General features: G+C 45.4%; 15 protein-coding genes across 20 annotated transcripts; 6 read left to right on the top strand and 9 right to left on the bottom strand.

Annotated features, from left to right (window-relative positions):
• Positions 1-6,374: 6,374 nt before the first annotated feature.
• On the bottom strand, positions 6,375-24,530 carry hectd2 (HECT domain containing 2). The gene is made up of 21 exons (XM_067244499.1): positions 24,013-24,530; positions 23,128-23,254; positions 21,727-21,865; positions 21,537-21,639; positions 20,686-20,775; positions 20,480-20,544; positions 20,336-20,381; positions 18,439-18,548; positions 18,207-18,355; positions 17,989-18,112; positions 17,632-17,728; positions 17,438-17,545; positions 16,824-16,956; positions 16,186-16,274; positions 14,400-14,558; positions 12,280-12,354; positions 12,083-12,170; positions 11,800-11,906; positions 7,976-8,091; positions 7,699-7,842; positions 6,375-7,586 (listed from the first exon to the last, which is right to left on the bottom strand). Exons 1-21 carry the CDS (start codon positions 24,103-24,105, stop codon positions 7,466-7,468), a joined length of 2,283 nt encoding a protein of 760 aa, XP_067100600.1. The 5' UTR covers positions 24,106-24,530; the 3' UTR covers positions 6,375-7,465.
• A 6,663-nt stretch (positions 24,531-31,193) lies between these two features.
• Positions 31,194-38,700, bottom strand: pcgf5b (polycomb group ring finger 5b). Of its 2 annotated transcripts, XM_067245481.1 has the most exons (9): positions 38,585-38,700; positions 37,219-37,530; positions 36,323-36,419; positions 36,118-36,173; positions 35,861-35,920; positions 35,141-35,295; positions 34,632-34,730; positions 34,349-34,438; positions 31,194-33,615 (listed from the first exon to the last, which is right to left on the bottom strand). In XM_067245481.1, exons 2-9 carry the CDS (start codon positions 37,331-37,333, stop codon positions 33,568-33,570), a joined length of 720 nt encoding a protein of 239 aa, XP_067101582.1. In that variant the 5' UTR covers positions 37,334-37,530; positions 38,585-38,700; the 3' UTR covers positions 31,194-33,567. The 2 variants fall into 2 exon arrangements, with proteins under 2 accessions (XP_067101582.1, XP_067101583.1); XM_067245482.1 differs by lacking the exon at positions 31,194-33,615 and having other exon boundaries at positions 34,349-34,464.
• Positions 38,701-43,070: 4,370 nt separating this feature from the next.
• On the top strand, positions 43,071-48,316 carry ankrd1b (ankyrin repeat domain 1b (cardiac muscle)). 2 transcript variants are annotated; one of them, XM_067244781.1, is made up of 9 exons: positions 43,071-43,117; positions 45,422-45,568; positions 45,931-46,056; positions 46,227-46,334; positions 46,542-46,640; positions 46,807-46,905; positions 47,049-47,147; positions 47,312-47,410; positions 47,781-48,316. In XM_067244781.1, the coding sequence occupies exons 1-9, from the start codon at positions 43,094-43,096 to the stop codon at positions 47,904-47,906; spliced, it is 927 nt and encodes a 308-aa protein (XP_067100882.1). In that variant the 5' UTR covers positions 43,071-43,093; the 3' UTR covers positions 47,907-48,316. The 2 variants fall into 2 exon arrangements, with proteins under 2 accessions (XP_067100882.1, XP_067100881.1); XM_067244780.1 differs by lacking the exon at positions 43,071-43,117 and adding an exon at positions 45,228-45,281.
• Positions 48,317-48,387: 71 nt separating this feature from the next.
• On the bottom strand, positions 48,388-50,790 carry rpp30 (ribonuclease P/MRP 30 subunit). The gene is made up of 11 exons (XM_067244784.1): positions 50,661-50,790; positions 50,441-50,499; positions 50,294-50,350; positions 50,125-50,190; positions 49,960-50,028; positions 49,662-49,751; positions 49,421-49,537; positions 49,286-49,315; positions 49,164-49,201; positions 48,930-49,009; positions 48,388-48,768 (listed from the first exon to the last, which is right to left on the bottom strand). The coding sequence occupies exons 1-11, from the start codon at positions 50,788-50,790 to the stop codon at positions 48,629-48,631; spliced, it is 876 nt and encodes a 291-aa protein (XP_067100885.1). The 3' UTR covers positions 48,388-48,628.
• Positions 50,791-51,361: 571 nt separating this feature from the next.
• Positions 51,362-61,343, top strand: kif20bb (kinesin family member 20Bb). Its single transcript, XM_067244905.1, has 27 exons — positions 51,362-51,475; positions 51,626-51,715; positions 51,844-51,963; positions 52,145-52,283; positions 52,767-52,951; positions 53,173-53,215; positions 53,353-53,559; positions 53,695-53,806; positions 54,009-54,080; positions 54,159-54,305; positions 54,563-54,725; positions 54,852-55,115; positions 55,219-55,346; positions 55,482-55,611; positions 55,803-56,013; positions 56,149-56,210; positions 56,441-56,560; positions 56,646-56,832; positions 56,970-58,115; positions 58,253-58,381; positions 58,497-58,552; positions 58,969-59,187; positions 59,302-59,466; positions 59,595-59,660; positions 59,803-59,938; positions 60,160-60,299; positions 60,443-61,343. Exons 1-27 carry the CDS (start codon positions 51,362-51,364, stop codon positions 60,524-60,526), a joined length of 4,635 nt encoding a protein of 1,544 aa, XP_067101006.1. The 3' UTR covers positions 60,527-61,343.
• A 10,562-nt stretch (positions 61,344-71,905) lies between these two features.
• Positions 71,906-73,560, bottom strand: LOC136950692 (5-hydroxytryptamine receptor 7-like). The gene is made up of 4 exons (XM_067245134.1): positions 73,522-73,560; positions 73,258-73,381; positions 72,927-73,092; positions 71,906-72,710 (listed from the first exon to the last, which is right to left on the bottom strand). The coding sequence occupies exons 1-4, from the start codon at positions 73,558-73,560 to the stop codon at positions 71,906-71,908; spliced, it is 1,134 nt and encodes a 377-aa protein (XP_067101235.1).
• Positions 73,561-74,500: 940 nt separating this feature from the next.
• pank1b (pantothenate kinase 1b) lies at positions 74,501-83,686 on the top strand. The gene is made up of 7 exons (XM_067245450.1): positions 74,501-75,008; positions 77,603-77,955; positions 78,658-78,911; positions 79,339-79,515; positions 79,679-79,802; positions 80,936-81,061; positions 81,153-83,686. The coding sequence occupies exons 1-7, from the start codon at positions 74,726-74,728 to the stop codon at positions 81,210-81,212; spliced, it is 1,377 nt and encodes a 458-aa protein (XP_067101551.1). The 5' UTR covers positions 74,501-74,725; the 3' UTR covers positions 81,213-83,686.
• Positions 83,687-85,081: 1,395 nt separating this feature from the next.
• On the top strand, positions 85,082-93,295 carry slc16a12b (solute carrier family 16 member 12b). Its single transcript, XM_067244743.1, has 7 exons — positions 85,082-85,181; positions 87,033-87,445; positions 90,022-90,125; positions 90,622-90,765; positions 91,201-91,801; positions 92,028-92,287; positions 92,581-93,295. Exons 2-7 carry the CDS (start codon positions 87,318-87,320, stop codon positions 92,856-92,858), a joined length of 1,515 nt encoding a protein of 504 aa, XP_067100844.1. The 5' UTR covers positions 85,082-85,181; positions 87,033-87,317; the 3' UTR covers positions 92,859-93,295.
• Positions 93,296-94,048: 753 nt separating this feature from the next.
• LOC136950412 (interferon-induced protein with tetratricopeptide repeats 5-like) lies at positions 94,049-97,479 on the bottom strand. The gene is made up of 3 exons (XM_067244742.1): positions 97,449-97,479; positions 96,382-97,167; positions 94,049-95,862 (listed from the first exon to the last, which is right to left on the bottom strand). Exons 2-3 carry the CDS (start codon positions 97,146-97,148, stop codon positions 94,422-94,424), a joined length of 2,208 nt encoding a protein of 735 aa, XP_067100843.1. The 5' UTR covers positions 97,149-97,167; positions 97,449-97,479; the 3' UTR covers positions 94,049-94,421.
• An 855-nt stretch (positions 97,480-98,334) lies between these two features.
• On the bottom strand, positions 98,335-100,590 carry ifit9 (interferon-induced protein with tetratricopeptide repeats 9). The gene is made up of 2 exons (XM_067244667.1): positions 100,499-100,590; positions 98,335-100,227 (listed from the first exon to the last, which is right to left on the bottom strand). The coding sequence occupies exon 2, from the start codon at positions 100,204-100,206 to the stop codon at positions 98,728-98,730; it is 1,479 nt and encodes a 492-aa protein (XP_067100768.1). The 5' UTR covers positions 100,207-100,227; positions 100,499-100,590; the 3' UTR covers positions 98,335-98,727.
• A 1,130-nt stretch (positions 100,591-101,720) lies between these two features.
• On the bottom strand, positions 101,721-103,174 carry LOC136950586 (cholesterol 25-hydroxylase-like protein). Its single transcript, XM_067245015.1, has one exon. The coding sequence runs from the start codon at positions 103,120-103,122 to the stop codon at positions 102,370-102,372; it is 753 nt and encodes a 250-aa protein (XP_067101116.1). The 5' UTR covers positions 103,123-103,174; the 3' UTR covers positions 101,721-102,369.
• A 7,204-nt stretch (positions 103,175-110,378) lies between these two features.
• Positions 110,379-111,972, top strand: LOC136950905 (tumor necrosis factor receptor superfamily member 13B). The gene is made up of 4 exons (XM_067245421.1): positions 110,379-110,540; positions 110,700-110,816; positions 110,912-111,211; positions 111,299-111,972. Exons 1-4 carry the CDS (start codon positions 110,426-110,428, stop codon positions 111,583-111,585), a joined length of 819 nt encoding a protein of 272 aa, XP_067101522.1. The 5' UTR covers positions 110,379-110,425; the 3' UTR covers positions 111,586-111,972.
• Positions 111,973-112,209: 237 nt separating this feature from the next.
• Positions 112,210-124,417, bottom strand: usp22 (ubiquitin specific peptidase 22). Of its 2 annotated transcripts, none has more exons than XM_067244342.1 (13): positions 123,966-124,417; positions 120,397-120,529; positions 118,241-118,354; positions 117,952-118,101; positions 116,876-117,042; positions 116,241-116,388; positions 116,000-116,102; positions 115,382-115,540; positions 114,770-114,896; positions 114,512-114,603; positions 114,306-114,368; positions 114,029-114,178; positions 112,210-113,850 (listed from the first exon to the last, which is right to left on the bottom strand). In XM_067244342.1, the coding sequence occupies exons 1-13, from the start codon at positions 124,083-124,085 to the stop codon at positions 113,808-113,810; spliced, it is 1,569 nt and encodes a 522-aa protein (XP_067100443.1). In that variant the 5' UTR covers positions 124,086-124,417; the 3' UTR covers positions 112,210-113,807. The 2 variants fall into 2 exon arrangements, with proteins under 2 accessions (XP_067100443.1, XP_067100444.1); XM_067244343.1 differs by having other exon boundaries at positions 117,952-118,053.
• A 697-nt stretch (positions 124,418-125,114) lies between these two features.
• cops3 (COP9 signalosome subunit 3) lies at positions 125,115-129,537 on the bottom strand. Its single transcript, XM_067244344.1, has 12 exons — positions 129,379-129,537; positions 128,525-128,654; positions 128,212-128,324; positions 127,972-128,021; positions 127,583-127,675; positions 127,254-127,433; positions 126,839-126,979; positions 126,491-126,664; positions 126,179-126,265; positions 125,847-125,960; positions 125,629-125,709; positions 125,115-125,446 (listed from the first exon to the last, which is right to left on the bottom strand). Exons 1-12 carry the CDS (start codon positions 129,431-129,433, stop codon positions 125,393-125,395), a joined length of 1,272 nt encoding a protein of 423 aa, XP_067100445.1. The 5' UTR covers positions 129,434-129,537; the 3' UTR covers positions 125,115-125,392.
• A 467-nt stretch (positions 129,538-130,004) lies between these two features.
• LOC136950498 (5'(3')-deoxyribonucleotidase, mitochondrial-like) lies at positions 130,005-134,170 on the top strand. Of its 3 annotated transcripts, none has more exons than XM_067244873.1 (6): positions 130,005-130,147; positions 130,707-130,875; positions 131,406-131,506; positions 132,431-132,491; positions 132,650-132,764; positions 132,872-134,170. In XM_067244873.1, the coding sequence occupies exons 2-6, from the start codon at positions 130,732-130,734 to the stop codon at positions 133,009-133,011; spliced, it is 561 nt and encodes a 186-aa protein (XP_067100974.1). In that variant the 5' UTR covers positions 130,005-130,147; positions 130,707-130,731; the 3' UTR covers positions 133,012-134,170. The 3 variants fall into 3 exon arrangements, with proteins under 3 accessions (XP_067100974.1, XP_067100973.1, XP_067100972.1); XM_067244872.1 differs by having other exon boundaries at positions 130,626-130,875; XM_067244871.1 differs by lacking the exon at positions 130,005-130,147 and having other exon boundaries at positions 130,165-130,875.
• Positions 134,171-138,560: the final 4,390 nt, after the last annotated feature.

The raw sequence follows: 138,560 nt of genomic DNA, 5'->3' as shown, positions 1-138,560 counted from the left end.
AAGCAAGTATAACAAAATGTGTTTTTCCTAAACACTCTGGCCATCTTTTGATACAGGTGTGGTTGGTAGGAAAGTCAAACACAATGGAACGCTGATTAATGATCTCAGCGTCATAGTGTTGGGTGAGTGAAGGTCAGAGGAACAATGGACTGTTGATTGTTCTGGCAGCCTACCAGAACCACTGACCTGCCACAGCTGAGCAGCCCAGAGAGACAGACACAGAGACACTTTCATGTACTGCACTTCCATTGGCTCTCTCGCTGCCTCTCGGCTGGCCTTTTATTGGCTGACAAAGCTGGGTTCCTCAGCATTCCATCCATGTCTCTGAGTACTGGTCCAAATCCAAATTAGGTCAAGAACCAGGGGCTGGTTGCATAAGAGAATGTTCAAATGTTTGAGTTCAATGTTCGTCAGTGCCTTGCTTTAGGATTTAGGATTGTTTTGTTGGTTTTATCTATTATGCATACTATACGCAAGTCTGCAGGTCTAACAAGATATTTACTGTATATTCTTATCTGCTTCCTATTGAGCTTTATTAAAACAGGAAGAGGAATGTAAGATTAGACAGAAACACAGCCTCAAGTTCAGAAGGAAAGAAAGACAGAAAGAGACACAGAGAGACACAAAGAGACACAGAGAGACACAAAGAGACACAGAGAGAGACCGAGAGAGACACAGAGAGCGACAGACACAGAGACAGAGATAACTCTTACCTAATCTCACTTTAGATGTTCTGGCCTGTCTAGTCAGTTCCCTTCTACCCAGATCAGTGTGTGTGTGTGTGTGTGTGTGTGTGTGTATTCATGATATGTATAGAACAGCATACAGGCATGAGCCAGCATAGTCTATCTATACACCCCCGCTGGTGATGAGCTGTCGCTTAGACTGGATGTTGGTTAGAGTGGTTTGTGAACGTGCTCACTGCTTCGTACAGAAGCAGAGAGAGAGAGAGACAGGTCTGCTGCTCTGCATGGCCTGCTGCTGCACTGTTGGGAGGAGGGGAAGAGAGAGAGAGGAAGAGAGAGACACGAGAGAGAGAGAGAGAGACACAGGAGAGAGAGAGAGAGACGGGAGAGAGAGAGAGACGGGGGGGAGAGAGAGAGAGACGAGAGAGAGAGAGAGAGAGAGAGAGAGAGAGAGAGAGAGAGAGAGAGAGAGAGAGAGACAGGAGAGCAAGAGAGAGACCCGGGGGAGAGAGAGCCTGTGATGACTTTTCAAAACTGAATCTGAGAGCCCTTTCTGTCTGCCCCTCAGGTCTGCCTGTGTGTCTGTCCTCGTGTCTGCACATGCTTTTGTGTTGTTGTGTGTGCCTACCTGCATCCATGTGCATGCATGTGCACATTCCTGTGCATGCATATGTGCATGCATATGCATGAGATTGTATGTGTGTGTGTGTGTGACGGTTCAGCAGGGACAGAAGCTGGGGCGTGTGTGTGTGTGTGACGGTTCAGCAGGGACAGAAGCTGGGGCGTGTGTGTGTGTGATGGTGCAGCAGGGACAGAAGCTGGGGCGTGTGTGTGTGTGACGTTGCAGCAGGGGCAGAAGCTGGGGCGTGTGTTTGTGTGACGTTGCAGCAGGGGCAGAAGCTGGGGCGTGTGTTTGTGTGACGTTGCAGCAGGGGCAGAAGCTGGAGCGTGTGTGTGTGTGTGACGGTGCAGCAGGGGCAGAAGCTGGGGCGTGTGTGTGTGTGTGACGGTGCAGCAGGGGCAGAAGCTGGAGCGTGTGTGTGTGTGTGACGGTGCAGCAGGGGCAGAAGCTGGGGCGTGTGTGTGTGTGTGTGTGACGGTGCAGCAGGGGCAGAAGCTGGGGCGTGTGTGTGTGTGTGTGTGACGTTGCAGCAGGGGCAGAAGCTGGGGCGTGTGTGTGTGACGTTGCAGCAGGGGCAGACGCTGGGGCGTGTGTGTGTGTGTGACGTTGCAGCAGGGGCAGAAGCTGGGGCGTGTGTGTGTGTGTGACGTTGCAGCAGGGACAGAAGCTGGGGCAGGCGAGGACTCAGACAGACTGATGGATGAAAGCTGACAGCTTTGCCTCCCCACCTCATCCCTGTGAAAGACATGCCCCAGATGCAGTCAGAGAAGGTCCTCTGTGTTCCATAAACACACACACAAAGACACACCCACACAAAGACACACACACAGGCACACATGCCATTCTCTCTTGTCATTGAATCATCCTGTTTGGGCATGCTGAAGGGAGGCTCTCTTTATTAGCTGTTTAGTTTCAGTAGGATTCACATGATGTGGTTCGTCTGCCTGTGTAGGCAGTGTGGCATATATTTGAAGTGAGTTGTTGGCAGCATGACATTTCATAGGTGTCTCATGCAACATCCTGACACCCTGGTCACATGACTTGTGTCTAGTGTAACAGTGGAAATGCCAGGGGCAGGCAGGCTCCAAGCCACGGATGAAGCTTGCTCAAAATGGGTGTAGCTTACTGTATGCAATCTACCTTGCAAGTGAAGGGTCAGCTGGATTGTGCAATACTGTCAACTTATCTGTGAGCCAAGTAGTTGCTAAACAGGCAAAAATCAGGAGACAGGAGCTGAGAGGGAGCATAACCAATCCATCTATCCTCTCTACGCTTCTCCCTTCTCTGTTCCTCGCCTCCCCCTTTCCTCTCCTCCCCCTTTCCTCCTCTAGTTTCACACAGGACCGATTCCTCTCCCACCAAATGTGGCTTATATAAACAAGATATATTAATCTCTCTCTCTCTCTCTCTCTCTCTCTCTCTCTCTCTCTCTCTCTCTCTCTCTCTCTCTCTCTCTCTCTCTCTCTCTCTCTCTCTCTCTGTCTGTCTGTCTGTCTGTCTCTCTCTCTCTCTCTCTCTTTCTCTCTCTCTCTCGTCTGACTCTCCCCCTCCCTGTCTGTTGTGTTCCACTCTCCAGTTATCATGGATTATGCTGTTATGGTCATCGTTTCAGGGAATCCTCCCTGTGACAGATGTGTGTGTGACATGGCATGACTCAGAGCTTTTCACGTTGACACGGTTCACAGCATAACATGTCTGGAACACTGGCCACCAGCCTCACTGTCCCTCAGCAAATCACTAGGAACTGTGTAACAGAGACCTAGAGATGAAGACAGAGTGAGGCAGGAAGCAGGAAGCAGCCATTTACACACAGATGTATAGAATATTGTAAATACCGTAGTCTTGTTTGAGTTGTTTTTGACTGCGTATGTACGATGACCATTCCTACTTGTCAGGGATCAAATCGTCTCTAAGACCAAACTCCATCATTAGACCAAGAGGAGGCTTGACGGTGGTATTTGATTTAGCCATGCTAGCTTGTCATGATAGCATGGTTCCACATATAGTACTTCACATCGCTCCCCTGCGTTTCTAAAGGGAGGTTGAAGGACCCGTGTGCCTCGATTGTCAGCTTCAGACTAAGAATGTTGTCAGTACACGTACAGCCAGGTCACCTTATATAAGAATACTGAGAGACAATGGAGTGGAGCGTGAGGTGGCTATGGTCAATTCCCATTCTCCACCTGTAACTGGGGTCTAAGACGGCATGTGGGTTGTAAGCTGTAACTTGTAACAACAAAGTAAGTGGTAGACTGTTCACTTCAAACTGTTCCAACCCCTCTCATTCTCTCCTGCACCTCTCTATGCCTCTCTCTTTCTTCCTCTTTCACTGTCTCTTTTCCTTTCACTCGCTCTCTCTCTCTCTCTCTCTCTCTCTCTCTCTCTCTCTCTCTCTCTCTCTCTCTCTCTCTCTCTCGTCTCACCCCTCTGTCACTTTAAAATAGATCCCATCAAAGAACATGTTGTCTCAAACCAAGGTTCCACAATTGATTTACTGGATCTCTTCACTGTTATGTAAAGCATGGGAAGATGACTGTCCCTGAGTAACAACAGTGACTGTTTAAGGGTGAACTCTGAGACTCCTATATATTTGTAGCATTTGACATTGTTGTATTCTGTTTGTGCAGACTGATGGGAATCTTGTTCCTGATGCCGCAGTGCAAATACTCACATGTGCATGGGTTAATTACCCAGGTCAACAAGAATGTCCTGTTGGCCTGATGTTGGATGTTTGGGTTGATATGCAGGAGACCATGGTTTGATATCCGGTCAGTCAGATCAGCATGGCCATGCTTCCTGACCCCACTCGTATCCGCAGGATATAGATATGCACAGGGCTATGTACATCTGAGAGTTTAATTTCCCTTCTCCTCCCTCCAGTGTCCCTCTCCTCTCCCTCCCACTCTCTCTCTCTCTCTCTCTCTCTCTCTCTCTCTCCTGATATCCTCCACTCTTCTCGACCCTCTCGCCCCGCTCACCCCTCTGTCCCGCTCACCCCCTCTGGTCCCGCTCACCCTCTCCCCTCGCCCCGCTCCCCCCTCCCCGTCCAGCATGTGGACAGCACAGAGCAGAGGACGGCAGGTTTGGAGACGGGGGAGGTGTTGTATTCTTGGAGAGGATGGAATTTAGAGTGAGAGAGTCAAAAGAGAGAAGATGTGGGACTGGTGGAGGTAGAGGAGAGGGAACGAGAGACAGGAGGTTAGACTGGATTAGGACAAAAAGCATGGAGAGGGGGAGATAAGAAGGAGAGGGAGAGAGGGTTGCGTTCCAACAGACAGATTCAGGCCAGGCTGCGACGCGTTCTTTGTCGCCAGACAAAGACAAACAGCCAGACTGCATAGTAGCTGTGGAAACCAACTGTCGATCTAGAAAAAAGTATTTGAGAAAGGGCAAATAAACTGCAGACGAAGAAAAGTGTAGATGAAGCCCACAAACTGTTTTATGGTCGTAGTGTTGGCTAATGAGGAACAGGTCAGGAACCAAACTGCTCAAATGTATCAGCAACTTTGTTGTCCATGAGGGGTGATTGTGAGGGGTGATTATTAGTGCAGAAGGAACAGCATTCTTCTTGCACAGAAAACTGAGTGCCATCAATCAGGTGATTCCAGCTGCTCTGTAATAGGTTGGTCTCTGCTACCATGGGAAATGCAGTTTCTGTCTGATTCACTGAGAGAGAATGCATGAATCAGCAAATTTTTGTCGCAGATCCTTTTTTAAATAGAAACGGATATTTACTTTAAAAGACATTAACTATAATACATTGTGTATAAGGTATACACAGTATATTTATATACGGTACTCAGTAAGTATGTGCTTTACTTCATCTTTGATGACAACATATGCACTGCACAGCTAACCAATCATGCCATTTCCTGGTTCTTTATGCAATGTTTAGTCATGACATGTCCCTCAGCACACTCTGGGCCGGTCCTGGCTGTGTTCTGGAACACTGTGTACCCAGAAGCATACGGAACATATAGAGTTCATATGAAGCTGCCTGTTTGGCAGGGCGGGGGAGCTCTGCAGCAGTGGAGGAAGGAGAGCTTGGAACAGTTCTTGTTCCTCTGTACAAACACACTTTAGACCTGGTGCTGTTTGCAGGACATGTACTGGGAAGCATTGCGTGGACACGCTCCTCTTGAGACGGTTATAGACCATGAGAGAGAAAATGGGGTAAACCTGAACAGAACGTTTAAGGACTTATACTTAATAGTAATTTGTGAAAAATGTATGTTCAGCCCCCAAAAATTGCCTTTAAAGAAGTGCATGATCAGAAGACAGTAAACAGCATTGTGTAGATAGGTTTAGTCAACAAAGTGGGCTCTTTATGTCGGTATCAGGATTCTATTTCTGTAAGTCTGTTGTATCTGGCAGCCCTACCCTGCTATAGACCTGCTGTGTTCTACGTGTCTCTCTTCTCTTAGGTGTGCTGGGGCCAGATCATGGACAGCATACAAGCACCAGTGTTGAGTCAATATGTGGGCCCTTGCCCCACAACCAGCCTCAACCACAAGCACTGGTCCCTTCCTCATCGTCTAGTCTCAGCCCCAGCCTTCACCCCCAGTCCCCAGGGCAGCCAGCTGCCCACTACCCCAGCCCCAGCTTCAGCTTGTGGCAGTGGCCTCAGCCCTCCCTCCATCCCAGGTAACTTCATTGGGACATATCTTTCTGTCCTCCAGTGACCTTTATATGGGAAGGGCAGCATCTTGTCACCATACATACCTGCCAATCCAGCATGTGATGAACGACAGCAGTATTTCAGAGCGTTCTAAACTTGCCTCTGGAAGAATGTGGTGTCACAGACATGGTCAGTCACCAAAGATAAGAGAGTCTGGGTGGGTGTCCAGTTTTTCCACTCTCACACTGGCCAGAAATAACCTTAGATAAGGAATAACTGCATTGTATGTACCAGTGGTTGGCTTCTTAAATCTTCTTTCCCTTGCAACAGCACATTATTTTACACTTCTTAGACCGACTACTAAATGTTACTAAATGCAAATCACAACTAGCATGGGGGGAAAAAAAACTTTACTTAAAACACACAAAAGATTCTTACACAAGAAAAGTAAACAAAGAAGCTTTTATTAGCTTGGAAACTCTTTCACATGACCATACAGTACAGGACGTGAATAACCTGAGAGTGGACGCTGCAATCACACTAAGATATTACATATAGAACACCAAGATGCTACATAATAACATGTCTAATAGCAACATGACTGACAACTACTCTCACGTTCCCATACAGAATTACACATTTGGTGCACAGTGACTATCAACAACAAATGTTACATGTACATTTCTATGGCACAACCTTCAGTAACATTTCATATCATCCTACATAGCATGACAAACTACTGAACAACTTGGGAGATTAATTTCCCTCTCTGGTCCCAACATTTAAAAGCCAGAAAGGATCGTCAGATCATAATACTCTGGCACACAAACTGCCTCTTCCAATATGGTCCCAACATTTCTGAGGCCAAGCAAAATATATATTAGTTTAAATATGTTAAGGTTTATTCTTTATAATTTACCAACGTCAGAGCGTGACTGAGTCTATTCTTCCAGGCATGCAGGCCTTGGTCAGGGAGAGGCGTAGCTCTGGTTGGTTAGCTAAGGGTTCTCTGTCTCTTTAAGAAAGTCACACCACCCTCTTGCAGAACGTTCTTCAAACTACTTTAACACACACAGTTATTCCTACACACACTCACACACCCTCCTACCGGCACACCCAATTACAGTACACACACACACACACACATTCCTATCATATCCCACATTGAGGTCATGTCTTTAAAAAGCCACACGGCAGTTCTGTTACAACGCGCACCCCCTTTCCCTGTGTCCAGTCTGGTATCAATAAGCCAGAGCTTAGTGGAACACTAGCTAACTACCTGGCAGGGCTGCCAGTCTCTGGAAAGTGTGACCTTGATATGCCTTCAGGGTCTTACAGTAACAGGTGACTTGTTGAGCAATATCTCTGAGTAGTGGGTAACAGGCAGACATGTCCAGACATGCCATGGGTCACCTGCATGTAGACATATCTCATGACCGCAATCCCTGGCAGTCTCTCAAGGTGTGGAAATGTCTGTGTGCACTGGTGCACCTGTGTGATTGTGTGTCGAAGAGTGTGTGTGTGCCCGCGCATGGGAGGTTACTCCAGGCCGAAGCCCTCTGAGTTGGACATGGCGATGGTTATTTTCTGCTTGAGCTCCTTCTTGGTCTTGTACGGAGGCAGGCAGATCTGGTTGAAACAGGTGTGAGAGACCGGCAACCTGGGGATGACAGAGGGATGATGAACATAAACAGACTGACAGGCAGGTGGACAGACTAACGGTCAGACAGACGGACAGACCGACCGACCGACAGAGAGGTCTCCTTCCTCACCAGTCCGTGGAGACGTCCATCCGGGAGATCTTAAAGTTGAGGTCGGCCACACCCCCTACTGGCACACGGTCACTTCCTGTGGAGAAGTGCAGCAGCTTCTTCTGCATCTCGGGAGGAAACGCCAGCACCACCTCCCAGAAGGCCCTGCAGTGTGTGTGTGGGGGGGGCAGGTGTTACAGAGGCCTTTATTGTCTTGATATCCAATGTATCATTAGTCATTTCTATTCCTGTCTTGGGCATCAGTAATGCAAGGAGAGTATAGACGATGGTATGATACCTGACAGTGGGATCAGTCTTGCTGTAGCCCTCATACTGGGCCAGTCTCTGCAGGGTGCTCATGTCCAGGTTAGGACTGCCACACACCAGCACCTCCACCTCCTCTGGACGCAACAGCTGGTAGGACCACAAACACAATCTCTGTTACAATCTTGACCACTCCCCAACCACTATACAACCACCACTGTTAAAGTCATACAGGTTTAGGTTGGTTTAGGTGCAGTTCTACTGACGTGTGTGAAGCCCCCTGTGACCATTTGTGTAAAAAAGGCGATGCAAATAACATTTGATTTGATACTCAGACCTCGTGCATACAGCAGAATGGAATTCAAGATCAACTTCCTGTTCAGTTTTAGACCCCATTATACCTTAGTCATGCGTCCTCCTCAGTAGAGACTCTCTCTATGTAACCTTCACTCTACAAAATGTATATATCTTGGCATCAGTTCACTTCGCTAAAGTGGTTCAAAATGGGAGTTTATTTACATTTACTGCAATGTATAATGCATCAGATCAGATGAATGCATGGATATGATACGTGCTAAGCTTCATGTTCCAGGTCTGATCTGATTGAGTTTGTCCTGTGATGGGCCACAACGTCCTTGACCAGGTTCGACCCAGCTGGGCCGGTCCCAACCTGTTATCACCTCCCAGCCCACAGCCTTATCACTGCTCGGAGCAAGGCTCTGATGGCTCCCAACACAGACACGCCCTCTGTCTCTCACCCTGTCTCTCTCTCTCTCATTGTCACCGTCTCACTCTCTCTCTCTCTCTCTCTCTCTCTCTCTCTCTCTCTCTCTCTCTCTCTCTCTCTCACTGTCACCGTCTATCACTCTCTCTCTCAGCCTGACTCTCACTCTCCCCCTGTTTCAGCCTTTCAAATAACTCTATCCCTCTCTCTCCCACACACTTACACAATCTCTCACACTTTCACCATATATGTCACCCTCCCTCCGCTTACCTTTCCTATCCCTATTCCTGTGCCTCGTACCCTACCCCCTCTATCTACCATCCACTTCCCTATTCCTCCATTCCCCTGCCTCGTGCCTTCCCCCCTCCACCTTTGCTCCACTTTCCAATTAAACCATTCTCCTCCTTCAACCCCCACCCCAGTTCCCGGGCCTTTAACTTATACAACAAGGCTTGTTCAGGCCCTAGGATTACCCATGGCAACATCCCCCCAGTAGAAGGTCAGGGCAGGCTAGGGTTACCAAAGCACCCTCCAACACACCTCCACCTCTCCCTGACACACCCTTCCCCCAACCCCTGCCAATTCCCCTCCCCCACCCCTCCCCCAAAACCTCTTTTGCAGCTGACAGTCGGGTAGATTGTGGTCGCTTACGTAAACACAGAGAGTTTAGACAACTGTTGCATGAGAGGAGGAGGAGGAGGGGGGCTAATTGCTTTCCCTAGTGCTAAAATATGTTCAGCCCTCTATGTCTTGTAACTGACCAACTTAGGTGCTGGTGCATGCCACATGCATATACACATATACATGCACCTCCATTCACATATACATACACAAACAAGCATAATGCACACTCACACAAACACACACACACGTCTGAGAATCAAGGGTATAAAGATAAAGATCCTTTGGTGTGGTTAAACTGATGACATTACAGGCTACCTAATACCAGCAGAGCTACAGGATCTTCTGTCAGGGCATATAGGTGGCCCTGGGGCTAGTAGCCATAACAACAACCCCACAGACGAGCTCCCCCACCCCCTCATGTCATCTGGTAACAGTGAGGGGGATTAGGTTCTCATTAACCCTCCAAGAGAAACCCTTTTAAACCCTCCTGAAACTCCTTAAGGCTGCAGCACTGGAAACGCTGACTGCTGTCCGTCCAGTTTAGCTGAGCTACTGTGGCACACTACCAAGTGTTTCAGTAGCAGACCCAACAGTGGGAGGGGAGGAATGCTGCATCACTGGACACTGTGCACACACACACACCAAGTTAGGATTCGGTATTTCTGGATTCGGTACTTCTGTACATGCTGGTTTGCTGAAAACCACTGAGACATGAACTGAAACACACACACATACAAACAATCAGTTTGGAATCGGGCTTGTAAACAGAAGGTTGCCGGTTCAATTCCCCGTCAATGCCCCCCAAAAAATGACGTTGTGTCCTTGGGCAAGTCACTTCACCCTACTTGCCTCGGGGGAATGTCCCTGTACTTACTGTAAGTCGCTCTGGATAAGAGCGTCTGCTAAAATGACTAAATGTAAATGTAAACAAACTATGGAACGTTCTCTGATGGATGAATACAGCGAACGGCTATAATTAATGTTTAACAGTGCAGGTTTGAGGTTGAGATGGCTGTGGCGCAACAGAAAGGCACTTCATGGCCTCAGTCACGTACACACACGCTGAGGGATGATCCAACTACCTAATATTGATCTCGAAGGTGTTGCTTTGAAGCAAAAACCGACAGGAGACTTCCATCAGTCTGACTGCTGTCATACCTGAGTTAGGTTTATAGAGCATCAAACTGCTGGACCACAGTGAACTGGAGGGTTTGTGTAGAGGGAGAACGCCTGCAACACTCATTTCCAACCACACGTTGTGGCAGCTCACTTCTCTACGTAGCTACTTTACACTCACACAAAGCATTATTATACAAGCGGTACAACAACACCAGCCTACAGTGTGTCTCGTGTACAAACACGTAGGAGTCTCTGCTCCAACAGGCAGTCTAGCTGCAGTTCATTAAACAGTGGTCTGACCCAGACAAACCATATAGACAGATCATAGACAGGGCCCGGGTGTAAAACTCTGCAGGGTTTTGTGAGTCTTGAGACTGTGGCTCTGTGGAGCCCCTGATTGATATGCATGGCTGGGAGTCCTGCCTCTGTACAGTGGGGCAGGGAGCGCAGGGGGTTTCTATAGGGCTCCAACTCTCTCATTGCTCAGGCCTGCCTCTCTGTTTGCTGCAGCAGCCTGGATACTGACTGGAGACAGGGACACACACACGCACATGCAGGCAGACGCACACACACTCACAGTTTGCCCACATGATCACAGTGGGTGAACAGGCACACAAACACACAAGCACATACTTGCACACAACTTCACACAACGCGCATGCACACACACGCACGTGGGGGTAATGGAGAAAACAACCAATAAAGACCCAAGCACGTACGCACCGATGCACATAGACAAGAATGCACACACACAACAGATACACGCACCCAATTACGCACACAACTTCAACCATTAGAAAACGGTGCCAAGAGAGGGGGGCGGGGTACCCCTGTGAACACATTTAGCAAGCCCAGAGAAACAGTAGGCTCTCTCACACACGTGCATGTGCGCACGCACACACAGACAAACACACACTGAGTTTCCACTGAAACTAACATGCACGAGTGGTTAAAAACACTCAACATACCCACAAATCCACCGAAATGCACGCACACACTCACACACAGGCACACACACACACTCACACACGCACGCACACATCCCCCAGCTCTTTCGCTTCTTTCCGCTCGGCCTACCCAGGCCTCCCTGCTGCTTGGTCTGGAAGTTTCGAAGAGCTCTGAGCAGCTAGAGACATGACACCACCTGGCCTCTGTCCTGGGAACCTCCCCCACTCACTGAGAGAGGGAAGGATATCCACAGGAACTCCTATCCTCCTCACATTTCCCGAGCAGCTCGACCCTCAGTAACACACAAACTATCTTTGTTGTGTTTTTTGTCTGTTGGATTATATAGGATGCTATATTGTATTATATTATATATAATGAATCTATAATGAATTCATCCAGTATGCAAGAACTCAAATGTTTCCCAGAGTCATCCAAGCCCTCACCATGAGTGCGTCTGAGGAGCAGACACTGTGGAAGCCGTGGTAGAAAGCAGCAAACTGGCGGAAGATGGACTTGTTCAACAGGAAGTCTATGTACAGCTGGACAAACTCTGCAGGGATGGAAGACACATCACCACATCATCATCATGAGGAGGTATATCAGTCCCACTGTATGTCATGAGCAGTGATCTGAATGAAATGGTTAAGGGATGAGAAATCGCCTTGCATGCAACTGGTTGAGGAGGTGCTTTAGCTCATGGTGAAGCCACCAGTATGGTTCATTTACCTTTCCTGTTCTGGTTGGTGACTGGGATCTTGTCTCCTCCAGACTTCAGGTTGTAGGACTTGACAATTCCCAGTTCCTCATGGCAGACCTGTCACATTATCGTCATCATCACCATCTTCATCGTCACCATTGTTATCATCGTCATCATCAACTTTAACTCTATCACACTAGATACAAAGCTGTGTGTGTGCTCCTACCTGGAAGCTCATACAGAAGTCCTCCTCTATGTTGCCTTCATAGTTGAGGAGCTCAGCCAGACCTCGAGCTAGGTCCTGAAACCCATCACCACTGTGTTACTGACATACTGCACCTTTAACCACATCTATGTCCTTGAGCACGTCACCACTGTGTTATCGACATACTGCACCTTTAACCACATCTATGTCCTTGAGCACATCACCACTGTGTTACTGACATACTGCACCTTTAACCACACCTATGTCCTTGAGCACATCACCACTGTGTTACTTACATACTGCACCTTTAACCACATCTATGTCCTTGAGCACATCAACACTGTGTTATCGGCATACTGCACCTTTAACCACATCTATGTACTTGAGCACATCACCAATGTGTTATCAACATACTGCACCTTTAACCACATCTATGTCCTTGAGCACATCACCACTGTATTACTGACATACTGCACCTTTAACTAGATGCCTGCATCTCTAGTTTGCTATTCAAACACTTGCTTTTTATCTTTCTATAAGAACTGTAACAGCACCAGAGTTATAAAGCATGAGCTGACTTCACAAATCAAAGGAGTTTTAAACACACTATGCTAATGTTGCCAGTGGAAACCCCAGCCTGTGCAACGTCACCTTTACAGTTTTAACGAAGGGAAAATGTGACTAGCAGATTACTTCACTTCTTTCTCTATTCATTGATTCCCTTTTTCATCCCCTGTTCCTTGTTTCTTTGCTGGATCCTACAACAAAATGTTCCTGGCAGTACAGTGGAAACAGCACAACTAGAAGGATAGTTAGTTCTCCCTCATACAGAAGCCATGCACAGGTATGTGGGATGGACTGGATCTTGTGAGTCATTACAGTGACTTGGCTTTTCAGAGAGAGGTGGAGAAGGTTAGCCCTTCTCATCTGAGTCAAATCCAGTCCAACAGTTGGTTCACAAAGTCCAAAGTCAAACTGACAATGCACTATTTAGAACATAGTTACATAAGTGTTTCTTCCTAATAAGGAATTTCCAGTGGCAGCTTTATTGTATTAAATAGTAAGTGCAAATATACATGTTCTGCTATTTTTCCATGTGATATAAGCTTCTTAAATGACTCAAACTGGAAACCATACAACATGATCTATTTGGATCACTGGACAGACGTTAGAAATAGTTTTAACAAAATCATTTGTTTTGGGAATTGTGTTCCAATTCTAGTGGAGAGAGTGTATGCCCAAAAGAGAGATAAACACATGTAGAGGCTGTTATATAAGCCTGGAGGCCCATGGCCAGCTGCCCAGCTACACACACAAACACACACACCAACATCTGGCCTCAGCAAGACTGACTTGACAAATCCCACAATTTGGAGACAGTCATACTTTTGTATCATACACAATGAATATCTGACACTACTCAAATATCAAAATGAATAATTAGTATTAGTATCTGGCTTGATTTCGATAACATAATAGAATCCGGGAAAGCATGACACAACAAATTGTTGCGTGTTCTTCGTTTGTCAAGCTCAGTGTGCGGTTTAAAAGTGAAGCATCAGAGCCCTCTGCTGGTAAGTAAAAGGAACATACACTATTTATTTAACTCCTCATTTATTCAAAGTGATATAATATTACGTTTTTATGCTGACTCAGCAGTGAGAGCTGTGAATCTGACACCTCAGCCTCAGTGTGTGAGTGTGTTTATGAGTGTAACTGTGTGTGTGTTTGAGCATGTGTGTACGCCAGCAGATTGCTCCTATCCCACTCCTGTGCCACGCTCACACTTCAGCACCTCCTCATGAGTCATCTGCCCGTGCCACAGTCCTATTACCAGCATCACACTCTGCTGTGGCCAGGTACTAATCACACTGCCAGTGCAGAACTCCTCCCAGCACCCCCCCTCTTGACACCCAGTGGATAATTGTTAACAAAGTATGGAGAACTTGACCAACTGTTCTAGCTTGGGTCAAAAGCGGGTTCACCCTCTTCCCTTCATTATATTAAGACCAATGATATCATCTCAAAATGACACTGCAACTCTGACCAGTCAATGCACCAACCCAGATATATCAAGTATACTTTAAAGACAGTATGTTACTCAGAAGTACAATTTGACCTGGGGGGGCAAAGCTACATACCGGCATGACCTGCTGCAGGTCGTCCAGGGAAAGTGTTGCCATGCCGACAGGAGCGTCTGGATTGCAGGGTGGAACCGGTGGGGTTAGAAGCTTCTTGTAGACACAGGGCGGAAAGCGGATGTCCAAAGTGATGCTGTTGTACACAGCTAGGCCCATAAGCTGTTATACAACCAGTTAAGGTTAAACAACAGTGGCAATGCAACATGCCCACACATACACACAGGAAATAGGGAGGCCCACGGGCAGTGAGGTGGGACTGGGGAAGGAAGTTAGGCCTGGGGAAGGAGGTGGGGAGGAAGTCGGGACTGAGAAAGGTGGGGAGAAGGAAAGAGGTAGGGAAGGGGAGAAAGAGACAGGGAAGGAGGGGAGACTGAGGGAAGGAGTTTGGGACTGGCAAACGTGGGGGTGGGGAAGGAGGTGGAAAAGGAGAGACGGTAGAAAAAGGAGAGAAGGTGGGAGTGGGGAGGGCCTCTGGCAGCTGCTACTGGCTGCTGTCTACATGTGGAGACCAGATGGAACTACAGACTAGAGGAAGGGGGAGGAGCTAGTGCTATATACATAGCAGTACATTCAGGGAGAGAGAAAACAGATAGATGGAAAACAAAAGAGAGAGAGATAAAGGCAGTAAGAAGAGAGAGACCCAGATTGGAAAGAGAGAGAGGAACAATGGGGGAGAGAAAAACGAGAAATAGAGAGAGGGAAAGAGAGAAAGAAAGAGAGAAAGAATATAGGGAGACTCATATGGGAATGAGAAAGAGAGAAATTAAGGCTCTCCCTTGATTTCTTAACGTCTGTCCCCTTAAAGCCCGGGGCAGTATGCTAGCTAGGTAGACAGCAGTTTAGAAACAGTCTGAGGGTTCCTGGCATGGCCATCAGGAACATTCCACAGGAACTGAAGATGAGACTGAGCTGCGGCAGACCTAGGACACCGCACAACTATACGTAACTCTCCTTCATCTCTCCATCACACACCACAAGCCCCATCAAGCCCGTCCAGAAAGAGAGCACAAACACACACAAATGCACTATGACATCACAAGCTGTGTGTTTCTGTCTATCCTCCTTATCCTCTCTTTCTTTTCTTTGCTCCCCTCTCTCTCTCTCTCTCTCTCTCTCTCTCCTTCTGTCTGGCACCCCTCCTTTGACTCTTTTATTCTGATCTCCCTAAAGTGACATGGCACTTTTCTATTTCTTCACATCAATGTGTCCCAGACTGCGTGTTATGTACAGACATAGACTGACAGGCAGACACACACACACACACACACACATTCACACACACATACACAAAGAGACAAATTCAGAAACCAGAGACGGACGGACAGAGCCACCTCTGTGAGAGGTGAGGTTGAAGGGAAGTGGGCAGGACAACGTGTCCGAGGAGAGGAGACAGTGAGCAGGGTGATGGCAGGACAGGAGCCCTGCTGGCAGGCTGGTTCCCTCCCTGCCCCTCATCTCTTCTGTTGTGATTGTGCAGCGAAGCAAGGCTGGTCAGCCGCAGAGAGAAACACTGCCACGTGAACACTACTCCACAGATGACAGGCTACCGCATAAGACCAGATATACACACACACACACACTACCACAGCTAAGATGAGCTACTGTAATGTTAACATAGTGCCTTTCATCACAACATTTCTCTGTTTACAGTTAAATTGAGTAGGCCCATAGACTTGGCAGCATTTAATCTAGAGACACAGGAACTGGATCTAGACATTGATAGGCTGTTAACACTTCCTCCCTCACTGATAGGTTGTAAACATCCCACTATAGAATCAAAGGATACAGCACCAACCAATCGGAACTCAGAGTTGTTGTCACACTTCCAGCTGCTGAACCAGTGACAGTGGGAGTCCTTCTGGAATGTAAACATGCCTGGAGAGAAGGACACACAAAAAAAACACATAAAGCTGTAAAACATATGTCCAGATATGACACAGAACACACACAGTCATACACAATCTCTCTCTCTCTCTCTCTCTCTCTCTCTCTCTCTCTCTCTCTCTCTCTCTCTCTCTCTCTCTCTCACTCTCACTCTCTCTCTCTCTCTCTCTCTCACACACACACAAACACAATCTCTGACCTGGGAGGGAAGACTAACACTGTCAGAGAGCATGAGTTTCTTTTTCCAGAATCTAAGAGTCCCTGAGAGAATGAGTGTGTCTATTAATAAAGTAGTCAGCAGCGGCTGGTTTTCTCTATCATGGGAACCTTCAACAGGCATGAGAACTAAGTCTAGTGTGTGTGTGTGTGTGTGTGTGTGTGTGTGTGTGTGTGTGTGTGTGTGTGTGTGTGTGTGTGTGTGACTGTTCAGTGAACAATGTGTGGGTGTGAGAAAGTAAGAGCAAATGGAGAGCTTGATAAATAATCGCTATTTGTATTCTTATAGAGGAAAAAGAGCAAACATTTTCTCGTCTGTCGTACCATAGTCCATGTGAAAAATCTGACGAATCAGGAGAAGGAACCACTCCTTGGTGAGTCCGCCCATGTCTAGCCCCGCCTCTCCGACAAAGGTCACTCTTAGCTTCTTCTTCAGGTCTGCACGGTTTCTGGTCAACTGATAAATAACAAAGCAAGATGGTGGTCAGATGACACATTGAACTCGAACATGAAAACCAACAGTGGCTATTGTTGAGCCAATCACTGTGACAAAACTTGGTAAGGTGGCCAAGATCATTTAAGGTTTTGGTACATCCAAGATGTGGTTTCTCTGGGAGAATCTACATTTCCTCTTTGGTTCCAGCCTTCAGAAGACTGAGAGAACTGAAGACATGATCTCAGGACAGTGGAATCCTCCATGATTCACAATCTGTGTTAGCATCACTGCTCAGCCCAGCTACAGTTATCATGACATCATAGTTAGCTCCAGACTTCAGCTCATCCACAGTGCTAACATTACATCATTGTTAGCTCCAGACCTCAGCCCCTGCTACAGGTCTAATGCTCTGGCAGACAGGACCATGAGTGTGCTGCTGTTACCTAATGTGGGTTTATGTGTGCGGTGGGGGTTGCACGTGTGTGTGTGTGTGTCTGATTACCTCATCAAGTGAGTCTGCTACCAGCTGCAGCCGCCTGACCCTGATGTTGAGGAAGAGAAGGCTCATGTCCACTCTCTGTCTACGACTCACCTTGTCCACAAGACTTTGCTGAAACACACAGCAGATACACTGCTTTTAGCCAGGTGGAACCACAGTGCATACTCGGTGTACAGTTGTGTGTGTCTTTGACTTACCCTGGCAGTGCTGATCATTTGTTGTTCTGAGTCTCTCTGGATGATGGCTTTCTTCACCCCAGCAGACAGGATGAAGGGGAATTGACAGAAGGTGAACCTTGGGGACAGATCATGAACACATTGAGACTCAAGACCCTATTTCGCAGGTGAAGAGCAATGAGAAACCTGTAGTACATAGAATAGTAGAGAATGTCTGAAACAATAGGAGAGGCCTTCAATAGGAGAGGCCTTCAATAGGAGAGGCCTTCGATAGGAGAGGCCTTCGATAGGAGAGGCCTTCAATAGGAGAGGCCTTCCTCGTATAGCTAGCAAGAGGATGCCTCCTAGCTCCTGGTGGAGCTAGCAGGAGAGTCTGACCTGGTGGAGGGGCCCTGGGCCTGCCAGGAGCGGTAGTCCTCCATGTAGTCGGTCAGCTCCAGACTGGGGTTGTAGAAGTCTGCGTAGGGCAGCAGAGGACGACTGGACAGGCTGTTGGCTGCATCTGCAGAGGCAAGGAACCACGGGGCCAGAGGTCAGCGGTCAGAGTTAGAATCAATGAGCTTGGGAAAGAGGTGGAGGTGGTTCTAGGGACTCACTAAGCAGAGAGAGGACTTTGGTGGCGGAGGGGATCCACCAGGAGCACTTGGCCAGGGGCGGAAGCTCCTCCGGCTTGGAGGGGAACAGGCGAGTGGAGATGAAGAGATGCACACGCTCCACAAGGTGCTTCAAGCGCTTAGAAGACAGTCTGGAGCAAAGCACAGCTTGATCAACACTCCTCATCAGCAGCAGAAACATATTACGGACAGGCGGACGGACGGACGGACTCACTTCTTCAGCCAGTGCATTAAGACATGCAGATCTGCCTCGGCCAGCGCTGCCACTTGTCTCAGTAGATGAGCATAGATGACATAGGTGGCTGGACTGGTACACTGGGGGTTCTGGAAACAAGGGAGGAGGGGGTGACAGACAGTAACAGAGAGAGGCAGAGTGAGAGAGCAAGAGAGAGCGAGAGGGAGACATTGACAAAGGGTGATAAAGCGACAGAGAGGGCAAGAGAGTGGGAGTAAAAGAAAGAGAGGGTTGTTTAAATAGAGCTCCGTCAGAAAGGAAATATGTGTTTTTCATTGCGACGGGGCAGCGAGACGTCTGGTTTGTAATAAAGAGGCTGAGACAGATTGGCATGACCGAGCAAACCAGACTGCTCTGCTCCAACATGACCTCATCTGCTACTGCAGGGGATGGGGAGAAAGGGAGAGAGAAAGAGGGGGATCATGAAGAAAGGACAGAAAGTAGCTGGAGAGGGGGAAGAGAGTGGGAACAGAGAGAGGGGACAGAGAACAGGAGAGGGGGAGGTAGAGGGGGAGATTTGACATGGAGATGAGGGAGAGAGGAGTGTAGAAAGCGGGTAGCGGGGGATAGAGGTACTGGGGTAAAACGAGAAGCTAAAGAGAGAGAACAGGAGGGGAGAGAGAGAGAGACAGAAACAGAGAATAGAGGGGAGAGTCACACAGGCACATACATCCAGATGGAGGGGGGAAGGAGGGCGCAAGCTTGAGAAAAAAGGTCAGTTTTAATAGGAAAAGCAGGTTTCAGGGTGACATCACCACCACACACTTCCACCCAGCCACTGCCCTCTGCCTTTTAACATCACACAGAATCGGCTGCTATGTGGGTCAGGCAGACCATCAAGGGCCCACACATCAATGCAGCAGACCACCATAATCACCGTCAGACTACATCTAAACCAGAGAGAGAGAGAGACAGAGAGAGAGAGAGACACAGAGAGAGAGAGAGAGAGAGAGAGAGAGAGAGAGAGAGAGAGAGAGAGAGAGAGAGAGAGACAGACAGAGAGACAGAGAGACAGAGAGACAGAGAGAGAGAGAGAGAGAGAGAGAGAGAGAGAGAGAGAGAGAGAGAGAGAGAGAGAGAGAGAGAGAGAGAGAGAGAGAGAGAGAGAGAGAGAGAGAGAGAGAGAGAGAGAGAGAGAGAGAGAGAGAGAGAGAGAGAAAGAGAGAGAGCTTGGAGAGCTCAGTTAGAATCACAGTAAAACTGTTTTTACTATTTAACTCACTGCCCTGTTGAATTAAAGGAAACCATGTCTTTTAAGAAACAGAGAAAAGTAGTTTCCATCCTGTCTCCCAGACTCTGAGGCTGACGTTTATGTCCATATTTGGATGTTGCCGAGCCTGCCTTTCTAGCTCATGTGTGAAGTAAACACTTAGCTATCATTATGGAGAGGGTGGTGTGTCTGTGTGTGTGTCTGTGTATGTGTGCGTGTGTGTGTGTCTGTCTGTCTGTGTGTATGTATGTGTGTGTGTGTTTGAGTGTGTGTGTGTGTGCGCACGCCTGAATTATGACTGGAGCAAATGGTCCATGTGGTGAGAGAGGAGATCAAGAGTTTTCTCGAGTTTCTGACTGCCTTGCCAGTGACTCTGAGACTGCTATACTCAACACTGAATTTCTAAAATGACAGGGCTTAACTGTACAGCACAAAGAGTATGTGTTTAAGTCTGTGTGTGTGCATGTGTGTGTTTCATGAAAAAAAACGATGTAACTTCTCTAATGAGGAAATTGCAGCTGTTTAAGGAAAGTACTCCATGTTCTACAGTCATAATGGCCTATTTATAGTCTGGCATGTGCTATCAGACATCAATTTGTCTGTGAGTGTGTGTGTGGTGTGTGTGTGTGCGTGTGTGCGAATGTACATGCGAGAGAGAGCGGTTACCTGAACAAGGATGAAATAGGCCCTGAGATCATCTTTCGTCCGACGCCTGAAACAAAGGCCAGATATTTAAAGACGCCGTGTTTGCTACTGTAAGTACCAAGACGAGTGTATACACAAGTGTGTAACGATGCTCGACGCCCTCACCCCTTCCATTCTCTCAGCAGACAGTTGATGATGCCCTTGAGCACAGCCTTCTGGGTGTCAGGAGGCTGGAGAAGCAGCAAGAAATGTTCTCCGTTATTTAGACCCAGAGTGTGCTTTGCATTGGACATCAAATGCATCGACGATGACAGAATTCGTACTTTCCCTAGCATACGTCGTAAAACAAACGGTTATGTTAGTCAACGTACTGTGAGAGGTAGTGCATCGTAGACAGCATTGACAAACTTGGTGTTGATTCCTGAGTCCTCCGTCGTGTTGAAAGGAGCATTTGCTTCTTTCTGAAAGGGAACATAAACACATGTTTAGGCAGACACGTGACACAGCCATTTTCTTTACCAGGCTGACTTCTTTACATAGTCCACACCACAGTTCCCCATTCACCAAGTCCAAGTCTCTACCATTAGACGAATGGGGCATTCTGGGTTTACAGACAGATAAGTCAGCCTCATGGTATAGCTCCAAACCTCTCAGTGTAAATGTCAAATTCACTTCCTGTATGTAAGACTCTGAGGGCTGTTAATGATGTTTTGACATCTCGACTCTCATGACCTCCATCAACTAACAACTACCGCCTGTCACCATAACAAGACATTTTACTAGCTATTACCTGCCCAACCCCCCACCCTTCATGACCATCCACTCCCTCTATACCTCTGTGCTCACAAGGAATGATCACCATGGAAACCAGGCACAGGTGCTGTTTTTTTAACAGCCTCCTGAATGACTTCATTCATTCATCTGCAGACTGAATAACAACTCGCTAAATGCCCCTTTTCCTGTGCCTCAGAAAGAGCCCATTCACACACTTAGCTCCAACCGAAACAATGACCACCTTCTGTTCCACCTATCAGCAGCAGATCACATTTAAAGAAATAATACTGAATTGTGCTATTTCAATTGTATATTAGGTCGTATTAAGGTAGGATAAAGTCAGAATAAAGCATGGATTAAAGCACACATGATAACTGTCCACTATTAGACAATCATGACACGCAGCCAGGATGGACCAGTTCACAGCCAGCCAATGGTGTCATCCCACCTTGAAGGCAGCGTTGAGTTCCAGGAAGGAGCCAAACGTGGTCCAGTAGAACTCATGGACCATCCTCCAGTCTCCTGAGACAGTGGCCCTGTCCATGTCCTCCCTGGACCAACACAACAGAAACACACACACTGTAGGACTGGATAGATCTGTTGTGATGATGATGATGATGATGTGTGTGTGTGCTCACAGGAACTCTTTGGTGGTCTTGGTTCGTAAAGGGATGACAGGTTCGGAGGAGAGGCGTGCCTTAACGTCTGGGGGCAGGATGTCGATGGTGATGCGGTGTTTCTGTTTGACCTCAGGGCACAGGGGGGGCAGCTCTCTACCTGCAATATAACCTATTTAACATCAGTCATGTACTAAAGACTACAGCTACATCATACAAACTGTGCTTTACTTTGTATAAACCTCTCCTGTACGGTTCTACACAATGCTGTATCACAAGCTAATACATTAAATCACAACATAAAAACAGGCCGTGACACTGAAAGGCAATGGGTCCAAGTATAAGTCTCCATATCTCCACTCACCCCTGCATCGTCAACTAACAACTTTGAACGTCACATCTAAACATAGAGTTGGTCCATAAACTAGCCATATATGTGACTGGTCTGCAGAACGCGGGTTATTATCCAGAATAGCACATGTAGAGCTATGGTGGATTTAGACTGTGGTTATGGAGACCGTTTATGGATGTCGTGACTCAGATTCAGAGACAGTCCAGAACAAATGTGCTAGTCTGAGTAACAACCTTCAACAGCTTGTGTTGTGAAAACACTTCAGTCTGACTCAGCAGCTACACAAGACACAACTACAGATGCAAACACACATTCTGTGCGTGCACACACACACACACACTCTCTCACTCTGTTCATTCAGCTGCCACTATGCACAACAACAGACTTCTGCCTATTGCATCCAGAGCCACTTCCCCTCTGCAAAGAAAGGCCTGCCATGATAGTTGTCCTTAATCCTCTAGTCTCCTTCAGCATCTTTCATCTGAGAGGAGAGGAGCAGCTACCACACATCTGCCTCCCAGTTCTTGGCAGTTCATTCAAACCAGACGTCCGTCGTTCACTTTGAAATTCAAACAGACTCTTTTGTGAAACACAGTGAAAGAGATTCATCTTGAAAGCTCCTCACTGATGTTTCTAAATGTCAAAGTGCTCCTCTGTCTAGCACATCATTGTTGTCATTGAGTGGAGCCCAGACAGTTGATAAAAAACAGAACATCTGAATATGAATAAGAGGTGAGTGAACCAGCAGACAACACCTGGGAGGTTCATTAGCTTTAGAAGGAATTAGCTTTACATTATAAAGCACCATTCGTAACTAAGGCTGTTACAAGCAAACAAGCTGCACAGAGACTGCACTTCTTACATCTAATTCCCACAATATAGTGGTGGTTTACTAAAGAGTTTGAAATCCAATAAAGATATTACCGCCAGTGTATACAAAACCAAGACACATAGAAGAACTGACATGCCATATCTTGGGTTGTATAAGGGTTTCAAAGTACCTTACTGTGTCGGCCATTATGAATGTGTTGTAAACATGTTAACCTGTAGCTACAACAGATGGGACATACCATGTTTGATGCTGGGCAGGATAAAGGGGGAAGAAAGACAGCGACCAGCAGCATCTCTCTTCTGATTGGCTGTAGACATGAGACTGCTGATGGAGGGGTATGGAAGCTTTGGCCCTCGCTCTAAAACCTGTCACAAAACACATCAGTAATATCTGATCATTTATCAATTATAAATCAAGATTCTTCTTCTTTATTATACCCTCACACATTATAATATGTTTTGCACTCTCTAAAATGAAAACCCGCCATGGCTTTTCCACCATTGGCATGGATAGGTGATTTATAACAGTGATAGGTTACCTCCTGTGAACCCCTTGGATTTACTCATTTGTTATGTACTATTATAACTGCCTTCAAAACTAATCACCATACGCTAAATTAGGCTACTCAATTAGAAACCACATTAAAAACCACTGAAACCACAGCTATTTAGAGACTATTGGGCCCCTTTTATAGACAGCAGTGATAATGTTACTTCATCTGGTAGAAATGATGACTCACACAGTTCCAACAGTATATAGTTAGAGAACACAGAAAGAAGAGTTGGCCAAAACGTCCCACCCTAAAGTTTCAACACTGACACATTCTCCATAAGGCAAGCTCGGATATAATAAGGGGACATTTTACACAGGGTTAGGAATGTCTAGCTCATCTTTGAACATTTCCAAGAGGCAGCAAATTGAAAGTGAATGCATTTCCATACATCCCGCACTTAAGACGATAACGTTAATTGGCCAACAATATTGCTGCCAATTACACAAATTAGTTAGAAACAATATTTTATTGTGAAGCGGATGTCATATAATGTATTTAAATAGTTTGTGGTCTTACAAGTGGCTGCAACGCATCATATATCTATAGTCTTGGTAGGTATGCTATACTTACGGATGTGGAGTGATTGAAGATCGGGGGAAGTCTGTCTCTCTCCTTCTCCCTCTGACACAACGGCGTGTTATTCTCCCTCATATTCAACAGCATTTCTTTTGCTTGTCTCGTTTAAGTTGCAGTCACAGACATTTACGCTAAAGCATATGACCTAACAAAAAAGATACATAATACCCGCATACTCGTTAACAAAACATTCAGGAATCGGTATCTGTTATAAAGTAACATTTATGGACCGAAAAGGCTCCAAGTCTTCATGGCAAGCAGGTGAGTACTGTAGGCTCGCTCAAAAGTTGTCGAAGGCGCGCGGGCGGTCTGATGCTGCGAACTAGTATTAAACTCCGACGAGTCTGCGTCCAAATTATATTATCACTATTCTAACGAATTCTCTATACATACATCATTTCCAACGAAAGGAGTCTTATCGTCTAAGTCTGTAGCGCAGCTGTACACATGCGCCATATTGTTTGAAAAGTTCATAGTTACAAGCTTGGATACCAGAGTTGTCCTTACGTAAGCGCCCGACCCTCTCCGCGCCTGTGAAGTTGCCGTGTATGTACTGAACTTGAGTGAGAACTCAGCCCCTCCTCAGTCCCTCCACCCTGTTCTAGTGAGACTACGACGAAAATACTAAGAGGTCGGACGTGTTAATCTGTGGGACGTTTGGCGGCTGCTAGAGATCACAGGTCAAAGGCAATCATATAATATATGAAATATTATTTCTCCCCTACTTTAGACTATGTAGTGGAAATGTTGTATTCTGCAAAAAATTCTAAGAAATTTAAAGCAATTCAACCACTGGGCAAGCAGGATGTCTGCTCTTTCAAACATATTTTAAACCAGGTTCCAAACGTTAAGCACTGGTGCTGTGTGACAGTGAGATAATTCTGTCTACATTGCATTTTGCTGATTTAAGTTAATAAGAACTCCTGTCTTGTCTTAACTTGCTCTACTCTAGTCTGTTGGACTGTCTGATACAGGTGCCAGCATTCATTATTTTTCATTTAGAATCACTGTCTACCTTGGTTCTAGACAGATGAGAAAGTATAAATACAGCCGTGGAACAGTCAAACTGGACTTCCCAGGTCCGTAAGGATCCTAGGTCTGTTAGGGTCTGACTCCAGCAGGGGGCAGAAGAGGCCTGTTTAGAGACAGCCTTCCACCGGTCCTATCAGCGCTGCCCCACAGTGCAGTTTTGTAATGTTCCAAATGGGGCTGGTAGTGTACCTTGAGTCAATAATTATGGACATTATTGATGCGTACCATCATCTGAAAAAGAAACAGAAGGTCAAATCAAATAGGACATTGAATTACATTTCCAGAGCACAACACACATGCTGTGCATAGTTCAATATGGTCCCCTATGGTGAATCAAAACACCAAGGGACATACGAACCCTAAGCAGTCAAATGAATATACAGTATCTCCTGGCCTAAGTCCTGTCAATCACTGCAGTCAGTTTTTGTCAGTGCAACCTCCAATCTTCCATGTTGAAAGAGGAAACCGGGCTTCTTGAATAGGGAGGTGATGTCAGAATGGCAACATGTTCCTCATGAATGTGGAGCACCTGATGGCTACCATGCTGGGTTGTCAAACATATCAACATGGTGTTGATGTTATTGTCGACTCCTCTGGACGTATGGCACCCTGGGCACCTTTCCTCTCTCACACACACATACAAGCGGGTTTTCAGGCATATGTGTATAAGTGTGTTTGTATATCTGTCTACATTTGTGCATTGACATTTCTATGTGTGTGTGTGTGTGTGTGTGTGTGTGTGTTTACTAGTCCTCAACAGTGGTTATAAAGTGGCAGCAAGTCTCTGTGGGCTGTCTGCAGTCCCTTTAACCGTAGGTCTATTTTTCATGTTGCCACCATGTCGCTAAGCCTAACGCCTAAGGTACCACCATGTCCCTAACCCTAACACTCAGGTTAACACCATGTCCCTAATTCCAACTGTTACACCATAGACCATGTCCATATCGTCAGCCTATCTGACAGCGTCCAACACGTTTTTACGGTTAGAAATGTTTATGGATTCAGATTACCGGGGTTTATTAACTCTGCTCTCAACGGCAACCAGACCCTGAAACCGGATCATTATGTTTTAATTAACAAGACCAGCGTTATGGGTTTTTCCATGAAGACACCTGAGAGGCGAAGGGTGTGCTGTTCCATGTTTAGGATCCTCGTTTTTGTTTGGAGCCTGTTTTTTAATGAGGCTAGATTCTGGAGGGTCTCCGCCAGCATGTCTCACACGTTTACTTGCCAGGGAGAGAGAGAGAGAAAGAGAGAGAGGAAGAGGGAGAAGGAGAGACCGGACTGAAATCCACATTGGGGCAATGGAATGTGCCATCACTGCACAAAAGTCAAAACAAGATTCGAGGACAAAGAGAGCAAGAGCGGCTTTCCTTCACCCAGAGAGAGTAGAGGACAGGAGGCTCACACACCCCACACACACCAACACCTCACACTCACCAGCACCTCACACACACCAGCACCCCACACACACCAGCACCTCACACATACCAGCACCTCACACACACCAGCACCTCACACACACCAACACACACCAGCACCTCACACACACCAGCACCTCACACACACCAACACACACCAGCACCTCACACACACCAACACCTCACACACACCAGCACCCCACACACACCAGCACCTCACACACACCAGCACCTCACACACACCAGCACCTCACACACACCAACACCTCACACACACCAGCACCCCACACACACCAGCACCTCACACACACCAGCACCTCACACACACCAGCACCTTACACACACCAGCACCTCACACACACCAGCACCTCACACACACCAACACCTCACACACACCAGCACCCCACACACACCAACACCTCACACACACCAACACACACCAGCACCTCACACAGACACCAGCACCTCACACCCCAGAACACACACTAGTCCACAGCCTATCTGCACTTCATATTTCATATAAGCACACCCCACACTCATCCAACAACCACAAAGAATATTTCCTATTCTAAAATATACAGCTGTTTTTTTTATTAATTACCACTATCAGTGCAACAGGGATTACACATGTGGACATCCTACACAGCTAATTGTTACAGTAACTAACTAAATCCTATATTATTTTACAGCATGAATTGTACACAGTTTACCCACATGCTCTGCATGATGTACACCTGGGAATAATAATCACCTCTGGCTCATTTATGATTTATTGTTAATTATGATCATCCCCTGTATGGCTTATTTGTGTGTATTGCTGGTTCTGTTGCCTCGTGTCCTGTCCTCATACTCTTGATGCTTAGCAACCGTGGAATATTACATGACAGATGAATCATGCTCATCACCCCTGAGAGGAGAGGTATGCGTGTGTCTCTGTGTGTGTGTGTGTGTGTGTGTGTGTGTGTGTGTTTGTGTGCGCCTGTGTGTGTGTGATAATCTCCACCTATACTTGGCACAGCCATGCCTCAATAGAATAGGCTGTTTTTGGAGCTCTAGGTTGACTAACTGTTTTAAGGCTGGGTTTGCCACTGTTTTTTAAATGTTAGGTTTACCAGTTTACGACCTTGAACTGCCTCTGATGCATTTAACAGAATAAGATGATACTGTAGCTCTGTTGCGAACATGTGGTTTAACAGGTTAACAGGAACACAATTCACAGTCTGGTCCCTGTAACACGTAAATGCATGGCATGCAGAAATCATACCATCACATGTAAGACATGGTAAGACATGAACAGAAGTATTTCCTGTGAAAAAAGTAAAAGCACATTTAAAAAAGTAAAATCTACAGGTTTCAGTTCAGCAAAGAATCTGTTGTCTACTCCAAGGAGAATATTCAGGTATGAGCTCCACCCTGCTTAGTAACTCTTCCCTAACCAGGTGTAATGTCGAAACTGAGTGAGAACAGCGAAAGGGGCGACAGAGAGGAGGGGAGAAGTAAGATTGAGAAAAAGAAAGGCGGGAGAGAAAGACAGAAAAGGGGTAAATGAAGAAAATAGAGTAAAGGGAGCAGAGAGAGGAGAGTGCGGGGAAAGAGAGAAATCCAGAAGTGACGTTCTGCTACAGAGCGATGCTGGTGTCTGGGAGTCCACTTGAGCTTGGTAATGAGCTCTATCAGTCAGAATCCATCCAGCAGGAACTGACTGATTTACAGTTGACTGAGTCAAACAACCCCGCTGCGACATGCATCAGCACCAGATTCCATAGCTAATGATAATGTTTTCAGAGACCAGACCTTCCCAATGCCAGGAACCTGATCCATAAGGCTATCAGATGATAAGCTACCGTGAACATTCTTTATGATCGATGGTTGCTACCTATAGAAGTCTGAACTTCCTGATTTAATCCATAGAAATGTAGCCTCTGCGTTTTCACTTCTGACAGACGGCTTGTTTATCTTTGTTGCTACATAAAGAGCTCTTTGAAGCACTTCCCCTGCCAGCCCTGGCATATAAGAGAGAGAGAGAGTGTGTGTGTGTGTGTGTGTGCGTGTGCCTGTGCCAAATGTACAAAGCTTTTCTTTTCCTTGGCTGGCAACCTCATTGCAGAGAGAGAGAAAGAGAGATCCCTCTCTTTTTTGCTATCTCTCTTTCCCTCTCTCTTTCTTTATGAGGCCTAACTTCATTTTATATGACTTGCATTGTACCTACATGAATAAGATATATGTTATGTGAAGGTCATGTGATGACTTAGTTTGAAAAGTGAACCTATTTTCTGAACTAGCCTACTGCAGTAAAAGAAAAAAAATCCCCCTTTCTCTCTGTGTCTACCTCTCTCTCTCACGCCAGCGTGATAAGCTACATCAAATACTCCTCACTTCTCCCTCTGTATCACTATGACTGGACCTGCCATGATATATTCAGCCTGTAGGAATGAGAATACCTCTTTCAGCGAGACTTAAATCTGTCCGGGGGCAGCGAGTGATTGATCTAAGCAGTCAGCTCACTCCCTATCCCAGCCGGATCTTAGAACTGGCTCACTTCATTCGATCTATTGTTCACACTGTGATCTATAGGCCTACGATCTGTCTGTGAGCTGTAGCGCGTCGCGTTCTCAAGTTCACTCTGCCTCTACTGTTGCCGCTGGAACGCGCCGTCGCTATAAATCGTCGGTCTAGAGTGAAGGGTCCTGAACTCTTAACAGGCTACTGTGCCTCTGAGGCGGGACAGAACGATATGTCCTGCCAAGCTGTCATTAATCAGTCAGTTAAGGAGTGTGATGCTCGGAGAACACAGCCCCTGTCGGTATGATGACACCAGGGTGGCATTTTTGACATTTGACTGACTGCTGATACCGAAACTAGAACCTGATTTTAGGCTGACTTCACTACCGACTCAGTTTTCCCGCTCCCACACATTCACTCTCATACACTCTCCTACACACTGGCATACCCTCACATTCTCTCTCTCTCTCTCTCTCTCTCTCTCTCTCTCTCTCTCTCTCTCTCTCTCTCTCTCTGTCTCTGTCTCTCTCTCTCTCTGTCTGTCTCTCGCTCTCTCTCTCTCTTTCTCTCTCTCTCTCTCTCTTTCTCTCTCACACACACACACAGACTCACAAACTGCCACAGACATTCACACATCAAACAGTATGTTAGGTCCCTGGTGGTCAATTACAGACAGATGCCTTTGTGTAGGGTCCTTGGGGTGATACCATCAAGCAGATCCATAAGGTCATCTAATGACCCGTTTTGGAACTGCATTACTACAGTTTTTCTGTAAGGCTAAGATGCTTTCAATGAAACTGGGATACCTAAACTAGGGTACCTAAACCTAAGCACAACAGTAAATAATTTCCCCATTGCTTTCACATACACTGCATTTTGTTTAAAACATTTCTCAAATGCAAATCACTCCAATAACTGGAAACCTCTTCTGACTGTATTTCAATCAGAAATCAGTCCTGATTCATGCAAGTACACGTTACTCACTGCATTGCAAGGGAAAAATAAAAACTAAAATACAATGAAAAACTGTCATCATTTAAGTCTGTATACCAGTTTCCTGTTCAGAACTAAGGGAACTGGAACTCCTCAGTAGAAATAGAAAAAATGGTAATGGAGAAATACAGGGAGAAAGATAGAAAGAGAGCTGTTGGAAACTGTGACGGTTGATCTGCAGAGCTGAGTGGAAAGGCAGAGCCAGAGTGGGTGAAGGAAAGTGACTGATTGTTAAAGAGATCAGAAGTCAGAAAGCCTCACCCACCACAGCAACACAGCAGGCATTCCAGGAAGAACGATAAGAAACTCCACCTAAAGGTTAGTGTGGTTCTGACACCACAAAGCATGTGTGTGGGAGTGTGTGTGTATACTGTGCGTGTGTACATTCGACAGCTGTGATTATGGAGACTTTCATAGTCCTTTAAAAAACGGATCCCTGGCACCTCCTCCCCAGAACATTCCAGCTGCCGTGTGTCCAGCCAGAAGAGGCCCAGGAGGTCCAAGAGGCCCAGGGCCCAGGAGGCCCGGGAGGTCCAAGAGGTCCAGGGCCCAGTAGGTCCAGGAGGCCCAGGGTCCAGGAGGTTCAGGGTCCAGGAGGCCCAGGAGGCCCAGGGTCCAGGAGGTCCAGGAGGCCCAAGGTCCAGGAGGCCTTGGAGGTTCAGGAGGCCCAGGAAGCCTTGGAGGTCCAGGAGGCCCAGGAGGTCCAGGGCAGAGCACCACATAATGCAGATGGTTTGAACAGAGCAGGATGAGAGCGGACCTACCTCCCAGGCGGCTTTGTAGCTTCTGAGATCATGGTGGAACTATGAGCTCCTGTCTTAGGGCCTCCTGATACAGAATATCATTCAAACATGCGGAAAGCTTTATTGTCCACAGGGGAAAGGTAATTGTCTCAAAGAAGGAGGTGTGTGTTTGTTTAAGACGGATCAAAGACATGCAGATGGCTTGAGCCTTGCGGATTCCTGTATTATAAACAATTCGTTATTTAGGCCAAGTTCCTTCAAGGAATCTATCAAAAAGGTAGAGTAAATAAATACAGTTATATTTCTGTACAATTGCAGACTTCCTTTCTCCTTCCTCTGGAGAAACAACAGATCTTCAACTGCAAGATTGGCAACAAGAGAAGCACGTTTTAACCTATCTCATTATGCTACATCAAAACCCGGAGGGAAGGGAAATAGTCATGTACATTTGAACTAAAAGGAACAATCAATCCAAAGACTCAGATTAACTCAACAACATCTGTATTAATATTGTATCATGTATCACATTTAGAACAGCTCTTGCTTACACACTTCTACTGTGTCTAGGTAGGTGATCAGGCACGTTGACATTGAAAAATAGAATAGATCATTGTAAGCAGCATTAGTTAAATATACACCATACAATTTCATTTTTAAAGATAAAATATCTACAAGGGATTATTTTCATTACAAAAATACATATATAGTCCACTGCAACACATGAACATACATGGAACTATCCAGTCTAAAATGATCAAGTGACATTATTTTACATTCCTACAGAATAGTCTTTATAGAGCAAAGTTCCTTTTCGCATACTGTTTATGACCCCTGGACATTTGGACTAATCAGAAAAGTTGTGGAAATATTTGTAGAAGGACAACATTACCTACACTGTCATGTTATTACTGTAGTTGCATGACAGTGTTTTTGTGTTGCATTATGGTTATAACATCAATACAATGTTACCTACAATGTTACAGCATGACTGTAACATCACAACGTTACTTACTACAAAACATTTCATAAAATGACCAAGGAGTACAGACAGCAGAAAGCGTTTACATAAAAAGTGTTAGCACAGTACGATGCTTTAGTTAGACTGGAGGTATGAGGACCTACACTCCAATTAAAAGACTTGTGTCTTCATTGGGTGTACAGAATAGAATGCAAAGAACATTTCTGTCAATTAATTTCCACATTTGTTACATGTTCAGAACATCTTCTAAATGTTTGTACATGTTATACATGCTGAGTCGGAATTATTCTACAGCACACCGTTTTGCTTGATTCTACATCAGTTTCAGTAATAGTGCAGGGGTGTTCAAACACAGGGACTGCAAAGGAAATACAAACCAGAATTTTAGAGATGATCTAATCTTGTTATGATCCCATTTCTGTCACGCATGTCTATCTGTCTCTGTTCAGATTTTTTGGTGTTGTTTGGAGAGTGAGAAGACAGAGTCAAGGCGTGGCTAGACTTCCATGTCAAACATGTAATTTCCTGCCTATATGACCAGGCCTTCACATACAAGGAGGTATGGAGCAGGTAAAGCGTTTGAACCCTAATTGGCAAGCGGATAAGCAGGACCCAGTGAAGCACAGACAAAATCAAAGGGCAAAGGCAATAAATAAAATCAATTCTTAAAAGGATGCTGGAGTTTGAAACCAGTCTTTACACATCTCTTTACAATGTACAAGTCTAAAATAATGCCCGTAACGTTTCAACAGTGCACAAACCAACAGCTAGGCCAGTCAGACTGTAGGCAGAAGTCTGGTTTCTCCAGTAACCCTTGTCTCATAGGCTACTCATATTGCATTATACAGTCTATATGAGGACAACATCCATACGGTATGAAAAAGGGGGTAAATATAACTCCATAACAACCCATAGATATGCATTATACATGGTTTAGCATGGCTGACACTGACCTCTGAGACCTGGAATTGGCAAAAGGTGAAAAGCAGTCCTTGGTGACACGTATCTACTTTTTGTAAATGGACTTCTTACTGTTTTCCATAGTATTTGACATGTAAAAGAGCATACCCAGCCTGGTCATGGCGAAGCTACAACCAATGAGGCCGACAGTAGAACCAAGGAACATTTAAAAGAAAGAAGTGTCCGATAAATCGCCCATGTGGCTCATGACATTCACAGAGACTCACTGAACTTGATCAATTATCTGACACTTCTTTATATGTTCCCTGTGTAAAACCAATGACAGGTATGACTGATATGAACCCCTTATGCCTTCCAGGCTTTCTATAGGATGAGATTCGACTCACAAACCATGAGGGAAAGGCACTACAAGTTGAGGATGACAAACCAGAGGTGGGGCAAGGGATGAGAGGAATAAGACACTCAATCCAGCATATAGAGGGGTCTAATATACAAGAGTTCTATCTGCCAGTGTATCTCTGTCCTTACACCTCTGTTCTTTTGCATAACTGGCCTACAAGACTTACTGCAAACTACATTTTCCATACTGCATGTTGCTTAGAGTCACTGCACTGTTGGCTTCAGTCAATTATTCAGTATGTCTGATACAACGGCATTGTACTGATACATGGTAAAATCATGTATCAAGCAGGTAGGTTGGCAGGTCCTTATGGTCCTCACAGACGATCATAGAAAAGTAATACGAATACTAATGCCACCAAATAAGAGCTGAATCAGAGGTATAGCCGTAGTACTGCATGCAGATGAGAGGAGATGGCATCCATGTTTAAGAAACTCAGTACATCCATTCACTAGTCAATCAGTCAATCAATCAGACAGGTCTGTCTCAGATTTGAAGATCTGTATGTGTATCAAAGGGCTGTGAGTAAGTGCAGGCTTCTCTCCCCTCCCCTCCTCGTCAGCCAAAGTCTATCCGTGGACGATACTCCAACACCATGGGGTAGGCCTGAAACACAGGGAACACAGCTGTCACCACGTCTGCTCATCAGCCCCTCTGAGCTCCAGGCAACATAAAGGGGCCTGTCTGGAGAGCCTGCTGGGGCGGCTGCTCGGGGCTTCGCTGCATGTCCTCGTCCATCCTGTCCTTGCACCGCCACAGCATCACATGCCGTGTCTCCTCAGCCTCCACTGTCACACTAACCCAGTCCAAGCTCACTTGGACACATATAGACACACATACTATAGAGGAAGGTGAACGTGGGCGTCTGGCCCAGGGGACAGAACACTAGTTCAGAAGGGAGTGTGTTCGCGATGGTAGCCCCCTGTTGACAGGTCATACGGGTGAAGGCAGGAAGAGGGGGGGTGTGTCAGGGGGTTCGTCTCCAGATATAGCCAATATAACACAGGCCTATTTTTGGGTTGGAATAGAAGAGAGGAAAGTGGGGATATTTTAAACTAGTTTCTGAGATCAATGTCTAACTGGTTCTAGCCCTGGCCAAGTCATTAATAAAAGTCTCTACAACTAAACCTAAATTCAGGTACTGCATTCAGAAAGCTTAGCCTGATCTAGGATCTGGTCCTTATACACAAAAATGATCATATTCAATGTGGGGCAATTGACCCATCAGCACTCTGAGATGGCTGGTGAAGATGAGTTGAGATGCAGTTGTTTTGAAAATCCTGTTAATGGTGATGTTTTTACAGATGTCTGATTGGACAACAGGAGCAGGCATACGTACATTTTCTCCACGGAGTCTCCAGCGGGTCATGTAGATGAACTCCATGGTGTGGTCCTTCCCCATGATCTCCCCATTGCATAGGACATCTAGCTGCAGGGCAGAGACATAGAGACAGGCTGGGACATAGGACAGAGAGAGAGACAGGTATGGACACAGGATATCAAGCTGTAAGACAGAGAGAGACAGGCTGTCAGGCTCTCTGTGTCCTACAGCTAGATAACTCATGGACATGAGATATCTAGCTGTAGGACATACAGAGAGAGACAGGCTTACAGTGCCATACCTCATAAGAACTTGGAAGCTTTAACTTGAGGCTGAGGAACTTCTTGATGGTTCCCACGGTAACTCTTGACGAACAGCGTATGAATCTCTTCATCAAGCCCTGCAAGTTCACAAAAACCTGTTACAAAACAATCACATTCCCTTGTAACCCTGATTAAGACCTTGGCTGTTGTATTGAACTCATAGCTTAACATAACCTCAAAGTCTAACCAAGATGTTTACAACAAAGCACAGTCAGTCTGAATTGGATTCAACTACGGTTTACTTATTCATTTCATTATAAACTAACCCGTTTCAGAGTTGAGGCTCAAGGCTACCATAAAGCGAACTGAGTTTCTATCTAAGTTTCAAAAATTGATGAACATGTACAGATGTACAAAGTACAGGTTCAAAATGAATCATTGCTTTTTGAATCGATGCAGGAAGGGAGAGGTCCAAGCTGAAAGAAGCAAAGGCAACCAATGAGGGAGAAAATAAATGAAGTGTGGAAGCAGATGTATAGAGCCTGACCTTGACGATGCTCTCGCCCACCATTGCGTTGTTCCGGAGACAGTCCAGACAGATAGCTATCTGAGGGTCGCTCCGGTGGTAGTCCCCATCTCCACCACCATCATCATCCTCATCTTCATCACCCAGCCTGGCCCGCTTCGACCTAGGGCCATTGTCTAGAGGAGTAAGCAGGATGTGACATCACACTCTGCACCGTAATACGTAACCACCTCCTAGTCCTGGGCCTAGTCCCAAATATGAGTCCCGTAGTCTCGACTCCTTGACCTTTCTCCCTCTTCTCAATCTTTCTCTCCTCCTCTGTCCCTGCCTCCACCCTCTGCCTATTTTCCCTGCCTTTCTCTGCCTCTGCACCATCCTTCCCTCAATCAGACCACTTTCTACTAATTTCTCTCCACCGCCTCTCTCCCTTGTCCCCTCCTGTCCCAGCATCTCCATATTCTTGCTTTATCTCCCACCATCTATTTTTCTCACTCATTTCTCTCTCTCTACGTCTCATTTCTTTCTCTTTCCCAGCAGGCCATGACTCACCTCCACCTACAGTTCTGGGCAGCAACAATGGGACCAGAGTCACACACAGCTTCATTTAGTCACACACACACACGCACAGATTTCTTCCCCTCTCAACACACAAATACACTTTTTGTCCTGTGCAGCCTTTTATCTTGCTTCCCCTCCAACGTTACTCTAATCCCTTCAGCACAGCACAGAAACGTTTCCTACCTTCTCCATTCTCTTTCGACTTGTTCAGCCTCCAGAAGTCTATTTCCTGTTGTTCCTCCCCTAGTCAGAAAAATATAAATGTATGCAAACACACACACACAGTATGAATCCACAAGGGTACTATTATATTCCTGTAACTGTACATGGGGGTGTCATGTTCTCTACTCATTTAGCATGAGCGGGAACAGTTTGCTTGGCCGTTAGGCAAAACTTCAAAGTAATGTGCAATTGGAGGATACTATGATGACATCACTCACTTTCTCTGAGGCCAGGCACCAGTTTAAATATGATCTCCTCTAAAGTGTTGTCCAACCTGAGGATAAAACATGCTACTGAGTTAAGCATTCCTCTCCCCCTTCTTTCTCTCTCTCTAAAAAGCATTATTTCTGTCAATGACACTCTCTCGCACACACGTCGTTCTCTACGACTCTGCCATCTCTCACCTAGGAAGGAGGATCTTACCTCAACATCTCCAGAGGATTTGTCTCGTGGACCTGGATGCCACACTTGGGGCAGTCATTGCTGTCTTCAAAGTGCTGGACGATGCAGCTCTTACAGACTGGAGGAAGAGGAAGAGGAGTTCAGGATGGTCAGGTTACCATTTTCTCCAGTGAGGAGGGCGTTTTTGTAAAATAGGCAATTGATGCTCTTGGCAAGCTAGAAAATGGTCAAACTAAACCATACAGAAGTTCCTACCTGCCTGCTAGCCTGTTTTCCCTCCTCTTGCTCTCTACCCTCCCCCTGCCTGTGTTCCCTCCCCCTATCTGTCTGCCACTCTATCCACCCCCTGCCTGTCTGCCTGGCCTCCCCCTTGCCTGTCTGGCCTCAGTCTCCGTCTACTAAGCTGAGCTTCATCACTATGAGGGATCACTTCCCCACCCACATCCTATAGCGTGACGTCATGAAGCAGTCACAAACAATCAGGTCAACATTATCAGTTGAGATCAGCCACAGAAGCAGAGATAATAGGACATGCTCTGCCCTCTGGCCAAATACACACAAACGCACCAGGGAAGACTATATGCTACACATACTCTACACTTGCATGCGCAAACAAACCCACACACTGAGCCACAAGCACACACATGCATACATAAACACACAGTGGAGAGCTGCCGCCAGACTGAATCAGCCATGGATGCCATACTACATAATGTAAGTCATCGGAACGACCGACATAACAGCTTCTTAGAGACCTACTGCTGATCACAAGCTACTCACGGGCCACTAATGCTTCAATACATCTTTATATTGCACCCCCCCCCCCCCTTAAAGCTGGTACATAATAAAGAGAGGAGATGGCGCAACAGAGAGAAAATGGAGAGAAAGAGAGATCAAGAGAAGAAGAAGAAGCTCACAGGTGTGCAGACACTCGGTGACAGTCGTGGGTTTGATCAGATAGCCTTTACACACGTAGCAGGTGATGAAGTGGTTAAAGTCCTTCACCAGGTGTTTCCTGGGTGAGGTGGTCATGGTGGGCACAGTCTGACAAGGGGCGAGGGGTGTTGTGGGTAAGGTGGATGTGTGCAGTAAGTCAGAGGTGAGAGTTCAGGGGCGGTCGTGCGATGCTCCACGCAGCAGGAGGGAGCTCCTAGGTCGCCTCATCTCACCCCTGGGTTGACCTCCAACCCCTGGTCAGGTGAACTGCATTGTGGGGCATGTGTCTGGAGCTGTAGGAGGAGAAAGGTGTAAGTATGCTGAGACAGGGGGACTATTGCACTCTGTATAACAAAACAAAGTGACATTTATTTACTCTTCCCTTGAGTGGTCATAACATTATACAGTACAGAATGAAACAGAAATGTTATTGAAAGTACACAAGTAAACCTTTACACGACTTAACAATAATATGACAAAATATTGATGATCATTCGGTCTTCCAAGATGTATCCTGGTCAATGGAAGATCATATCTTTAAATCAACTCTTAGGAAGTGACATGCAGGCTGGAAGACAGGTGCATGTCGCGATTTACCTTTATGCCCCGCCCCCTCTCTGTCAGGAACGAGGAACTTTAGTCCCTATAGCAGACTGTTGTGACACGGTGGACATTTTATTATTTTCCCAACATACCCGAGGCTAAGGAGACGACGTTTCGCCAATCGCAATTGAATGAATTTGCTACGAAATACGATAGCCAAATTATTTCGGCAATATTTTGTTCAGATTGTTGGTTGTTCAATGCTTTCGTACAGTCCAGTCCGTGTTGGTAACATAGTAGATATGATCAAACTGTCACATGATTAGATCCGCAATGTATGTGTGTACAAATCTTCAGTAGGTTACGCAGTAGAGAAGTAAGTCGTGCTATCGGTGACATAACCGTGGCTTATGCCCATCACCATCACCAGGAAATCAAGAGCGTCATACTATGCGTCACTCTCGGTATGATCCATTACGCAAATAACATTATAGATGTTGCGTTACAACATGTACACAGTCCCTGATATAAAAGAGCGACTTTAAAATCAAGTTGCTGCCCTGGAAGTCATGTGGGTAGCGGCGGGTACTGTACCCCACATACCATCACCACTAGTTACTGAGAAATATATCAGACTAGCGCCACAACACACTTGACTATCACTAAAACGCACATGTCCAGAACTTGATCGCCGAAACGACACATGATCGCATTCCCAACCCACCCCAAACTTTACTATCACTGACCCTATGTGAAAAACGACACACAGCCGCATCGTTAGGTTATGAATAGTATACACCTTACCATTCAGCTACGAGTCCATCGCCGGGCCGGTGTTAGCAAATGCAGTTCTAGGATCCAGCGGTAAGCTATAACGCGAGCGGACGTTACTGTAAAGTAGCGCCGAAGACGGAACTGGCTAGAACTGAGATGAACGGGGAGAGGGGCGGAGGAGGATCCCAGGCAACGCTTGTTTACGCATTGCTGCTATTCACTCCACTGTAGATAGGCTCTGATTGGACACAAACTAGGGCGCAGCCTACAGTTACCAACTACCATAGTATACATCCAGCCATAAACATCTCTAGGCCCAGCACTCTGACAATATTTTATAATATCCACGGTAGCCTAGTTCTCTAATTGTAGTGATGCATCTCTTGCCTAAGGTACTGTATGAGGTCCAGTTCTCAGTGTTTTTGTTTAGTCATAAGTGTATGCTGACTGGAGGTTATGCTGAATCCTATGAGTAGGATAGCAACAATAATATATCACAAAGTCAGCTACATATTTTAACAGGTCAATCAGCCACCAGAGTCAACCTGTTGTCCATTCTATCCTGGGGCGTGTCACATATGAGAAAATCATACTCCCCTTAAACTATGTTGTAAAGCAGCTGAATCACAGATATGACTACCCTCAAACAGCTGAGTTGGAGGGATGGACATCCTAGTGCGTCCATCTGTCTGTTTGGTGACTGTCTGGAGCTCCACAGTTGGCCCCCCTACCTCCTGGCTGCAGGGTTGCCATGTCTTACCGCATACGATACCCTGACGTGACAAAAAAGGAGAATTCCTTTTTAGAACATACAAATGGGGAATGAAACAAGGACAGTTTCCACCTATGCAGAGGAACTTTATGGTGCTTTTATGAGGTGTAATAGGCCACTTTCACAGATAGTATTGATGACCAGATAGAGACAAAGCAGCAACCAGAATCTCCCTTTCTCATTGTCTGTCAGCCTGCTTATCAGTCAGTCAGTCAGTTAGCCAGTCAGACATGGTTGACAGGCAAGTAATTAAGAACACATTATTATTCAATGGCAGCCTGGTAAGTGGCCAAAGTCACTTGAGATTAAAGGGGAAAATGGCTGCAAGATAAAACAAATAAAAAACAAGGATTCTAAGAGGGATACCATTAGCTGTGATTTGTTACATTAGGTAGTCAAATCAGTTAGCCAGTCAGCTAGCCGGCCACTCAGTCAGCCAGGCTGTCATTTACAGGCCTGTGGACTGACACTGTGGGAAGCATGAAGTACAAGTGTCATGCTTGAAGTTTATGTCAATGGTGGTGGTGGTGAGGTGGGGGTTCACAGGGTTAAATCCCACAGAATGAGTGGGTGGGAGTCTTCTATATAAACCTCTAACTTCTACATGGAAAGCTAGACACTGTCCACAGAGCTGTCCAGTCTGCCTGACCACTACTTAAGCAAATCTTCAGAGCCCAGACACAGACTCCAGCCACTTCACTCCACACAGTTCCACACAGACCTGAGACAAGTCACATCATGACAGAGACGTTTCCCACCATGGAGAGGCAGAGGTGAGATGATTACTGTAGTGAACAATCAATACCAATATTCAACATTTTAATTTGAGCTAGATTGTTGATGCCTATGGATTAGAAGGGTTCAACTGCTTTTGCATGGAAACATGGTTTCATCTGGTCTTGGTGACAGTCAGTAGCTGAAGGAGGCATTGCTGTACCTCAGGGTCAGTTCTATTTACATGGCTCATTCTGTTGGAGAGGAGGTGATCCTGAACTCACTGGTACAGTGTTCACCAGGACACATACCATACATTCCTGCTGTCTCTTTCTCTGTGTCTGGACCCCTCCCGGCTCCAACACATGCAGCACCTCTGACCTGTCCAGGGAGCCAGAGTAGTTCAGGGGCATACCACACACACACACATCTCTATCTCTATGACACACAGGTATATTCATACATATGCATTAACACACAAAGTCTCTGTTTAAACACTGAAAAATATCTAAAAACGTGTAATTTTGTTCATTACCACATGCATGCACATACTCACACAAGCAGCTATCTTGGCCATGCCTTTGTGCTGATGTGACTTTCTATCTCTGCAGGTCAGACTTGGCTTTCACACACCTGCCCACTCCCTGGAACGTGCCATGTGACAATGAGGATGAGGAGATGAGGATCTTTATGGTACGACTTTTATCATATCATTAATATAACCTGCTATGTGTGTATGTGTGTGTGCATGCGTCCATATCTGAGTGTATGAGCGTATTTTAATGATGTCAGGTCTCATGTGACTTCAGCCTTCTCTCTTCGGTTTACTGTCCCCACTTACCCTTTCACCCTTCCCCATGTGATGTGAGAGAATGTGACATTATGACTGACAGCTACCCACTAGTTGCTGTCATGCCTTTTTCCGCACCACACTCTCTTTACCCAATACATTTGTCTCTCTCCCTCTTTCAAAGTTATTGATTAAATCTAAATCAGTAGATCAGACACAGCTGTGTTGGGGTACTCTAATGGCCGTGCCCAATAATTCTTCTCAGGTGACCCAATAGCATAGGCAGAAATCCCGGGGGGCCACGACCCCCTCCATCCTGGGAAAAATATGATTTGTCCCCCCAATAAATCACTGTAAACATAAGGAAATTTAAATAATATTAATAATATACATTTAACATATTACAATGTAGGTAGTAATTACTGCTGTTTTACAGCAGTAATTTTGGTGTCCCCCTCAGGAATTTCTCTTGAGAAAATGTCATATAATTGTCCCCCCAAATATTGATAGCAGATTTTCGCCACTGCCCAATAGGCTCCATCAGTGTAGGAGGATTAAGGTGCACAATATAAGTGCAGAGAAAAAATTTAGATGAAAAGAATACCTGCACACTGTAATAATTGTTATAAGCTTTTTGTCCTGCATGTTTGCAGTGAAAGAGGTGTTAGTCTGCCTTGTACTGCTCTGACATCCACTGAGCTGAGGGTGTATGTGTGTGTGTTTGTAGGGAGGGAGGGTGGGTGGGTGGTTGCAGAGACCAGGAGAGAGGGAAATGTGTGGTGGAGACTGATATCTACATACAGATCCCTCAACATCTGAGTTACAGATTTAGTTTTACAAGATGAGGTCCACGAGGACCAGAACAGGAACAGGGTGGTAAGAGAGACAGGGGGGTGGGAGGGAGGGGCAGAGGGAGGCAGAGGTGAGGGACAGGGTAAAAAGGGATAGGACATGGGGTAGGTGAGCTGTAGAACCTGATCCCACACCCCACCAGGCTATCAACCAGTAGTGCTTAACCCTGATCCCGGAGCTGAGACCTTTTTACTTACCAACTTACTGATATTGTCTTTCTACCTCTCCTTCCCTCCCCTTCACCCAGATAGGTGAAGTGTTCTGTTTCTCTCTGATTACTGGATTTTCCACAAATGCCCTGGCTCGTGGCTAGCTGCATTTTTATTAATTTATCATTTTCCAAAGCTTCTAATGAGAACATTTCTGAGGAGTCGTTCATGAAATTGTATAATTGTCTCAAAGATAAGAACTCTCGTCTGATCCTGATGTTGTCACAGGTTGAATCTATGAATTGTTCCATTAGAGATCTGAATGTAGTCCCTAATAGTGAGGTTAAACAATCAGTATTGAGCTACGGCAGCTGCATTCAGATTCCTATGAGAGGGAATGAACAACAGTGTATGTATTCCTTGGTAAGTAAATATCAGCTTGCTCTTGTGGCACTGTAACACCATAGTTACTCCCTATTGTGTTAGTGAATACACTGTGTTATAGTGATAGCCTAGCAATTACCTGGTTAGGGATGTGATTGGGCTTTTTAACATGGAGGAATGCAACTCCTGTATGCTCCTTTGTGTAATTAGGGTGTTACATCATAGCTTAACATGAAGTGCTTCCTAGCCCATCTCATTTCCTCCTGCTCCTGCTCTTCCTCCTCCATCTCCTCATATGACTGCGAGTTATTCCGCCAATGCCCTGACACATGACTTACAGGATTTTACAACTTGACAACATGAAAATATGTTGTCCTCTTACAAGTTGTCCTGAAACTGTATCCCAGTCTTTATGCTTTAATGTTGATAGCTCATTCCCCCCCCTCACCTCACGTATATGGCATCTTGTGGTGGTGGTGGTGTGTGTGTGTGGGGGGGGGGGGGGGTGTTATTGCATGGCCTTTAGTCCACTCTATGTTCTGCTTTAGACATGGGACAATTTAACACTAAATTATCAAACAAGTGAAGGACATATAAAAACTGATATTTGGTGTCACCAGGTTTTTTCTTGAGTGTTACAGAGAGAGAGAAGCTTGGGGGGGGCTGATATTTACCCACCCATCGTTAGAACACCTAGGTAAACTGTGAGAGTGTTGTGATTGGTGGAGAGGAGGAGACAGGTTGTGAGCTTTGTTGTGAAGAGGATAAGAGACCAACCTGACAGCCTGCAGTTCACATCAAACTCTATCTCCTGTATACTACCTCACCTTTGGGTTGAACTGAGCTACTGAAGCAGAGACCAACAAATTAGAGGCTCCATGGATCCTGTGCCCACGGAACAAGTAAATATACTAGTCACCAGTGACTATATAGTACAATAATGCTGGCTATAGTGAGTGTGTGTGTGCATGTAAAATGATAATAGTTTCATGGCATTATGGGTTATAGTTGTGCTGATTCCGAATTTGAAAGAAAGTGAAACAGTTTCACCTTTTGCAAATGTAGTGACTTTATGTGCCTCTCTTGTGAACATATGAAGCATACTTGTACTTACAGTGATAAAAGGTGTGGAGTGTTTTGGGATGAGCTTTTCAAATGGTAGTTGTCAGCTGTGTTGCAGATGCAAAATGCCACATTAATAATTCACGAATGAAGTATGAAGACATATTACTTGCTCTGGTGGTGGTGATGAGTGAACTGTGTATCTCAAATGTATGCTGTATACCAAATGAACCAGAATGCCTACAGTTTATCTGTGATGTCCTTGTACAGTACACTGCAGGCTTTCTGCTGGATTATCTAGCTCTTCTATGAGAGCAAAAGATAGCAAGAGAGAAAGAGATAGATGACAATGTGTGTGTGTGTGTGTGTGTGTGTGTTTGTGTGTGTGTAAAAAGGTTGGAGAGAACGAGGGAGAAAGATGTGGCTTTCCAGACATAGTCTTGGTGCTAGTGAAGTCTCTTATTGAGGGAATTGTTGCTCTTGTTGGTTAGTTGTAACTGATTTAAATTGTTGTACTCGCTGTGAAATATTTTACTGTTGCTTGCTTTTCTACAGGTACACTCTTGCACTTTTTGAGGTTCATGTTGTTTAATTGTAATTTGTTTAACTACATGCTCTTATAGTTCTTCCCTTTGGCACTTATTTGTTTTTTTACAGTGTATGCTTCATGTTTTGGCGACCTGCAATGTTTGGGGCTATCTCGTTGTTATAATCAGTGACCTATGCACTTTTGTAAAGCTCTCTCTTGGAAGTCGCTTTGGATAAAAGCGTCTCCTAAATGAATGGAATGTAAATGTAAATGTAAAAGTCATGTCAGTTATAGGAAATCAGATAACCATGTCCAGATAACGGTTACGTCTTAATGTGACTCATCATAAAGACGTTTCCCATGAAATATGGCTCCCTGTGGACACATGTGGCACAGCTAAAGATACATTCTGTAGCCTTTACGAGCTGTCACTTTTCCAGAAGACCATTCTAATGGTCTTCTGGAGGATTTCACCGGGATGACTTCTGTACGGACAGGGATAGACTCTGAAGTCTTACCAGATCAAACTCAATATATATGTGTGTGTGTGTGTGTGTGTGTGTGTTTGTGTGTGTGTGTATTTGTTAAACCTGGACAGCAGTGAAGTATGCATGTCTCCAGGCCTGTGGGCCATTAGAGAAGATGATTTATTACAGTTCCTTTCTAATATAAGCTCAGGTAGTAATATCTTTATTAGCTCATACAAGTCATTGTGACTAGAAACTCTAGAAGAAGAAAACAGGCCAGTAAAGGCAACCATGCGGTTAGCTAACAATCTGGCCAACCAGCCAGATAGCCAGACAGCCCATGAACCCCTGCAGTGGTCAAAACCAACCAGCTTTTCACCTCAGTGTACCTCATAGTTAATCATCTGAGACAGGCAGGACAGACAGTTAGCTGTTATAAATAAGTGTTATGATGTTGTCAGCCTCTCATGTCTTCCTGTCCACAGGGTGCTGCTACAGGAATGGTTAAGGGTTGGGTTTCTTACCTTGGGCCAACTGCTATTGGGAAGCATGATGATGGTGGTGTGTGTGTGTGTGTGTGTGTGTGTGTGTGTGTGTGTGTGTGTGTGTGTGTGTGTGTGTGTGTGTGTGTGTGTGGAGGGACGGGGGGTAGCTGAGTGTGTGTCAGTGACGTTCTCAAGTTTCACCTCCAGTCTGGGCCACTGAAAGGTAATGGCAGTAGCCACAGGCATTTCACTTCCAGCACAAAATATTCTTTAACTGACACACACACACACACATTGCTGTACCCTGTCCCAAACTTCAGGATGACAGGAAAGCATACTCTGTCTCAGCAGGGTCAGAGGGCAGCAGTTACCCTGTTAGAACATGAGCTCAGCCTTGTCGAGCTCCACACATATATAAGAGGCACGACAGGGACATGACATCACTTAAACTGTAAGCTTCGGTAAGCTGCAACTCCCAGGCCTGACCATGATGAGAATGAGATTCCAGAGTGTGGAGGAGCTGGTATGTTTACTACTTCATCACTGGATGAGACCCTGATTGTGGTTATGATAGAGGGATATGGATGAAGAAAGACAGATAAGAGTCTATTCCCTCTATCTTCACACTTCCTCACCCTTTCTCTCTCCCCCTTCTCTGTCCAGGTGACAGACAAGAGAGGTGAGGGGAAGAATCCTGGAGAGGAAGGTTTCTCAGAGGGCCAGTATGAGACCTCCATCAACCAAAAGCAGGACAACCGCAGGTCTCACAAAGATCGCCTGACCGACACGGAGGTCCCCCTCACACTGAATGTAAGTCCACTCCAGAGGAAGGTGTGTGAGTCCTACCCTTCATTTTAGTTTATGGCATTAATAACCTTGTTTAGAATGCTACTGATATATGGGATCCTTGTTAAAACCTTTTATCTGTTATGTGCTCAGTTGCTAGAGAGAGATACGAATAGCCCATGGCTTGGGCCGCATGTCAATGTACTATTCAATAAAGTCAAATCAATGAGTGTGAAGTGCTGTTTCTTGATGATCAGCCCTTTTTACTGGAAAACTAGATTCTGGCTGCTCACACCCGCTACATGCTACTACTCTATGGGTGTGTGTGTATGTGTGTGTCAGCCAGTCAACCTCTACTTCCCTTCCTGCCGTACTATGGTTCACAGGTGGACAAAGCTGGACACCTGACACTGGAGAACCCAGACAACCTCCAGAACATTCTCCAGCTGAGGAAGAATAACAAGGCGAGGAAAGCTCCAGTCCGCAAGACTCCTCCCCCTCCAGAGGCTGTGGTGAGATACTCTATGAGAAGACGGTTTAATCTCGAATTAGACAAACCTGGTAAAATAACAATAGGTCTGATTGGTTGTATAAGCTCCTCATGGCTGTCATTGTGAAGGCGGCAGCTTAGAGGAGAAGGTGACGTAGCCCAGCTGTTAAGCTGTCTGTCTGCCCCGTTCAGCCTTACTATGTGGACGAGGAAGACTTCATGAAGGCCTGTGAGGAGAACAAAATGCCTCTGATCGAGAGATACCTCACTAGAGGAGGGGACCCCAACGCCTGCGACAATGTGAGTGTGTGTGTTAATAAGAAAGAAAGCACGAGAAAAAAGTGACATGAGTGAAAGTGATACAGTGAGTGAAAGAGGGAAAAAATGAGATGGATAAAGTGATAGATGGATGATGGATGGAGAGAGTAAGTGAAAGAGTCATACGCAGGAAGACAAAAAAAGATTGACCAATGGATGTGTTGTGTCTTCCCTCCCCTGGTGTCTCAGTTTGGACGCTCTGCACTGCACAAAGCCAGCTCCCACGGTCATGTGGAGGTGGTGAGCAGACTGCTGGAGGCAGGGGTTGACATCGAGAACAAGGACAAGGTAGTCAAGAACCCCATACTGCACACACCTACAATGAGGGGGGGGGGGGATTAAGAAGCGATTAAAGAGCTACCTTAAGCTGGGATGATTGAACTGTATGTGTCGACCTCTGTGAGCAAAATGTCTATTTATTCACTGTCAAACGTACCCCCTCCTCCATTTCCAGCTGCAGGCCACAGCAGTCCACTGTGCCTGTCGGGGGGGCAGTCAGCCTGTGTTGGAACTGCTGCTCAACCAGAATGCCAGCTTCTCTACCAGAGACAAGGTGAGTAGCTGTAGGACATCGCAATGGATTTTGTTTAGGTAGTGTTGGCTAGGCCTAGGCTGATTTAACTACAGCTGAACCAGCTCTAACAAGACTTTAATACAGTATTATGTCGTTGAGAATGTTGTGTTTTGTCCTCTCAGCTGCTGAGCACCCCTCTTCACGTTGCCGTGAGAACAGGTCACTACGAGTGTGCAGAGCACCTCATCCACTGTGGAGCTGAGGTCAACGCCAAAGATCGAGTGAGGACTCACACACACACTTTCACAATAACAAACTACAGACTACCAGTAGGACTGACTAAAGTCAGCCTACTCTACTACACCACAGGACAGTAGTGTCTTAACCTTCCACAGTATCCTCAGACCCACGTGTCAGCTTAGTGTTTTTGTGTGGTCCTGTGCAGGATGGGGACACACCCATGCATGATGCCGTCAGGCTGAACAGGTTCAAGATCCTCCAGCTCCTGCTGCTACATGGAGCCAACCTCAAACTGAAGAACTCTGTACGTCCCCCTGCTCACACATGCTACTCCAGCTCAGCCACAAACCTCCAACTTGTCTTGACTGTTTATTAACATAGATATTATACTATTAAGGGACTGTTGGAAACCTAATTGATCAACTTGTATCATTAGAATTTGGAATTTATAGCACAGATAAATACTTTTTGTAGTATAAAGCATTCCAGACAAAATACAAATTTCCTGGGCTGAAGTTTGGATCCATCATGCACACTACGCCCTCTTGTGGTGATTTGATGGCTTAAAAGAATGAACAAAATGACAAACGTGACATCGGTCCATTTTCCCCAAGTTAGGATTTGATGTGTTTGGTAGTGAGGAGATTCATGGAGTATTGTTTTCCTCTTGGCAGGAGGGCAAGTCCCCAATGGACTGTGTCTTGGAGTGGCAGAATGGTGCCAAGAACATCCTGAGCAAAGTCAAATTGAACCTGCATGATGCGCAGTCTAAGGACCAGGAGATACATGGAGATAGATGAGGACTTCAGGGTTTGAGGAATGCTAGGTGCCATTCGACTGATATTGACGCTTCTGGACTTACTGATATGCTACTCTGATCACCTCAAGAGAACTAAACCAGCTAACTTGAAACTGATGACGGAGATCCTATGACGCCCATCTTAATGGAACTTGCATCTCACAGTAGATATGGTTTACTGTGTGCCTATGAACCTGACATTGTAAAATATGGTTTCAATACTAAGAATGACAATCAGAATGTTTGATCACAGAGGGGGAGGACAGAAAAGGATGATCGTAAGGAACGCTAACTCAGGAATGTGTTTGTATGATTATACATTACTAAAACTAGCTTTGTTGAAGAATAACTGAATTTTGATTGCTTTCTGTTGTAAAAAGTTACAACATATTCAGTAAATCCCAGCAGCTTGCTTTGTTTGACAATGTACTAAGTAAAAAAACAAATATATATATATATAAAAATAAACGAATTGCATACACTTGTGGATTTAAACTGTACATATTCTACTATATATTCATCTGTACATTTGCATGGTTTTTACATGATCATAAAATAAACAGCAATGTTATAACTTTCTGTGTTTGTTAAATGATTAAAAAAAAAAAAAATTCTTATTGTCAGTTACAACCATACAGATAACACTAAGTTGAATACCCATCAAAAAAGAACACATAAAAGGGTCTGGGAGAAAATCATATGAGAATCTGAGTCTATATTTGACTAGACAGTGTCCGTCTTGGCTCTCTTGGGGGGAGGAGCTTCCCCATCTGGCGCTTCCTCTGGTCTCTTTTGGTCTGGTATCTCTGTCTGCTCATCTTTCTTCATAGTGTGGATGATTCCCATAGCAGTCTTCCTGGTCTCTGCAATGAAAAAGATATGATGACCTGCCCTTATGTCCAACCATGTATAACTAGTATACTATATTCATGTTAAACTCAGGGTAACTCTATACTGCCTATTTGTTGTTGGTACAGTGAGTCGGCTCCCCATTCTAGAGTGTTTAAGGTGATGCCTTGCCTACCTCCATGCAGATACACGGAGCGGCAGTTGGTGGAGACAGCAGATTTGGCATCTCCCTCAGAAAGCCCAAACAGCAGGCCTCTGGATCACACTCAGGACAATAGCCTCACCACAGACGTGTGTACACATATATATACACACACACACACACACAAATGGTATAAACAGCTGTTACAATAAACAAGTTAAAAGGCCCGAGGGAACGACATACAGATATTGGAATCCTAAAGGATACAGGTTAGCGATGTCATATGGTCCTCTCAGATCCAGGATCTAAACAAGAAAGGAACATTTTAATTCAAAAACTAAAAACGTGTTTTGGTAGCCAAGTTTAACGTGGTCTACTTTCACACTCACATTTTCTGCTCCACTAGATACAATGACATTCTGGAGAGAGAAAAAAAGAGATAAACATATATAAATTAATAAACCGAGTAAAAGTGGGTTAGTAATGCATCGTTTTGGTATAGTCAGTCATTGTAATCAGATTACCTTTCCCTTGCAGGTCTCTATGAGGCTGAGGGAGTTAGAGATGGTGTACCTCCTCATGGTGGAGTCTCTGATCGCTGGCGTGTAGCTGATCTCAAAGAACACACCCCTCTCTATGGCCTGACACACAGAGAAACACACACAAAGGGTTAGAGAAACACACACATAGGTTACAACGTCTGCCCATAAACAACCAGAGTTACAATCAAGAAATCTTGGAGGGAAGTCAGATGACCTATCCTACCCCATTAACTGGAGATCTCTTGAAGAAGAAGGGCTGTCTTTCTGTCACCTCCACACAGATGATGTCAACATCGTATGTCATGCAGGCTGCCTGTCAAAACAGACAAGTCAGCATCCTGTATAACTTACACCCGAGGTTGGGGAGTAACTACAGTGAATCGCACTCAGCAAAAACAATTCCCTCTTATCCACCTCCATCTGTGTTGATGGCAGCTAAACTGATGGAGCCAGTGTGGAACAGGGCAGGGAGGAAGAGAAGGTTCCTCAGGACATTGAGATGCAGTCAAGGAAGGACTTACATGAAACAGCTTTTCGGATTTGGGGAGGACAGCTATGATGTCGTAGAATTTGTATTCCCCCGTAGGCCTCTGATGTAACAGAACAGACAAAGATCAAAAGGTTTGTCTGTTTTACTATCAATACTATACCACAAACACCAACAGATCTACTGTGCCAAGACTTACAAAGTGACTAGCCTCTGTAGCCACAATCGTCAATCGGTTCAGCACTTTGATAGGCCTGGATTTACCCTAGAGGAAAAATAATGAGGGGTGGGAGGCAGGTGAGGTGAATATCAGCCCAATATGGAGATAAGGTAACCTGCTCAAGTATATCAAGTAAATGTATGCTTACCTGTATTATGGGCATCTTGTCGAACAGCTCAGAGATACATGATGGTTTAGCAATTTTCTGAAACCAAACAGAAATCTTTGCTAGACAGGGTGAAGGAACATCCTTGCAACAAATGTAACTTATAGGGACTTCTTTTCAGTTACCTACCTCTTTTTTGTTTTGCTGCTGATCATAAACATAGTTGATGGCAACTGTGGAGTATCCAACTAAAAATATGGAAACATTTGTATTCGATTGTTGGCTTTCTTGCTACATGTTTCAAAATATGACAGGTTTATTGATATGACATATTTAAGTCTAGATACAAATCTATATCATGTAAATCTGACAGTGTGTGATACTGATAGGAATGAAAAATGGATCTTACGATGAGCTGCTTTTTCAATCACACTCTGTAGTTTCTTTTTGTCTGTAGTGGAGCTAATGTTTAAGTCCATGAACACAGACATGTTTGCAGATGCATGTACTGAGCTAGCTAAAAAAGTGTCTCTTCCCATGCGGTTTGAAGATGGCGGATGTAGCCGTTTGCCATGTATTGTGGGACGTGTAGTTATTTTTGACGGAAGGGTGAGACATCCGCTTCTGGTAGTTGTGTGCTATGGGCTACCTGATTGGTCAAATTTGAAAAACCAGAAGGGTAATGCGCCAATAAACTGGAATCCAACTTCCGTAAAACAACGAGAAGAAGAAGCCAACTAGAGTCCAAAGAAGAAAAACCAGAGGGCGGTATTTTTAAATGTGTGTTGACAACGGGATCAATGTTGAACAACGCTCGATATAAACATTTATAAAGTGAGTGCTCGTCCATTAATATTGTTTTAGTCAAGTGTTTGTATATACTCCTGATTTAATGAACGCTACATTGCGGGCTTCTACTCACGTGTATGGAAAGACAAGAAGAAAACATGCTAGCTAGCGACCAGCGGACTGACGACGTTAATTGTCTACTGTAGCTATATGTATAGCGAAACACATACCAGTTAGCTAGCTATATATCAGTTAGCCTAGTGAACTAAATGACATGCATTTCGTTCGTCATATATTGAAAAGTTGCCTCGTACTTTCAGAATGATGGATTCGTGCTTCAACAACCAAAAACCGGGGAGAGTCGGACCGGTGGTTGTTGATGATTTAAAGAGGGATCTGTTCGCGGATTTCTCTGCCATCCCCTCCCTGCCCAAGGTCGGATTATTATTGTTCATTTCTCTCTATTTTCAAAGCATAGCTCATCTTATGTCAGGCTTGTGTTCTCATATCCAGTGTTCCGGTCAGACAAAAACAAAGCTCGGTAAAGTATGTTTAGTTATGTGTTGTGGTCTATGCTTCCTCCAGAACTCAGTGCTGTTAGAAAAGGAGCATTTACAGGTCTACCTCCGCATACGTCCTTTCACCTCTGCTGAGAATGAGAGCGGAGAAGCTCAGGTGACTAACCAGGACCCGTACTGCAAATTACTTAACATTTATTGAGGATCACAGTAGTTGCCTTCTTTGTACTGTCAGCCTTAACCAATATGTCCTGTATATGTACACACATTATGGTCTGTCTCCAGGATTGTGTCACCATGGAGCCACCCGACAAGGTGGTTCTGAAGGCTCCTAGCTGCTCCCTGTCATCCAGGCTCAGTGAGAGACCTGTCTCACAGACTGCCCAAAAGTTCCAGTTCTCACATGTAAGACACACATGTTAAACAGAGCTACAGCTATCGCACACAAACGTACCCTGAGTAGAAGGTGAATGGTCCAGTCGTTGTGTTGCCTACCCTGTACGACTGTTGTTAACAGCATTATTGTATTTCCAGGTAAACGTCCCTGACTGATCTTGACATGCTGTTATCGCTGTTGTCTCTCCAGGTGTATGGTCCAGAGACCACCCAAAGAGAGATGTTTGACGGGACAGTGAAGAGTCTGGTCAAAGATGTGCTTGAGGGAGGGAACTCTCTGGTCTTCACCTACGGAGTCACCAACGCTGGCAAGACCTTCACCTTCCTGGGTAAGGATTCTTCTGTCCTCCTCTCCATCTGTCTCTCTTTGTCTTTCTACGTTTCTGAAACGGCTTCAGCACGTGTCATGTGACGTGTCATATAAGTGTGAAAGCCTTGTAAGGCTGGGCACAATTGGTTTTGCGCATCTCTGACTGGAAGACAGTTTGCTATGAAGGCAGGGGATCAACTCGTTACACGTGACATTAAAAGATGTTCAGAACAACAGGAACACAGCTTTTAATTATAATTTCTGATTCTTCCTCATTTCACCCTCCAATGTTATGTGGCAGTTCTTTAAAAAAAATATTGTATTTTTTTGCTTCCACCCGGGAAGAGGGAATTCTCCCTTTTTATCATTTAGTCATAAAGGTGTAAATGATCGAATGTCTTGAGTGTCCAGTGAGAAAGGGATTTGATTATTCAGATCTCTAACAATACAGCCATACAACCTTATTATAACGTTGTTGTTCCTCCCACTCTGCTCTCTCCAGGCCCAGAGAGTGACGGAGGCCTGTTGCCCAGGTCTTTGAACGTGATCTTTGGCAGCATTGAGGGCCATGTGTTCACCCAGAACCACATCAAGCCTCACCGCTGCCGAGACTTCACCCGCCTCACCAAGGACCAGCAAGAAGAGGAGGTTACCAGCAAGCGGAACTTATTCAGGCTTCTAAAGGAGGTGAGGCTGGGATTGAGCTCCCAAGTGCTTCTTTCCTCGATAATGAACCAAATTGCATTTCCCACAGTCCCCGCAATGCAATGTATTCCCACAATACAACAAGAAAGAAAAGTGAACTGTCATGTAAATGGGTGTAGCGATTTATTTCTCTTTTTCACTGCACACGTCACATGACTTGTTTCTTGTATAATAAAAAAAACTCCTGTTCTCTCTCCCACCAGAGTGACAGCCAGAGGAGCACATCAAGTCTGAGCAGTTCCAACTGTAAGTCGACCTTACTTGAAGGTCAGACAGATTCTCCTCAAAATTCTCAGACACTGCTTAACAACAATATGGATGGTTGGTTGATGGTGACCAGCCTGTTCCTGAGGCCTCTAACCTGCTGTGGTCTCCATGTCCAGGTTCTTCTCTGAACATGAGTGACAGTCTGGGTGAGGACAGTTTCTGTCTGGCCATGGACACACACACCAAGTTCTCCGTCTGGGTGTCGTTTTGCGAGATCTACAACGAGAACATCCACGACCTTCTGGAGCCCCTCCCCAACGGAGCCCAGCGCAGACCCGTGCTGAGACTCTCTCAGGACATCAAGGGAAACTCCTTCATCAAAGGTGCCCCTTCAATACACACTAGGAAGGAAATGTCTTCATTCAGGGACACTGTCATGACAAAGCCTGGGTCATGTCCTAGCTGTCTGTGTGGAATGTTGAACTAGTCTGATGAGAGTTCTTCTGTTTGGGTTGTAGATCTGAAGTGGGTGCAGGTCAACAGCTCAGAGGAGGCCTACAGAATCATGAAGATCGGCAAGAAGAACCAGAGCTTCTCCAGCACCAAGCTCAACCACGTCTCCAGCAGGAGGTCACTAGTAAAGCCATCCTTCACACCACAGTTGTAGAATTCAAAGACGGGATCGAGCACAGTTTTATCGTGTTGGCAATTTCTAGAACAATCTACAGCTACACCAGCCTTATACAGCAGGCCTGTTGAACTTTATCCAGAACCATCCATCATCCCTGTACCTGGCGGTTGGCAGCTTACTCTAACTGTGTGTTATTTGCAGCCACAGCATTTTCTCCATCCGCATCCTGAGGATAGAAGATGTGGGAGTACCCAGAGTTCACACCATCAGCGAGTGAGTTGTGTGTTTGTGTCTGTTCATGTGTTGTGTTTAAGGTGGATCTGGGGTGCCGTAACTGTGTTGTATTTTCAGGTTGTCCCTGTGTGATCTGGCTGGCTCAGAGAGGTGTGCCAAGACTCAGAACAGAGGAGACCGCCTTAAGGAGGCGGGGAACATCAACACCTCTTTGCTGATCCTGGGGAAATGCATCACTGCTTTAAGACTCAACCAGCAGGCCAAGTAAGTGGAGCCTCACCTCTTCTGGATGGACTCACACACACACACACAAACATACCCAGACTCACACACCTGGATGCATGCTGTGCACACACATGAACACACACAGAACCAGAACGTTAACACAAACGCATATCCAACTTCAAAAAGGTTACTTCTAAAAATATAATACTTCTGGTACTAATTTCACATTAAACTGAAGATAAAACTCTATCTCGTCAACAGTCGATTTTAGAGCGAACTATCCCTTTAACCTCCAGGTTCCAGCAACATGTGCCCTTCAGGGAGAGCAAGCTCACCCACTACCTGCAGGGCTTCTTCTGTGGCCGGGGCAAGGCCTGCATGATCGTCAACATCAACCAGTGTGCCTCTATGTATGATGAGACACTCGGAGTGCTCAAGTTCTCCGCTGTTGCTCAGAAGGTAAGGAGATTGACTGTGGTATTTTCCCTTTTCCCTCTTCCTTTCTTTTGTCTCTCTCTCTCTCTCACCCCCACCACCCTTCTCTCTCTGACACGTGTCACACTATGTACTCTTTCCATCTCTCAGGTGGTGGTTGTCAACCCTAGGCCATTACCCATTGTTGCCCCCAAGAGGTCAGCGAGGGAAGTGTCTCTGATCATAAACAATGCCGACCGTTCCTGGGGTCGCAGGAAGAGCTCGCTGGTTGCCTGGGAAACCACACTGGAGGATGTCCAGGAGGATGATGATGATGAAGAGGAGGAGGGGAGCTGTGAAGAGAGCTTGGCAGAGGAGACTATTCTAGAGGCTGGAGAAGGGGAACATACAGCCATGGAGGAGGACTTGGACCAGGTGTGTGTGTGAGAGAGAGAGTGTGTTACGTGATTTGGAAGCAGCTGTCCCTATTGGCTGGTGTGGCGTGTGTGTGACAGGTGTGTATGTGTTTCTGTGCCAGCAGTGTGAGGTGGCAGAGTTGAGGCTTCAGAAGGAGGAGGAGGACAAGCTGGCTCTGGAGTCCCGTATCAGAGAGGAGGTCACCAACGAGTTCATGGAGCTCTTTTCCAAAATAGAAGAAGATTACAAGTAAGTGGCATGCCTAGACAGTCTGAGTGGGTGTGGGAGAACGTCTGCGTTTTAGGCTCTGTATTTGTGGGCAAGCCATATAAAAAGGTCTCTTTTCCCTCCATTCCCCTCCTCTCTCTCTCTCGCTGTCACCAGTGAGCGCCTGCTGAAGGAGCGTGAGATCATGGAGGAGCGTTCGGACAAGCGTCTGGAAATCCTGAGGAGCCTGGTCAGCAAGAGTGTCAGCGAATGTTCTAGCGTCACCTCCGACCTCGACACCACCAAGGTGACCCTCCCCCATCCCAAATCCCAGTCGCACCATCGCCCCCTACAGCCTTGCCTGCCATTTGGAGCAGGACTAATACTCTATCCTCTACTACACCACATCCATACATGCTGCATGTTATCATGTAGGCTTCCAGCCGTCTGTTCACCAGTGGGGCTCATACATCTCCATGTGTTGACTCTGTGTTCCAGGAGGATAAGGTGTCTCTGTTGGAGGGCATCATGGAGACCATGAGGCTGGACCTGGGCCGGATCAGACGGGAAGCGGAGGCGGCCCACACCTGTCTGGCGGAGGCGGAGCCAGCTGCGTCTCCAGGCGTCCCGTCCCGCCTCCAGGCCCAGGTGGAGCAGCTGTCCGCCGAGCTGCTGCACACACAGCAGCAGCTGCACCTGCAGACCAACGGTAGCGCACACACACACATCTGAAGACGCGTTCGCTGGCCTACCTCGTCAGAACAGCTGTTTTAACGGCGTCCGAGGCACGCGCACCGCTATCCAGAGCCAACTGGCACTCAGTTGCTGTCTCTGTTCCTTCCAGAGGTGGAGCAGATGGCTGTGGAGAAACAGACGATTCAAGAGCAGTTCCAAGAGACCAAGCAGGTACTGTAACTGAGCCTCCCGTTGGAAGTTGTCATTTCTGTATGGTTCAGCTGCTGTGTGGCACAGACAGTAAAATTGTTGGTGGGCTTTTTATCGACAAGTGACATCTAATAGCAATGGGGTTAGTGAAAACATCTAATATCAATGGAGTATTGCTCCAAACCATGGTGTCCACATGCAGTGTATATTGGGTAGACACAGTAATACAATGATTTAGCCTGATGTTGCAGAGTGTGGAGAGACAGATGGGGAAGGTGCAGGAGCTGATGGAGATCTGTCTGCAGAAGGATGAGATGATCTCAAAGTTGCAGACAGCCATGGGCCTCACTGTGGAAGAGGCCACCAGAGACGTAAGGACTGGACTTGCATGTATGACTGTCCTTGTGGATCCTGTGCATGGCCTTCCATTCATTAACTGTGTGTGTGTGTCCTCAGAGGGAACTGGTGGAGTCCATCAGACTGGAGATCCTGGAGCTCAGAAAGACCTGCAATTGTGTCAGAAGAGACCACGATGGAGTGATGCGGAGGAGGATTGAAGATGGAGAGATGAGGAAGAGTGAGAGCAGGAAGCGCAGTGCAGACCCTCTGGAGGAGCCCCTCCACCTGCCGGCCTCGAAGAGAGGTAGGTGGGGTGCTTAGGCCATTTGATAAATGGTTGGAGTGACTGATGTGTTTTTAGTCTCGGGACACCAGATGTTGACCTTCCTGTACATGTTCTTTCTCCCCTATCCTTATGTTCCCCTCTCTTCCATCTTCCAGGTGTGGTGATGGAGGAGTGTGTGTCTTCAGGCCCGGAGGAGCTGAGGAGACTGCAGGAGGAGTGTGGTCATAAGGACCAGGTCATCTCCCAGCTCCAAGCTCAGCAGCAGGCCCTACAGGAGAGGCTGGAGAGGATGGAGGCAGAGGCTGGGAGGACCAGTGAGGATCAGAAGGAAAAGGGGGAATTGAACATGAGGATGAGCGCAGAGGCCAAGCAAGCACGTGTGGCACTTCAGCAGACCGTGGACAAGTTGACCTCTGACCTGGAAGTTCAAACGGAGGAATGGGAGGTGCTGGTGACCTCCCTGGAGAAGGAGAGGAGGGACACAGCCCGTCTGACTAAGGAGAACAAGGCACTGGTCAACGGAATCTTCCAGCTGCAGGTTACCTCTGAGAAGGCGGGGTCGGAGGTCACTGAACTGCAGGCTAAACTCCGCCTCCAGTCCCAGACAACAAATCAGCTCTCAGAAGAGTTGGCCAACGCCAAAACACTCCAGAAGGAGCTGGAGGACCAAGTCGAGGATAAGACCAAGACTGTGGAGGCTCTGACACAGGAAGTGGACCGGCTGAAACAGGAAGGAGAGAAGCTGAGCAAGGAAGTAGTCCGAGTTGGACAGGAAGCCGAAAACAAAGTCGAAAGGGTGTCATCAGAGCAGAAGAGCGCCACCTCTGGTTTCCACGCCACCATGGATGCTCTGAGAAAGGAGTGCGAGTTCGCTGTTGAAAGGTCGGCCCAGAGGGGTCGGCAGGTGGCCGACCTGCAGCTGGAGGTCACGGAGATTAAAGGTCATCTGTGTGAGAGGGAGGAGGAGTGCAGTCAGCTGAGACTGGAGCTGGAGACCCAGCAGGCCCTGGCCCAGACCCAGACCCAACTCAACCAGGCTGAGACAAAGACCACAGCCAGGGCTCTGCAGAACTCCACCGCCCTGCAGGCAGAGGTGGGTCTCCTGACGGAGCAGCTGAGGGCGTCTGAAGCGAGCTGCACCAGAGGCACTGAGCTGCAGAGGCAGCTGGCTGAAAGAGAGGCTGAATGCACAGCTCTGCAGGAGAGACTAGATGAGGCCAAGAGAGAGCTGGCTGATGCCAGTGAGGAGAGGAAGAGAGAGATGGACAGACAAGCAGAGGAGAAAAACCAACAGAGTCATCGTAAGTGAGAGAGAAAATAGAAAATGTATTCATTTTCATTTATTCAAATTTGTGCTCGACATACAATTTGAGTTTGGTTCATTTTTACATGTTGTTGAAATGTTGCGGTTTTAAGTGCTTGTGTGGGTCCCGACCAGCAGGCACCCAGGCTAACGAGCGTCTGATAGCAGGCATGCGAGAGGCTCTCTCAGAGCAGGAGAGGACCCAGAAGGAGCAGGAGGATGCTCTGGAGGACCGGGTCAGGGAGATTGAGACGCTGACCCAAGGTGAGGCGCTGACCCAAGGTCTTCCAGTGTCCCTTCTGTAACTAACCCGTTAGTTGACCGTACGGGAGGGATCCAGTGTATGTGTGTGCTGATGTTCTTTCTGGGGGGTTTTTAGAGCTGACCAGCCTGAAGGATGGCTGCCTCCGGAAGACCTCTGCCGCAGCTAATGAGGTGAGATTCTGGGGGATAGAGAAGAGGTTGGAGGGAAGGGTTGAAAGAGGGCGGGGAGGATAAGACAGCTGGCAAGAAGAGATGGAGGGATGGAGAAGAGAGAAAGGGGGAGTTTAGAGGAAGGTCGTTAGTGATCTTTGCCCTTCTTTGATCAGCCAGCACTCTGATCCTCACCTCCGAGCATCTCTCTGTAGCCCAGCCCTGTCGCCCGGGCCCCCTTGGTAACTAGGAACACGGGTGTGTGTTCCCAGGTTGTGCATGTACAGTGCAGAGTGGCACGCTTGTGAATGTGGTGTGTGTGTGTGTGCGTGCGTGCCTATTGGGTATACTTTGGCAGCAACCAGGGAGAGTTGGCAGGCAGCAGAAACTCTCCTTCTGTGCAGTCATCTCCAGTTACAAGGTGTTTCTCCTCACAGCTCCCTGGTGGAGAGGAGCCTCTGAACAGAAGAGAGGAGGAGGAGAGGGCTCGTAGGGCGGAGGCCCTGAGAGAAGAGGATGGGGCGAGGGCGGAGGAGCGGTGGAGAGGAGAGGTGGAGGCCCTCGGCGAGGAGGTGAGGAGCCTCCAGCAGAGCGGTGCTGAGAAGGAGCGCAGGCTGCTGGAGCTGCAGGAGCAACTCCGCCTCCAGACACCAGAGGTCAGCGGAGAGCACACACTACATGCTTGATTGTGTGTGTTTTATGTGTTTGCACTTGTGTGATATCGATGGGGTTTTGTCTTCCTCTATTTCTCTCTGTCTGTGATTGTCTAGGTGTTGGAGATGAGTACAGAGGGAGGCCGAGCGTCTCGGTTCCCCAGACCGGAGGTAGAGATCCAGTTCTCTACCCTGCAGCCCAACACCTTTAACCTGCGTCGTCAGGGAGACGCACACTCCACCACCGTCAAGGTCACACACAAGAGGAAGAGTGTTGAGATGGTAAGTGTACTGTGTTTGTGTGTGGGACTTCAAATATACTACAGCCAACGACACGCACTCATACTGAAGCACTGTGCGTGCTTGTGCCAGTCTGTCAACCCCTAACCTGATTGGACTCTGTGTTTCAGGTCTCTGTAGGGAGTGAGAACAGGAAGAACAAGCGTCTGAGAGGAACCCCCAAGGTTAACCTGCAGGTCAGGAGAGCGAGCTAGCAGAGAGTGCTACCCTTGGACCCTACCATCTCCGCCCCTGGCTAGACCCTGTTCCCTCATTGGTCTATTAAAGAGTTGAGAAGAAAGAACTGACCTGGATTGTGTTTGTGGTTCCTGTTCCCAGTCTCCTACAGTGCTGCGAGTGAAGTCCGAGCAGAGGAACCAGCAGTCTCCTGCCAGCCTAAAGGCCAAAAAGGACAAGACTCTCCAGAAGATCGGAGACTTCCTACAGAGTTCACCTACTCTGCTGGGGAGCAAAGGTCAGCAAGTCCTCTGTTCCCTTCAAAACACCTCCCACTCAACCTACACTGTATGTCATTCGTTTGTAGCACAGAAACACACTTTGTTTCTGTATGTGGATGAATTCCAACCTTCAGTTCAATTATATATGTCCACATACATCTTGACTGTCTGCTTCTTTCTCACTGCCTGTCTACCTTTTCTCTGGTCCTGTCTGTCTGCTTATACCTTTTTCCCTCAGCCAAGACCATCATGGGCATAGTGAACGGCAGGTCTGTGGATCAGGAGAAGGCCTCAGCCCCCAACACCAAACCCAAGAGGACCAGGAGGAAGCTGTACAAGACTGACATCTCATCTCCTCTGGACATCCTCTCCCACCCGGTCAGAACACTATCTCATGTCACCAACCTTAGGGGTCAGCTGTTAAATAGATTAAACTGGCCCATACACCAGGATTATTCCAATGGTTCAATATTCCATGGTTTTGATCCAGCTTATCTGATTTTATTATTGTCTGATTCCAGATCATCGGACTAGATCAGGAAGAGAAGGAGAGCGATCACCTGATTATCAAGAGACAGCTAAGGTCCAGGACTATCAAGAAATGACCTCAACAGCAAGTGATGGCACATCACAAGCAAGAAATGTTTAAAACAAAGTCTTTAAGTCTTTAACATAGTCAAGTGGAGTTCTTGCTCCACTTTGGCTCAAAGTGCAGCTGTAATGTCTCGTCACCTTCATACACTTGACCACAACCAAGATATGACCAAGCAATCACCAGGACATGGCAAGACTGAAATTCTGAGTTTTTAAACTGAGAGGTCTGTGATATAAACTGACTCCTCATCAATACTGGCAGGGAATGGATATGCATACTTGCAGTTTGAACATTAGAATATTTTTTTCTGTGTGTACTATTTTTATATATTGCACTTTTTCACATCACAAGTTTGCTTCATCGGAATCAAATGTGGGATCAAAATGAGTGTCAGCTGCATGTATTTATCTTTTAGGGGAAATCTGTCTTTGTAAAACAATACATGCTGGGTTTGTCAGACCATGGGACTGTCGGAGAGGACTGGTGTTTGTAGTTTATACAGTTTTTTTATTGTGCTGTGTATAGTTTTTTGTGTATGTCAAAGGCCAAGTGTAGAATGTCACTGTCATCTATCTTTTGTTGTCAGTAGTCAGACGGGGGGGCGAGATGCACTCATTTGTCAAACACAAGTGTGTTCTGTCTACACTCTCCCCATCTCTCTTTCTCCCTCAGAAAAGCTTGTGTCCTGGACAGGTCACTGGTCTAGCCAATCAGAGATAGTCTCAGGTGGCCTATTAGCGTGCCATTGGCCAGTGTTTGTCTTTGTCATTGCAACTGTCTTTGTCTTTGAATGTGTCAGTGATGATTAAATACTTTGATCTCCTGCAGAGATTGGCTCGCTGTCTGAATGCCCTCTGACAAATCGTTCTATCTTTAAATAGATATTTTATTGTCTTTTAGTATGTCTGAAGTTTGCTGTGAACAGCTAGTTTGCTGATTAAGCACAAATGGGTTTAAGGTGTAAGAGAGCTAATATTCTCTGTTGCCTCCTTGGTGCCATTAGCTGCAGTGGGCCTCATTATGTCCTCATTTAACAAGGACCAAGAGTTCTCAAGAGAAGATGACCATCTGTTCAATAAACATGGGATAGAAAAGATCTGTATCCAAAGTCAGAACTCTGACAAGATATTATTTTGGGTCGCACAAGAAGCTTGTTAAGACAACATTGGGGGACAACATCCAGTTGAACCAATATTGAGCCTCTTGTATTTGGACACAAGCGTGAAACAGGAAGTGTATGTGTGGGGTGAGATTTGTTTACTTCTGAAAGATGAAACAAGTGACTTTCTTTCCCAGAGGAGCATCTATCAGCATGCATTATGGGCTATAGCCCAGTGTACATGTGTGTGCACGTGTGCATGACAACACACTCAGTCCTACCACTGAAAACAATTCAAGGAAATTGTTTGGTCAGCGTTGGTGTGTATAGCCACGTGGGTGGGTGTCATCTCGTAATTAATCAAGGTCATATACTGCAAAACAAGAAGACAAACTGGCTTATATTTACTACCTCACCCTTTCCTTCCAATTACCTGGAGAAAGTAATGGATTCATAGTGTACTCTAGTTGGGCTCAGAGAGTGTGAAATACCTGAGGCAAAGATAGATGAATGTTTCATGCTGCCTCAGCAGAGGGGATAGGAATGGAATATAGGCCATGATTTGTGTGTCCCCTGGTGCATCCCTAGTGTGTGTATGAAGATGGAGATGCAAACCAGTAGCTCTAAGATGCTGGTTCTCTCTGATGTACTCTAAATATTCTTAATTTACAACATATTCAGTTCAGTTTGACAAAATAACATTACACCAGGTGAACAAACTTAGCGTCCATCTACAATCTAGCTGCATATTGATGCAGTAAAGCATGTGTGGTCAGTGATTGATACTCCCCCGTGACTTGACCGATCCAACACCACTGTGTCAACCAGCCAATCAGAAAGAAACATGGCTCATGCTGCGGTGGTTATTGATTTGGTCAGTAAGGGCTTTCAGTGCAAGGTATCGACGTGGTTGGCTAATGCTGATCTAGCTTTGATTTACTATTAAAGTCACAGTCATTAACAGACAAAAAGAATTCATCAATATGTGATGCTAAGGTGTTTCATCAGCCGTAAACCGGATTTGGGATACACAAGCTGGACACATTGTTTGGATACGTGACGTAGTGGTTATCGATGTGGTCGTTAAGGCCGATCAACCGCAAGTCAGCATGTGGTCAGATTTGCTTACTTAGTTGAAATTAACCTCATTTACTCAAATGGCGCAGAGCGGTCGACTTAATTGTTATTGATAGCTGTGTGTTTCATTAGCCATGAACTAGTGTTTTCCATGTATTAGATGTTCCCATTTAAAGCAGTGCTTAAACTTGAAAGGAGTTTGTTAGCCTATGGTTCGTGTAGGTATTTGACTAGAGAGGAATTTCAGTTCAACTCACGAGAGCAGTAATTTCCTTTTATTTATCTTTCTGACTTTGGACATAAATCCAATGTGTATATTGGATTGAGAAACAGTATAGGCTAGCTGTTAAAATTGTCTTGCCCCAGTCTGTAATCCCTGAAATGGATTCGGGTAGAAGGTACGTTTTAAAAATTGGCCTTCCAGGTTCCAGCCTTGGTGAGACAGACAGATCCGTTAGAGAGTCATGTCCTCTCACGGAGCTCCGTGTACCCTAGTCTGATTGTCGACATGAAATGGCTGCTCGTCTAATTCACCGAGTCATTCAGTTTTATAATTGAAAATATGTCACCGGCGAGCAGCGTCCCGGTTTCTACAGCTTAGCTCATCTAAAAAAACTCACGGATAAACCCGATGTAACTGGGGGAGGCATATTTGAAATATATTCTTCACATGTCTGAGGACAAGGCTTGTGTAGTGTTTCTAAATCGCTACGCAGAAACATTGAGGTATTTGATGACTTCCTTCCGATAGGCTAAAATGGAATGTTGCTTGATCAGAAGGTTATAGCCTAAGTCTGTTAAAATCTCCCCAAGAAAACAGAATGACCTATCCGAGAAGCTGTTTCTTGTCATCAGTGCCTCACTTGCCACTCAAGCATACAAAATTTAATTTCTGTCAGCTTTCTTTCCTATTCCAAATCAACTGCACGTGGAAGAAATGCTAAGTGAGAGATATGAGATACAGTTTTACTTTGTAGATGTTTACCCCAAGATCACACTCTTTGAGTCAGACAAACTCAGAATGTACAGCTTAGGATTTCCTCATGGCTTTGCTGTATTCCCCTGGCTGCGAGAGTCGGGTTCAGGTTCATGTTTCGGATCTGAACAGTGTTTGTTGATCTGGATTCGACTGCACTTATCAACCTTTGCAGACCTTCCCTGACTTCCAGGTCACATATCAGGGGCCTGTCCACATGTTTGGCAGGAGGGCTTGGCCATGTAGACAGCCCACCAGCATGGGTCACTGCTGGAACCTCCGTAAATCTCTCCCTGCGTTTTGAAACCAGTCTGCCAGAGGACAAAATCACGACAGTGAACGACACAGCTGTACTGTAGATGGTATACCATAGCTGCTCCTTTACAACTAGCACCAGCACACCAAAAGGATGTCCATCTGGTCTGAGGATAACACACACTGACCTTGTTACAAGACCTCACCACAAATACAGAGCCTAACAGCTGCAACGTGTTTGTCCTGCTGAAGAAAAGCTTTGGGTCTGTAGAATGGATGTGAGTAGAATAATATGACCCCCTGCTTCTCACCACTGCATGAAAGAGAAAGAAAGCGGAGTACTGTTTTAAATTAGGGCCTCGTGCTATAAACCTGGTAATAGTAATCCAGGGTATAAACCCTTCCACCCTCCTTTAGGAGTCCTTGAGGAGCCCAATGCAGGTAACAAGTGCACCTCACCTCAAACAGCCACAGTTACTGCAAATCTACTAATGTTCCTAGCCACAGATGGGGCCTAACCAACCTTGGATTGAGCATGGTATCCAGGAGGGACTATAATGATCTGTAGCAAGTGATTTAGTTAATTACTCATCTGTTAGCGACTGTAGACATGTCTCTGAGGAGGCGTTGCAACCTTAATGAGGTCACTGGATATATTCAGACAACATTCCTACTAAGTCACACAGACCCAGGGACACAGAGAAAGATGTAAGTTGCATTAGAAAGGGCCAGTCTTAGTACACCAGTCACTGATGGTGGGTTGGGGCTCAATCTAACCTGAGTGAAGGTGGAATTAGACCCAATGGGGTCGTTATGATATCAGGTCAAAAGCTTTTCCTGGTCTGTCTAAGTAGGATTTCAGACCTTTCTTTTCCTCGCTTCTCCTCTCCTGCCGTGTCCTCTCCCGTCTCCTCATCATTCTTTCCTTACGACCTCATTTGAACCACAGGCTGATGGGAGAGAACATGTCATCCTACTTTACAGTCTACACACATTCATTGTTCAGAATGTATCTGCATGTCGTGCAGAGCTAACTTGTAAACTCACAAATTAATTGCATTTATAATTGGGAGGTCAATTTCATTATTGAGATTGTGTGAAATGTGTCTGTTCCCTCTAGCCCCTGGACAGACTGTGATTGGGTAGGATTAGATAAGTACCTTCTCCTGACACAGTGCAGATTCACAAGGCCTTGTTTGAGTACTCAGGATGTCTCCTTCCTTCCTGCCACTTCTTATCCCTGCTGGTCATTGTACATGGTGGTTGAAGGAAGCAGCATAATTATGAGATTATTACAACTGAACATCTCTAGAACCTTTCTAAAGCTACAGTAAATGGCGTTCAAAAGCTGTTTTACAGATTGATCAGGTGTGTTTGGCAGCTAATCTCATGTTCTCTCAGGATTTTTCTCTCATGTTCTTTCCGGAAATGGGGATCCTCTCTGTGAAACATTAAAAGAGAGAATGTTTGTGTGAGTAATAACACTGTCTCTGACAGTGGCGTTCATTACATGTCATCATCTTTCAGCTCAAAGGCTGTCTGTGTGTCAGGCCAGTCCAACACTTGGTCACCAGTACCCTGTGCTTTAGAGGGAGAGAGGAGGGGAGAGGAGCAGACGGCTGTACTTGTCTTTTGACTTGAAGTTATGCAAATCCAGTAGTTTAAATTCAATGTCATCTCAAACTGAGTATGATAAATCACAGCCTATTGACTGTGTTATTATCTTCAGCAGATGCAGTGTGAGCGAGAGAATGAGAGTAAATCACAAAGGACACCAATCCTTTTTCTTTCTAAATTGCTGTCATCTCTTTATCCCTGACTTATGTCCAGAGGCATTCATTACAAACTCTTCTCCCCAGTCTCACAGGTGCCCTTCCAGGTGCCCCTGGTCCAGACAGAGAGTGCAGGGCAGGGACATGCCATGGGTCCTCACAGCAAGTCAGGGGCCCAGGGTCAGCAGACCAGTGTCCGCCCTGCTGTGTCACCCAGTGGGGACCCAGGAAGGTCAGACCAGGTGCATGTCTTTGTGGAAGTATCGGAGGATTATACTGCACTCACAATAGCTGTGCTGTGTTTTCCTGTACAATACTGTGCTCCATGCATCGTAAATCATAATAATAATAATTTATTTAATTTATAACGCACTCTACATTCTGAATATCAGAGTGCCACAGTACATAGTAAAACATAGTTAAAAACAAACTATAATAAAATAGATTTAAAAAGTAAGAAACGCCTTTCTGAATAAAAAGGTTTTTAGGCCAGTCTTAAAAGAGTCCAGTGTCTGTGTTGCCCGTACTGTATTGTGTTTTGCTGTACACTAGTACAGCATGTCTACACTGTGGCACCAGACAGAGCACTCTGCACAATAGCAAGGAAACGATATATAAGGATGAGTAGCAGCTGAATAAAGAACCATTGACATTCCCACACTGCATGTACATAAATCCGCTTACAGAAGGCCAATTTGATGTGGGCTATCAGGTCACTCACCCCCTACAGTGATTGTATGCACAGAGGACGTTGCATGGCAGAATCCCTCCCACTCCTCTGTAATGATGACCATGATGGATTCATTTTCAGTCTCCTCCTGACGCTCACAATGCCCAGTGTCACCTTTTTCGTTTCTACGAGAATTGTCCGGCGGGCTTGGGTGCCCAATTTGTGTCAAAACTCCTCTGCTGGCGGTGGGTCTATTAATATGGAGGCTTCTTAGTCTGGTAGCACCAGGGAATATTCTGCTGGACGGAGTGATTTATGCGTGCAGAGACTTTCGTGTCTCTGAGCTGAGCTGGTTCGCCCAGGTTTAGATCACTCAAGATGAGGCCAAGCTAAGACCTGTGGTCCTTGCCGCCAGCAGTCCAGCTTATCCAAACATTCTTCAAACGACTCTGTGCCATATAATCAAAGTCTGACTCTTCTTACTAACTCTAATTAAGTCTGGTTGTATTGCAGATTGCTTTGGAATGATAATCAGAGCAGAAAGAGTTCCAATCTTGCACATTCAAGGGACAATTTCTACCCAATCAAGGTTTGTAGTTTTCACCTCAACTAACAATATTCTTCATTCCACAGAATAATGCATAATAGGCTAATATAGAAGGTGCAGGGGAAGTCTTTCCAGTGATGAATAGGCAATGAACCAATTGTCTCCTTATTCTTCCATGCAAAGGCAGAGACTAATGACATGCCATTCCAAGCTATACCGTCCACCTGTTCCTAGTTATACCTGACACACACACACACATACAAACACCATATGTGAATGCCATATGTGAATGCTCTTTAGGATATGTTTAGCTCTTTAGGATTAGACTTTAAAAAAAATATGTTTATTGTATGCACCTTCCTGCCACAGTACATGCTGTGTTTGTGTTAACCTACATGGCAATAAAAACCTGTTCTGATTCTGATCAATTAGACTGGATACGAAAAGTGGCACCTGAACGGTCCACATTAATGTTCAAACAACTTACCACTGAATACATAGATGTCATTTGTCACTTGTGTAACTACATTATTACACTTATGTGAGACAAAGAGCATGTGTATGTGCATGCATACATTTGCACTTGAGTGTGTATAGCAATGTCTGTATACCAGACATCCCCCTGTCCTTTAACATCTCAGGGGACCCCTTTGGTCTAGTGTAGTGGTGTGTGTGTGTGGGGGGGGGGGGTGCTCTATGGTAGAAGAGTTATAAGGCGAATAATTGAGAGGAAAAGCTGTGTGTTTGATCCTAGGCTATTTTGGTTGTGAATATGACCCTTATGCACTTAAATGTTATGATTCCAGATAGCTCTGTTGGAATGTGCAATACACCATTGTATCTATTGGATGTCTCAAAATTAAAATCAAGTTGAGTGTCTTTTAGGAAGAGTATAATGATAGCTATGTCCCTTTTTGTTAGATAACCTTGCTTTGTTAATTTGTGTGTGCGTGCTCACGTGCTGCCTTGCGATGGTTGAAAGGAATTTACTTTTTTATTATTATACGTCAGCAAAACACCACCCTTACCTACAGGACACTCAAGGTGATGTCTAAGCCCAGGAGAATAGGAACTTGCTAACACTTCCTATTCTAAAGTAGTGGCAAATTTGAAAACAAAGCACACACAAGCCCACACCCACAATGCATCTCTGTCTATCTTTCTCTCTTGTTCAATACACACACACACAACCAAGTGCACGCTGACAGATGTGGACCACCCAGGCTGAAAAGTTGTAAAAGTGTCCATGGTGATTGGGATAATTATTTGCAGGAAAACGTTCAGACCCACCAGGTAGAACAATTACCCTGCAGGATCACCACTTTACCCTAGCTTCCTGAAACCTTCCTCAGAGCAGCCGAGGAATGTGAGAAGAGGAGAGCAGAGGAGAGAAGAGGGGGAATAAAAGAGATGAATAGAAGAATGGAAGGGAGGAGGGACCATCTCTTCCCCTCCTTCCCTCAAACCTACCCCCTTACTCCCTCTCGTACTGATCAATCTGGATGGAGTTGAGCTGTTTTATAGGGACAACTGTATTGGTTTGGGAAGGTGCCCCACATGTCTGATTTATGTGTTTTACAAGGACAAATGTGAAGGTTGTAGTTAATACTTACTGCCTCTATGACACAGTCTGCCCCTGCTCCAGTGATGCCACAGGGTGTCTGGCTGCCTTCCTATTCACCTATCTGCTTGCCTGTCCATCGCTTTGTCTGCTTGTGCCCCTGCCTGCCTGTCTGTCTATGTGTCTGTCCTCCAACCCACCAGTCTACTTGTCTGTTTTGTGTAGAATCTCCCAAATAGATGGGCACATTCTACACGAGCCTGGCACCCAGTGGACAGGAGATCCGTTTCCTGTCTTTCATTTCCTTCTCTAAATCCCAAATCACAGGCAATGATATCTGTTCAATAAGCGTAGTCTAGACACTTCAGGGGTGAACTACAGGATTAGAAAAAACACTGTGGATCTGCGGAGCGTCAATCCTGTCATCACCTACTGGTTCTCAGTCTCTGAAATATTCCCTTCCGTCCTGCCCTGATTGGATACATCACATCTGACTTAAGTTGATTGGTAACAGCTGTGTGGGGAAGAAATTCTTTTTCAGCCATTCAGAGTAGTTAAATCAGTGATTACCTTCAGTAGGGAAGGAAAGTTGTATTTTCAGAGAACTCAAGGGGCTAGTTCAGACTGGTATCCTTCACAATACATTGACACTAAAGCACAACTTGTACTCTCCTCCCTATAGAGGGATGACTGCCAATACCCTATCATGACATATGGGCAGAGAGAGGTAAACAGCAGAGATGCATCCAAGAATATTTAATGTATTTATTCAGAGTCAGTGCCTGCGCTGTTTCAGTCACACAGTGTTTACCCATATGTTGCACAATGAAGGTGGTCGTATTTCTTGTAGGGTGTCCGTTATGTGTCATGTCTGAACAGGTCACAGATAAGTAGCTGGTTTGTATGCCACAGACTGGCATGCCAGACAGAATACCTGCTGCCAGACAGAATTCCTGATGCCAGAGAGAGAGCCCACTCCTCACTGGTACGAGACAGCAGGACTCGGTCATGTTGATCTATGGTTTGCCATCTGTTAGCCGCCGAGCCCCACACCTAGGCAGGGGGGTGCAGTGGGGTGTGAGCTTGCTTAGCCCCCCACCCCCATCCCTGCCACTGTCTCCGTCAGCCCACATGCAACTCATCATGTTTCACCCTGTATACGTATTCCACTTCCATCTGATCCCCTGCTTCCCCATTTCTCCTCTAACTGATTCACCTCCCTACCTCCCCCTATTCCTCCTCTATCTGATTCCCCTCCCTGACTTCTCCTCCCTGCCTCTCCGTATTCCACTTCCATCTGATCCCCTGCTTCCCCATTTCTCCTCTAACTGATTCACCTCCCTACCTCCCCCTATTCCTCCTCTATCTGATTCCCCTCCCTGACTTCTCCTCCCTGCCTCTCCGTATTCCACTTCCATCTGATCCCCCGCCTCCCCATTTCTCCTCTAACTGATTCACCTCCCTACCTCCCCCTATTCCTCATCTATCTGATTCCCCTCCCTGACTTCTCCTCCCTGCCTCTGTTCTTCCAGCACAGCCACCCTGTCCCCTGTCGTTTTTCGACTACCATTTCTTTCTGACCTCTCTTCCCACTGCCTCCCTACCCCCTCCCCCTCTTCTCGGCCTTCCTCTCCACAAGACAATTACTGGCCTGATTCTAATAATAATACTGCTCTCCTCAGGTGCAAGGCAGCCTGTGTGTTTCTCCACATTATCTGCTAATCACCACAGCTACCACAGGGTTGTCTGAAGGAGACCCAAACAGAGGACCGCACACCTGTGGAGGAAGCTCTGTCATCCACTAGTCTGGTTTATTCAGTGAAACACCTCCCCATGGCCCTTCAATAGGGATATGTGTCATGTGATATGTACTGTACACACAATAAAGGCAAAATAAACCAAAATATTGCAAAAACATTTTACACTTTTACTTTAAATAATACAAGAAGACATGTTCTCTTGCACAAAAATTTCTGACTTTTCCTTCAGTTTTCCATCTTTACATTTAGTATCCTCCTCCTTTAGTATCCTTTACATACAAAAACATCTACACATGACCAGCCACCTTGACAACATCAGTTACCTACATTACTCTCCACAAGACCCTCGAAAAAAGATATTTTAATGACATAATGTTCTACATTAAGCTACAGTATCTCTTCAAATCATGTGAATTCACATCACTCAAATTATGCTGTACAGTCCTGTACAGGATAAATGACTTTATCAGATCTTATCACAAATAATCAACATTTCACTTCTACTTGTTTACGCTTAGAGCAGGGGAACATTGAATTTGACCAAATATGTCAGTGTGGCCAGCTGGAAAGAATATTCACAGGATAAATATAGATGACTGACATAGTGCTGCTTCTGACCTACAGATTTCTGTCAGAACGCCATTACTCACACATGAATAATCCATTCACATGCTGTAGGACAGGTTAGAGTGGACTGTTTACAAACCTTTAAAGGAAAGAACGTCCGCTAATTCTTAATATGCTGTATTGTTATTTGATATTTATTATTCAGATCTAGAATATGACTTATGACCCAAAGTGGCAAGTGGTTGCATGATATTACTGTCATAAATTGTTTTTCCCCCAAAACAGCCAGTACCCATTAACAAAGTGTGAGTGTGGATGATGATGTAAAGGGTGACAGTGTCCTCATTAATTGTTCGTGGAGTGAGTCATACTTCACATGCGTGTGCAGTGTAATTTTGCATGCATGTCGGTGTCATCTCAATGATATCTTAATGTCATTGAAAAAATGATTAGAGGTGACCTGTTAACCTTGCTTGGTACAGAACAAATTCGGGGGATGGGTCCTCCAAAATTATGAGGGAGGGGGCACTTTTTAAATCTGTCGGAATGATTGTTAGGTCTGTCTTCCTAGCTGTTTCCCCTGTGTCTGTCTAGTCATCGACATGTCTGTTTGTCTTTCTGCCTGTTTATCTCTCTTGCTGTCTGTGTCTTTGTTCATCCAAGTGTATCAAATATTGTTTGTGGATATCCTGGTGAGATCTTTCCAGTCATACCTTCTATTAATAGCTTGGGTTATCTGGTCATGCTAACATGATGAGTAATCCTGCCTGAAGTCAGGAAGGGTTCCAGACTTGTGAATAAACTCAAGATTTTGGCTCTGCACATGGATACTGGCATGCAGATGACCTGTACACAAACCCCAACTGGTTCCCATAATTGTCTCATAAATAGTTATTTTAGTATCAACCACTAAGACCTCTCGCTCTCTCTCTCTCTCTCCAGTTCATGCAAAAACAAATTAGAATCTCTCCAGGTTTCTCTCTTGTTAGGAGAGAAACCAGTGTCTTCACCAAGTGTTGGTCTCACTTTGACCTTTATGACCAATATCTGTATCTCTTTCTCTTTAGGCCTAAAAGGACCGTACTAACCCTCCCCTCTCTCTCTCCTACATAACCTTAATGACCAGGTCATGTCTCTCTGTCAGTTTGAGGGCCTCCTGCATGCTGGCTGCAGAGAGTTTACGGTTGATGTTGCGGTAGCGGCAGAGGAGGATGTTGCGGTAGGTGGTTCTCAGGTCGCGGTTGAAGAAAGCGTAGATGAAGGGGTTGATAAGGGAGTTGGCGTATCCCAGCCACAGCAGGATCCTCTCCACCCACAGGGGCACACAGCTGCACTCCACCCCGCAGATGAAGGGCCGGGCTGTGGAGAGGAGGAAGAAAGGCAGCCAGCAGACACCGAAGCACCCCACCACGATCCCCAGCGTGGCCGCTGCCTTCTGCTCCCGCTTGAAGATGGAGATGTTGTTCTTCCTGTCATTTCTGACGAGACGCGAGAAGCGGGCGCACTCCTCCACCTCCCGCTGGAGCTTCAGGGCCGCCGCCACGCAGTCCACTCCCTCCCCCGTCTCCCGCACGCCCTCTCCCCCACCCCTGTCTCCTTCCCCCGGCTCCCGGGGAAAGCCAGCGATGGTGTGTTTGGCCGCGCTGACCTTGGCGGCTCGGTAGATCCGATAGTACATGATGAGCATGACAGACATGGGGATGTAGAACGCCACAGCGGTGGAGTACACGGTGTAGCCAAAGTCTTGGCTGATCAGACACACGCGGTCGTCATTGACGTTCTGGGCCCAGCCAAAGAGAGGGGGTAGTGTGATGGAGGCAGAGAGGAGCCACACCGACAGGACAATCTTGGCCATGCAGCGGCCACTCTGGCGGACAGGATAGGTGAGTGGCTTGGTTATACCCAGGTACCTGGGAGGACAAGGAGCACAAGCGAAGAGACAGTCAGATGTAAATGAGATCACACAACATTTTCCTCCTGTATTCATCAAAAGGCTTCATCACAGGCTAGGTGTGTTTTGGTAGCCTGTACTTCTCTGGTCTGAAAGGGAATTTTACTTTAAAATAAGGAGACATTTGGCAGGAAAAGGAACTGGCCTGATAAGTAGCAGGTGCATGTTGTCTCACCTGTCTATGCTGATGACACACAGTGTCATGATGGACGCAGTGCAGCACATAACGTCCATGGCGATGAAGACGTTACAGAACACCTGTCCGAAAATCCACCTGCCACCGATCAGGTCCGTGATGCTGACAAAAGGCATTACGGCCACCGCCACCGACAGGTCCGCCACTGCCAGAGACACGATCAGATAGTTGGAGGGCTGCTTAAGTTTCTTCACAAAGCACACAGATATAACCACCAGTAAGTTTCCGCAGATGGTGAGTAAAGTGAGCATGGTGAGGACTGCTCCGATGAGGACCTTTTCCATGCTCCCGTGGCTAAGAATCTGCTCACCGCAACTTGTGTCGTTTTCGGCAGGGTACAAAGTTGGTGAAGTTGCGGCGGTTGAAACTGGAGACCTGAATAAGCGCACGTCCATCATCTCCGTAGTCATGCTGTTCCTTACGAGGTCCTTCATCTGTCCAACAATAATTTTTGATGATCAGTTAATTGTATTTGTATCCACTGAAGTCAAAATCTCTTTCATTAGCAATTCTTATTGTAATCGGCTTTCCAACTTTATTTTAATCAACTATATTTTCAATGTAATTAGCCTACCTGTACACCGTTATCCGTGCCACAGCTCCACCAACGCATAATAAGGTTAATAAGGATGGGAGGGCGGATTAAAGAGATAACACGACTCCGGTTAACAAGCTTGAAGAGTGATACATAGCAATGCGTGAGGCGATTCAGTGATAGTTGGTGGCAGTCACTCACTGTGGAAATCTGTGGTTTGGTTAGAGAGAAATACACCGGGATGACGTCAGAGAACGAGGATTCGATTTTGGCAATTGCTGTACTTTAGCTTAAAAGAAAAGTAGGCTGCACACATTATTTTATATTTGCTGCCTGCAGTTGTCTTAATTCAATATTTTGTGGAAATGAATGGAGATAAATCAGAGAGAAAAAATTGGCAACTGTAAAAGATGATATCCCTCCCTTTCTCTAACCCACTTCCCCCCCTCCCCCCTCCGTCTCTCTCTCTCTCTCTCTCTCTCTCTCTCTCTCTCTCTCTCTCTGTCGGAATGGTAATGTCTTTGAATCCAGGGTATTTAACTTTTAGGGCAACTACTATGTGGCGCCATCATGTGGTATCATAGGCTATAGCACATAGCGAGATAGGAACAGCCTTACACTTATGATCACAACATACGAAAACAGTCGCAATAAAAAGTATTGTTTACCCTGCTATTTATGCAGATAGACCTGCTTTTACAGTGTTTTGATCATTCAAGAGAGCATGCTGCACGTTTGTTTGTTTGTTTGTTTCAATTCCAAATAGTTTGTAAGGTTACTATAAAATGCTTAGTTGGTCATTGTCGTTTGATCTAGGCAACAAAGGAGAGCAACATCCTTACACGAATAAAGGCTAAAGGCTGTAAAGAACAATGCTTTAGGAAATTACTGAAAGATGGAGACATTATTAGGCCACTAGTCTAAGTGATGTTCCATTCGAAACCTGAGCTGTAGATACAATGACGTAGGCTGCCGGCTGTTAAACTCTCGGAAGCTGCCGCCAGGGGAGAATGAAGAAGCAAGATGACCGACAGTGACCTCAGTTGAACGGTTAGCAGTTGTTATCAAATTGTATCACCTCACACGTGCCGTTCATTTTCTCAAAAAGGCAGTTAGATTCCTTTCGAGAGGTATTAGAGATTGATAGGCTACGTTTCAAACCATTTTGAAACGTTCTAAACGCGGACTAATTTCCCCTTTCCAAGGCTGCCTGCTGCGCTGCCGCTCTCCTTCCTCATTGAACATGGATCATAGCAACACATCGGACTTGACAAGGAAGGGTGCCTGCCACGGGAACGGTCTAACAAACGGATTTCATTCTACGTCAACCAGCAACGGGAGTTTAAATGCTTTAAGTTTAAACGGAACGAGTTGCAGCGGTAGTGGGGGCGGTAGCAGTAGCAGTGGAAGCCATAATGGAATTGAAAATTTTCGCCATCTTCAGGAGGATGTTCAGAATAATGGGTCGCCAGCCAAACGATGCAGACTTCGGAGAAGAATGGATTCGGGTAGAAAGAACAGACCACGTAAGTATAGTTGTTGCTGTTGGAACTGCTGTCAACCTCGCAGTTCTCAATTTGACAGCTGTCAAAGAGCAGTCGGTTTCAGTGGAAGCCATGGTCATTGTACTGATTATGTAAATTAGGAGACGCTTTCTGAAACCTAAATTGGCCCCAGTTAATGATCTCTCTTAGATCAATGACTTCTCAGGAAATAAAGCATTGCTTGCACATCGCGATCCAAGCATGACTCTAAAAACAAGTTCAACTGGCCGGCTGCAGGGGAGAATAAAGCTTTGTACGAGAGCCTTGGCAGAGAATGTCAGTAAACCCACTTTCTCCTGTTGTTCAGTTGTCTCGGCACAATACCTAAGCTGTAGGCCTAATACTAATGCTTCAGGAATTTAGATTCCTACGAGTCTTATCGACTTTAAGATGCTGTCAGCAATATTTCCAGCACATTTCCAATCGTTACTCTTAAAAGATAAACCGTTTGCGATTTGCCTTGCATTGTGAATAATAATTTGCATTGTGTCTATATAGACACGGTGGTTAGTATGTGTTATAATGTCCCACCATGATGGCATCATGATGCCATCACCATTTTACATTATATGTTAAACGTTATCCCCGGTCAAAGAGTTTGAGGAATAACTCTCCTCCCTCACTAGTGTTTTTGTGAGGTCTTTGACATGCTCTGGTATTTCATTGGCTTATGCAGAGTCAGGCGGTGTGCAGAGGGCACTGCTGTTATGATGGACAACTGTTCATAGCCAATCACAAGTCAGTACTTCCCAGGAGGGCGGTCTGAAGGAGATGCAAGAGCCAACCCCTAGGTAGCAAAGGGGTCTCCCAGCCTCCTCCTTTACTCCCCCAGGCCACTAGACACATGCGACAATGTCTGAGGGGTAGGATAGTTTACTGCCCTGACACCCTCACACCAAAAGATCATAAGCTCTGTATTTGACTGCTTATGTCTCGGATGGTGGCGTAGACTGTCCAAGCATCTGAGACTGAGTGTCAGGATGAAGCTCATAGTCAAAAAACCAGGTAAGACAGCACTGTCTTTCATTGGTATGTTCCCACAGATGCGAAATGCAGATAAGGTTTAGTTTTGTGTATTTTTTTTGACCGCGTGTGCGTGAGAGAGAGAGAGACACACACACACACACACATTCTGTCAGTGTGTATGAATGTGTACATATTTGAGATAGATAGGTTGTGCTCATTCTTAAAAAGCAGCCTTGTGTCCAAGAGGTTGCCACAACAACTCTAGGCTGTCTGTCTGCATTCCTCTGGCGACTGAGCAAATAAGACTGGAACGCAAACAACTCACTGCTATTATGGTCTGGAATTGGAGAATATTGGGAATCAACGGATGTCTGTAGGTTGCTAAGAAGCTGTTATCAAGATGATATCATGACATTCATTTGTTTTTGATCCATTAGATAAATAAAAAATATTTTGTTGTTGTTGTTTTTGTTTGCTATCCTTTTTATTTAATGTTGTCTGAAATTATTCTTAGTATTAGTTTGTGTGTCTGAGTGAAAGAGTGTGACTACACAGCAAATTGAACACTGGGAGTGTTTGTGTGAGAGTGGCCCTAGGCTATATAAACTCAACACTGGTCACTCCTGGGGAGTGAGCATGAGAAGTGAGTTTGAGAGAATGAATGTGAATGAGTGAGAGGGAAAAAATGTGTGTGTGTGAGAGAGAAAGAGTGGACCAGTTTAAGCAGGGCTGTGGCAGAGTAGCACTTTGCCTCTGGCCTAACCTGGCTCTACTGGAGCAGGTAAACAGGACTACACGGACCTTTAACCCACATGCGGCTTTCCAGTCAATTGACTAGTCAATGAAGTAGCCATTTAATCAGCCAGTAAACCAACATGACAAACAGTGAATCAGCCAGCCATTGAACCAACCAGATCTGAACAATCATATAGCCAGTCAATGATTTATTTAGCCAACCTCATACAAAAGTTGCACCCTGACCTGACCTGCCCTGCCAGGCCATAACCTCTGACCTCTGTTGACCCTAACCTCAACCCCTTGTGTGTGTGTACATGTCTTTCAAATATGAAAACTAATATTTTTTATCGGCTCATATTGAACAGACTGTACAGAATGTGTATCTTTGATACTGTAGGCACAGAACATTTCAGTCTGCTGGACAAGAGGGGGTTAACAACGGGTTGGTTGGGATCTCCAGGCAATCTTCTCTCCATTGCCGTGTTTCCATGGCAACAAAGCCCTTCGCTTTTGTTGCTGAACTTGGCTGCTCAGTGTGTGAGAGCCCTGCCCTGCCCTCCCCCCCCTTTCCCTCTCATTCTTGTCCCCCACGCTCTCTCATCCCCTCCTCCCTCTCTTCGTTCTCCTTATCCCTTTTTTACTTCCTCATAAAATAACCTAGAAGCATTTCATTAGAATGATTTGTGCATCGTGTCACAAGTCCCTTGCTCATCTATCCTGTGAAAGACTGGTTTGGATGCATTATACAAGGAAATGCCATTGTCATCCCACACACCTTACAGGTGTTCTGGAACACTGTAGATACCAGTGGGCCTTTTCCTAGTGTCTCACCCAGTACCTATTATGACCGGTGTCCATCTGTCCCTCCCCAGCCTTCCCCTGGTTTGGCATGGACATCGGGGGCACCCTGGTGAAGCTGGTCTACTTCGAGCCCAAGGACATCACGGCAGAGGAGGAGCAGGAGGAGGTGGAGAACCTGAAGAGCATCCGCCGCTACCTCACGTCCAACGTGGCCTACGGCAACACGGGCATCCGTGACGTGCACCTGGAGCTCCGCAACCTGACCATGTGCGGCCGCACGGGGAACCTGCACTTCATCCGCTTCCCCACGCACGACATGCTGGGCTTCATCCAGATGGGCCGCGACAAGAACTTCTCCAGCCTGCACACCACGCTCTGCGCCACCGGGGGAGGGGCCTACAAGTTCGAGGAGGACTTCAGGACGGTGAGAGAATGGAGAGGGAGAGGTAGAGGTTAGGGATCCCTTACAGAAAGAATAAAAGACCGACAGAAAGAGAAAAATAACAAAAGAAAGAAAGCGAGAGAGGACAAAAGAAAGAAAGAAAACAGCGAAGGGTAATTACTGGGTAGGACTCAGGCCCGGAGTGGCCATCGGGGATAATAGGGAGAATTCCCGGTGGGCCGCTCTGCCCACTCATAAATTGGGCCAGCAGATGCAAAATAGTTTTTGAGCTTTATGTAATATAAATGGGGTTTATGTAATATAAATGGGTGGGTCAAATATGTATTCTCAAAAGCCCCGAATCTTTCAGGTAAAAATTTGGGTTGTAATTTCCGGAAGATATAACAACATGAGTCCAACGTAATGTTTATATTACATAAAGCTCAAAAAACTATTTTGCACTGAAATGAATGCCAAAAATCTTGCTCGCGCGCTATGCGCCCTCGCATTCCTGCGAAGTTCCGATTTCCGCGTACATCAAAACCTTAACTAGGTCCTAGGTTCGGGCTAAGCCCCGAACGTTTACAACGTATGGCTCGGCTGAAAAAGGTTCCGACTCCGGCCCTGGTAGGACTGTGTCATATTCTGCCACCCAGTCTGACTAGGCTTGAATAAATAGGTGATCTGAAATAAAGGCTATTTGAGTGAATTGAAAGTCCCGTCCTGGTTCTCTGTATCACTCAGATAGCCGACCTGGAGCTCCAGAAGCTGGACGAGCTGGACTGTCTGATCCACGGCCTGCTGTACGTGGACTCAGTGGGCTTCAACGGTCACCCCGAGGGCTACTTCTTCCAGAACCCGTCTGATCCAGAGCACTGTGTCAAACAACCTTGTTGCCTTGACAACCCCTTCCCCATGCTCCTAGTCAACATTGGCTCAGGAGTCAGCATCCTGGCTGTCTACTCCAAGGACAACTACAAACGGGTCACAGGCACCAGGTACACACACACACACACACACACACACCCTGTACTTCACTATTGCTGGATCAGTGTACTGTGGGTAAACAGAGATTGCACTGTTGTCAAGTAGACCATAATATGTGTGTTTGTTTTGATATGGTGTTGATACCAATCCAGTTTGAATACCAAGCTCCCTAAGGCCTGGGTAGGTTGTGCATGTTCATATTATGGAGTCAACAAAATGCAGTACAGAAGATCTTGATGTTAGGCTTTTATCCTATACCTTTTAAACACCCCCTCTTGTTAAGTCACACTTACACGTGGCACACAAGGATGCTTTTTTCTACATAAAAGTGATCAAGTCTGACTGGTTCAATTTAAGTGACACCATACCCTGTACACCCTGGGTATAATGTAGAGGACTTACAGAAGATGGTTTCTTCTCTCTCAACCCCTCTCTTAGCCTGGGAGGTGGTACGTTCCTGGGGCTGTGCTGCCTGCTGACTGGCTGTGAGACGTTTGAGGAGGCGATGGAGATGGCTGCCAAGGGGGACTCCACCAACGTGGACAAGCTGGTGAAGGACATCTACGGAGGGGACTACGACCGCTTCAGCCTGCAGGGCTCCGCTGTGGCCTCCAGGTAAGAAGCAGGGGCACACTGACATGAACCACTGACGCGGCGAGGGCCGTTTTTCCTGAGGGCTCTTTGTGATGTCCTTGATGGATGGATGAGTGGATGGATGAGTGGGCGGATGGATGGATGGATTGATGTATTGATGTATTGATGGGTTGATTGATTGCAGCTTTGGTCACATGATGAGTAAGGAGAAGAGGGACAGCATCAGTAAGGAGGACCTGGCCAGAGCCACGCTGGTCACCATCACCAACAACATCGGCTCCATCGCACGCATGTGTGCTGTGAATGAGGTACTGTCACGTGTTCATTTATAGGATTTGTTTGTAACTGGTCTTTTACCAGTTGCATCCTGACGTGTGTTGTGTAGTCATGAGCTCGTCTGGTAGATTGAAGCCAATGGGCTTGTTCCAAAATCCCCATCCACTCACCTGACGGTCACACAGACTCAAGTACATGCTCTGTTTTTGAAATGATTTGAAAAACAATTGGACCTAAGCTCTAGTTGTAGAGAACTCATGTGTCCTGATATCCCTGGTTAATCTCAAACATGAAAGAGGAGGAGATACGTTGATTATAATAATTTAGAATGATCCATTTTCGGCTGGTTAAGCTGCAAGGTTAGTTTGAGGGATGCTCTACGCTGCTGGTCAGTCCACTTCCTGAACCCTGAGTTTTACCCCCACCCCTATCAGACACAATTACAAGACAATGCTTAACAATCATGTCTAGTCTCACAGCTTGTTTTTTCTGAGGTAAGTTTTCCACAACAAGACTTGACTTCCTTGTGGAGGTGTTAACAGCAGAGGAGGTGTGTGTGCCTGTGGAGGACTGGGAGAGAAGAGCACTCTGTGTGCTTTCAGCTTCTTTACAGTGTTGCCTTGTGGACTGGAGATCAAGCAGCATTGTACAGGGCTATCAAAGCACACAGTACCACAACATTGACAGCATGAACACACACAAACACACATACATAGACATGTTGAAATATTTCACGACCTGTACGTGCCCGGTCCATATTGCATGTGTGCTCTTTTTAGCACTGTGTCCACAGGCCTGCCTGACAACCACACCACTCAGTTTGTTGTTGTTTATTTAGTTTTTTATTAGAATGACAGATGCAGTGATGCCATTGGCAGGAGCGTAACTTCCATTGACTTGCGCTGACATGGGCTTTTGACTGTTGCTTAACCCTAGTTCTCCTCTGCTGAGTCACCATGGTCAGCTAGGATTCAGTTTGGATTCTCATACTGCAGTGACATGTTCTCTCCACCAGGTGGCAGTCTAATCTCACTGCACATAGTCATAAACTTCTGGCTTTTGTAAATTCCTTTCGTATTATCTTGCTTTTGAAAGGTCGACCTCTTATCAGTTTTTTTGTGCAACAGACATCATGGTGAACTTTCCATCTGCTGTTATGTTTCAGAAAATTGAGAGGGTGGTGTTTGTGGGGAACTTTCTGAGGATCAATACTGTGTCCACCAAGCTGCTCGCATATGCCATGGACTTCTGGTCGAAAGGCCAGCTCAAAGCCCTCTTCCTGGAGCACGAGGTCAGTCACACACTTAAATAACGCACGTACACCAAATACACATTCACCTTTTACTGATGTGATGGTATCTGATGTTGCTCTCTGTCCACAGGGTTACTTTGGAGCTGTGGGTGCCTTTCTGGAGCTACTCAGGTTATCAGATGACCTCTGAGGGCACCTTGGAGAAGACCTATGAGGAAACCACAGAATGAAACCTGAATCCCTCTTAAACCTGAGATGCTGCTGAAGTACTGTTCCACTACAGCACCTGACCTAGCCTGGGTCTAGCCTGGGACTGACCTGGTGATGGGGCCATGGGGCAATTATGTACATAATTTAAAACGGAACTTTTAAAAGGTTACTAATTATTCTAATCAACACCCCGTCATCGTCATCCTTTTCCCACAGAGATTTCCAAATGTTATTTCAACACGATGCAGGTCGGTGGGGAGTTGTGTGGGCAGGGGTTGTGGGTGAGTAGGTAGGTGTTGTGGGGTTATATCAACCGCTGAGAATCATCAGCTTCCTCCTGGTACTGTTTCTATATCCCTACCTGTACATAGACTCAAGCCAAACACTACTGATCCTCTCATAAGTGTGTGTGTGTGTATATATTTAAATATTTTTGTTTGAGAATTAATCCAAAAAATCACTTTTAATGACGTCTGTATGCTTTTTCCCCCCAGTCATTTAAAAAATGATTAACCTACAGTATATGCTGTAAGGGGCAATTCGCTTTAAAATGTTGCTGCATTAACTTTCCCACTCAGCCTTTGCACTTTCTACCAACCAGTCAACATGACCATCAGCATTCTCCCATGTGACTACCAGATATGGTAGACATGGTACCAAGCATGGTTTAGAAGCCTTTGTCCCATACAAACACCCTAGAATAATGGATGGTTGTATTATGCCAGTTTACAAAACAAAGAACATGATGCAGTATGTTAAATATGACTGGAAATAATGTATAGTGTACCTCCTAATATATGAGTGGAGAGCTCTGGAACCTGCTAGATCTGTATGACCAGGGATCTAGCCTCCTGTGTTGGCTGTCCCCCACTCTCCTGTCCTTCCTCATCTGTCCTTCTGCCTTATACATGGCCTTGTTTATGTGTGTGTGTGTGTGTCACTGAAAGCATTAAGCAGGGACCAAGTCTTGATGAGTTAGTAATGACCCTGTCAGCCCACTGTAACTAGTCCACGCTATCCTAGTTCTGGACGGAGGAGAGACTTGACCACTCAGACATCTTGGCCTGGTCCAAAACAAAGCCCTGATCTGGTGCTGAAGCAGATCTCACAGGAAATGGTAGGCTTCATCAAGATGGCTGTGTCGCTCAGTCTGACAAACTGTTAAGCGTAAACCTACTCAATAACCTATTACATCTTCTCAGATCTACATGTCAGAGGTTGTTTTTGGACGACCAGTATTGCAATCTTAAGTTTTTAGATTATAGACTAGTTTCTATGTGGCACTACCCACTAGTATTGAGTTATATTTGTATGACTGCTTTCTTCTTTCCTTACTTCCTGTCTTCCTTATTTCCTTACTTCCTGTCCTCCTTATTTCCTTACTTCCTGTCTTCCTTCCTTCCTGTAAACTGTGTCTTATGATTATGATTTGGGGTTCTACTGTGACTTTGTTGAAAATCCTGTTTTGTGATTCTATTTGATTGTAACCATGTAGATATGGCATGGTGTTGTTTTGGTTTGTGTTCTGTGTTGGAGCAGCATCTGTGGCCTGTGTGTTCTGTGTTTGTTGTCACATTCCTGACTGACTCAGACACTCTTCTTCTCTATCTCCATCAGCCATCCTATCGTCCCATCTCAGAAGACTCTGCTCTTCTTGAATTCAATATGAATGGTTCAAATGATTCAAAATGCTGTTTAGTATCAGCCAAGTACATTTTCCTGCACTATGGGGTTTTCCTGATGCGATGACGTTCGTAAAAAGTGTGGCCTTTTATTATGTCAGTTGGACCATTCTCCACTTATGTGCAAGTGATCACATCTGTTCTGCAGGAGCCCTAAGGCATGACTGGAAGGGTGTCAGTGGTTCATCTTGTTTGCTTGCAATCTGACCGATCAAGCTGAGACCTGAAAATATTCCAGTGAGCTTGACTGAGCCACAGGCTATTACCACACCCTTCTAAATCAACACAGTCACCTGCCTTAAACTCTAGCATTATATGTTATGTAGGCAAATTCCTCATCTTCAACTTGTTTTTGGACTGCCTAGTTAACTCAATTGGGTTTTTAAAGTTCAGTCAAATATCATTCAGCGTAGCTTTCAGAGACAAGCTACACAGGAAACTATGGCATTCCAGCACTACAGTACCACCCTATAACGACACACTGAAACTCCCAGACAGAATGGGCTGACAAATGATAGACACCAGGCCTAACTTCTGTGTGTGTGCATGTGTGCAGACAGGCATGCATGTGTGTGCATGGGTATGGATGTATTCTGCTGTTTTTAATTTAGAGCTAAGTATGGCATGCAGCCACTGAATCCCCTTGTCCCAGTGTCTACTCTGCTCTGAAGTAACTCTACACTTGTGGAGTTGGCCAGGGTAGGTGTCTGTTAAATTCACTGGAAATGTTCAGCATTCACAACCCTGTGTAATAAAGTATTGAAACTGAGAATGTGTCCTGCTCTGTCTGTCAGCATCAGTCAAACCAAAATGTTGGTCATTTTCAATTTTCGCCTCTGGTCATTAACGTATGACGTCATCTGAAATCACTGCCTTTCGAATTCATTTACATTTATTCATTTAGCAGATGCTTTTATCCAAAGCGACTTACACGAAAGAGCTTTACAAAAACTGCATTGGTCAATGATCATAAACAACAATCCCCAAAAACATTGTGCGTAACCAAAAACATGAAGCACACATTGTGAAAAGCAAATAAGTGCCAATGGGTAGAACCAGAAGAGCATGTATTTAAACAAATTACAATTAAACAACATGATCCTCGAAAGTGCTAGTGTACCTGGAGGAAAGCAAGCAACAATAATATAATTCACAGCGAGTATATGTAGTTAAATCAGTTACAACTAACCAACAAGTGCAACAAGTCCCTCAATAAGTGTCATTGTTTTCCTATAGGAAAAACTAACATCTGATCCAACAAATCTTTCTTAAGTACCGTTGTACTCCCAGAACAAGTGTGTCTTTAGCCTTTTCAGTCAGTATTTCTGATGGAGGTGGGGAGATGATTCCACCATTGGGGGGCCAGACAGGAGAAGATCTTGGGTTGGGAGTGGGCGCTCTTGAGAGGTGGGACCAATAGAATTCACCTACAATATACAAGTGTATTATTTTCTAGAATTGTTCCCATGTTATATAATTATGTGCTACTGATTTGTTTTTGTCCATTCCCAAGTGTATAATATTTGGGTAATGTACAGTGTGAGAAACATGGCAAACATTAAAAGGTTACTGAATCTCTTTTGCACGTTTAAACAGATGTTGAAACAATACCAGACTGTGTCCATGTGTGTAGAAGTGACTGTGCAAAGACTAGAACTGACCTTCTGTTGTTGGGTAGAGTATATTCTATTGTCTTGGTGTCCCTTCCCTTAGACCATTATCTCCATCCTTCCCTTCACCCATCCAGGTCTTTCAGGTCAGATTCAGGACCGATATTGGGCCTAACCTGAGCAACTGTTCTGTAACCACAGAGAATGGTTTACGCCGATACATAAAACTTGTTGGAAACGTTAAATAAGGTAGTAAATGACCACCAGCCAACAATCTCTAGTTCACTGACGCACAGTAGCCAATTCCGAGGCGTCCCAGTCTCCCATTCGCTGTCAGTTAAGAACTGTACATTTGGGTACATTTGCTCACGATGTTAAGACGTGTATAATTGCATAATTTATTTTCACGTGTTGGGAGGAGTGTGTTAGAAAGAGTGGGGGTTGGCGAGTTTCTGCCCGGCCACCTTCGTATGCTAACTTCAGCCATCCTTATAGCGCTATGAAGTTCAAAGACAGGATCAAAGGTTTGGCAAAGGGGAATCGAGGTTCATCCTAAATGCTACCGAGAACGGGCTGGTATTTGGAATTGATGAGGCTGCTGAGAAGAGGCTTAACAAGTGACGAAAAGCTGTGTAGGCTGAGAGTGACCAAGAAAAGGTAATCACGGATATAATCCAGACACAAATCAAAACGACTATAGCCCTACAAATTTCTCTGAAGTCATGCAAACTTTTCAGTTGGTTTTATGCTGCATTCCTTTTCACACATTTATGTTTAAAATGTTTTTTTTCCCTTATTTTTGCAGCCGTCTTTTTCAGGTGTTGATGAATGTTGTGTTCCTAATAAATGGTGTCCCAGTGTAAAGTTTTAAAACTATCGAACAAAGGTTCACTTATTTCAAGTACATTATTTATAATATAAAAAAGTCGAAAAATATTACTACTAACATTATATCTTTCCCACATGTTTCACGTCTGCACGTTGTACTTCATTGGCAATTGAACGTGTTCCACTTACAGTAGCCCGATAGGAAAATATGTAGACTATGACTTGACTCGATTAAACAACGATTAGGCTACCGAATGTTGCATACAAAAGTGAGTCTTTCACAAGCCTAAAATAACGCAAAGAAAAATGTCAGTTTGACATATTTTTGCAATGTTCAGACCCAAGCAAGTGGTTAAGCTGCAGCCGCGTGACCAGTCCAGTAGGCTACAGTATGTTGGGGTCTATCAACGGACGCAGAACAATGTATTCTTATCATGTTATTACTAGCCTACTTTTTTTTAACAGAATCTTGTGGATTGTTGATCATACAACTTCAGAGACATATTACAGCAACTGCACTATTCTGAAATCATAGTCAAACGCGCCCACAAAATACACAGTCTGCCGTTTTGACACCCTGGTAATGTCAATTATCCATCAGAAAGTATATGTTAAAATAAGATATTAAACTAAAAATAACGTTTCGTATAAACCGATTTAGTTAGTCAGATTGGACCCCACTGCAATTGGATTGTTTTCTAGATAATGGTTGGCTACCATATCAAATATAATTTCTGTAATAAAGCTCCAGGTGTATGGCTATATAAACTAGATATCTATACCCTCAAAGTTGTGCTGGACTCTTTGAACCCAGACTGTGCAGGCCCCCTGCAGTGCAGCAGTGTAACTGCACCCTGGGAGACTGCCTGGGGTTGCCAGGGGCTGGCCAGCTGGGGCCATGCAGATATGCAGTCCAATCATTCACACTCTCCAACTGCCTGCAAACCAGCCTTTAGGATAGCTTGATTAGAGAACTTAAAGTAAAGGAATGTTCTAAAACTGTATGCTAATTTTATGCATATGTGCTGAGGGGAATGTGTTTTTGAAACAGACAAAAGTCAGAAAGGGGAGTAGTGTGAGTGCCTTTTCCTGAGTTAACATGTATTTAATGATAACCAATGCAAGACTATTATTGGAATGCTTTATATCACAATTGATTGGTTGTTCTTTAGCAAATGGGGAATCCTGTTTGTAAGTCATGCTTCCTTGGGGTCAAGGAGGCTGTTGTTCTAATGTGTTAGAGCCAGGCACATGGAACATGTACTCAAAAGGGTCTCATAGAATGACAAGGTCAGAAAGTAATACTGGATCTCTGGAGTTACCACACACACAGGTCATAAACACCATATTAGGACTGTCTCTTCTTAAGGGGGTGGGTGTGTATGTTTGTGAGTGTGTCTGAGGACATGTCAGCATACACCTACATTCATTAGCAGACTTAAATTGTTAGTGGTGGTGTCACTTGAAGAATCAGACTAGACCAGACCAGAAGAGACCTTTCAGTCACTGCCAGCACACTTAGTAACAGATCACATTTACTGGCCAACGTTGGGATCTGTTCAAACTTCAATTTTCCCGCAGACGTTCTAAAAGATCTTGGTGGTGTTGGTTAATGCATCATCATCATCTTTCCAAAGGTCAGTTAATGATTGCTGTCCACTTTGTGATTTATTAATGGAGGTCCAGCCACGGTTCAGAGTGGGTATATCCTGTGCCTATCAGCAGCTGTGGTAACTAAAGGCTGAAGGACCATTCCTGGGAGCTCTGGGTCTGCCTACCTACTGCCTCCACTCTGGAACTCACTCTCCAAGCTGCCTGAGCTGAGAGCTAGCCTGCCTTGGGACACCTGCCCTTGGGAATTGGCGGACAAAAGAAGAGAAGATAAAGAAAAAGGAGGCTGAGACCAACAAGAGATACAGTAAAGACAGAAGAAAAGAGAGAGACGGAGAGCGAGGGGTCCTAAACATGGTGCACGCTGCTGCAATGGCTCATGGGAGGAAGCGGGGCCCAGTGACTCCTCCTGATGGGGGCTGGGGCTGGGTGATCGTGATGGGCTGCTTCATGGTCACCATATGCACGCGGGCCGTCACCAGGTAAGCAACATCCTCCAACATACACACACACACATCATCCAGGCCACGCTATGCCTGAGCAGGTTCTGGGTCCAACCCACCCCAGGGTCTGAACAGTATAACTGGGTCTAATGTAGGGGACCACTGACCCTTAAGCTGACAATGCTATTAAGACTACTGGTTGCATCATAATGGCAAAATTACCAGCAATGTCATATAAAATAAATGCCCTGTAGTATGTGAGACAAATTCAGTTTTATTTTTGTGACAAGTGCAGCACAGCAACATGTAACATAATATCATCTCAGAAAAGAGATAGCTTTCTCCCTCAGATGAGATAGCTTTGCCAGGTCTATATTATGGAAGATCATCTTGGCTTGAGTAACACACTGGTATTCAAAACAAGAGGAAACACATCGTCAATATACATCATAGCCAAGTCTATGTTTAGCTTACCTTGGAGCAAGTGTCACTTTCAACCAGACAGGGTTACCAGACTGACAAGCAGACTGGGTTTACGATGCTAGGGGGACACAAGGAGAAAGAGTAACCCACCGTGCTCAGGTTACAGAGTAGTGTGTAAACAACATGCAGAGCTACTCTAGCAGAGGGAACAGCTACAGGACAACATGCTAAAGTGACCCGAAACCTCGGTAAACACAATATAGAAATATCACTGCTGGAACTCTAACCCCGGTCTCATACCTAGTCTTTCAGTGATTGCCAAAAGGAGAACTTTCATGTGGACTCATTATGAGTATGCTGGCCCAAATTACCTCTGCTACACCCTGATTTTAACATATACTAGTTAGACAACTGTAACACAGCAGTCTGAGTCTTTGACTAGTCTGATGTTTGACTAAAACAAACACACACAGACACACACACACACCCAGGGTGGTTTGGTATGACAACACCATCTGGTCCCTCTTGGCCCTTTAGATCTCTGTTTGGTTAAAGAGTTCTATTAACCGAGGTGACAGTTAATGTGGACAATTGTGTAATTGGTTGTACGAAGCTGGTGAAGAGCCTGGTGTGTGTGTTTGTGAGCGTACGCATGTATATGTGTGCATATGTAACTATAGTAGGTGCGTGCTCTCATGCATAGAGGCTAGAGAATAGGTTTAGACAGTAGAGTAGAAGTGTGTGTGTGTCTCTTTCAAGTCTCATATTTCAGGCGGTTAGTCCTGTTTCAGGGACTGATCTTGACAAACTTGTATCACCACAAACCTGCCCGGATCTCTTTCAGATCAGAAACAACATCTCGCCAGTACACAGCGTTCAGGTGTCCTGCACATTTATTTTACCCTAAGTGACGAACAGTTTATCGCTTGCTCATCCCCCCCCCCCCACACACACACACACACACGCACACACACTTATCGCATGTCTGGTGCTGTTTGTTCAGGTGTGAACTTTTGGGGAGGCGGGAGGAAAGGGAGGTTTAACAAATTGCTAGATAGACCCCCCCCCCCTCCCACCACTTCTCTCTCCTACATCTTTCCACTCTTGCTCTCTCACTCCGTCCCCTACTCTCTCTGAAAAGTTCACTGGTGCTGGCAAGTTTGAACCCCCAAGCACGACAAAGAAACAAACTAAGTTGCAAGGAAAATTCAGTTTACTAGTCAATCAGGCAAGGTCAAAACCAGGATATCCTTCAAAGAGGCAAACACATACTGACAAGGGGCAGCCAGGGGATCCCAGGTCCAGAAAGCAGGCAAACAGGGTCAAGAAAAGGGAGCTCTGGAAAAAACAGGACTGAAGAAAGCTGGAAAACTTGATGAGAAACACAAGACAATCTATCAGAGAACTAAGGAAAGCTAAGTTTATTCAAGCTTGGGGACTAATGAGGGATGGGGAAGACCAAACAAGGTGAATGCAGGGCAACAGGGAGTGGCGGGATCTGATATGACAGGGGAGTTTTAGTGACGTGGCATGAGAATAACCTGAGGTGAACCAGATGAAAGTAAAGAAGAGTTAGTGGGGTCATGACACTCTCCCCCTTCTCTCCGACTGGCCTCTTCTTCCCTTTCACTTTCACTCTCCTCTCACTCCCGTAGCTTCTGCTGTCAACTTTTCTCTCTTCAACAACTGACCAGTCTAGAAGGGTATCTACTGTGTGTGGATCAGCTCAGTATGTAGGGTATTTGTGGAGGCATACAGAGTATAACCACAAGAACATACAGCATGTCCCCCTCTTAAACAGCACAGGCAACCAAGCCTAGTCTTACACAAGGCCAGCCTATTGCATCACGACCCCCAGCCTCCCAATCTCTCTGTGCGACCTGCTAATTACATAATCCTGGAGAAAGCTCAAACAAGATCCTGAGAAAGCCTATCTGCATGCTAGCTGTGTGTGTGTGCGTGTGTGTCAGAGATTTGTTATCAACGTCAAATACTCTAAGCAAAAAGATAGGGAAAAAGACAAGTCATAGAAGTAGATATTTTACCTCAAGTCACGTTATATGTTGTATCAGCATGTGTAAACACATATAACATATTATATAAACATATATATAATCTGAACAAAACGTACACAATGAACTGTATAGTTTATTTCCCTCCTCTGTGCTCTCCATCTCCTGGTGTTATTCCAGATGCATCTCCATCTTCTTTGTGGAGTTCCAGATCCACTTCGGGAAAGACTACTCTGGTACCGCCTGGATCCACTCGCTGGTGGACTGTACCACCATGCTTTGTGGTAAGATTGGAAGCACACACTCACACACCTCCACACACGCACCCCAGAGGTTTTGCCCATAAACCATTGGGCCTTTCAAACGGTAATGGTGCTTCACAAGTTATGTGTGACTGCCTCTGTCCATATGACTAGAACAGTTAACAACTTGGTGTGATGTTCTGTTGTGTGATGTCTCCGATAGCTCCTCACACTGGCCTGTAATGTAATTGCAATGTTGAGGTGATGAATAGGTACTGTAGGCTGCAGCATGGTTCTTGGCTGACATTAGAGCCATTAGACTAGCACTAGGGGATCAGGGATCACTGATGTGTACTTGCTGCCTAACATGTCACGATAATAGAAGTAGAACAGAAGATAAATCATAGGCTTTTTACAACAGTGTTTTTAAACAACTGTTCATCAACCACGAACGTCATATTTATTATTTATTACTGTTCAGGAATTTACATTGAAGTTAAACGTTGATGGATATGTTTGTTTGCGTTTATATCTACAGCCCCGATGGGCAGCTTCATAGGGAACCGTCTGTCCTGCAGAGTGGCTGTGATCATGGGAGGCTTCCTCTCCTCCACTGGCCTCATTCTCAGTTCCTTTGCCTCCAGCCTGGAAAACCTCTACCTCACCCTGGGGGTCCTCACAGGTAAGGACATTAGAACAGGCATCACACAGGCCACATAACCTCTACCTCACCCTGGGGGTCCTCACAGGTAAGGACATTAGAACAGGCATCACACAGGCCACATAACCTCTACCTCACCCTGGGGGTCCTCACAGGTAAGGACATTAGAACAGGCATCACACAGGCCACATAACCTCTACCTCACCCTGGGGGTCCTCACAGGTAAGGACATTAGAACAGGCATCACACAGGCCACATAACCTCTACCTCACCCTGGGGGTCCTCACATTTAGGCGCTTTGAAACAGACACCTTAGACGCCACATATTAGTAAGTTGAAAAAACACTGGCACATAACAAGACACCTATCAAAAGGGTCTTTAACCTAAGAAGGCACTTCATTCGATCCTTAACCAACTGGTGTCTTCATTTCTAAAAGTCATATTTGTGGTTGCAGGTGTAGGCTTTGCCCTGTGTTACACCCCGGCCATTGCCATGGTGGGTTCCTACTTCTGCGAGCGGAAGGCCCTGGCGTATGGCATCGCCATGTCTGGCAGTGGTATTGGTACTTTTGTCCTGGCGCCTGTGGTCCAGCTCCTGATCGAACACTACTCCTGGAGAGGAGCGCTGCTCATCCTCGGAGGCTTTGTCTCCAACCTCTGCGTCTGTGGTGCCTTGCTCCGTCCAATCACACTGCGGGAGGAGGAGGAGCCCCTCCCAGTGGACCCTGAACGCGGGTCATACTCCGTGAAGGTGGCCACAGTGACAGAGAAGGACAACAATGGCGTCCTTGTTAGTCCCGCCCTGCAGCACCGACCCTCCAACTGGCCCTGTTTCCTGTCCAGCAGGGATTACCGCTTCCTGCTGCTGCCTGACTTCCTGGGTCTGGCTGGGTCCTTCCTGTTCCTGGCCAGTGGCTGTAGCCTTCCGTTTGTATACCTGGTGCCGTATGCACTGGATGCCGGTGTCAGCCATCACCAGGCTGCTTTCCTGATGTCCATACTTGGGGTCATCGGCATCGTAGGAAACATCACGTTTGGCTGGCTCACTGACATGAGGTAGAAGGAACACAGTCTCCTGTGTTGTTGTTTTGTATAGAGATGTGTACACAAATAATATTTATATAAAATATTATTTTAGTATCACAGTCAAAACTACTCATCCTCCCTCCCTGTGTTGTTGTTGATGTTTTTTAGGATAGAAATTTATAAAATTGTATGCCAATATTGTCAAGACACGATTTGCTAATTGACAGGAAGTGACAAGATTGTCTTGTTCCCTCAGGTGCCTGAAGCCGTATCGTGCCGTGTGCTACATGGTGGCTGTGGGCATGGAGGGCCTCTGCTGCCTCTTCATCCCTCTCCTGAGATCCTTTGCCCTCCTGGTTCCCTTTTCTGTCCTGTACGGGTACTTTGATGGTGCCTACGTGGCCCTCATCCCCGTGGTTACCTCAGACGTGGTGGGAACACCTTACCTTTCCTCTGCGCTGGGGATTGTCTACTTCCTACATGCCATCCCTTACCTGATCAGCCCACCAATAGGAGGTAAGCTTTCCAGTCCTGGTCCTTTGCATCACCAGAGATGTAATTAAAGGAGATAGTATATTCAAAAGTAATGTCATTGAGTTCACCGTGTGGACCTCACAGTTAAACGAATGACAGATGAGAACATTTTACTTTGACTTTACTAGTTGTACATTAGACCTGTAGTCCTGAATCTCATCAATATATAACTTTATCACTTAAACACAATTTATTCAGTAATCTAATTTCTGCCCTCCACATGTAAGAATGATTTATGCTTTGAATGTGGCTTAACTATAATGTAACCTCCCCAGGCTGGCTGGTGGACACCACAGGCACCTACACAGCCACCTTCTTCCTAAGTGGTTTTGCCCTCATCTCTAGCTCGCTGGTCCTAGCCACCGTCACAGGAATACGCCACTGCAGAAAATCCATGGCTTCACGCACCGTCCCCACAGAAACCAAACAGGAGGTCCAATCCCCTGTCCAGGAAGACCTTAGTAAACCCCGCCCAGACAGCACTGCGGCAGACTGCTACATAGCCTTCAACACGGAGGCCAAACTCTTAGACAACAATACAGCTGATTCTTAGTGTTTTCCCAGAGGTGTTTTTCTCTGCCGTTTTCATGTGTCATGCCAAGTGTATTGGCGGAGGTGACAAAAGGGTATTTTTTGGAGTGTTGTATCAGCTGACGTTTTGTGAAGATTTGTTGACAAGCCTTCATAGACAGCGCCATTCAAACTGACCAAAACTCCTGTCTTTAAAGCAGCATTTGCAACCAAATATACAGACCATCCCTCTTCAACCAATCTGTCAGCGTGCCATCATTAATGTGCCTCTCTTGCAGGGATGCCATTGGCTGATAGAGATCGTTGTTGTTGTCTTGTTTTTTTTTTACAAAAATGCACATGTGCTGGACTCTATGTAATTTTTATGAAGCTGGCTGATGCTCCTAATTCAGTCATGAAATGACAGATCCCATGTTGATGTTACAAAAGACTGTTACTACACTGAACATTATAAACAACTACATTGAGAAAGAAATCATTTCCACTATCACCCTAACCCAGAACTTCTGTTCTACATTAGAACAACTCTGACCTGGGTCCAATACTTACATCAAGTACTCAGTGTTTGAGACGTGATTTTTTTCCGTACCTTTGACTGTTCCACTGGGTTCATGGTAATGTTTTACAGAGTAAAACCGCTTCAGGTTCTTGATGTAACCTCTTAATAGCAGGTGAATCAGCATAACCAGTCACTATACATTTAACCAGATCTGGTGGGAATTTTTATGACGAGTAAAGTTATATGAGGTGTAAGGTGCTCCTGGAAAAGTCATGTGTACACTGGTATGGCTGTTTGACACAAGTCTATGATTAATTAGCTGACACTCACCAAATCTGTTAGTGCTACATATGCAGCTCCTCTTGAAGCTATCTATGCTGAGATACTAAGTTTAATGTGTCCAAACAAGACAATGTGTCAAAGGACCATACTTGTTTTGATAGAACAAGATAAAACAGCTGGACTGGTCTCCAGGTGATTTTATTGATGATCAGGAAACATGCTGAGGACATTTGTGAGGTTGCAGTTGTAGGACTGACAAGCATATGGTGGTAAGTTGATTACAAGGTTCTGATACCCTCTGTATAACTGCATTGACAGGTAGACTACACACACACATACACTGATTGTTCGAGTTAACTCAAAACAGCACAAAGAAAAGTAAACTGTCATGTTCGTTTCTAATTTTACGTTTCATTCAATATAAATATTAAATGTTATGAAAAATATTAAAGATTTTTTGTTGTCTTTAAAGGATGAAAATGCATTATAGGTAAGGGTAGCCTTAAAGCAGCACAACATACCAGGACGGTGCGAATATTACAGATAGATCATATACAATCACAGTGTTACAGATTTAAGATGATTACATGTTTGAATTAATGCATTATATATGAACAGGCTAAACATGAACTTTTTTACATGATCATCTGGCTTTAATGAGTCATATTGGGTCAAATAGAAACCACATTATAGTGTCTGTAAATAGCTGAGGTGTACTGATGTTTTGAACTTGGCCAATGGGTTACATAAACAAAATCTTTGTTGGCAAAGAGGTTTTTGAACAATGTCTGGATAGCATGGTATTCAGACAGTTTGTTCCTGTAAGTTAATATGTAGCTCAAAGAGAACAGAGAGGTAGTCTTCATTCTCCATGTCAAGCTCCAGGGCCTTCTTGTACCACTCCACGGCCTGGCTGTTCTCCTCCTGTATCTTGTATACCAGCCCCAACAGCCCACACGCTTCTCCATCACAAGGGTCCCTGGCCACCCTCGCCTCTGCAATCTTCCTCAGCCTAGCCGCACATACCTTCCCCTCCCTGGAGTCCTTGTCCAACTGTAGGCCCATGGTGTAGTGCTCGATGGCTCGCGGCTCACACTTGGCCTGGTACTGCAGGAACTGAGCGTAGAAGGTGTGGACAATCTGGGCAGGCTCCTGCTTCTCAATGCTTGTTTCCAGGGTGGTCTTGAACAAATCCTCTGCCCTGGTATGTTGACCATCCTCCCCGTAGTGCAGAGCCAGTTCAGCCATAGCACAGATGAAGAAAGATTTCAGAGAAGTGGCCTTCCTAAGGTGTTCAATGACCAGACACCTCAGCCGTTTGACCTCACCCTTTTTTGCACGATAACTTCCTTGTTGTGTTAGCATCTTAATCTTCTTGCTCTTGTAGCAGAGAGCCATCTGATGGTGGATGAAAGCAGATTGGCCTGTTTGATCAAGGGCTCGTTTTAACAGGTCAATCGACTGGTCGACATCACCGCGCTGCCTGAGATACTTACTCACGTAGCGCATTACATTTGGGTCGTCAGGTGACATGTCTAGGGCTTTTTCCACCAGCTCATCTGCCTCTTTAAACTCCCTGTAGAGGGACAGTTGTATGGCCAGCAGGGCCAGCAGCTCCCCATTTTCTGGTCTGGTCTCTAAAGCTCGTCTCAGCTGTTTGATAGCCAGGGAGTCGTGGGGACTGGATCGCTTCTCCTCTGTACGATTCAGGGCAATAGCATAGCCTATGTTCCATTCACTTTCCTCTGGCTGTAGTTCCAAGGCCCTCTGGAAGTACTCGAGGGCCTGGTGGTAGTTCTTCCGTGAGAACTTGAGGAAAGTCCAGCCTTTCTCCCCATACACCTCAGAGTGAAAGCATCCCGATCTCACAGGGAACTTCTCCTTGATCTGCTCCAGTTTCTCCAGGTATCCCTGGCTCTTTGTGTAATCTCCATTGTGGTAGTGAAGCCAGGCCAGGTCACCATAGGCAACAATAAGCTGCTTCTCACAGTCTCTGTGTTTCTTTCTGGTCAGGTTCTCAGCCTCACGCATGTGCTCCATGGCCTCCTCAGGGTAACCCTGGAGATACTTCACATACGCCAGAAAGATGTAGGAGCGAGAAACACCTGCATCTCTGCCCAGATCTTGTTTAATGTTGTTCTGTAGTCTGATCTGGAGGTTTCTAATATCAATGTGATCTTTCTTCAGGTCCCAGGTGAAGTGACATTCCAGCTGGCGTAGTTTAGTTTTAAGATCATTGTCTTTACTGGAATTGGAAACATGAAAAAAGGCTTTTGATTGACCAACGGCAAATCACATTGACAATCTAAGTATTCTTAGACTTTGTAGCTAAACAAATACACAAAGATGTAAACGTACCACATTTCTAACTTTTTAATCCACTGTTTACAGTGCAGGTCACAGAGTAAAGAAAAGTTTTATTTTCAATATTCAACATGCATTCATTTGCTGCCTTCGCAAAACACAGCTGATTTTTTCCAAATGAGACTACTTGCGTTTCTGAATTAACTACTATCCTACCCTTCATTTTGACCCTATAAATCAAGAAATTAACAAAACGTGTTTTGTTACTTTTTAACTCTTCATTGGTACACACTAATCTAAAATCATTTATCATCTGGACTTCCCCCCCCCCCCTTTCTCCACCCATACGATCAAAATGAATAGTTGTAAAATGTAGGTTTTGTGTCATGTATTTTCATGTCCCTCCTTATATATAGAATGGTTATTAGACAGAGAAAAATAACCCCTGCAATATTTCTACCTGAGACCCTTGGCCACGTAGCGGGTGACCTGGGGCACGTCTGGAGCCAGACGAAGGGCCTGCTTCACCAGCCTGGTGGCCTCCTGTCTGCCTGTGCTTTGGTTCTGCAGCTTCAGAGCCAAGAGGGCCATCACCTCCGCATTGTCAGGATCCCGGTCTAGGGCCTTCCTCAGCTGTTTGATCGCATCCCCAGCCTCCTCTCCTCCCCCTGCTCCTCTCTGCCTCCCCAAGCCCTCCAACCGGCACAGCACGAAAGCATAGCCGACATTGAAGGATACGTTATCTGGCATCCCCTCTACGGCTTTCTGGAAGCTGTCCCTGGCCCTCTGGTAGAAGGTGACCCCTAGCCTCAAGAAGCTCCAGCCCTTCTCTCCATGGATGATGGGAAGATCACAGGGATTCATAGAGACCTTGGGATGGGCCTTGTAAATCTCTTGAAGCTTCTCAAGATAGACCGTCACCTCATCCTTGTTCCCAGCGTGGTAGTGAACCCAGGCATAGTTACCATAGGTTACCAGCAGCTCAGTATCATCCTTCCTCTCTCTCAGCACCTTCTCTGCCTTTTTAAGAAACCCTAGTGCAACACCACTGTCTCCCTCTAGGTGGCTCACAAATGCTAAGATGTTGAAACATATGGGGTGGTAGCGGGCATGGCATGATTTTTTAAAGTTTAAGAGTTCTCTGAAGAGACTTTTCAGGTCTGCAATGTCAGCCTTGTCAATGCCCCATGTAAAATGACACTGGAGAGCTTTCAGTTTAGCTTCCATATTGGATTAGAGAGATGCTCTGGAAAACAGGTGATGGTTGTTTAGATTAAATGTATGAAGTATGACTATTGTAATGTTGCAAAACAGTTATTAAAGTTCTGTTATATGGTTGCATTTATCTTTATCTTAATTAATGTCAAACATTTGCAAGGCCATCGTAAATAAAAAGTATTTTAGTTTTGCCAAATAGTATTGCATACATCAATTCAATTAGTTTTTGTATTATTAGTATTATTAGATTATTTGAATTTACAGAAAGCCATTATATTTTAAAGCACTTTTACTAAAGAACATCCTTACCTTTAGAAGTTGTGTATTGAGTCGATCTGTAATGATAAGGCAACAGGATGTTAATTTATGTTTTCATCGAAAACGAAACTTGAACTCATTAATTTATGTTTTCATCGAAACGAAACTTGAACTCATGTTCATGTGACGTAGCGTCACATGAACATGAGTTCAAGTTTCGTGTGACGTAGCGTGGACGTAGCGTGGACCAAAGACAATAGGTGCATTAGACTTCATGCAGCGCCGGTGTCGCCTGCAGCCGCCTGCAGCCCGGCTGACTTGAAGCAGCCAATGGCATTCTCAACTTCAAGGCAGCCGGCTGCAGCCGGCTGTCGGCGCCGCCGGTGCTGCATGAAGTCGAACATACCTAATGGCTGCCTGTGACAATAGGTGCGTTCGCAGCTATTCATTTTAGTAGGCGTGTGTAAATAGCACGATTCAATATCAGGTTTGTGGGTTCTGGTAAAGACAGTGTCACACGACATGGTAGTATTGATTGTTTTTACCTTGTGATTTAATTGCTTTTTCCAAATGTACTTGTAATATAACCCTCACTCCATTTGCAAATATATTGCAAACTACGTTAAAAACAAAATTTCTCAGAACTCCCATCTGGAATTACAGATTAGGTATTTTTGGAAACAGCCGTTTTGAGGTGGGAAATCGTTAGTCGTTTGCGCAATCCCAGGTTTATCATAGCTATAATGAGGTGTCTTGATGGACGAGTAATTAAACAATGGTTCCTTTAGTTTCGTTTCCTGTTAAGTTTCGTTTGCAGCAAACATCTTAAAACGCTGTAGTGTACATCGCCATCAAAGCAATATAGAGAACTTCAAAGAAGTCCACAGAACAGCTCACCAACCTAAACCCTCAAGGAAGACAGGCAAACCCATGTCATTTGAGACTGTTTTATTACATGTATTTTCATTAAAGAGTAGAACACACTGCATTCTAAGCTACTATTAATTCATTGTAAAAGTACATGTAATTGAGAATGATATATTAATCCATACACCCAAAAAAGTATTCAGTACCCTTGCAAGAGACAGAGTACGATATGTAACAGAAGACTTAAGGAAGCTACAATGTTGATGTCAATCAGCTAAGGCCACAATAAGAAAGTAGATTACAATTTTAAGTGATAAAATATAATTATGTTGCTAATTAAAGGATCTTCAACAAATAACTGCCTGCACAAACTGAATGACCAGATGTGTAATAGGACAGCCTATAAAAAATAGAACAATTATACATTAAATGTTTTTATGGGAAAACATACATTATGACATTATCATTCAAATTTCAGGCCTGTATCACAGGCACTAGCCAGGTCATCAATGTTTTCAGCCATTTCTCTCTTCTTCCTCTCCTTCTCCTGCTTCCCCCTCTCCTTCCTTTCTGCTTGCATTCTCTCCAAATTCCTTTTGTCTTGGTTAGTGAGGAAGGCCTGTATCTCCTGGGCCTCTCGTGGTTTCTGCTTGGTCCACCTTTCTGCTATCATCCTCAGCTTGTTCCCTGCTCGCTCACGGTCAGCGCTTTTGGCTGGTATCTGATACGCTGCTTTCAGCTGAGTGACGGCTGCTCCCTCAGTCTTCCTCTTGTAGAGCAGGTAGAGGCCGTAGCAACAGAGGACGTGTTGACGGTCGGACTCCAGCAAGCTCTTGTCCTTCTCCAGGGACATGAAGATTTTGGTGGCTTCCTCCATTTGTCCGTGGTCTGCGTAGGCCTCAGCCAGACTCACCCGGGCGTGGTTGTTGGAGGGCTTTAGCTCCACGGCTCTGGAGAAGTGACGGATGCACTCAGCTGCCATAGCCTTCAGCTTGGCCACAGGGACCCCCCCTCCCACAGGCCTTCTCCCTGGCGCCCCCCTCCCTTCCTCCTGCATCTTGATCATCTGCTTCTTGTGGCAGAGGCCTACCTGGTGGTGCAGGAAGGATGAGTTGGGGCTGAGCTCCAAGGCTTTCCCCAGCAACTCCAGGGACTCTTTGATGGAGCCCTCCAACCTGAGAAACTTGGCCACGTAGCGGGTGACCTGGGGCACGTCTGGAGCCAGACGAAGGGCCTGCTTCACCAGCCTGGTGGCCTCCTGTCTGCCTGTGCTTTGGTTCTGCAGCTTCAGAGCCAAGAGGACCATCACCTCCGCATTGTCAGGATCCAGGACTAGGGCCTTCCTCAGCTGTTGGATCGCACCCCCAGCCTCCTCTCCTCCCCCTGCTCCTGTCTGCCTCACCATGCCCTCCAACCGGTACAGCACAACAGCATAGCCCATATTGAAGGATACACTATCTGGAATCCCCTCTACAGCTTTCTGGAAGCTGTCCCTGGCCCTCTGGTAGAAGGTGAACCCTAGCCTCAAGAAGCTCCAGCCCTTCTCTCCGTGGATGATGGGAAGATCACAGGGGTTCATAGAGACCTTGGGATGGGCCTTGTAAATCTCTTCCAGCTTCTCAAGATAGACCTTCACCTCATCCTTGTTCCCAGCGTGGTAGTGAACCCAGGCATAGTTACCATAGGTTACCAGCAGCTCAGTATCATCCTTCCTCTCTCTCAGCACCTTCTCTGCCTTTTTAAGAAACCCTAGTGCAACACCACTTTCTCCCTCTAGGTGGTTCACAAATGCTAAGATGTTGAAATAAATGGGGTGGTAGCGGGCATGGCATGACTTAATGCGATCTAGGAGTTTTTCCGAAAGACCTTTCAGGTCTTCAATGTCAGCCTTATCTATGCCCCAGGTGAAATGACACTGGAGAGTTTTCAGCTTTGCTTCCATACTGGATTATACAGAGACGATCTGGAAAACAGATGAGAGTTGTTGTGATTATTATGCATATTATGTATAAAGAATGACAATAGTAATGTTGCAATGTCAAAGTTGTGTTATAAGTCTGCAATTGTATTTATTTTAATGTGTGTAAACCATCTACTTGGATATAGTAAATAAAAGTACCAAATGGTTTTGCATACACACGCATACATCAAATCAATGCGTTTTTGTATTATTAGTATTATATTATTGTTTATAAAATTATAGTTCAGAGCAGTTTTACCAACGGCATTCTTACCTTAGCGACTCCAGTGTCAAATGCGAAGATTCGATCTGTAATGCTACTGTAATAAGAAAGAGAAAAGCTCACTTTTCAACCTACGTCACTGATGTTTGAATCGAAAACGAAACTTATGATAAACATCTGACGTATCATGGGCCCTTGGCAATGGTCCTAAAGGATTGTTGTCAGTAGGTGTGAGCCACTAGGTGGCGGAATGCACTGACAAAAAGCAAGCAGACGGGCTTTTCCTGTATATGAAATAACAGCACCACGAGCGACATGACATGCATAAATCAAAGTAGCTGCATTAGATTTTTTCTTTTGCAATATTAATAGCCTAACAATCGTAATGTGAGAGTGGAAAGAGAAGAAGAAAACTGGGCAGGTAGGGTAGGCCGGGCACAGTTGCATACCACATGATATAACACAGGTGCATACCACATGATATAACACAGGTGTATACCACATGATATAACACTGGTGTATACCACATGATATAACACAGGTGTATACCACATGATATAACAAAGGTGTATACCACATGATATAACACAGGTGTATACCACATGATATAACACAGGTGTATACCACATGATATAACACTGGTGTATACCACATGATATAACACAGGTGTATACCACATGATATAACACTGGTGTATACCACATGATATAACACAGGTGTATACCACATGATATAACACAGGTGTATACCACATGATATAACACAGGTGTATACCACATGATATAACACAGGTGCATACCACATGATATAACACAGGTGTATACCACATGATATAACACTGGTGTATACCACATGATATAACACAGGTGTATACCACATGATATAACACTGGTGTATACCACATGATATAACACTATAGACGGATCCAATCATTTCTGTTGATGTAACCATTGTGTCCAGATTAAGTGGTTGAACCACTAATGTGGTATGAAATTGTGAAATCATTCCTTTCACTTCTTCAGGACAGGTTCTTTTATCTCATATCCTCAGAGGAAAGCACCTGAAGTGGGACTTTCCATTTTACATTCATGGACAATGAGAAAGTATGTGTCTCTATGGAGGCTAAGTGTCCAGTTAAACGCATTGAATTATTGCGTTCGTAAAAAGAATATTGCTTCTGGACAATAACAGGTTGTTCTTCATTAAGAAGTCTCGGATGGATTCTCAATTTGAGAGATAAACAATGTCAAAATAAAATGTGACAAAATTGAAATATGTTGAATACATCAAATTTTATTTATTCACATAACCAATTGTTCATCAGCTTACGTTCCCTTTTCTCATGTGTTTTTTCACAAACATTGATAAGCCACAGGACATTCAAAGTATTCACCAGACACTGTTTGAATCCAGCACCCCTCAAACTGCTTTACACTTCCACAACAGTGTCAGAAATAAAATACTGAAAGACATTCTGGAACAATCAACTACATCGAGAATATCCAAATCAACAAAAACAACAAATGACTGAACAGCACAGTAAATCCTGATGATACTTAAAAATAGATAAATAAATATAGTGATGTGATAGCTGTTTTAAATAGAATGCATACAGAATTCATGCAATATATTACAGATTGCTCTGCCCATGTCTTTTAATGTAAAAGATACTCATCATTGTCATACTCATAATTGAGTACTGCTACATCAGTGTGTCTCAACAGACCTCAGTACTTCATCCTTGTGGTCATATTTTGTGCTCTGGCATCATGTCAGAAGAGCTGGCTTCAGTGCATAAGAATTCCAAACAGCCCGTCTCTGTGAACAGAGACGGCATACAGGAAGCTGTATAGTCCTCTCCTCCGTTTACCAGTTCATCCAACTTGTTCTTTAGTGCTTAGTTCCATCTCTCTCCTTTTCTGTTAGTGTTCATGCAGGGTCCCAAACAGACGATCCCAGTGTGTGAAGTACGGTGCAAAGTTGGACCTGAACTTGAGGTGGTGTAGGTCGTGATGCGGAGCTCCGCCATAGAATCCAAAGGGCACCAGCCTGTGAGTGGCCCAGGGTAGGTCGTAGCCGCAGTGGTCCTCCACAGACAGCCAGATGTTGAGCACATAAAACAGCATCTCTGTCAGTGGGTGGCAGCCCAACAGGTAGGGGTTGATGGATGCGAAGAACCCCAGAGAGAGAGTCTCCCAGACCCCAGAGTACTGGGTGGTGAGGACCGAGGTGGAGGTGTGTGTGTGGTGCACCTTGTGAAAGGTACGGTAGAGCCAGGGCACTCTGTGGTGCAGCAGGTGCCAGAAGAAGTACTGGAAGTCGAAGAGCAGCAGGCAGGCTAGGACATCCCAGACCAAGCGAAGGCTCTGTGGGGCCTGGGTAGGCAGACTGATGGGCCGCAAGTACCAGTGAACCAAAATAATAGGAAAGAGGTAGACCAGGTAGTTGTAGAAGAACAGACCCAGGCATTGGCCCATGGTAGTCCAAGAGATTTGGCTCTCGCCCTGGATCTTGTAGCTCCGGACCCAGGCCAGGTGAGGAGAGAGTAGGTCCAGTAGGATGAAGGGCAGGCTGAAGGAGATGTAGACACAGGGGGTGAAAAGGACTGGGAAAAAGGGCGAGCTAAGCAGAGCCGAGTGCCCCAAGATATAGTCCCATAAGCTCTGTAGAAGCATGGTGTCCAGTCTTGTGTTAGTGAACACGTGTGAGAACGTTTAGAAGAACACCTCTATCTGAGCAATGCCATGTGTGTTACAGTACAGTTGTATTTATTGCCTCTCAAATGGGCATTTTCTTCAGCCAAAGGTTCAACCCCCATATGCCCTTATAAAGACAGCTTCCTGTAATGTTAGGATAATGTTACACTTGCTCGTTACCTCCCCGTGCAGGCATTTCGTCTCACTTCATTCAGAATCTCAACACACTTAATGTGTCATTCTTATTGTGCTGCAAACATGCTGCAATGTGGGGAAAAAAGTTTAATCACTAATGTTTGTCATTTGTGACACCCCGGATAGAGTAATGTGTCATAGAGAACCTTTCCACTGTACACAGCTTACTTTCCCAAATCCTTTCTTAGGGATGTGTTTCTTGTTTTGAAAAAGGATTGACCCCAAACATTTAAACGTTGTCTATAAAGTTATCTAAACATCCTGGTCAACAACTCGGCAAATAATAAACAGGTCAATAACAGTATCACAACAGAGTAATCCTAATAACATTTGCACATTGCTTTCCGTTCCATGACATTGATTCTCCCTTGCCCGATAAAAGAGACAGTGGGCTACTTTCTGTTCCAGTTCTATGAGTTTCATATCCAGAATTTTTAGAAGCAGCATAGATGTAGACAAGTCATGTAGGGAAATAAGACATCAGGGAAAGTATGTTTTCAAACTTGACATTGGCTTAAATTTCCCCATGTCACTTTCGTTTATCTTAGGTTTTCCTTACATTCTCCAAAATGCATTAAATAATGACCTCTAAATATATTACTTTCATTTGTATTAATTTGTGAGTATAGTTTGGTGTCTTGATTAAGCATTTGGAATGACTTGTAGCTGTTTAGTGAAAATAATAAAAAATAATAACAATCTAAGGGATGCAGGGAAAAGAAGACTGCTGTAAAGACAGGTGGGAGAGGGAGGGAGGTGGGCTTGGATACAGGTGGGAGAGGGAGGGAGGTGGGCTTGGATACAGGTGAGAGGGGGAGGGAGGTGGGCTTGGATACAGGTGAGAGAGGGAAAGAGGTGGACTTGGATACCGGTGAGAGAGGGAAGGAGACAGAAGGCTTATCGTTGATCAATCAGAGGAAGTGATGTGAGAAAGAATGTGAATATACTCACATTTGCTTTGAGTAGCAGTATGTCTCAAGAGGGAAAGTCCATGATTAGTGACTCACCATGACTAGAGAGGCCAAACAACAAGCTCCATAGAGAGACAGGGAATTCAACTTGAAGCACAAATAGAGTAGCGAATTGTTGGCCAGCTAAAAATGAATGCTTTAATTCATTTTGCATTGTATATCTGATTTGAGATGAGCTGTTTAGCTAAGTTCGTTTGACAATGGTGAAAGTTCCAGATGCCCTTTTAAAGGCATCTTCCTGTTTGTGTTTCCTGGAACTGCCAGACTCGCTTCCAAGAGCACAATGGGGGACAGAGTAATACAGCTATTGATGAAGTGAACTTGGTAGTCTCAAATGGAAAGTAATGTGTCAGGACGTGTAGGCTAGCTTAACTGAGCTGAACTAGCTCCGCTCATATGTTGATTAAAAAACTGACAAAATATTCTGGGTGTGGCAAAAAGTCCCTAAGGCCACGGCTGAGCAGAAGCACAAGCAGATCCTTCCCCTGAGTGCCTGGGTAGGATAGAGCTGGAGAGCAGGGCAATAAAGAAAGAAAGGGCTGTGCAAAAACATGAGGGAACGAAGATATATGAATCTGAGAAGAATGTACAGGGGAAACATTCTTTAAAAGGGGAGGAGTTGAGGTGAGATCTTCTCCCCCCAAACCTAATTTCTATCTAACACCATATGTGTGCTCACCTCATGCCTCAGGTCCAAGGTACAAGCCCCTATGCCGAGAGATTGAATGCTGTTTGACTGTGAGGCTATTCCAGCGTGACATCACCAGGGTTTACACAGTCTTTACTAGGCACACAGTCAATAAAGTCATTTTCTGAAGGGGACGAGAGAATCTGAGAATTTCCCATCGATCAAAACACACAAGGATGCACATGCACACACACATGCACACACACGTGCACACACAGTCTTTGTTAGTGTTTCCAGTAAAGTTAAGTCAAAGGGTTTCTGGTAAAGAGATCAAACCCCACAGTGTGTTTATAGTCTGCTCATGGCCAAATCCCCAATTTCTCCCAACAAAAAGAACAAGGAGCAATAAGCCGCCCATTGGTGTAAGTGAACCTCATTTGCACTGACTGGTTTCTAAACATTGGAATATTTTGAACGCGTAGAGTTTCGAGTCTGGTCAATATCTGCATTATCAACTGAGTTTAGCTTTTAGACTATCTAACATCTTATGAGAGGGAGATGGAGTCTAATTCTACTGTCTTCAACAGAACCTGACCTTTGCTCTGGATAAGAGCGTCTGCTAAATGACTAAATGTAGAACTGGCTACTGATGAAAGCAATCATTTCTCAGATTCAAGTTAAGTCGGGGGATCAGTGAGATTCACCACCTCCCTTTTAGTCTTTTGGAAAGATTAACCGCAGATACGCATCTGTGATCAAATGTACAAAGGTTTGTGTGCATCACATGGCATCCGAAACATACATAAAACAGTCAGACAAATAGATGCTGTAGATTATCTGAGCATCACTCATGAGGCCGCAGACAAGCCACAACCTGTTCACAAGGTTGTGGCTTCCAGACTAAAGAATAGCAGGAATGACTAGAAGTGAAAATCTGTGCATTAAGATATTTTACACTTACTGTAAATTTCCATAGATCATTAAAAGTAATTCACAAATTTCCTGTCCGGAACGTTTTACAAAGCTAGAGATGATGTTCTGAGAAACAAAAAATATTTTCCCAGCACCCATCAAACCCACAGACTCAAGCAGAAAACAACACACAGATGTGATGAGAAACAGATGCTGGAGGTTCACAGTTCGTCCTAATCTGACAGGACATCTTTAACTGAAGTTAGATAAGAATATAAGAATGTTTGTGTAATTTTACTACCATGTTTGTGTAACAAATTACAGTTTCTCATTATGCAGTCACCATGTAAAAGTCTCCCAAATCCATCTGTAACAGATATGTACAGTCAGGCATGTACAGGGGAGGGAATAAGACATGCAGCTTGGGAAAATCCAGCTGCAGCCATTGTTTAGACTGGAAAGCAGGAGATCAAGACAGGAGTTACGCAACCGGGGCCTGAAGTGCAAGAACACGGTGTCATGAATAAAGATGACTGATTCAGCTCATGTCCCAATAATGCAAGTGCTCACACAGTCAGTGTGTTAATTACTAAGATTAACATACATGTTTCAGCCTGCAAAGCCTCTTTCAGACTTTATACATTTAGCATTGGATTAATCAATTAATAGATTCAATAAATGATTAGTTACATAAAGATAATGCTTAGATTACTTAATTTCATGTGATCAGTTTGCACAAAAGTGAGGAGCATATATAACATATTCTTCTTGGAAGTTTTTCTTCTAAGACATGTTGCAATCGATTTGTTTTCTCTCGCTCTCTTTCTCCGTCTCCTCGCGTTCATCCCCATGAAGAAATCCCCTGCAAAAACTTGCCAAAACTTCTCGACCTGCATTCTCAGAGCCTACATATTTAACTGTTTATCTCCTGTCTCTGGCCTCTCTCTCTCCTCACATTCTTTCGCTTTTCTTTACAGATCAATGAAACCAGTTCTAGAAACAGAGAGGACAGTAGACAGGTTGGCATACAACACTGAGAGGTGTGTGGGGGTGAAGGCCTTGAATACATTCATTATCATTGGCATCATTGGACTATGCAGGTTAGGTCTGCTAAATGACTAAATGTTGGTATTCTGTGAGTTTCTGCCATTCATGTTTTGTGTGTGTGTGTGGGAGTGTCATTTATTTGACTTCATGTGGAGTGAGATAACGTGGTCATGTTTAGCTGAGCTTTGATCCAAGGTGTGTTTATATCTATGACACATACACACACAGCTTCCAGTATCTGACGCTTGTAGTTTCATGGGCAGGCTGATTTGGGTTCAGAATCGTAGCAGTATTGCACAAGTTAGGACCATGCAGGATGTATTAGTTATATGAATCCCTACTGGTCGTGACAAGACTCCTTTCTTCTCTATTAAGCAGTCATGACTCACGTCACACTTGACTGCATGTGTGAAAGTGTTTGGCGCCTGACGCACAGACATGATATCAACACCTACACTTCCATTGAAATACCCTTAAGTCTACACTATTGTCCTGCAGGTATTAGAGAGAATCAACTGACATGATTCATGAGGAACTAAGAACTTGTGTCAGGCTTGTGGAATCTTTTCTTAAAAGATTCCAGGGGATTTGGTGAAGTGGTTTGAAGAAATTGAACAGAATCAAACACAGGGAATTTCCATGGGTTGGGTAATCATCATATTATACATATCCAATCACGCAACATTTCATAGGCCGGTCTTAAAAAGACCACATGCTGACTGCTGAGTAAGTGTGTTACTGTGCATGGGAAGGTTCTGTTGCTGCCTCCACCACCGTAGCTCTTTCTGTCCGGAGGAATGATGGATATTGCAGTATGTAGCTCTCTGTCACTGATGGTGTTGTCTCAGAAATGTAGTCTCAAGTTGGGTTTCTAAGGGGTTTCGTTGTGAAGCAGAACCACACATCTTTATAGAGATCTTGAGTTCATGACAAAATATAGATAGTTGTGATGGTTGGATTTATCATATAAATACTATATGCTCAAAAATGAATGACCCAAAAAACATTAGCATTGACAGCAAAGCAGAACTCTTATCATATCATGAACAGCAGCAGAGAAAAACTGAAGTAAAATCATCAACAGCGGATTGGAAGCAGGCACAGGCCTGTTTCAACAGCGCCATCTGCTGTTTGGCTGCAGTCATGCAGGAGTCAGACAGGACAGTTCTAGCTGGTTAGTGTACTGACATGTGACCTCTATGGGTAGGCCAACCAAGCAGACTAGAGAGAAGCATGTTTTGAGCCACTTCAGATATTGTGAGAGAGTGTGCATTTGTAAGTGTATATGTGTGTGTATATGTGTGTGCATGTGTGTATGTGAGAGAGAGGTATGGGTTTTATTGATGTAATCATTAATGTCATCAATCCACGTCTACCTCATATGAGACAAAATTATATTTTGTCTGTGTCAAACCTCTAATGTTGCTTCATAATTTTTGTTTGCTGCCAAGCAACCATCCCATAAGCAAGTGAAAACCTATTTAGAGATGACTGTGAAATGATCGTAAAGCCTGTTGTAGACCATCCCCTGCGGATGTGGGGAGTCAGTATTTGATAGTGATCAAAAATGTTCTACAACCCCCAAAAAGGTTTTGAAAATGTGAGTTGATATCATCATCACATTTTAAAGTTGATCACACAAACATTTATATTGTTTAAAACTATTTAGATTTTATTCTAAAATCTTTACATCATACAGATGGAAACACAAAAATGGCTGTTCAACAGGTTGACAGGCAGTCAAGGTTTGAGGGACTACACAACTTCCTCCTCTTTAGATTTGACTAGACATCTGTGTTTCTATAGGTCCTATTCTGGGTCTTAGTAGGTTTCTGTAGGTGTCGCAACTACTAGAAATATCAGAGCTGGTCCAGGTGCAGAGAAAGCAGATGGTTTTAGTCAGTAGACCAAGTCAGTAGTTCTTCAAGTACTGGGACCCCCCCCCCCCCCTCTCCACCAAGCCCACCACCCTGGGTGTGTTCCTGACTATGACAGAAGGGGGAAGTCCCAAACAAGTTGAGATGTGGTTGTACCCAAATCATCCCCCATCTGACATAAAGCCCAGACTCACCATGTGGCCCAGCCTTCAGTCTGAGGACCTGCCACACACCTGGAAGATGTCCACCCCTTCCACTTAGGTAACTGACCGTCTTGCTGTATTCTCTGCTGTATGAATTAGAATTGTTTGATGGCTGATATCCAAATTTAGGTGGAATACCTGAGCTATCGACAAAGTATTGTCTTGGTAAGAGTCCATGAATACAATTATGCTGGAAGAATAGAGATAAAAGTCCCAACAAGTGAAACACAGATGTAAAGAGTTCTGAATTAGCAGAGTATCTGCAGTGCTCTGCAGTGATGTTTGTCAGTTTGGGGAGTGGTCAGTTTGGGGAGTGGTCAGTTTGGGGAGTGGTCAGTTTGGGGAGTGGTCAGTTTGGGGAGTGGTCAGTTTGGGGAGTGGTCAGTTTGGGGAGTGGTCAGTTTGGGGAGTGGTCAGCTTCAAGGATGGGAAGTACAGGATCAGCATAACACCACAGGATGGTCAGGCAGGAACCATGAGCTCTGTGTGCGCCATCAGAGAGCATTAGAGACCTTATTGTCGTCCAGTTTCAAGACGGTGTAGGAGGTCTAGGACCACAAGTTGATCAGGATGGGAACGGAGCTCTATCTTATGAAGCCAACTGAATATCTGTAGCATTGTATATCTGTAAATCTGTTACACTGCATATCTGTAGCATTTTATATCTGTAAATCTGTTACACTGCTTATCTGTAGCATTGTATATCTGTAAATCTGTTATACTGCATATCTGTAGCACTGTCTATCTGTAAATCTGTTACACTGCATATCTGTAGCATTGTCTATCTGTAAATCTGTTACACTGCATATCTGTAGCACAGTATATCTGCATGTCTGTAGCATTGTATATATGTAAATCTGTTACACTGCATATCTGTAGCATTATATATCTGCATGTCTATAGCATTGTATATCTGTAAATCTGTTACACTGCATATCTGTAACATTGTATATCTGCATATCTGTAGCATTGTATATCTGTGTATCTGTAGCACTGTGTATCTGTATATCTTTAGCACTGTACATTGGTCTCAGTTGAGCATGTGTACATTTCACAGCTCACTGGGTTTGAACCCAGCAGAGCAGAGCACAGTAGGGCCTCTGTCATGAAACTGCACGCATGATCTCACTCCACTAAAGTCATGTCTTTAGGTTGGGTCACTAAGATGATAACTGAAAGTATTGGAGAAGAATGGGTCAGTCTTCTGGTCTTTGAGTATAAACTGAGTTCTTGCAACTGTCTGAGAACTACAATATAACCTAATAATAGGTCCATAGATACATTGATATAGAGTTGAATGAACTCTACAGAAGTGATACTGTCCTCAAGAGTAACCTTGTAAATTGAAATCAAACACTAATTTACCCTCTGTGTATTCCACCCAGTGTGTGTGTGTGTGTGTGTGTGTGTGTGTGTGTGTATGTGTGTTTGTGTGTAAGAGGGAGAGCCATGGTTGAAGTTTGTTCTGAGGGCAACTACTGGGATGGTCTGGTCAAAAGATGCATCTCTTGTCAGATGGTGTGTAAACAGACCCAGCACATTGTCAGATGTACAGACTACTGTGGTGAGTTTATACATACAAATAAACATTTTCCACATACCTTTATACTATTACACTGTACCACAGTAATACTAACTGCCACGGTGTATGAGTGTGTATAAACTCACCACAGTAGTCTGTACATATGAAAACATGTGCACCTGTGTGTATGTGTGGCCGCAGTTTCCCAGCAGTGCAGGGCAGTGTCTGGTCAGTACTATGACAGGCTTCTGAAGAAATGTCTGCGTTGTGCCGAAGTGTGTGGAAGTCACCCCTCCGAGTGCTCTCACCACTGTCAGAGTAAGTGTAACACATTACACTGTTTCTCTGCCAATCAAACCCCGACTACTAATGCTCTCTGAATCCTAACCGTCCAGTAACGACACCTTCTCCAGCCCAGGGACCAGTCCAGCCCTCTCTGAGCCCTGTGATTGACACTGCCCTACCGACTGCCCCCCATAGAGGGCTCTCTCCACCCAGAGGCCTGCCCCACTCTGCTGTACTGATTTATTCTCTGCTGGGCCTGTGCCTGGTTCTGCTGCTGTGTACTTTGTCCTTGGCCCTGGTGGTGGTGCTGAGGAGAGCCAGGGCCAGGGCACCACCCTCCAGACCAGGGGTCACAGCAAATGGTGATGCCCAGGGATGTGAGGGCCAGGTGGGACAAGGGCCTAACCAGAACGGCCTGTCCTCTCAAGGTTAGTCTGTGTGCATTAGCGTGTGGGCACGGTGTTACCAAAATTGTGTGCGTGTATCTGATGATATTCATGTGTTTGTCTACGTAGACCGCCTAATGAACCCTGGTGGTTCTCAGCTCAAAGTTCTCCCATCTGTCCGGAGCCCGAGCCCCACTGAGACCTGTGAGTGTGTACACTGCTTCCCTGACCTCCGAGCACCGGCACGGGGGGACAACCACCAGCACGCCCCCCCTCTCTCTGTCTACCAGGCTACTACAGCCCCATGCTGGGGGGAGCGGACGTCTCTCTACCCCAGGAACCAGGGAGTGGGACTTGGGTCGAGGGTCTTCCCCGGGAGGTCATGCAATACGAACGCTGCCCACAGGATCCACTGATCACCATCTCACCATAACATGTGACCACAGGACAGAACGTCGCTCAACACCACTGAGTCATAGCACACCAACAGCACCACTGAGTCATAGCACACCAACAGCACCAGTGAGTCATAGCACACCAACAGCACCACTGAGTCATAGCACACCAACAGCACCACTGAGTCATAGCACACCAACAGCACCACTGAGTCATAGCACACCAACAGCACCACTGAGTCATAGCACACCAACAGCACCACTGAGTCATAGCACACCAACAGCACCACCTGTAAGCCAGCTGGCTTCAACACAGATCCCGTCAGACCTGGTGTAGAACGATCGCATGTCTCTGTCTCTGTCCAGGACCTGAACAGGAAACTCTTGACACTGACCTGTTGTTTGACTTCTAACTGCACAGCACAAAGCTAATAAATAGTTGAACATTTACTGTGACTGTCAAGGTGAATTAGCATTTGGATTTTCTTTATGTGTGAATACTAGACATTTAGAAAGATACCTTCTTAACAATTTGGTTATTCATGTCATAATGCAAGTTACTATTTTTCCCTGGCTACACAGTCACCTCAGTACCTTGATTTTCAAGAGTTGATGCCAGCGATAAAGAATGAAAGCAGAGCCAGATAGAGATATAGAGCTTTATTGAGTGTTTCATTGTGTCCAAGTCTTGCAGCAGAAGTGTGTGAAGGATTACAGATCAGACCTGCTCTATTAGGGTCATTGGTCCAGGTAACCCAGCAAACATGGATGGTGTTTGGGATTTTGAACCATGTTTATATTTTATTAACATACATACAAACTGTACATATACAACCTTTTACATACAGTAATTATGAAAAACAAACAAGTCCTCTGACACAACTTAGATTAATCTTAGACAGCATGCTGAATGCAAGTACTGATTCAGTACACAAACATGCGCACGCGCATATCACACGTGCATACACACACACACACACACACACACACCGACTCAATGAACACACATACGCACACGCACATCACATTTGCATACACGCACAAACACATACACACACTGATTTAGAACACAAACATGCACACTGACACAAACACACCTGTTCTCTCTCTCTCTCTTTTACAAAGCCACACATCCGTACAAATGGAATTAGAGGACCCCGTGGCTGAAGTGAACCCAGCAGGATGGAGCCAGACACGGGCAGGATACAGATGTGACAACAGCGCTGTCTCATGGTTTCACAACCCTTTACACCCAGGCATCCTGCACACACACACAATACGCCATCATCATCACCACGACGACAGACATACACAAACCTAGCAGACCGTTAGAACACAGGCTCCATGACAGCAGCGTCATGGGAACACAGGCTCCACGACAGCAGCGTCATGGGAACACAGGCTCCACGACAGCAGCGTCATGGGAACACAGGCTCCACGACAGCAGCGTCATGGGAACACAGGCTCCACGACAGCAGCGTCATGGGAACACAGGCTCCACGACAGCAGGGTCATGAGAGAAGCTTTTCTTCTGAAAAGAACGCGACGATGCGGCACGATGAACGCCAAGCTTCGGAAAGGGGGAGGGGTGGGTACACCGTAAACAGAGCTTTGAATGACGTATAAAAATATACCTATGTGTTGTCCCTAACCCTCGACATGACAAAAGAACGAAACACGTGACAGACTCCTCCCCTCAACACAGACTCCTCCCCTCCACGCAGACTCCTCCCCTCCACGCAGACTTTGCCTTTTTTCATTTAAAAAATAAATGTGTGCTAGGTTCATACAGTATTTTGCAACTGAAACTCAAAATGATTTCCATATTCACATCTGCCATAATCTTAATACCATTTCTCTGTATTTTTTTTTGTTTGCATTTAGAGCAATAATGCATATACAGATACAAGACAAACTTGTCTCCTCTCCTTTAAATGCTTGGTCGAGATGATTTGCGTGGTCAAATGGAACTAAGGATTCGGAAAAAGCTAGTATATTCATTGTCCATTTGTCTACGAAGTAAAGTATCAGAGGGAAAATATGCCTGCTCTTCTAATCCGCCTACACGTCCTGTTCTATCAAGTGGATACTATAGCAGTTCAGTGCAGATTGTTCTTGTTTGTTTATTAGAGAGGAGGCATGATTCTGATCCCTGATTCTGATCCCATGCCCCATCTCCCCTCTCTCCTCGTCGCTCTGCTGTTTGGATGTGTGTGTGTAGACTTCTTTATGCCGAGGAGGGTCTATTCGTACTCCAGGAACTGTTTGTGGTAGAACAGCAGGTACCTGGAGGAGGGGAGGAAAGGAGAGGCACCATTCAGACTAGCCCCAAAGCTACAGGACAGAACAAACACACAAACTTTAACATAAAAAATGAATTCATAATTGAATTTACTCCATCCCTCCCACCATCCATCCATCCCTCCATCCAGGGTTTGTGGGTGAGGGTAGGAACAACTCTCACCCCTCGCTGTCCAACACGTCCTTGATGGTTGCTTTGGTGATGATGGCGTCATCACACTTGAACCACTGGTCCTTGTGCTGGCGGATGAAGGTGGTGTAGTGGCCGCTCTCCAGGGTGCCCTGGTGGTTCACCACCGCAAACAGACAGTACCTGAACGGGAGGAGAGAGGGGGGGGGGGGGGGAGAGAGAGGAGGAAGAATCACGTGTGTGTGTGAGGATAACAGAGGGATCTGAATCCACTGACCGATGTGTTCCTAGATGCTGGGTGGACGCTCACTTGTTGTCGTTGTTGAAGGGGTCGACAGTCTGCTGGTACTGACCATTCATCCTGCTCTCTTTACTGGAACACAAACGGGCGCAGGGTTAAACACACACCCGCCTCACACTCAGCTGACATTGCTGCTAAGTAAGCGTGGCTACTGGGCATGGGACAGTTATCTCTCACACACACACAGACACACACACACACAGACACACACTAACCTGGAGGCCATGAAAGGGGTCATGTCCAGCTCCAAAGGAAAGGAGACGTAAGTAGTAATCTTCCTCCTCAGCTTGGCAGAGTGCTCAAACCTCTGGAGGAGAGGGGGGGAGGGGGGAGGGGGAGTGAGGGAGAGGTGAGAAGATTAATATAGACATTTGGGCTATAAACAAACATTTCTCTCACTCACACACACACACACACACACACACACACACACACACACACAGACACACACACAAACACAGACAGGGACTAACTTTGAGGTGGAAACAGGCAACGATGGGGAGCTTCTTCATAGTCAGCTGTTTGGTGGACTCTTGGTAGCTATGGCAACTGCTGCACTTAATCTTGGCGCTGCTCCCTAGGTGCTCGGGCCGGGTGAACCTGCAGAACAGAGCAGGGTCTCAATGCACCGGGGCGTGTGCATGCGTGCGGCACAGAGATGAAAATAAGGCCTACACAACATCAACCATGGGTGGAGAGAGGAGGACAGAGAGAAACAGGGACAAGCACAGAGCTGTGCAGAGAGAGGGGGAAAGAGACAGCAGGATGGAAAGAGGGATGGAAAGAGAGAGAGAGCGAGACACAGAGAGAGAGACAGAGAGAGAGAGAGACAGAGAGAAAGAGAGAAAGACAGAGAGAGAGAGACAGAGAGAAAGACAGAGAGAGAGAGAGAGAGAAAGACAGAGAGAGAGAGAGACAGAGAGAAAGACAGAGAGAGAGAGAGAGAGAAAGAGAGAGAGACAGAGAGAGAGAGAGAGAGAGAGAGAGAGAGAGAGAGAGAGAGAGAGAGAGAGAGAGAGAGAGAGAGAGAGAGAGAGAGAGAGAGGGCTGAAAGAGAAGGCCCGGGGTGGCCCGCCTGGTCCCACCTGCGCAGACAGTCGGTGAGGGTGGTGGCTCCGCTCATGTGACTCTCTCCGTTGAGCAGGGTGCCATCGTTGCCGGGGCTGAGGGGCCAGAAGGGCGTGGAGGAGCCCGGCAGGTCCAGACTGATGTCCCAGAATGGGTCGATGGTCGTGGAAACACCACTGGAGAGACAGAGAGAGAGAGCTATTTTTCTACCTATTGATTTTTCACATCAAATGTAATCAACGCCCTGCTCCGCCCAGTCCAACCACCAGGTGGGGATAGGTCTCTCTGTGTTCCACTGGGCACGCTCTGCTGCAGAACTCCAGCAGGCCTTATCAGGTGTGAGGGTGTGTATGCCATAGTCATTCACGGCAGGAGAGAGAGCAGGTCAAACCAGGCCAGGGAGGAGGGAGTTACTTTAGAGCACTATGGCAAGAGAGGGTTCCCTAGGGCACTAGCAGCCTATGCCATAAACATATACCCTGACAAAGACACATATTGGTATTTCCTCTCTCTCTCTCTCTCTCTCTCTCTCTCTCTCTCTGTCTCTCTCTCTCTCTCTCTCTCTCTCTCTCTCTGTCTCTCTCTCTCTCTCTCTCTCTCTCAAACACACACACACACGTGTGAGGAGGCCTTACTGGCAGACTTGACAGGTGACGTCTGACTGCAGGCCCCCGGTGAAGATTTGGTCGATGATGCAGTTGCAGTGGTTTGGGTTGTTGGCCTTCTTACCATTGTCATCTGCTTGGACACACACACACACACACACACATTTGAGGATCAAAGCTAAAGCTCCTGAAGACTATCCTCTGTGCCCTCATAAGGATGCACACTGTGTGTACACGTGTGTGTGTGTGAGAGAGAGAGAGAGAGACCAACCCTTGCAGTGTCGGTGCAGCACGTCCAGCGCTGCGATGAGGAACTCGTGGGCGTCCTGCTGCTCGTAGCCCGCCAGGTGGCGTGCGTGAGTCCACACCAGGTGCAGCAGGCGGAAGGGAATGTGGGGCGAGCGGTGCCCCGAGTAGAACTGAGACACGGAGGGAGGAGAGAGAGTGAGGGGCAGAGAGGGAGCAGAGAGGCAGGCAGAGAGGGAGGCCAGGGCAGAGAAATCAGAATCAGAATCAGAAAGGGATTTATTCGCCATGAAAGTTTGCACAGACAAGGAATTTGCTTTGGCAGGAAGGTGCATACAATAAACATATACCTAAAATTTAAATATGTGGACTAACTATACTAAGGGTACATAAACTAGCAGTACTAAGTGGGATAAATATAAGTTGCCGTAAATTACAATATAAAAATACAAAAATACAAATATTACAAAAAAAAGAATAAAGGTAGAAGGACAACATTGGAGAGGACAGAGAGAGGGAGACACACAAAGAGACAGAGAGACAGAGAAAGAGAGATTGAAAAAGAGAGGAAGAGAGATGTTGGCGGGGAGAGGGAATTGAGAAAGAGAGATAGGAAGAGGAGAAAAGATGACAGCACCGCCACGCAGCGACCCGTCTCACCTCCTGGAACAGCTGGGACATCTCACACACCAGGCAGGAGTTGGCCTGCATCTCACACTTGTGTCTGTCGGACAGGAAGAAGTCCCTGAGCAGAGGGGTGTGTGTGAGGGCCTGGACGATGCAGTTCATGAAGCACGTGTTGCCCAGGTTGATCAGCCCTCTCAGCCCTGCGGGGGAGATGGTTAGTAACTGAACTCAATCCTTCACAGCACTAACAATTCAGACGGTGTTTAGAGAGCACCTCCTGTGACTGTGGAGCAGACCGTAGCACACACACACGCTCCATCTGCTCCTGCTCAAAGCGCTCTTCAGCTGAATCCCGGAGGATGGGTTGAAGGAAGGGGGTAAAAAGATGGAAGGATGGAAGAGAGAGTCTCTTGCTGTGAGCACCTGCCAGAGTGAGCATGCTCCTGCTTTCTGACTAGACACACCCCCCCCCCTACCCCACCCCAACTGGGCTCTCCTGTCTGTGTATTACTTGGTTTTACACACACACACACACACACACCACACACACACACACACGCACACACCACGCCTGGGGCACTGGGCAACTTGACAAAAGACAAATTGGATTTTCCCTTTCTCCCTCAACTCATCTTCAATTCATTTTCTCCGACCGCATTACATTTGAAGAAAGTGAGAGAAAGACGGGAGTAGAAGGAGCCCAGCGGGACAGCAGGTGTTTAGCACCACACTGCAGCCTGCAGCCAGGCCATTTAACACCATCACCAAGCCTGGGCTGGCAGGCTGGGGGAGGGGGGCGTGGGAGGGGCTGGGGGAGGGGGGCGTGGGAGGGGGGCGTGGGAGGGGGGCTTGGGAGGGGGGCGTGGGAGGAGGGCGTGGGAGGGGCTGGGGGAGGGGGGCGTGGGAGGGGCTGGGGGAGGAGGGCGTGGGAGGGGGGCGTGGGAGGGGCTGGGGGATGAGGAAAGAGAAAGGGCATATTTGTGCTCTGAACACCTATTCTTCAACGATGAACACCCATTAATTATCCTCTGACTGATCTCCTACCCCATGTATTAACTGTTTTTTCTCCTTCACTCAACATCCATACACACACATACAGACACACACACCTATGGTGCAGTTGGTGGTGATTTTCCTCCTCTTGGGGTTGGGTCTGAGGAGCTCCAGCTCTCTCTTGGTGGGCTCCCACGTCGAGTACTTCTCCCCCACGCCTGCAGGAGGGGGGCAGGGGCAGGACAGGGAGGCAGAAATAATGAATACTAATTTCAGTGAAGTACATTGACTAAGCCACAGCACAGAGAGAGTGAGAGAGAGAGAGAGAGAGAGAGAGAGAGAGAGAGAGAGAGAGAGAGAGAGAGAGAGAGAGAGAGAGAGAGAGATAGAAAATAATAATAATACCTTGCAATTTCCATGCTTTCCTTTGTTCCTCTTTGGCGATCTGTTCCATGTCTTTGTCATATATGTAGTCCTGGCACACAAAACAGTATATTCCCCCATATAGTAAGTCCATAGCTGGAGAGAGAGTGAGAGAAAGAGAAGGAGGAAGGAAAGAATTAAACAGGTTTATTTCCATCATGACTCAAGGCTATGTAGGCGCATTCAGTTCATCTGTGGTCCAAAATTAAGATTAGTCAGAAGAGAGAGAGGGAGAGAGAGAGAGAGAGAGAGAGAAGGTGGATCCAGGTATATGTAACTCCTCTCTATCTTTCCACCCACGTTCTGCCCTGTCGACCTGCAAGGCCAGCTTAGAGCTGACATCCTCACTATGAGCAGGCCTGGAGCTCTGCTGGCAGGGCAGGGACAAGCCCTGGGGAGGGGAGGAACCAGGGATTATTTTCATGACAGGGCAACACATGACAGGTCTCCTTCCTTCCTTCCCTCCTTCCCTCCCTCCCTCCCTCTCCCTCTCTCCCTCTCCCTTTCTCTCTCTCTCTCCCTCTCTCCCTCTCTGTCAGCACAAGCTTACGGCAGCTACCTGTTGGCAGTTGCTATGACAACCTGCGTGTCAGCCACTCGAGGCAGACGCTGTCACCCTCTGCAGGTGGAGGAAAGAGGGATGGATGGAGATAGAGAGGTGTGTGTCAGGGGGAGGTGGCGAGATACAGTGAAAGATGGGTCTAAAAAGGGAGTTGGACAGAGCGTCTGTGGGAGAGAGAGAGGTATAGAGATGGAGACCAGCAGAAAGAGATGCATGTAGAGAGAGGTGTAGAGAGAGAGGTACAGAGAGAGAAAGAGAGATGGAGAGAGAGAGAAAAAGAGGTATAGAGATGGCGAGAGGAAGAGAGGTGCGAAGGGAGAGGTAAAGAAAGAGTGGACAAAAAGCTCCTGTCTAAATGGTCTCCTTGACAAGTGTTTCAGACCGCAGGACTACTAACCTCTCTGGAACTGGAATTAAATGTCACTCTCCCTATTTCTCTCACACACCGACGTACACACACTCACACACACACTCACACACCAATATACTACAGCTGTTTGTGAGAAAGCATACATTAACAGCATCTCCTGCTGTTTCACCTGCTGGGAGAGAAGGAAGGAGGAGAAAAGAGAGAGGTAGCATCTCTCCCTCTCCCTCCCCCTCCATTCCTCCTTCGCTCCCTCTATCTCTCTTTCTAAACAATAAACAATTCCCCTAAGTGGAAAAGGCCTGCGGGTAACCATGGGAACCCACTGAGGGATGAGAAACGGGGAAGATAATGACCAAAGAGAGAGAGAGAGAGAGACCCAGCCGCCTGGACAAAGGGCAGGCGTCGAAGAAAGAAGAGAGGGAAGACAGGCGGAAGAGAAGAGAACGCGAGAGGAGGAGGATGAAAGGCGGCTGGGTGGCTCTGTGGGGATTCACCACCACGACTTCATCACTCTGCACTCGTCTGGAGAGATGCCTTCTCCTCTCCTCTCCTTCTGGGAGGTTTCCTTCAGGAGTTCACTATCATTTATCCTGTCTCAAGCCAGTGGGTACACACACACACACACACACACACACACACACTGCTCGTACACACACACACTGCTCGTATTCCTCTTGATTAGGTGCACTCACACAGGCTTTGTGGAAACCTCGGGAGTGCTCTACACAAACAACCCAGTGTTGCGTATGAATAACAACAGCAACAAAGAGAAACAGAACGACTGGATAAGACAGTGCTGAGGGGGATTTTGAGGCGCGCGCACACACACACATCTCCTCCACCCGGTGTTTATTTACTTTTCACTCGTCTGGGTGCTAATTACCGCTCTCTACAGAGTAATTATCTCGTTAGCAGCCTGTGTTGGGGCACATGGTGTTTGTGGGAGCTGCAGGGAGGAGGAGGGTGGAGAGAGGGAGGGAGGGTTGGCCTCCTCAGAAGAAGGTCTTTGATGTTGCAGGGGTAGAGTTGCTTTGTCTGTGAGACTATCAGTGTGTGTGTGTGTGTGTGTGTTCACATCTGTGCACTGCTACATGGATGTGGGTCGGTGTCTTTGTTTCAGGTGACCTGGCGCATGTGTGTTTCCTGGGTGTTGGCGTGTGGGAGCGTGTATGTGGCAGTGTGTGTGTGTGTGTGTGCGTGTCTCACCCAGGTTGTGCCGTTTGTTCTTGGCGTGCTCGTGGATGTGTTTCTTGGTGAAGCAGCCGAAGAAGACGCAGTAGAGGCAGGAGTGGAGCCGGTTCAGCTGAGCGCCGCACATGTGACAGATACACGACTTGGCCTGCAGGGGGCGAGAGAGCACAGTGAGGGAAAGGGATAAGAAGAGAGCGAGAGCGAGAGAGAGAGAGCGAGAGCGAGAGAGAGAAAATCACAGATCCCAGCCTTTCAGTCCGAACTGGGAAAAACTTGGGGGGACTGTTTCGTGTGGCACAGCACCTGGCCTGATGGAGGGGGCAAGCGGACGGAACGAGCCGGGGAGGGGCGAGAGAGCAAGAGAAACCAGATGGAGAGAGAGGACGCGTGGGGGAGAGGGGTGCCCATCAGGAAGCAGGAGGCTGAAAGAGAGAGGAAGGGAATCGCATCCTCGCCCTGCCCCCACGCTCCTTCTCCTCTGGTGGCACAAATGTAATCTAACCTTTGAGAGGAGCACGCCTGGGGGTCAGCGTTTCACCAGGACACTGATGACACACGCGTCACACAACACCTCCTCCCCTCCAGCCCTGCTTCCATCTTCTCTCCTTCTTCTGCTCTCTCACTCTCTCCTCTTGATGCCCCCTCCCTTCCGGTCCTTTCCATCCATACCTCCTTAGTCCTCACAGTATGGGGTCTCCGACAGAATCACACACACCCATGCGTACTTACACAGACACACACATACACACACTCTCACCACAGGCGTCTTCGTACAAGATTGCAGCACTCCTATTGATGATATGTGATATAAACACACACACAGCACAGCAGGTTTGTTGTACTGGTAGAAATATGGAGTATTTGGCTTGAAAGAGGGAAAAAATAAGAGAGAGAGAGAGAGAGAGAGAGAGAGAGAGAGAGAGAGAGAGAGAGAGAGGGACAGTGGAGGACCGATAGTGGCAGTTCAAAGCATGCAGATGAGAGAGCTTTGCACGCCGATGAGCCAGCGTAACTGTGAAGGGCAGAGTATTGTGGGATGTCAACTGTGCATGACAGAAGGAGAGAGAATAAATCTGGGGAAATGAAGAAGAAGAAAAACCATCAAGCTCATTGCAGAGGAGCCTGAGAAAAGGAGACTACTGGATAAGCACTGTGTTCTTCCTGCATCTCCCACCAGCCTGCAGATGAACCGCCCCCATACCTGACAAGACCTCCTTTTCAATAGTAACAGAAACTACAGGCGCCAGCCATCTTCAACAGTGATAAACACTTGACCAAACCTCTATGTCTCTTGACGTGCACTCAGCAACAGACTACCCCTATATAAATATACATGAGATCACTTCAAATGCCAGTCTGCTCACTGCTGCATGGTTAAGCATTTACAGAGCCCATGAAACATGTATAAGCAACAGTCACACCTACAGTACTCAATTGACTTCCATTCAAGACCAGGACAGTCTAACGCCCAGTAGTCCACATGGGTCATGCTGGATGGTATATATATTCTACACACGCTCTCACTGGGTGGATAAGTATGAAGTATGGCCGCTGGATACAATGAGTTGTATGAATTATAGATGGATGGGAGGGATAAGGATATATATTACACAGCCACAGAATCCATATTTCTCGGCCTTGTCCTGCCTGATGGAGGGGTGATCCCAGGGAGGTGGTTCAGGCATGCAGTAATGGACAGCTCAGCAGGGAGGGGACACATTATGTCCGACAACACACCGAGGGAATCACTGGAAGGATTTACTGGGTCTGTGCTTGTATAGCTCCTCTGTACAGGAGTACTGACCTAGTGCCTGTTAGATCCTTTCAGATCATTATGAATGAGGTTCTAGAATGCACTACGGGACCTGATACGAGACCAGCCGTCCTAATCAGAGTTTTGTGGATGCAGGTCCGGCCCTGGTCACCAGACCTGGCCTGACATCGGAGAGAGGGATCCTAATGCTTAAATGATGTTATTTGCCATAAGGGCTAATACGATAATAAAATAATAATAATGCTAATTGTCCTAGCATCATATCTGTCAGAGAACCATCTACTAGAGGGAACCATGCCACAGTAATATGCAGGATAAATTAAAGGTAATAACTGGAACATCACTGTGTAAGTGTGTTTTCAATGATGCATGACGTTTGTCATTCAGCGAATGAAGTATTCCTTGGGTGAGGTCACAGCGAGAGAGATCGATTTTCTCATTCATACTCTCAGTCGTTCATGGAGTCTCTCTCTAATTCCAGATGGCCAATAGGTTCTTAATCAACATCAGCATCGATAGCCATTATCCTCACTGTACTCCTGTCTGTCCATCAAGCCTGCTTCTCCCACTGTCCGCCTCTAAAGAAGACAAATGAGCCAATCAGCTTCTCATTAGGAAACTCCCCAAATGCTGAGGTCTACAACTTGTTTTTTTTTGGCTCCTTCTCTCTATCCGTCCACCCTTCCATCCTCCATCAGCACTCCTGCAGGATGACAGCACACTGAAAAGACAGGAAGTGAGGCGGATGGATGGGAAGGTGATGTAACTGGTGTAATTTCTAGTACACGGCCGGGTTAAGCATTACAAGCCCTTTTCAGGACCAGTTCCGAATACAGGTGTCTTCCTCCATCACTCACTGTCTACAGGAACACAACACATAACCAAGCACACGCACACACACTTCCATTCACACCTGCCCCCACCAAAGCACATTCACTGGCCAATGCACACATGCCCTGCATACAAGCACACAACACAGACAGGACATGTCTCTCTCAAAAACATCATGTAGGTTTCTTCCAGCACACAAACCCTCCTCTAAGGTTGGCCTTGAGTTCTATGGTATAATAAAATAATCAAGTAATCTGATTTTGGGAAGTAGTATGATGTCAGCCGAATACATAGTTTTATGGCGCTTCTGCTTTAATGCACCATTGCTGCATTTTTGATGGCCTACAATAGCATTTTGGTAATGAGCTGTGGTTTTTATGTAGCATCACTGACAGGGAACAAGCCAATAGGAATTCCAGAACAGGGTATGGAGGGCTGGATGGAGCAGAGAATGGTTCAATAGATTCATAAGGTAGGAGAGACTGAAAAAGAACACTGAGTGATTGTGTCATATGTCACGAGAGGGAATGAATGTCACGATATTACTCATTATTATGTCTAATCTATAACACCAATAGCCTACACACAAGAGATTATCTTCCTAAAAGGTGACGTTGGAACTACTGCAGTTGCTGCAGTGGCATCGGGACCCTAAGACTACGACCTTACATCAAAAGGTACTGAGACAATTAGACTGATGAGACTCATTATCCCTGTATTGACCCTAATGTCTGTTCCACTGAAAACAATTTACACAAGAGAGCAAACCGGAAATTACAGGAACACATTATAGCTCTCCCTACACATCAACCACACACACAATAGTGGCAAGCCACCAAAATGATCGTCTATACAGCCAGTTGCCTCCTCGTGTGTCTTGGTCGTCGGTTGATGGGCTCTGGAGACCTGTCAACACATCACGCTTGTCGCAGCGCAGTCTGCATCTGGTTGCATGTTCATCTTTATTTTTAATTTTTACCTTGCGTTTCCTGGTTTCGGCTGATCCGCTCCACACAAAGCATTGGTAAATAACCCGTAGATTTTGTTTCCAGTTATCCACTTTAAAACTGTTCACATGAGGGCACCCGCCGGGACTCATGATGGACACGACATTCGGTTGGACTATTTTCAGCAATGAAAAGCGTGCTTCCTCAAAGGATCCCTGGCACTGGCAAACTCCCAAGTCTCTTCGAATTAGACAGGTTATCCACCGATTGTTTCCAGTTGGCTAGCTTGAGAGGTTGCTAGCCACATCCGAATAGGACGTAGGCAAAGCACACATCCAGACAATTTGTATCGCCTCCGTTTTAGAAAATAGAAATTCCATCTACAAATAGATCCATGCCTGGAGAATGTATCTCCCGTTTTCCCTCTGGTATGTGGGGGTTAATAGCTTGCTAGCTTGCTTGCTAACTGACAGATACAGTAGCTAGCCTTGCTAAATGGTTGGCAATGGAATTTTAACAGTAAACCGCGAGCTTTGCAAGACCCACCTCACTCGTGTCTCTGAGTACCAATGGAAAAGCGGCGGGAACATGATTGACATTAGAGAAAAACGTTTCCCTCTTAGTCCCGCCTCCACTGTGGGGGAGTCTACACTAGGATTGGCTCATGTCTTTATTAGATCCATATCCGCCTGTCAAACGTTGGTCGCATAAATAAAGCCAGAGTACTGTACATTACAAATGAATGTGGGAATATTCAATGGCAGCTGTCCAAGAAATCATTTCAACAACCCAGCACAATTTTCTGAAACATTTTATTACAACAGATCGACAATCGTAAAGCGCAATCCCTCTAAGATTACATCATGACAATAGCTGTTTACCACACTTGCTCCTCAGTCAATTCAATCCACAAGACAATGCGTGGGCGCCCTCTAATGGACCTAAAAAACAGTGCACCAATTTTGTGAATAGGATACTCTCCTCTTTGCATTTGGTCAAGGACAGATTTAGATAATATACCATATGATATCAAATCTACATTATGTTTCAAGAAACTGCTATGGAAGATTTTTACAAGAAGAGAACACTTAGCTTTCTTGTAGCCATATCTACCTAGAATGTGGTGCCCTCCAAATAGATGACCATGCAACAGAAACAAACAGTGATTATCCACACAACAATTTTTGAACAAATAAGTCCAGTTTTTATTATTGTGGTTGTTGATGCAGCAGTGGTTCTCCCACTCGAACATTGATAAATAAAACACTGACAAAATTTAGTTTTTTTTGTTAAAGGTTTCCTCAAGACACCATGAAGAAATAACCAAATTTATCATTCCAAACATTTAGATTTTCCTTGACCAATGTCCATACTCTATAGAATGTTTGTAGGTTTTCCTCTTTAAAAAAAAAGTAGCATCCAATGAGAACCTGTTGTCAGGCAGAGTTCACCCTGGCCCTCAGGAATAACTTGATGTTTTGCTGCCGACATCATCCTCCTGGGTTCCCATACTCTGAAACACATCAGAGACAACCCATTGTCTTATACACTTTGGATCTACAATACTGAACCAGACGCCCAATATGTGATAGTTCCTTGTGAGATTCTGGGACATACATGAGCATTCAAACACACTTCTCATATTTTCACACAATCCAAAATTGTCTTAGTTGATGGCAGTAAATTGCTTCTCACCTTCTGCACAAACTGCGGGTTTACTGTGATTTCTTGATCCATGGACTTTAGTTTCTCATCCAGCTCTATACACTTTAACATCTACCAGAGGAAAGACATTTATAGATTCTTGTTATACAAGAAAATTACTGGTGCAGATTTCATAGCATCATTTTTTGAATTCTAGTATAAGTATAAGCATGTACTGTGCATACATAATGCCATTCACAGGCTCTTACCTCTTGGTCAATTTTGTGGAGCATAGCAGGGTTGTTGTATTTTTCTGGGTTGTCGTGGAAACAGACCATGCCATCCTTCTGGTTGATACTAGCATAGATCTCACCATCTTCAATCTGCAGAGAATAGAAGGCGTGAGTGAAAAAGCACAGGATAACTGAAGTCTGATATAGTTACAATGCTGCGATTTTGCCCTTCTGACAGTTGGGCTGTAATCAGAACAAGAATGTTAATCTCGATTCACATGCTACATGTGTTCTTTGGGAGGCTGGTTGGGGTTTAGGGGTGGATCTGGTGCAGAGCAGTCTTCTGATGTCCATGTTGGTAGACTCACCATGTGCAGGACGTACTTCTCAGCCTCCTGGGGGCCAGACAGCTGCACTCGGCTGGCCATGTCCTGTAAGGACAGTGTCAGGAACGTCTGCAGGAAGAGGGAGAGAAGAGAGGACAGGTGAGGAAGGGGAGGTTAGGTGAGAAAGGGGGGGAAAGAGAGGTGAGGTGGAGAGGTGACAGAAGAGAGAGGAGGCGAAGAGGGTGAGAGAGATCAGCAGGGAGCAGCAACATTTGAGTGAGGAACACCCCCTTTTAGACAAGTGTGAACTTGAGGTGTTTGGTTCATTCATGCGATCACTTATCAAGAGCTAACCTTCGTTAGCCTCTGGATGTTCTTCTTGTAGAGGGAAGACAAGCACTGTTTGACCAGGCCTGTGTTGTTGTCCCGGGTGAACGTCTCGCCGTGTCGGTTGACCAAGCTGCGGAGCTCGGCAGGGTTGTTGGTGGCGTACACCTGGGCCAGCTCGTGGTAGGCATTGCTCAGGGGCTGTTTGTAGTTGGAGACACAGAGCAGCAGTTAAAATACAGGACATATATGGCATTATATATATATATATATATATAAATATATGAATTGGTATGGGGTTGTATGATGTATTTGACTGAATGTGACAGACATATTGTCAATAAAAAGAATGGATGTAATACATTTTATCTTTACCTTGATGAACCTGCCCACTATCTGTGAGGTGTATTTGGGCAGCTGCTGCACTTTGCCGTGAAGGATGAGGGACACAAGGATGTACTTCTTGTAGGCCTCCAACATAATGTGGCTCACTGCCATGGCTGGAGTGGTTATTGCCTGTGGAGGAGACCAGAAGGGAGTCTTACACTAGCATAGTCTAAAGTATTCTATATAGGCATTAATGCTTTGGTACATGCCACAATTAGGGTGCAAATATCTCCTTTGCTGACCATACCTTACTAAACCAAACATCTAAAGTATAAGGGGGTAATCAGGTATTTATAATGATTCTTCTATTCAGTCATATCCAAGATCCATATATTCTATTCTCAAGCACTGGGAAGAACAATGTGCTGTAGGGTTTGTACGGGACAAGTGAAGCAACCAGTACCTGTTCATAAAAATACAGTGCTCTTTCAAAGTTCTTGAGACCTGTGTAGATCATGCCTCCGTAATAGTAGTAACATAGAAAGTGCTTGGCATCGTAGGCGCCGTTCTCCTTACAGATGTCCATCATGTCCTGCTCCAGAAAGGGAAGGACGGGCTTGAAGCACTTAGCTAACAAGCACAGCTGTGTGGGTGGAGACAGAGGCACAATTGTGAGAGTGGTAGATCAGAATGCAGGCAGAAATAACCTAGGTAGAGGTCTGGTGTAGGTGGCTTCTTAACAGAGGCCCAAGTTGTGTTCAGGATTCCAGTCTCTAGCAAGAGAGTACATACCTGACACAGGTCTGCATGAACTGAGGTAAGTTGGTTTGTGTTCATCTGCATTTTGTCTATTGCCTGTTTTAGGACACCGACACCCCTCAATGGCTGTGAAGGGAGAAGAGGTGTTAAAGGACTATTTCACTCAAGGCACATACAAAAATGAACTGGTCTTAATTTGACAACTTTTCCTTCAGGCTTATGTCAATCATCTTGCTTGGTCTTCCAGCATGATGTGTACATTATTTGAGTAGAATGATTCAACATCCATCTATTTGAACCATTTCAGTTGGCCAGGACTCAACAGTACTAGTAACTGTGAGCAACACTCTAGGAATTCAATATTGAACTGCACAGGATAATGCTTGGGGTTAATGATGATGCTTTTATTGAGAAAGTCGTACCTGTTTTCGTTCTACAAGGGCATTTGTCAACTGATGACAGAGGCCGGCAACTGGTAAAGAGAGGCAGAAGAAACACAGTTTGTACCAATCAATACCAATTTCGGACCATCACCATACTTGACCTTGAGAAATCCATAACCACGTAACTTTGGCACTTGCATGTTATCACACTGACATTGTGCACAGAGAAAAACAACAATCTTGAACACATCAGAGTAAGGTCATTTGGTTTAAACTTACAAGTGTCTGTTGCATATCTGACGTGCTCCCCGTTGCAAGTGCTGATAAAGAGCTGGACTTGGGAAAAGAGTGTCTCAAAGTCAGGGATGTTTGGCATGGAAAATTTTACAAACCTGTAGAAAAGGGAGTGGGAGAGATAATGGTAAGGAATGTTATAAAAGAAGCAAGAGAGAGAGGGGTCAAGGTTTGGAAAGAGAGAGAAATTAAGAAATGTAAGGTAACATGCAGGGAAGACAACTATTTAAATTACAAAAGGCAACAATGAAGAGAAGAATAGAATGTTTAGTTTCCAGATGGTTTCAGGGCTACTCACAGCACAGCCAGCACACCTAGGGAGTGCTCCTGGATGTCCAGGGCCCCCAGCACAGTGTCCAGGTGGGACAGATTCTTGGCTAGCAGCTCCCCACTCTTGTTGATCAGTTCACACAGCTGAGTCATCTGACCTGGAGACAAATTAGACAAAACAACCCCTAATTAATGAAAATGGCTTTAACACTAGATGCAAATAACAACGCCATTAAAATAATAATAAATAAAAATATGCAGTATATGAAAGTAATGAATAAATTAGGATATCCCAAAAACAAATAAATGCATGGAATCAGTTACGTCTACGGAAGGTATGTTTACATGATGGAAAGAGACTGAATGAGCTAATGTAAGCTCATGTGATGTAAGCTAGCCAGCTATTTACTGAAAATGTAGCGCCAGGTCAAATATACTCCTGTCAAGCCAAGGCCTCCACATTAGCAATAGAGGTAGTGCACATTAGTTAACAGATTGGGTTTCTGTCCAATGACATTAAACCATCGTACCCCTTGGCCAATGGTATGGGCGATGGGTGGGACTACCGGTAGACATTCCCCAGAAATGATTTTCTCTAACAAAAACAAAAAGTGCGATTTCGCAAGATATATTCAACAGCAGTGTGGTCCAAGTTCATTACTGTACATATTAGATGCTACCATATTCTTTGTTGTCACTTTAGTAGAGTCTTGTCGTCTTAAACGCATATTCAAGCAGCGTGTTTACATGATAAAGCAAAAAGGAGGACCTAGCTAACCAGTTTGGCTAGCTGGCTAGCGTGCTATCAACGGCAAAGCATTGGTTAGCATTAGCGTAGAGTCCCAGCTCATCTGATAAATAAAACCAGTTTCGTTCACCAACCTTGAGCGGAGAGCTGCCGCACATTGTTCACGAACTGCTCCAAGGCTGAAGCCATTATTTCATCTGTCCGAAGTGGAGGTAAAACGCACTGTTTTTCATTCAAATGTCAGAAATAACTCCGTCCGGACTGAAACACGGGGCCACACAGCCGCCTCAGAGAGGAAAGTATCGTGAGACCGAATGTCAGGGTTGCCAGGTCCCTTGTCACTGCAACTGAGGTGTGGTAAACCCCCTTAATGAGTCTTTAAAATAAATCTCGACAATTTAGCATTTAGTCATTTAACATCCTGTCCTTCAGTTCTTCACCAAATTAAATATACGCATTAAAGATCACATGACACCTTATACATATTTACTGTTGATTGGTGCATGTGTTGGATTTGAAAGAGACTCAGTGCCAAAGGAACATATTTTTTATCAGTTACCATTATAAAGTTGTATAATATTTCTAATTAATAAATGTGAAAGTGATTAATACAGAAAACTAGTAAAACCTGTAACGCACATGAAAGCTTTGGGTAATCTTAGCTGCTGGCCCTTTAAAAATCTATAAATACAGGAACTACAGTAAACACTACCGGGTTGCGGGTTGATAGGGAAGATTTAATAAAAAGGAAGACTACCTAATGTATAAAACGCTTGCTACCCAAGAAAGGCACGTATTATCCCATACAAGGATATTGTATTAGTCAATAAAAGTAAATTATGATCTGTAGCTGGGTAAAGCTTTAAGGCCTATCTGGAAATCTGCACATCGACATTAGACCAAGTAAGAGGGCTTGCAACACCACTATCTTTAGTAGTGATACACAACCTGCACATTCTTGGACGTAATGTACATTGCAGCAACACTGTACAAGGGTGCATGCAAATCCTAATGGATTTGCAGCACTCTAGTGTCGTTGTACAATTGTGCGTCACAGTATAAGACCACTGTCTGTAAACACGTCTATACAGTTACCAAAGGCATGTCACATTTGACCTGCTTGCTGGTCAAGAACACTGCACCACTTCACTGCTGGCACCAGCTAACAAAGAATGACGGATTTGAAATATAAACATTTCGCCAAGGAAAAGCACTGTTCAAAACTAGTTTTATTTAAATAGTACCAAACTCGTTATCTGGTGTGTTCAATTTAGGATTCCATGCGGACTTTTAAACGGATTTGAGTCCTCTCGCTTTTTCGCCTTGCTGTTCTTGGTTCTAGAACCGATAGTTGCAACATCATAATGTTACTACTGTCCAGAGTTGTACGCCTGCTCCGAAGAGAGAGAACCATGCTCCATGATCAGTGTATTTCCGCGAACATGTCGTCTGCCTCATCAAGTAAGAGGCTCCGGGTGCTTGTGGACATGGACGGTGTCATCGCTGACTTCGAAGGGGGATTCCTGAAGAATTACCGCGCAAGGTACCCCAACGATCCATTCATAACCTTGGAAGACAGGCGGGGGTTCTGGGTGTCATCACAGTATGGACAGCTGCGGAGTGACTTGTGTGTAAGTGGATCACAGTGGCCCATTGGAGGCTCTGCAAAATGAGCAACATGTATTCAAATAGATTTGAATCGCCAAGTTGCAATGGATTGATCAAAAGTTGGTCTTTTCTATCGTTTCAATTTTTGCAGATCTTATTAAACAAATTTAAATACATGTCAGATCATGGCAGCTATCATTTCATGTGATTTTTGTGCGGTAGTGGATCATATGACTCACTTTTTATATTTCAACACAAACGCACATGACCACAACATAATTTAATTTACTTCATAGGTCTTAATTGGCAGACATAGTGTAGTTAGCTCAGTAACATGCTCCAAGCCGTCTACAACCTTTGAATGACTTCTTGGTATGAGACTTTGGACAGGTGGAGCAGTCCACCATGGCCATGAATCTAGTGTAAAATAGGAGTGGAATTAGCTGTCAGGCACTCTCTGTTTTTCTCTCACTCACTCTCTCACACACACACATTAGCACCCCGATAAAGACGTGTTAATTATACACAATATGTTTGCATGTATTAACTGCAGGAGAAAGCCATCAGTATCTGGGAGTCAAAGGACTTCTTTATCAACCTGGAACCACTCCCTGGGGGACTGAAGGCTGTCAAGGAGATGGCCTCGCTGGACAAGTAAGAGACTACCAAATTTAAGATCTCTCTTGGCCAAGCATGTGAATTTGTATTGATGAACGGGGGGCTGTTTAATGCACCATTCAACCGTATCAACTCACATTGATACAAACAAAGTTAGATCAGAGGAGCTTGAGTAATGTACACAAATATTGAATAGAAATCATTAACAGATAATGTCTGTTAATGATTTTTAGTCTTCCAGCAGCCAAGGGTTGGAAAGTCAGTAGATTTACATGTAGTCAATTAGCAGACGCTCTTATCCAGAGTGACTTTCAGTAAGTACAGGGACATTCCCCCGAGGCAAGTAGGGTGAAATGCCTTGCCCAAGGACACAATGTCATTTGACACGGCCGGAAATCTAACTGGCAACATTCAGATTAATAGCCCGATTCCTTAACCGCTCAGCCACCTCCCAGTAGATACAAATAAACATAGTAAGATAAAAATTGCCAGTAAAGAACAAGTAGGAATGCATGGGGCCGCAGAGACCAGACCAGATCTGACCAATCCAGTCCGTACATTCAGGAATGCACCACATAGTGAGTTATGTAACTGTACTATATGTCTTTGTACTGTATTTGGTGTTTACACAGTGAACAAGTCATCATCCTTTACTCTCCCTGTAAACAAACTCAGTATTTGAAGGAGGTTGTTAAAGTTGGGTCTACAGTACCTAAACTTTGCGCTAGACATGCGCTATGCTGTAGTAGTAAGATGTTTAATGTAATATAAAGAAACATGATACTATTTATCTGGAGGCCTCTGTTCCAGCACAGTGTGCCATGTAAGGAAATTGTTGCTCCTTTATACAACTTACGCAAGTACACTGAACCAAGTAAGGTAGCATAAACAGGTGAGTCACGAAGTACACCTTGTTCAATCAGTCTAGTTTTCTGTTGACAGCTGTTTTCTTTTCCACAGCACAGATGTCTTCATATGCACCAGCCCTATCAAGCATTACAAACACTGCCCATATGAGAAGGTAGGCTTGCAATCTGACACAGCACTGTGTTTATACAGTACTTTATGGTGTTCTGTAGGTAAGGTGGCTTGTTTGTACAGTGGTTATTGGAGTTGTTTGTGTATGTGATGGGTGTGTGTGTCACATCTGTTTGTTTATATGTGTGTGTATGTTTTCAGTATGCTTGGGTAGAAAAGCACTTGGGCCATGAATTCCTGGAGCAGATCATTCTGACCAGAGACAAAACAGTGGTGTCAGGAGACATCCTAATAGACGACAAGCCAGACATCCTTGGTAAGTTTGTGTGTTGACTCTGACACCTTACTCTAAGTCCGTTACCTTTCCTTTCTACCTATCTGTTTTCGAGCTGCAATCTAATGTACCCCCCTCCCCTCCTCAAGGAGTAGAGCCTAACCCTGCCTGGGAGCACATCCTGTTTACCGCCTGCCACAACAAGCATCTGCCCCCCAGCCCTACCCAGCGACGCCTGATGTCCTGGTCCCATGACTGGAGGGCCATCCTGGACAGCAAGAGGCAGTGAACTCAGCAGTATCCTCACAGCAGGGACCATCCTGAAGAGCCACACCGCACTGGGATCATGAGTCCAAAAGTGAAGACCACAGTGAAGACCACCAAATGTGTTTCCCGTTGTACCTCTAGATGGTGCTCTAAGACTTACATCGAAAGCGCTCTAAGATTCTCAAGAATTTCAATCTGAACCGGGGATGAATCTTATTTGTGTTTGATTTTTATGACAACTTTCTCAAATGTTCTTGGTTCTTGTGTACATGTTTGATCTACACATTTCCCTTTGGATCATCTTTACATGCATGCTCATGCAATTGCTGTCCCTATCACAGCATGGCCACACTGTATACACAGAGAAAAACGATCACAGAAGAGATCAGATTTACAGGTTTCAGTGCACTAACAAAAGAGGGACTCCCAACTGTAAATAATCCTCTGTCATTGGTCACAGAGATCCACCAGTGTGCCAACAGTATATACCTTTGTTTGTGTTCCTCTCAACTTAGGTTAGGTTGATGTTTTTAACGGTTGGCTGGACTATGAGAGTGGACAGAGACCGGGGGGTTTCCATGCTACAAATTGCCAAAAAGTTTTTATTTTGATCATGTGTAATCAGTTGCTACAAATTGCATGTCGGTACAAATTATAATGTAGGAGGTGTGGTTTTCTAATTAAGGATGGAAAGCATGGAAATGGACGTCTCATCTTTTTACTTCTGTAATAAGGAGTTATTAAGAGTGACAAGATGTTCAAGATGATACAGCTCACTATTATATTTGGATAAATAGAAAGATATTAATACAATTGAAATACAATTATGTTTATTTTTAGAGTATGTTAGAATATATATATATATTCTAGCAATAATAACCCAGTTTTTTGTTTCATTTTTTCATATTAACATTTAACCAAGGTAGAAGTTATGTTTACATCCTGACTCCATGTGTCAGTTGTGTGAGACTAGATAATGGTTGACCTTGAGAAAAAGTTGAAGAATCATTCTTCTCCCTGAAGTGTATTGAAGCTTCTATATAGGGAATATGTCTTACCATGTAAACACAAGCAAAACCTGAACCTGGTGCTAATATACTGTCCACTTAGTTAGACCCAGTTAGTCCAACCCTGAACAATGTTGTCCTATATTCTTCAATAAAGGCACATACACCTTGTTACCTTGATGTAGGTACTGAGTGATACAGCTGTTTATCACTCTAACCATTATACTTAAGGGATGGGTCTTTTTGGGAAGGAGACAGAGCTGTATACGCTTGTTGGGATGTGCTCCATCTAAGTAGTATGAGTACTGAGATCTTGTGCTCATTATGACTATGTTTGTCAAGGTGAGTTTAGCAACCGCATAATATCACTCTTCTTACATGTCGGCCATCTTGTCAACGAATGTCTCTTGTTCTTGGTGCTGAACAAGTATCTGTCAGTGGTTGTTTTTTCATCAGAAATTTTTAAAGCATAATTAATAAATTGTTGTGAATTTTGTGCAAGCATCTGATCTAATATTCGTTTTTCCTTTCTATTCCAGTGTAGTAGTCAGTATCAGTAACAGACAGTAGGGGTCACTACTACCCTTGCATTTCAGATACATAACACATCACTTGCAGGGAAACCATCCATTTATCCTGCTTGGTAACATTCACAACCTTGTTGTGAACCAGGTGCAGTAATATCATCAGCCATAGAAACATATTGATGATGCATGAACACAAAAACAACACAAAGGATTTACCTGAGTAGCCTCCTACTGTATGAGGAGGCTCGCCTCGTTACTTAGAGTGACTTCAGTTTGTGGAAGACTCACGTACCACAGCCAACCACCGCAGGTCTGTCTAGAGCTGTGTGGAAGGCCCTTTGAGGGCAATGATACAGCGCAACTGTACTCACATAGCACAGACAATGCTTGGTGTTGTTAGGTTGTTTGTGTTGTTGCAACCTGCTCTATATGATCAAAACAGAAAACAATTACAGTATTTTCCTTTCTAACGACATTGACTGAATTGTATAGTTACACCATAACTAGAGTATCAATTGCTAAATAATCTTATGTACAAGCACTCTATTGACTATGTATAAGTTTAGTAGGCAGAGCTACTTGCCATGTGTTTGGCTGTGTTCAGCCATATACCTGGTTTTATTACTGTCTACGAGAATTGAGAGGTGCTATTGTAATCATACAGAATTAATTTTTGCAGCCTTTATTTATTTTCTGATACCACGCCATAGCCCACCCAGAAAACAACAAATGTTCTCTAACTGGTTGTATAGGAAGGACAGCAATCCTTGCTACCCAAGCCATCCAGCCAGCACACACACACACACACACACACACACACACACACACATACATACACATACACACAATGAAAATTGATGATTCTGAATTTGACACAAATTATATACTGTCTGTTTTGTAAAATATACTTCTCTTCCATTAGGGCTGGACATACACTGGCAGAACACAAAACACAGGGTCCTAATGGTTGAATGTGACAGACTTCAAACTAAAGGGAAACTTCCAACCAACAGCCAACTTCCTCTGATGTGGCTTCTTAAGCTGTTTACTGTACCTAATCTGCGTGTGTGTGGGACTTTTGTAGCAGAAGAGTAGTGCTCCATAAATGTTGTTGAAACAATCCTTCTGAGAAAAAGCAGCAGTTGATCTCCTTTCCTTAATCATGCACACCCCAGCCTCCAGCGCAACCTTGGGGATGTTTTACACTTACAATGATGTCACAACAACGTGCAGAGTACGGAAATGTCACTGTCACAGCTGATATGAGCAATGAAGAGCTTTAACAGTGTGCCCTCACCACCCCTAATTATGATGTTCAGTCAAGTAGCCAGCTAGCCAGACAAACAGACAGCCAGACAGATGGCCAGCCAGACAGCCAGACAAGAATATAGAAGAACATAGAAGAACCACATAGCATCTGAGGATCACTAGACATTTTCTTTGAAATGGAATAGGCATGAATTATAGGGATGGAAAGAATATATTGATGTCAATTTGACTACAATCTTTGTTCTGTGCTTCTAGGCACGTCCAGCATTGATAGAGCCATGACGCAGTTTGGGTACTGTAAATGGGACTTCATTTTGTCTTCAGAAAAAAAGAGAGCCAGGGTGGGAATTAATCTTTGGCCAAATTATTGAGCATTAAACAGCAATTAGTACTTTTCCACCATTCAGGCATATATAACTCCACAAGGCCCCTCTCTCAGAAAGTCAGACTAATTGGAAATACTGTTTTTCTTACCAGTCAGTTCCCAGAAAACGTTCAGCAATTTGTGGAACAAATTCAGATGATTCATACATTGAGAGATGATAAAGAGGGAGGCGTGGGGGGGGGAAGGGGGCGGAGGTGGGCTGGAAAGGAATATTTTGATGCTTGTGAGAAGAGTGTGGTGGTGTATAACATACACAAAGCGTGACAGGGAGATGTACGCACTGAGGGGCAGTGACGAAAACATGTCCCTCCGCTTGGTCTCGACTGTGCTCTGCTTCTCGCAGCGTTGACAAACCATGTCTGTTTGTGAACGGGGCTCTCCTTCTGGGGTCCTGGCCATTTGTCAGGTTGACTGGAACAGCAGGCATACTGTATGAGAGGTGCGTGTGTGTGTGACTGGAGGGAAGACAATTTTCCTTTACAGCGGATGACGTGTCTGACGTACATCTCAGATTTAATTAGAAAGGTTTAGGGGTGACACACACACACATACACACACACACAGTCTCGATTCATTGGCCTGCTCACCCTAATTAAGTTATAGCATCTGGGAGAGCATGGGGAGGAGAGGCGAGTGTGTGAGTATGGGTCCACTCAACAATAATGTAGAAGATACTGTCAGAGATGAGCTTTCACATCAAAGACAAGACAAAGACACACACACAAACAGCTGTCACAACATCCACAACTGTGAATCAAACATATCCTAAATCGACATACACCTACCACGTCCACATCATTTCTCTCTCTCTCTATGTCTCTCTATCTGTCTCTCTAACTCTCCCTTTCTCTTTGTCTCTGACTCTGTCTCTGTCTCCGACTCTGTCATTGGGTCTGTATCACTGTCTCTCCATCCCTATATTTCTGTATCTTTCCCCACTCACACACACGTCTCTGTACACCATAGCACCTGCCTGACCTTCTGTCTGCCCCAGCGCTGTGCCCGCAGCTGCAGGTTATTGGGTCAAATCTCTCTCGTCCATCGTTATATAAGAGGAAATCTCTGATACAACACAGGAGACCTCATCCATACCCATGCACAGGGTGATTCAGCAGCAGAGGACTGGACAGCTGCCTGGCGGTAACGGAGGTTTTCCTGTACATAAGCAGAGGGTATTCAAGGTAGCATGGGCCTCAGTACCCAGACCCAGAGGCTGTGGAGTTTTCCATTGTATGAATAATGCCGACATGCATGCATCATTCAGAAAGCTCTGGACCAAAGAAGCAACAACACAATCAATCGAAATGCTGTGGAAATGTACAGACCGAGCCTCACACACACAGACACGCACACACACGCCTCAGTGAGGTCCTTGGCGCCCTCTGGTGTGCGTATGACTGTGAGCAAGGGGGTGACAGTAAGTTTGAGTATGTCAAGTTCTATAAATGGGGGTCTAGGGGTTTGAAACCATGAATCATTTATCCACAGAGATTAAAGTATATAAGTCAATGTATTCACTTTTCCCTATTTTAGTTGGGAGGCTCGGAGGACTTTTGAGTCACACTTGGAGTTGGCCAATAGACCTGGCTGGAAGGAGAGGGAAGTTTGGGTCTGAGGAAAGTGTTTCTGCTGGGGTGCATCTCCATCTCTGTTTCCATCATTCCCCTGAGGTGTGAACGTGTGCCAGGGAGATTCACAGACTGACGTGATCCGCTTAGCAGATGGCCAATCTAACGCAGAAACACACACACACACAGATACCAAGCGGATTGTGCCAAGGCAGATGACAGGGTATACGTGAGCACGATTGCTTACGTGCCAATGTATGTGTTTGCACATGCTTATGTGTGTATGTGTGCATGCATGTGTGTGTGTGAGAGAGAGAGAGAGAGAGAGAGAGAGAGAGAGAGAGAGAGAGAGAGAGAGAGAGAGGGGGAGAAAGGCCATAATGTATTGTATTGTCTGCTCTATCTAACCATTGGGCTCCACCTCTCAGTTATGACGTCTTCAATGGCTTCTCGTCACTGTCACACTGTCGCATGAGGAGGCTATATCCAGCTCCTGATTATTATTATCATCACCTTGTCTTCTGCCCACACTGCCAATCTCAGCAGCACATACAGACAGAGAGGGAGCTACCAACTACTACACACAGCACAGAAAGAGAGAGAGACAGAGAGAGCGACAGAGAGAGAGAGAGAGAGAGAGAGAGAGAGAGAGAAGAGGGAGACATAGAAAGATGCAACCAGTGTGGATGCATGATGTCATTTAAAATGTCAACAAATCAGAAGTATTTTCAACTTCAGAATCAGGTTTGCTGGAAACCATTGAATTGCTGTAAGTGAACTTTGCTGTGGGCAATATGTGTTAATATTGAATTTAA

The sequence above is a fragment of the Osmerus mordax genome, chromosome 10 (genome assembly GCF_038355195.1).
Source record: "Osmerus mordax isolate fOsmMor3 chromosome 10, fOsmMor3.pri, whole genome shotgun sequence".
Classification (NCBI taxonomy): Eukaryota; Metazoa; Chordata; class Actinopteri; order Osmeriformes; family Osmeridae; genus Osmerus; species Osmerus mordax.
The sequence above is the reverse complement of the archived record's forward strand: the minus strand, read 5'-3'. Positions and strand labels throughout refer to the sequence as shown.

Coding starts and splice junctions, on each gene's coding strand:
- hectd2 (XM_067244499.1), bottom strand. CDS start 24,105: ATGCTGTTGAATATGAGGGAGAATAACACGCCGTTGTGTCAGAGGGAG. Junction 21,640..21,726: donor AAGACCACCAAAGAGTTCCT/GTGAGCACACAC, acceptor GTGTTGGTCCAG/GGAGGACATGGACAGGGCCA. Junction 7,843..7,975: donor AAGACTGATCCCACTGTCAG/GTATCATACCAT, acceptor CACACACTGCAG/GGCCTTCTGGGAGGTGGTGC.
- pcgf5b (XM_067245481.1), bottom strand. CDS start 37,333: ATGACCACCTCACCCAGGAAACACCTGGTGAAGGACTTTAACCACTTC. Junction 36,174..36,322: donor AATCCTCTGGAGATGTTGAG/GTAAGATCCTCC, acceptor TTTTATCCTCAG/GTTGGACAACACTTTAGAGG. Junction 33,616..34,348: donor GGAGACTCCGTGGAGAAAAT/GTACGTATGCCT, acceptor CCTGTGTTTCAG/GCCTACCCCATGGTGTTGGA.
- ankrd1b (XM_067244780.1), top strand. CDS start 45,246: ATGATGAGAATGAGATTCCAGAGTGTGGAGGAGCTG. Junction 45,282..45,421: donor TCCAGAGTGTGGAGGAGCTG/GTATGTTTACTA, acceptor TTCTCTGTCCAG/GTGACAGACAAGAGAGGTGA. Junction 46,906..47,048: donor GCTTCTCTACCAGAGACAAG/GTGAGTAGCTGT, acceptor TTGTCCTCTCAG/CTGCTGAGCACCCCTCTTCA.
- rpp30 (XM_067244784.1), bottom strand. CDS start 50,790: ATGGGAAGAGACACTTTTTTAGCTAGCTCAGTACATGCATCTGCAAAC. Junction 49,202..49,285: donor TATCTAGTGGAGCAGAAAAT/GTGAGTGTGAAA, acceptor TTTCTTGTTTAG/ATCCTGGATCTGAGAGGACC. Junction 49,010..49,163: donor CCATATGACATCGCTAACCT/GTATCCTTTAGG, acceptor AGTGTGATCCAG/AGGCCTGCTGTTTGGGCTTT.
- kif20bb (XM_067244905.1), top strand. CDS start 51,362: ATGATGGATTCGTGCTTCAACAACCAAAAACCGGGGAGAGTCGGACCG. Junction 56,561..56,645: donor TGGAAGAGGCCACCAGAGAC/GTAAGGACTGGA, acceptor GTGTGTCCTCAG/AGGGAACTGGTGGAGTCCAT. Junction 58,116..58,252: donor GAAAAACCAACAGAGTCATC/GTAAGTGAGAGA, acceptor GGTCCCGACCAG/CAGGCACCCAGGCTAACGAG.
- LOC136950692 (XM_067245134.1), bottom strand. CDS start 73,560: ATGCGTTGGTGGAGCTGTGGCACGGATAACGGTGTACAG. Junction 73,382..73,521: donor GCACGGATAACGGTGTACAG/GTAGGCTAATTA, acceptor ATTGTTGGACAG/ATGAAGGACCTCGTAAGGAA. Junction 72,711..72,926: donor TGTGTCATCAGCATAGACAG/GTGAGACAACAT, acceptor TTGTCCTCCCAG/GTACCTGGGTATAACCAAGC.
- pank1b (XM_067245450.1), top strand. CDS start 74,726: ATGGATCATAGCAACACATCGGACTTGACAAGGAAGGGTGCCTGCCAC. Junction 75,009..77,602: donor GGGTAGAAAGAACAGACCAC/GTAAGTATAGTT, acceptor GTCCCTCCCCAG/CCTTCCCCTGGTTTGGCATG. Junction 79,516..79,678: donor GGCTCCGCTGTGGCCTCCAG/GTAAGAAGCAGG, acceptor GATTGATTGCAG/CTTTGGTCACATGATGAGTA.
- slc16a12b (XM_067244743.1), top strand. CDS start 87,318: ATGGTGCACGCTGCTGCAATGGCTCATGGGAGGAAGCGGGGCCCAGTG. Junction 91,802..92,027: donor GGCTGGCTCACTGACATGAG/GTAGAAGGAACA, acceptor TTGTTCCCTCAG/GTGCCTGAAGCCGTATCGTG. Junction 92,288..92,580: donor GATCAGCCCACCAATAGGAG/GTAAGCTTTCCA, acceptor TAACCTCCCCAG/GCTGGCTGGTGGACACCACA.
- LOC136950412 (XM_067244742.1), bottom strand. CDS start 97,148: ATGGAAGCTAAACTGAAAGCTCTCCAGTGTCATTTTACATGGGGCATT. Junction 95,863..96,381: donor TACGTGGCCAAGGGTCTCAG/GTAGAAATATTG, acceptor TTCCAATTCCAG/TAAAGACAATGATCTTAAAA.
- ifit9 (XM_067244667.1), bottom strand. CDS start 100,206: ATGGAAGCAAAGCTGAAAACTCTCCAGTGTCATTTCACCTGGGGCATA.
- LOC136950586 (XM_067245015.1), bottom strand. CDS start 103,122: ATGCTTCTACAGAGCTTATGGGACTATATCTTGGGGCACTCGGCTCTG.
- LOC136950905 (XM_067245421.1), top strand. CDS start 110,426: ATGGTTGAAGTTTGTTCTGAGGGCAACTACTGGGATGGTCTGGTCAAA. Junction 110,541..110,699: donor CAGATGTACAGACTACTGTG/GTGAGTTTATAC, acceptor GTGTGGCCGCAG/TTTCCCAGCAGTGCAGGGCA. Junction 110,817..110,911: donor GTGCTCTCACCACTGTCAGA/GTAAGTGTAACA, acceptor CACCTTCTCCAG/CCCAGGGACCAGTCCAGCCC.
- usp22 (XM_067244342.1), bottom strand. CDS start 124,085: ATGAGTCCCGGCGGGTGCCCTCATGTGAACAGTTTTAAAGTGGATAAC. Junction 117,043..117,951: donor CACCACCAACTGCACCATAG/GTGTGTGTGTCT, acceptor TCTCCCCCGCAG/GGCTGAGAGGGCTGATCAAC. Junction 114,179..114,305: donor CCCTTCAACAACGACAACAA/GTGAGCGTCCAC, acceptor CCTCCCGTTCAG/GTACTGTCTGTTTGCGGTGG.
- cops3 (XM_067244344.1), bottom strand. CDS start 129,433: ATGGCTTCAGCCTTGGAGCAGTTCGTGAACAATGTGCGGCAGCTCTCC. Junction 127,434..127,582: donor TTCATGCAGACCTGTGTCAG/GTATGTACTCTC, acceptor CCACCCACACAG/CTGTGCTTGTTAGCTAAGTG. Junction 126,980..127,253: donor CACTGTATTTTTATGAACAG/GTACTGGTTGCT, acceptor TCTCCTCCACAG/GCAATAACCACTCCAGCCAT.
- LOC136950498 (XM_067244871.1), top strand. CDS start 130,609: ATGTTACTACTGTCCAGAGTTGTACGCCTGCTCCGAAGAGAGAGAACC. Junction 131,507..132,430: donor GAGATGGCCTCGCTGGACAA/GTAAGAGACTAC, acceptor TCTTTTCCACAG/CACAGATGTCTTCATATGCA. Junction 132,765..132,871: donor CGACAAGCCAGACATCCTTG/GTAAGTTTGTGT, acceptor CCCCTCCTCAAG/GAGTAGAGCCTAACCCTGCC.